Source organism: Anabrus simplex, chromosome 1, assembly GCF_040414725.1.
Source record: "Anabrus simplex isolate iqAnaSimp1 chromosome 1, ASM4041472v1, whole genome shotgun sequence".
In the NCBI taxonomy this organism is placed as follows: domain Eukaryota; kingdom Metazoa; phylum Arthropoda; class Insecta; order Orthoptera; family Tettigoniidae; genus Anabrus; species Anabrus simplex.
In genome coordinates this window covers 699,771,993-699,916,171 of record NC_090265.1, presented here as the reverse complement: position 1 = coordinate 699,916,171, position 144,179 = coordinate 699,771,993, and the positions used below count along the sequence as shown (strand labels likewise).

The following is a 144,179-nucleotide window of genomic DNA, read 5'->3' as shown; positions in this document are numbered from 1 at the left end:
TAATAATAATAATAATAATAATAGTTAAACCGGGCGAGTTGGCCGTGCGGTTAGGAGCGCGCAGCTGGGCAGCCCTGAAGATGGTTTTCCGTGGTTTCCCATTTTCACACCAGGCAAATGCTGGGGCTGTACCTTAATTAAGGCCACGGCCGCTTCCTTCCTATTCCTAGGCCTTTCCCGTCCCATCGTCGGCATAAGACGTATCTGTGTCGGTGCGACGTAAAGCAAAATAGCAAAAAAAGAATAATTGTTAAGGAAATTTCGTGGCTCACAGAGGGTTAACAAGAGTGTCGGTTGAATGGCTGGACAAGGAATTAACTAGAGCATAACTTAACACAACAAATTTTGAAATTTTCTTTCTCTCCTTTTTTTTCTAGTTTAAAATCGAGAAATAGAACATCTGAATGAATAACAACAATGTTAACGAGCTCATCAGCTCTAACAATAACGGGGACTTAGAAGTCCGAAAATCAGGTGCAAAACTTTCGATAATTAACAGTTTGGTTGGTTTACATAGAAAAGAGCGTTATTGCTCTTAACAGGTACAGAATTTACAAGAGCGCTATTTATTGAGATCATTTACACTACATGTGAGTCTGAGCTCCAAAGGTACCACAGTCCAGCCTCGCAGAGGCATCACTTTCTTATGGCGCACTTAAGTTCCACTCGAAAACCTATCGGTTGTCCTCACTTAAAGTATTTGCTCACAGTGGCCCCGATGGGGCTTATCTATTGCTCAACAGTTATAGGGTTCACTGTTCCGAAAAGGAACTAACACCAGAAAAAAATTACACACAGAAATACATTTCTAAGGTCTCATGTTTTTGCTTGACTTAAGGCCGTGAATAGGTTGGAAATATCAGCCATAATCGTCGTCCACGGACAAGCATTACGGAGAACGTTACGCCATTCGCGATCTTATTGCACGCGACCTACATTTCACGGCTTCCGAAATTGCTTCTGAGGTCGGATTAAGTCATGGGAGCTGGCAAGCCATCATCACTGAGGAATTAGGCTACCGTAAATTGTGCTCTTGCTGGGCCTGTCGACTACTGACTGAAGAACAGAATTTGAAATGCCTGCATATTAGTGAAAGGCACTGAGCAACGAATGCAAATGAAGAGATTGCAGTTTTGAATCGCATCGTCCCCTGTGATGAAACTTGGGTACACTTCTAAAAGCCTGCGTCAAAACAAGCCAGTAAAAAGTGGCGAAGGAAGGGTGCGGCAACTCCAGTGAAAGCCAATACCACCCTCCTTACAGCCCAGACCTATCGCCCTGCGATTTTCATATCTTAGGACCACACAGGGAGGCAAACGATTTGAGGATGACGCAACCGTGGAAGACTTTGTGCTCAATTGGCTGGTGACACGACCCTGCTCTTTTTTACGAAGAGGTCATCAAGAAACTACCAAAACGCTGGGTTATGTGCATTTCTAAATCAGTAGATAACGTGAAAAAGTGATGTATACTGTACCCTTATTTCCCTTATGGGTGCAATACTTGGTTATGTTTCAACAGCAATGAATTTAAAAAAAATATGTCTCGCTTAAATTTGATCAACCTTCGTACATCGGGCATGATATGCCATTTAATGAGCCATGGGTATTACAAGGCAGTCAAGCATCGACTAGTAACTCTTCTACACTCTGCAGGCTGTGATTATAGATTTAACTATGTTCTCTTCATCTTCTAGCTATTGCAAAATGTCTTAGACCAGGGATGGCGAACCTATGGCACGCGAACATGATTTGTGTGGCACGTCAGACAACATACTAACATATTTGGATGTTTTTTAACAATGTAATAAGTCCGACCCCGCGGTGTAGGGGGCAACGCGTCCGCCTGTCACCTGGCGGCCCCGGGTTCAATTCCCGGCCTGGGGACTGGGTGTTTGTGTCGTCCTTAATGTTCCTTTCCTCACATTCAACACTCTACACTTCCTCCATTCCAATTACACCCAAGTTCATATCACATGGTGCAAGTAGGGGCACAAGATCTCTATAGGTCGACGCCCCGAACAAATAGCATTAAAACAAATGTAATAAACAGGTCGGAAATCTAGCAACATAGGATATTTTAATATTGCGCTTTAATAGAGAGGTATGTCTCAATTCTATAGCCGTATTTTTTTTTTACACATTTTATTAGGGTAAATTCTGGACGTACATATAGCCCCGAGGTTCACTCAGCCTACATCAAAAATGAGTACAAAGGCGGGCAAAGGCGGCCGGGCGTAAAGCTAACCACCACTCTACCCCACCAAATGCCGAGGTTAACCCTAGAAGTGCCGAGTGTTTTTCCCTAAATGCCAGGCCATTTTCGCATGTATTACACATTTATGTTTTCAACAAATTTAAGCACGTTTAGTACAGAAAAATAAGGAATGCAGCACACCATATTACTCAGAAAGCTATATTTAAGACGCTTACATAAGTATTAGATCATTTACTTGCATACCTCGTACGTATCAGGCGATCAAAAATTTGGAAAAAAAAAAATGTTTTTTCCTATTTTCAAGTTCACCATTATTAATAAATAACCACTCATTTTAAAAATCACTATATACAAAACACGCAAAAAATATTCTAGTTTTTAAAAATATTAAGTTCCCAAAAGTAAAAATAAAATAAAATCGCAAAATGATTAAAATTTCCGAGCTGCACACAGTTCCGTCAGCCGCCGAGCACTACTGGGAGTCATTCTCGGAGAGGTTTCTTTTCCTGACGTGCCTCATAGGCCTCCAGAAATGCTGCAATTTATGATAGCATTCACGGTGCACCCCATATTTATTAAAATGGCAATTTACTTTTTCATTTCGGACACAGTTATATCAAACCAGGTTCGCATACGAGAAAAAGGCCTACATTTCTCAAGAACGTCTTTTAGGTTTCTTCGCCGCATAGTCATTACTTTCTTTTACCAAGAGCTTCCAAATCAAATCCGTAAAGAACAAGTAGAAATACATAATAGGTGGACTGTTTCGGGGCGGACAGATCAAAATGCCAGGATCCCTTACGCGGAACTTTCCGGAAACATCGAACTCCGGTTCGGGTGGATAAACCTTGCACCCCTTTGGTGTTACGGAAACAGTATCATCCAATGAAACGTCGGCAGGTCTGTTCTCTTCATCGGAATCACTTTCAACTTCAGATTCTGGAATATATTCTTCTCCGCTCTCAGAAGAATCATCAGCTAAAGAAAATATATTACTGGAAGAGGAAGCATCCCAATCATCTTCAAGAACTTTGTGAATATCACTTGGATCACGTATCCCATCATCCAGGATGAAAGATTACACTTCAAAAGAAACAATTTGAGAATAAACTCTATCTGTTGAAAGATAACGAAAGATATTCACAGAAACTCACAGGAACAGCGAACGAGCGCGAAGTTACATAGCAACTGAGACGGCAGGGAGATGAGGAAAGAGTAACTGAATTTATACCTACCCTGACCTTGACTAAGTCACTTCCGGCTAGTGAGGAATGTGTGATGAAAGACTTGAAGCTTCCTCTTCAATGTCTTACTTATTAAAATAGCGTAAGTGATCTATAAATGATGTTAAGACTGGTTAAGCGAATGCATGTACTTTGCGTCGCGCGTGCGACGTTGGCATGCTAGTAACACTCTATTGAGTCGCAAGCGCGACGTTTGGCAGTTCTAGGGTTAAGAATAGTGGAAGCCTTTACCTTTCACCCCTCCCAGAACCTTCATGGCCTGTATGAATATGACTTTGCTTTGTTTTATTAGGTTAAAGAAGAGGAGCTCACGCTGGGCATTCCGTCCCACGGGCACCCAGCACTGTTAGTGGGGGCCGGCAGGGGATGACTGTATGCTATCAAATAGAAGCTATTTGATGCTATTCAACCACGGTGACGTTGCGTTGTGGCTACGTCACAGGCCGTGAAGGTTGGGCGAAGTTCTCTCAGTTACTCTCGATCACAGCGGCGATACCAGAATTTGAAATGGCAGCAGAAAATGAAAGAAAGAGGACAGAAATCTACGCCATTTTCAATTTACGTTGTAAGAAATAATTTTTTACGTTCATTGCAGTTTATGTATTTTGATCGGATACAACAAAGAGGCCTACAACCTCAAATATTTTTGTAATGTATGTAACTAATTACAATTTTCATTACTACATTTTAAGAGGTGCTTTAGAGACAGTTCTAATATAGTACGGAGTTAAGGTGAATAAGCTGTGGCTTATCGTTCTTTGCGTTTAAATGATCTAATAAACTCACCAACGATCCAATCATGCTTACCGGGAATAAAATCAATGGAGTTATTTATTTGAAGGCATACTGCAGGCCTACCTCTACCTGGTAGATAGATTTACATTGTTGTTATACTTTAATCTTGGATAGTAAATATCTATCCTCACTCGTGATGAAACTCCCTCCTACCGGGCGAGTTGGCCGTGCGCGTAGAGGCGCGCGGCTGTGAGCTTGCATCCGGGAGATAGTAGGTTCGAATCCCACTATCGGCAGCCCTGAAGATGGTTTTCCGTGGTTTCCCATTTTCACACCAGGCAAATGCTGGGGCTGTACCTTAATTAAGGCCACGGCCGCTTCCTTCCAACTCCTAGTCCTTTCCTATCCCATCGTCGCCATAAGACCTATCTGTGTCGGTGCGACGTAAAGCCCCTAGCAAAAAAAAAAAAAAAGAACTCCCTCCCCATTTAGAGGCTAGCTATTATCACCGGACACCTGTTAAATTTAAAATACTATTTTCAGAAATTCAGTGAACAGGGAAAGTCACACAACACTGTGCGAAATCATTGTTGCATTACGTAATTAAATTATTTTTTTGCTTAATGAGTAACAGGAATTTTACTTTTGTATATGGAAATACTGCCATTCCCAACCAAGGAATTGCACATCGTAGCTTGCACGCTATTGTAGGCCTTTGACCCTGTGTAGATTGTAACACAAAAATTATAACGTGTCAGTTTTCTTTCAATTAATAAATAAAAGAAAATAAAACTGACTGTACCGAGCACAGTGTAAATCAAGCCGGAATATCTTGAAAAGGTGATTTTTGTTGTTGTTGTTGCAATTATAGAATTAAATTTTACATAAAGTACCCCAATCAACACTTTGCTGAGTAGTGGAGGAGAGCTTCGTAATAGAACGTCAATGCTCCCTCGCTTCCCTGCAAAGTGTGTTCGCTCTCTCGATTCACTGTGACGTATGCTTGTTACGTAAGCTGCCCGCATTTACATCACTTCATCCCGGCCACACTGGGCTAGTCTCAACAGGCGCCCAGCCGAGCACCTCTGGGTTAAAGTAAAAATATCCCTTAAAAATTTACCTGTTTTTAAATGTAATTTTCAGTGATGTTTGCAAAATAAAATCATGAAACGTACAATTGAATGTATTTACGTAATAATAATAATATTTGCTTTACGTCCCACTAACTATTTTTACGGTCTTCGGAGACGCCGAGGTGCCGGAATTTAGTCCCGCAGGAGTTCTTTTACGTGCCAGTAAATCTGCCGACACGAGGTTGTCGTATTTGAGCACCTTCAAATACCACCGGACTGAGCCAGGATCGAACCTGCCAAGTTGGGGTTAGAAGGTCAGCGCCTTAAACGTCTGAGCCACTCAGCTCGGCATGTATTTACGTATCATGCAAACTAATACATAAATGAAGTCAGATGATGAGTTTCATAACGACTTTCAAGAAAAATAATCGATGACACATTAGAAAGTAAAAAGTAATAAACAAGATCTTAATTCATAAGCTAGTCGGTAAAGTCTGCCATCCCTCTCGCGAGATGGACAGCAGACAATGGTACGATGGTAAACGGAATGAAAAGTCATGTTGTAAGTTTCACCAAGAGGAAAAGTCCTCTCAGTTCTAATTACTGTGTTGATTTGGAAGGGGGGGGGGGGGTAGTACCTCACGGGAATCGCTGTAAGTACTCAGGTGAAAATATAAGGAAATAACTTCATTGGCATAAGCACATTAACAAGGTTGTTAAGAAAAGTTTCAGGTCTCTTCACATGATTACGAGGGTATTTAGGGGTTGTAGTAGGTATGTAAAGGAGAGGGCGTATATGTTTCTGGTAAGACCCCCACTAGAGTATGGTTTCAGCGTATGGGACCTACACTAGGATTACTAGTTACGAGAACTGCAATATCCAAAGGAAAGCAGAACAATTTGTTTTTAGCGATTTCAGACAAGAGGGTAGTGTTACAAAAATATTGCAAACTTTGGGATGGAAAGACTTGGGCATAAGAAGACGAACTGCTCCACTAAACGGTATGTTCTGAGCTGTCAGTGGAAAGATGGCGTGGAATGACATTAGCAGACGAATAAGCTTGAGTGGAGCCTTTAAACGTAGGAAATATAATATGAAGATAAAGTTTGCATTAAATCATTGGGACAATTATTCATTTATAAGATGAGGAATAAGGGGTTGGAATAATTTACCAAGGGAAATGTTTGATAAATTTCCTAGTTCTTTGAAAATATTAAGAAAAGTAGAGGTAAACAGTAGATAGCGAAATTGCCACCTGGCCGACAGCCCTATATGCTGATCATTGATTCCTTTATTTGCAAGTACAATAAGTAGTTACTATTTTAAAATTAAATACAAAGTTTTTATTTTAAAAACAATAGAAAGTTTGATTCAAAGGGATAACAACACGTTACTTTTATTCGCACATAATATTTTGCTGTTTTTTAAAAGTTCCTAAACTGGATTTTGTTTTATTTCATTCGTTTTTGTTCTTCAGGAAAGCAGTTACATCTACAGGGTGTTTCAAAAATGGGGGGCATAATTTCAGGTATGTATTTGTTATATATAGACAACCAAACTAGTTCATTACAACATGTGTCCGGAAATGCTTCATTTCCGAGTTATGGCCTTCACAACACTGAACTTCACCGGAACGTTTTTCTTTCCGCAGGTCGTTGCCGTGAAAGAAGACATTAAGAGGACACACTGACGGTTCATTCCGAGGAGCAAGTTACGTTCATTGTTGTGTTTGGCGTTCGTCTGTGCGTCATGTACTCAACTCAGCATCTGGCAGAGATGAACTTCATGTATGGTAAGGCGAACGGCAATGCTGCGCTGGCTCATCGTTTGTTCCAGGAGAGGTACCCACATCGACGATGTCCAGATCGGAAGACATTTATACGTCTCCATTGCCGTCTGTGCGAGCATGGAAAATTTCACTCTCCTGGTTTGGGGATGGGATGACCACGATCTACAACTCCAGCTGTAGAGGAGGAGATTCTGGACGTTGTGGATACGACACCTTCTCTCAGCACACGAAGGATAGTGTTGCAAGTGAATGTTCCTCATACGACTGTCTGGAGAATGTGTAACCGTCCAGGCTTCTCCAGCCCTACTAACTTAATATAATATCATTTTACGCGATATCATTTGATATCATGTTTATCCGCCATCGGCAATTATTTGTAATAACATATTTATTCAACGTCAATCATTTGTAATCAAGGCTCTTTGGAATCATATTATATATATGATAACATCGTTTTATTATTTAAATTATTATATTATGTAGGATAAGAATTCATTATGTTGTAAATACGGTCAATATATTGAGACATAGTTGTTTTCATTTCATCTCATGTTTGTGTATACGGAGGGTTATTCTTGAAGCTTGGGATTTTGCGTGCGTCATGGGTTTATCTTATGACCAAGGCTAGTAAACAGCGACCCGCGCGCGAGGCTTGCAAGCTGGTCAGCTATATCATCGCCACGCCTTCTGGACTTGTCGAGGAAGAAGAAAAGGGAAGTTGATGCTTCGATCTATCGAATCAGATACTTCGTTGTATATGAGTTTTGAGATTGAACTGTTACCAAGAGTGGAGGTGAGCCCGGATATATACTGATTCTCAACACGAGAACGGGACCTTGGAACCTTACGACCTTAAAACCTTACAACCTAACTACGGATACTCCATCGCTACTACTTCTACTGTGAACATCTACTTTGTACGACGTGATTTGATTTTTGATACAGTGTGTGGTCGCTCCGCGACATAAGTATTTTTGTACAATGTGTTATCGCTTCGATACAGTACTTAGATTCGGTTATGTTATCGGATCTGCGTGACAAGAAACAAGCTTACGGCTTGTGTTATTTTCAGTAAATATTGTGGACGAAGAACTATGTTTAGTTCAAGTCTACGTAATTTTGGTACAAGTCTGTACCGTATAAATAGTATAGCTCAGTTGGATTGAGATTTCTACTAATATGGAAAAATTGATATCTCTGAATTTTCTCCTCTCACGATCAACGCTGATCAGTTTTTACAAGTATAGGGCCAATGTCTATTTTAAAGACTAGGCAAGCTGGGAGTGCTAGTCCAGATAGCCCGTACCATATCAGAAAAGGAAGGAAGGATGTCCATGGAGCAAATTCTACATCGAGAAGAAGAGAACGAGTAACCACGGAAACCGGATGACTTCAACGAAGGCTGCAATTGGTGAGCTTCAATTAGATAAAGCAAGCAATAAGTAAATTCAGTAAATTAAATTATAAATTCCTCCACGCTTTAAGGAAACTTTTCCGATTCATCTCATTTTTTTTGTATAATAAATTCATTTGTATTTTATATTGCGTTAATTTTCTTTCTTAAGTGATACTTAATGGTTAATTATTTAAAATCCTACCCCTGTGATCTAAGTATAAGTCTCTATGCTAGTAAATATAAATTTTGGTTTACAGTTTTATAAAAAACTGTAACCATGGCGCCCAAACATTACATAGAGAAATGGGGAACCATGGAATGTTAATTGTTTCTATTTGCGTGGCAATTTGCGGGAAAGCCACAAATAGTTTATTTAATATTCATGTGTCCCAAGATAATAACTTTCATCTCCCCAAGTGTTTTGCTGAGGAGAGAACAGTTACAAATGTTGAAAGAGAATCAGTTGTATCTTTATCATCGCAACGTGTACAGGCCCTGTCACCAGCATATTACCCTGCACGAGTTAGGTTCTGTCAGCAGTGTTGTACAAATCCAAACTTTCCTGCCTTAGTATTATTTACAGATGAAGCACAGTTCACACGAGATGGCATTACTAATTTTCACAATCATGTATGGGCACATGAAAACCCACATGCAACTGTCCAATCTCATCACCAGGTGCGGTTCTCCCTCAACATGTGGGCCGGTATCATTGGTGATCAATTAGTTGGACCCCATGTACCGTAAAACGGGGTGAGAATGTGACAGCATTTGTTTTTTAATGATATAATTCCCAAAATTAAAGCAAATACACTGGAAATTTAATCGAAGTAAGCTACAATTTCATCATTTGACTAACCAGGTTCGATTTTGTATTTTCTTCACAAGGGAGTGTTAGTGGGGCATTTTATCTTGGCAGAATGTGACATGGCTGTCCTTTGCTTGAGTTCCCTAAGAAACGCCCTGTGGCACATTCTCACACCACTTTTCATGTAAGTGAGCAAATTGAAAGTGGTTTTAATATTGAAATAGCTTGTAATTTATCTTATTGTACCATTTCATGAATTTTATAAAGCAACTCTCAGCACAGAAATCACTTCTCATTTTTTCCTTCTCTTGAAAGTCAGTTTAAGGTTTAATAACAGAAAATTTTTTAAATTCAGTTTTATTCAATTCTTCGATTACAGGATTACTTACAAGTAAGAAATATTAAGAAAAATTATTTGGCAACAAGCGTGAATTATTTAAGACTTCATGTCAACTAGAAATATGCACGTTTTCCAATTTTTCGTGGTGTCTGTATCTTCCTGACGACCTGCTCCTTGCAGTACCATAATACGTCCGGACGTTCAGGCCACTTCCAGTATTTCCCATTCTTCGTCATAGTAGTTACTTTGACTTTCCCCACATCGTCGAAATTTGTCAATAATTTTCCTGGATATAATTGTCCATCATACCTGACGACTACAAAGTCTCCTGCAGATAAGTTTTTCTCCTCATTAGTTGTTTGTACCAGTACGTCTGATTGTTCGTCTTAATGATCAACAACATTCATATCCTCTTGTCCATCCGTATTTTCATCGTCTGAATTTGCCCAAGAACCCAAACTGTCTTCACTTTCCGCATAAACCACCGTCTCTTCTTGTTCTTCTGACGATGTGTCGTCTTCATTTTAATGCTTTCGATTCTGCGGCCACTTCTTCTTTTCTCCAGAAACATGTTGTGCTTTCCTTTGTCTAGAAGTTCTTGCTTCAGCGTCTGTTGGCTGTAATGCAAGATCTTCAAGAGTAAAGCCTTTTCCAGGTGGCACGTTGATCTTCTTCTTTCTGCTTGATATTGAAACAGTTTCTCCCCTTTTCTTTCTCAGTTCCTCAAGAAAAGTGTCACTGATATTTTGTCTGTGGTCTGGAGACCTTTCGATTGCACTATCACTCAGTTTACTCAGCACGGCAGTTTTGTCAAGGGAGAAAATTCCACAAGCACGAAAACCAGACTTCAGGTCGATACCGCATCTCGCATTCAACTGCACCATATGTTCACGCAGTAAGCGAGGGAATACAGTCTTCGGAATAGTCGAAAGTTTCCTTCCAGCCTGTGAGTATTTTCTTCCAGGCACTTTTCATCGACCTAAAACAGGCCACATCCAACGGTTGTAGCAAATGCGTAGAATGTGGTGGAAGGGAAATAAACATGTTATGCTCAGTGCACAGAGATTTCACGTGGTAGTTGATATGGGAGCTCAGGTTGTCTCCTATTAACACTTTCGTTCCAGACTGTTTCTTCAAAATTGGGAGCAACAGACATTCAAACCAGTCTTCGAATATCCTGGCATCAAACCAACCACTTTTCGAGTGGTTATACCTTGTTCCAGGAGTTCCACCCTCCGTCCAACATTGGTACATTCCTTCAGCCCTATATGTAACATAAGTAGATGCAAAATCTCCGGCAGCATTTCCACACATCATTAAGGAGACGGAAGCCTTAGTAGCATTTTTTATCTGTTCAGGGTACTTACAGCCTCTCTTTACTAGAATGTTTTGGGAGCCTGGATCATCTTGTAGATTCGTCTCATCATAATTCCAGACATTTTCGGGAGGAATTCCCTCAATAATATCATTATCAAGTCTAGCACGTGATCGAGAGATGCACTGAGCCATTCTAAAACTCAGACTGCTTATGTTTCTCTGTAAGAAGAGAAAAGCCCAGTCTTTTCCAGGGGTGTTGTTCTTGAAATGTTTTACTTTACGGCCTATCCTGTCAAGGTATGACCGTATTAACACACGTAATTCATTAACAGTAACGGGAAAACCGTAAGTTGCCAGCGCTATCACATAAAAAAACTATTACTTTCTCCTCTTCGCAAGACAACACTGTTTGACCACCTGATTTACCGGCAAGTTGTCCATGCATTTTCTTCCACAACGTGTTCCTATGGATTCCATATTTCTCCGCCACTTGACGAATAGAAGCATTTTTCCGTTTGATTTCATTCAGTGCTGCTTCTAACTGATCATCTGTCCAATTTCGGTAATTTCGACCACCAATTTTCCTTTTATAAATCCGTCCCATTATAGAGAAACACAACCTGTAATAAATTTAAAAGAAAACCAATGTCACATTTACACCCCACAATCTTCTCATTTTAGATCAAATTATTTGCATTTCATGAACAAATTATGATAACAATGTGTTTAAAACTGAGATATGACCTAGAACATCAAAGGATTCAAAATATATTGCCTTTTGCCTACAATTCACGGTGGAAGCTGCACATAACAGACAATGCAAATGTATACAAAAGAGAGGGAATGGCGAGTAATTTTAAATGCACTGCTCGCGCCAAGGTTAAAGAATAAATGAAGGAAGAACGTCATGGCTGCCAACCTTTGACTATAAACAAAGCATTAGTGCAGGCCACATTCTTATATTTGACACCAGGTGCCATGGGAGATGCAGCCATATGAAATGATGTCACTGTCACATTCTCACACCACCAGTCACATTCTCACCCCGTTTAACGGTACTTGTAAACAGACTTACGGGCCAGGCGCACACAAACTTCCTGGAAAACACCATACCCATGTATATGACGACACTCCACTGCTCTGTCGTCAACACGCTCACTTCATGCATGATGGCGCTCCTGCACACTTCAGTCATACAGCTCGCTGGTACTTGGATCGAATATTTCTTCATCGATGGATAGGTAGAGGTGGCCCGATTGCTTGGCCTCCTCGCTCAACTGATCTGAACCATCTCAATTTCTACTTGTGGGGCCATTTAAAATCATTGGTGTATTCGTCTCCAGTGTCTGATGTGGAAACCCTTCAGAATCGAATTGTGGCATCGTATGAGGACATACGCAATACTCCTGGAGTTTGGGATCGTGTTCGCAGGTCAATGAGACATCGATGTGAGGTCTGTATTCAAGCAGGAGGTGGACATTTTGAACATCTTCTGTAATGACAATGACCTGCAGAAGAAAAACGTTTCGCTGAAGTTCAGTGTTGTGAAGGGCATAACTTGGAAATGAAGCATTTCCGGACACATGTAGTAATGAACTATTTTGATTGTCTACACATAACAAATACATACCTGAAATTATGCCCCCTACTTTTAAAACACCCTGTATATTAACTAAAAGAGATTACATATACCAGATATACAGATACCACAGAGAAATATGAAGGCCTACAATTTTGAAGGCCCATACAATTGATCAACAATAACATTACATTGGCCATTGTTGTGATTTGTTTGTTTCTTCTACTGCCACTCATCTTCGACAGATGGGATTATTGCTACGTCCCGAGTAAACCAGCCTGCCTGAACATTGGCGGGAAGTAAGATAACTTTCTTTAATGGTATGCCATTCCTCTGTTTCATACATGTTCTGATAACTACTGGTATGTAATGCACTGGTTCATCATAGTATTCCAGCTATTCCATTCCTGCTCTACGGGGTTGATTGGAGTGACCCATGTGCACACTCAACGGAAAACAGCAGAGGAGTATTCTTGGAACATGGCACTGTTAGAATGGAAGATACTCCTCGTACAAAGTAAGAAACTGTGTCGTTCTTTCGTTTGATTGAGCATTTCATATGATAGCATTGTTTTTGACACAACATTCCAGTCAGTTCATATTGTATTCTGATATGAATACCGACTTCATTGTAATGACCTATGTCGAGTTCAGTTTAATATGTGTGTGTGTCTGCCTGTCTGTCTTTCACAGCATCATGGGAAAATGGTTGGGTGGATTTTAATGAAACCAGTACTGTACTTCAGTTAAGAAAAGGTCAAGTAGAATCTTAGGTATATGTAAGTTGTCCAGAAATTACATCGCAAGGAGCTGCTTCAGAACGGACCTAAATAATAAAACTCTATTGATCTCTCAACAGTTGGTTTTACATGAAAATACTCATGGTGCATTTTGTTCTATACCAGTGGCGACGCGTGACGTTTTGAAAAGTGCTACCACACTCCTTCTGAGAGTATATTGTCGCTCGCACCGCAGCATTTTTATGAGCAGTACAGATGCCATTTCATAAAAGTGAAAGACTTGATAATTGATATTACTTTTGTATCAGATGACATCCTTTGAAAATGATGAAATGGCATATAATATATTGAACACTAGTGAGCATCAAAATCATAGAAACAAGCAATAATTTGTTTTACGTCAGACCGACACAGATAGATCTTATCATGGGCGCCCATATGACAGTTTTTAGAGGGGGGCCTAGACCTGGCAGTGTGTAGTATTTTTAATATTTTGGAAGATGAATGGTGACTTGTATTCCGCAGTAGAATAACACTCACGTTATCCTCTGCCTGTTGGTGGGATGCGGTACTACCACTTCTGCGTAACACCTGACTACGTTAGATTTTTGCCTTTCCCTGAGAGCTAGAGTGGGACCGCGGCCCCGCCTTGCCCCCGGGTATGTGCGCCCTTGGATCTTTTGGCAACAATGGGATAGAAAAGGCTTAGGAATGGGAAGGAAGCGGCCGTGGCCTTAATTAAGGTACAGCCCCAGCACTTGCCTGGTGTGAAAATGGGAAACCACGGAAAATCATCTTGAGGGCTGCCGACAATGGGGCTCGAACCCACTATCTCCCGGATGCAAGCTCACAGCCGCGCGCCCTTAACCGCATGGGCAACTCGCCCGGTATAGAAACTAGCAGTCTCGATCATGCACTAATTGAAAATAGTTCACATAATGAAAAACGTATGGCAGGCTACTCATGCACTCATAAAAATGTTTAAAGTTAATTTCTAACAGAGCTTCAAGGCTTATCCCAGTATTTCCTATTTGTACTTCAGGTCGATACAATGGCATGTTGTGGCATCAAAAATATCTATCACAGCATCGTAGAAATTAGGCCTCTCCATTAAGTCACTCAGAAATTTCTTCTCAATCGCAATCAAAGAAAGTGCAGAGCCTGTCCTCTACTTCGTCGGTATAGAGCGTTCCATCCTTAAATTGCAGTACAGCAGTAATGGGATAATTCCGTCTCTTTCCTTCTCCCATGTTTTGCGGATAGCGCTGTCCTACTGTAATGCAGCGGGTTTGCCAAATATCCGTAAATCAGAATGTTATCTGTTAAAATAGGTGAATATCACGTTATGTACAGAATTTCAAGGCGCATTTGATGCCGTTAACAAAAAAAAAAAAAAAAAAAGTAAAAAACTCATTTAGTGTGAAAATGGTAATATAATGGAAAGTTTCGCCAAATGCAAAATCTTCATTGCATAGAACTTATCATGTCATAACTCCTATTTTATATTCTTAATTTTCCTAATTTTTTCACTGCTGGTAAGAAAACATTTCAGCTCGATGTAGATAAGTATATTTGTAAATTTAGATTATATCAAAATGCAGTATATGCGTTCATTTTCAGTCATGTTCAGGGAATTTTATGTGCAGGCACGAAAAAGTCAGTCGCTGGCCAGCGTCTTTCCTATTTAATTTACACGGGGGGTCAAAGCGAGGCAAATGGTCTTCAAATATGGAAGTTATTTTTAAAACAATCCCGAAGTTCTTATCTTGCTTAGTTCTTAATTTGTGAGAGGAAGAATATCTCCTTGAATTTTGGTTTCGCGCGTGACTCGGCTGGCTGGCTGTCTGTCTGGCAGAAGTGCCGGTAATGATCTCCCAAACATGCGCTTTTAACATTTCCAGACAGTCGCATGCAGTTCAGTGCTCATTTCGTCAGTAGTATGTATAATAGTGATTAAAAACATATCAGTGACATATGTACAATTCTTGAGGGAAAGTGTATTTCGCTTGTGTGGATCGTGAGTTCGTGCTCCTGCGTGGGGATCTAATTTCGAAGAAAACGTGCAGAAGGATCATGGCGTGGTTAAAGCAAAGCAAACGTCTTCGGATATGGAAGTTATTTTAAAATCATACCTGAAGTCCTTATCTCGTTATCTCTTAATTTATGACAGGGAGAACGTCTCGTTTGTTTACGTTTCACGAGTGACTCGGCTGGCTGAGCTTTTAAATATACTGACAGCCGTGTGAAGTGGTGTTCATTTAATCATTATAATAAGATTGATTACATAAAGATCAGTGATATATATAATATTTAATGGCGTGTGGCCTCCGAAGAGACCGAGTGCAGGTCTTTCGAGTAGACGCCGCATAGGCGACCTGCGCGTCTATAAGAATGTGACCCTACCTGTGATGAATTCTAATGCTGAAGACGGCACACACACCCAGCCCCGAGCCATTGGAATTAACCAATGAAGGTTAAAATCCCCGACCCGGCCGGGAATAGAACCCGAGGCCCTCTGGACCAAAGGCCAGCACACTAATAATTTAAGCCATGGGGCCGGACAAGATCAGTGATAAATGTATAGTTCTTGAGGACAAGTGGATTGTGTTTGTTGTGTTTGTGTAGTCTGTGTAGTTGTCAGTTCGTGCTCGTGGGGGGGGGTCTTAGTTCGAAGAAAAAGTGCAGAAAGATGTACAATGGATCGTCAAATTAAAAAGAAACGTTCCGTAGGTAAACTTAGGGGGAGAAAACGCAATATTATGAGTGTCCTGGATTATTTTTTAAAGACTATGAATATGAGCAGCGCAGTCAGTGAAACAGCTAAAGCTACAGGTTGTTCCGAAAGAACAATCTATGCTATAAGGAAGGAACACACACATGGTCCTTTGCGAACTCCCGCAAAAAAAAAAAAAAAAAAAAAAAAAAAAAAAAAAAAAAAAAAAAGGAGAAGGACGGCAGAAAAATACAAGGAAAATTAAATATGATGAAATTTTGCGAAGTGGAGTGCGTCGGGTGGTTCACTCTCTTTTATCTGCTAACATACCACCGATATTGAACGTGATTTCGAGTCGGGTAAATGGAGAATATTCTTTGCCACGATTTTCCAAAACTACGTTAGTAGTATAATTGGATGGTTCTGCCGCCACCACCAACACAGGCTCCCAGAGGCCTCCTCCAACACCACCACAGCCAGAGGCCTCCTCCACCACCACCACAGCCAGAGGCCTCCCAGAGGTCTCCTCCACCACCCGCGGGAAATTTGAATTTGTAAACAAAGCCACGTGCTTTTTGACAGCTGTTATCGACAACAACGCATCGCTAACCTTACTGCTGCCATCTTGACGGGCCTAAACCTCAGTAGTACCAACTTAACCTAACTAGCGCGAGATTTGAATTGGTAAACAAATCCACGTGTTTTTTGACAGCCACGTGCTTTTTGACAGACAACAACGCATCGCTAACCTCAGTACTGCCATCTTGACAGGCCTAAACTTCAGTAGTACCAACTTAACCTCACTAGCGCGAGATTTGAATTTGTAAACAAATCCACGTGTTTTTTGACAGCCACGTGCTTTTTTGACAGCTGTCATCCGCCACCTTTAAACTACAGAGCACCGTGCTGCCCTCTTTATCGCAGTAACCGCAAATTCGTCACCTGTCATCGGCAGTGCTGCCATCTTGGCGGGCCTAAACCTTAGTGCTACCAACTTAACCTCACTAGCGCGAGATAAACAAATCCACGTGCTTTTCTGACAGCTACCATCCGCCATCTTTAATCCATAGAGCACAGTGCTGCCCTCTTTAGCTACTTACCTTTGAAGTGTGGTGGCGGGTAATTTTTACGTCACAGCTATCATCCGCCATCTTGCATCGCAAACCTCAGTGCTGCACTCTTTAGCTAGATACCTTTGAAATGTAGTGGCGGCAATTTGAAAGATTCTTTATGCTCTTGTTTGGAAACAAAGCCACGTGCTTTTTTGACAGCTGTCATCCGCCATCTTTAATCAACAGATCACCGTGCTGCTATCATGCGGGCAATTTCGTCAGCTGTCATCCGCCATCTTTAAACCACAGAACACCGTGTTGCCCTCTTGCGTCAGCTGACATCCGCCGTCTTTAAACTAAAGAGCACCGTGCCGCACTCTTGCGAGCAATTTCGTCAGCTGTCATCCGTCATCATTAAACTACAGAGCACCGTACCGCACTCTTGCGGGCAATTCCGTCAGCTGTCTTCCGCCATCTTTAATCAAGAGAGCGCAGTGCCGCACTCTATGTGGTGGTGACAAATTCCACATTCGCCATCTTTAATCTACAGAGCGCCGCGCTGCTATCATGCGGGCAATTTGAAAAGCTGCCAAGAGAGCGTCGTGTTGGCATCTTTATTCTTTGACATGTGGTGGCGGCAGAAGCGATTAAGAATATATATAATCGAACACTGTACTCGATACAACATATGATCAGGACATCGATTTGTTCTAAGAGAAAACAAGAGTACAGTTTTGAACGGCTTGCGTATGATAGCGATAGTTATAACCTCCTTTTCCTGCTCTGTTAAGGCATAGCTTTATCGAACATACAACGCAATCTTATGCATAAGGCAGTGCACATATCGCCTACCTGCATGTTTAGACTTGAACACATACTGCTGTTCATAGTTCGATGTTGTAGAACACTGCATTGCAAGACTAGAATCAAACACTTTTGAGAAAAAAAAATTCTGTTCTCGACATACTTACCGAACTAGACGATACTATACTTACGAATCTGCTCAACACCTTCTTTCTTGCTTCTCTTCTTTGAGTAATAAACGAAACTCTATCTTGCACATAAGGAGCGGGAGGAAGGTAATACCTAACCTAAAATAAAAGAATATGCCAATTCTACATTATTTATTTACATCTTGTATGTACAAGTTTTATCTCGAATCATTTTACCCTAGTGATGTTTGCGTACTTCTCTCATTCTCGACACAATTCTTGTATGTACAAGTTTAAACTTGCCGTACTACGCTCTCAGCGTACCTCTCCCTATCTTTATACAACATGTACAGTGAATTGTGATGTAAGACAGCTTAACGTATATATTACAAAGTACACACCTCTAGCATAATGTTTTCACACATCTGCTTTATGTAAAGTAGTACCTATCAATACTACTATGCCCCCAGGCTAGAGTGTTGGTAGAATTTGGAATGACAAACCGTTTGCAATCATCATTATTAAGGGCTACCTTACTAATTAAATGAGTGTACAACTGGTGCTTCCTGCTTCTAATGACAGACATTTGCTTATGCAAAACAGGTGGATTACTTTTAATGCAATTGTTATAGTTTTCAAAACTTAGCTGATTCTGAACGACATTCTTTTTAACCCCCTTCAATCTCTTTATTTGTAGTTCATTTAAGAGTTTTATGCAATATGACTTGGATTTAGTACCTACAAATGAATCGATAATATTCCCAGCACATTCATCTTTCATTTTACCTAGAACCTTTTTGTTCACTAGCGGTAGATGATATTGATTATTTGCAGGATAGTTACTTGTATCAAACCTACCCAAGTCTGGCTTTATATCATTGTAATAGTCATCAGTTTTGATTTGATAAATAAACGAATCGGTATCTGTGTAGAGCAAATGCGCATTACGCGCGTACTTCTTCATTATATAATCGTAATGGAATTCATACATGCGTGTTTTAGCCAATTCGAGTACTGCAAAGCCGACGTAGGTAGGTTTGTCATACTTAACCTTAACACGATTCATCTGTATAATAACTAAATTCTCATGTATGATAGTGCAGCTGTGGAAATTTGGTTTACTTATTAAATAGTTAGCACCATACCTTTTCTTAATATTTTCCCAGTTTGTAATCAATTTTACATCAACGCGTTTGTCAACATTTTCCATAGTCTTACCAAACACACTGTTATTCATGAGCTTGTAGAAATCTTTTTCAAACTCGTTAACCGCATTCGTTCTTAAATTATTGTTCAGATCGATATATGGCTTTAGCCACGGTGACTGACTAAATTCTAGTACGCGATGAATTTTGGATAACTTCAAACCATGCTGCAAACACTGTTTTAAATTTCGGTAATGAATGATATACTTAGATTTATCACACAAATTAGCAATTAGCATTTTCGTCGTTGATGCGATGTACGGGGACTTCATATTTTCAGGGCAGAACGGTAAGTCATTATGAGAAGCGTGTAACTCTTTAGGATACTGTAAGTCAACTTCGAGGAAATAGCCTTTATCAGCTTCATCACCTAGGGCAGAGATGGCGAACCTATGCCACGCGTGTCACTAGGTGACACGCGAACGCAATTTTTGTGGCACATCACATGCACATATTAACGTTGTTATGTATGTGCTGTACTACAGACTATACATATCTCATGCATGGTATAGTTATAGTGTTTCAGGTTTAAGAAATGAATGCCGAAAATCTAAATTCTAGTTCCATTCAGACGTGCATTATGGCAACACTTAACACTGATAGTTCCGGGAGTCAAGTGAGATAAATGTCAGATGCGTCCGCCGAACCATTCACTCAGCCACATCAGTCAATTAGCGAAGTTTAGCTTGTGCGTGGTTGGCAACATCGCGTAATTATTCGTAATGTGTAACTGTTTATTGTTTGGAATTTTGTAAGACAAATAAATAGTTGCCAAGAGATTATCCCAACTTCGAGATTTGGAGAAACTGTCGCACTTTATTTCAGAACCTCATTTTGCACAAATGATTGATATCAAGGTCAATTTTTGAGTGGTTAGTTATTGACAGTTTATAAATGGAGTTGACTGAATTTCAAGAAAGCTGTACATCGGTGAACAAATTCCTACAACTTGGTGAAGAATTGGCGAAAATCGAGTATGCTGTTGATGGTGAATATTCTTTCCAGAAGCCAGAGAACTTGAACAGCGTAACAGCCTCCCACAAATGAAGGGCACACAGGAAAAACGAACATTGTCACAAAAAGCAAATTTTACAGGAGAGACATTTTAAAGTTTGAACACTTCTACATAAAATACTAAGGAGATAATTTCTTGTAAGTAGGTGTCTAAATTATTGTCACATATATGTGCATCTCATCCATCAATATGATGTTTTTAAGTTAACAAGTACTCTAGTAATAAATTTTTTAGTTCATTAGTGCAAGGACTATGTGCGTTTTTCCTCTGGAGTCTCCTGAAAGAATGGGGACATGCATGATATTACACTGATTATTCCTCCAATATAGCATTAACAATACTTCAGTATATTAAACAAATAGTTTTTGAGAGTATGTTACAATGTTTTAGAAAAAATAATATACTGAAATTAACACAAATTGAAATAAAAGCATTATAGTCAATTATGAATTTTATGTTTTATATTACTTCAAATATGCATATAATAGCTCACATTTAAATGTCTCTATCAAAGACTTGCTGAAAATGGTTCAATTTGTAAAAGTCTGGCTTTCGATTTCAAAAATTAAAATAATTGATAAACAGTACAAACAATAATTTGAACATTTTTATAACTAAATTTGGCCGTACACATACAAAACGTAATATACATTTTAGTATTTCTCTGTCCTGTTATGTAATGATCAATATAATTTAAGCCTCTTACCAAAGTACTTTATCAAACATCACTATCTTCGTCGTTCGGTTGTTCTTAGTCGACTCTTTTACGACAGGTAGACGACTAAAGAACTCCTGTGCGTCATCTCGGCAAAACTTCTTCAGTATTTGAAGGTCCTTGTACTTCTTTTCAGGCAAAGGATTTGGTCCTGAATATGCTTGCGCAACTTTATGTTGGCCGTGTAACACGTTTTTACGCCCTGTTGCAATGACAGTGGTGAAATTGAAGAGACCATTGTATGTTTCACGGTGTTCAACTGTCTGTGGATATCTGGGTGTAATTCGAAGTTCCAAGATGGACCGGGTTGCAGTAGAAAATGTTTTCTTATACATCGGTGTTAGAAAGTTACCCCAGGACGTGAACATATCAGTTTTACAATAGACTACTTCAAAAGGAAAAGGTTTCCCTCGAGCACTTCTAAATACTTCCCGCCAGTCATCTGAGTTTCTGCTGGAGATTTTTTTTGGAATGGCCCATGTTTTTGTCACACTCCATGTAAGAATGTCCTCTTATTGGGAATGTGACAACTACTTGGTCAAAGCATTTCAATGTTATTGCTACACAGTGGAGAAATCTAATCATGGTGAAGTTTTTGTTTTGTCCACTGCATGAATCACAGAAATTGTGGAAATTACAGACAGAATGATCTAGGTAGATTGTTATTAAATGATGTAGCATTGAAACTACGTCGCCCGCTCCCTTCTTTCTCACTGTCTGATCGTAAGTGTAAATCGCCGACATACCACTTGCTAAAACATGTATATTGAACACATGAAATGAAAGTAGTCTTATGATAATAAGCCTCACTGGTCAATATGTTTGGTAACGGGAGATTTCTTCCAAAATCTACAGTTATCGCCTCGTATGTTGCATCTTTGCTAGCATCCCTTCTTGCGTTTCTCTTCCTTTTGTAGAACCAGACAGCTCTAACTTTGTGCAGTTTCATTTCGTTATGCAGTTTCTTCAAATCTTCTTCCATCTTCTTTATTTCCTCCAGATTAGATGAGGTTTCTTTAGCCTTGTCTAATTTTCTACCTGATGCTTTCTGATCATCGCATGTCCTGCATGTGTCAGTCCGGGGTTACCCAAAAGAGATGTTAAATTTGGTGTTACTCTGAATGTCTCATAAGAAATTTGAACATGCGGATAGCATTCCAGGAACATGAAAAGTAGCTTTTTCACATTCATTTCTTCAGGTAGGTAAACTTTTCCTGTATCTTGTAAACTATAATGACCTTTGGGCCCCTTAAGAGAACTGAGAAATGTTTCCTCAGGAAGTTTGCTTTTGCCTCTTGTCTCATGTTTTTCCCTTTTGTCAATTGGGGAGTGTCGTGTTGTAGCCAGGGACAATTGAATTGTGTGTAAACTGCGGGCAGTTACACAAAAAAAAAAGAATAAGATTGCTTTAAAACGAACATTAATTTCAGCGAGTGTCCCTTCACACATGACACGAACTTTATACACATAAGAAAAATCATGCAGACGGGCCTCTTGTGCTGGCTACCGGGGTCACCTTTGGTTAACAGGAATTAAGGTAATTAATCCCGCTAAGTACGAGTTCTTGGCATTTGTATCACCTAACTTATTAAAATAATGTATTAGCTTATTCCGTTCACTTGCAGTGACCCGCTTAAAAGATTGTGATCATTTGCAGTGACAGTCTTGACTAGATTCATGCGTAGTATCTCGTAACCTCTTCATAACACTTTTCACACTACCGAATTTACGTTCTTCTTTGTAGGATTCCCCTTGCTCGCTACTGGAGTCTCCTCATCACTTGAATTGTGGACATGAGTGTCCATCACAGCATCCATCGTACTACATACAATATTAGTGTAACAAACCTACACAATACAGAGGCAGAACAAATCATCCGATACAGCCATCAGTCACCTTGCCTTAAACCGCAATGGCAGAAACGCGCATGCGCATTCGAGCTGTTGGTGGACTCTATTCGTTTTAATGTAGTTCCACGCATACATTGTTCGTTCTTCCTCTGTGTACCATTTCTTTTTTACTGAATATCTCGGACATCGTTCATTGTTTCTCTTTGATATTTCTCGAGTTGATAGCTTCACTACTAAGCTAACGAATGGGACTAATAACTCATTTTTTGAATTTTTGGACAATGTTCGTTTTTCCTGTGTACCCTTCAAATGTTTTCGGCCATGAAGAAACTTGCTACAGCATTAGTTACTTTGTTTGAGTCATCATACGCCTGCGAAAAGCTATTTTATGCAATGAACATTGTGAAGTCAACTGTTAGAAACCGTCTTAGTTCAGACCTAAGTGCTTCTTGTGTGTTATCGAAGACAACAAGTTAAGAACCTAACATAAATGACATGGCTACTAAGATTCAGCAACAAGTTTCACACTAAAGTTGAGAACGACATTTCACCTAAAGTTCTTCGGCAATATTAGTATTTTTGATTTCTACAGCCAATAATACTCATTGACGAAGTGTGTTACAATAGGTGCTTATTATATTTAAACAAAAATAAAGTTAGGTATCCTAAACATTACATATTAACGGAACATGCAATGAAATGTATGTTATTATTTTACGGCGTATATGTAATGTAATAATAACATATTATGAAACATAATTTGGAATTAGGGATGGAAGTCGGGGGTGGGTTAGGGGGTGGGGTGTTTGTAGCCATTCCAAAGGAAAATAGCAAGTGGCACAGTATACAGTTCAGAAAAATAAATCAGACTTAAAATGGCACACCAGTTGGAAAAGGTTCGCCATCCCTGGCCTAGGGCGTGCAGCTGTAAAGCATCAATTTCGCACTGCGTTAGCCAGCGGAAACCACTCACCGGTAGATGCTGACTCATTGCCCACCCATACTGATTGTTAGCATCGAGATAAACAATATACTGAGATTCCTGACTAGAATCGAAACTCGGCATGTACTTATTATTTGCCTTAGAATACCGCCCACTACACTTAGACCGCCTCGAATAGACGATTTTATAAAGTGCACCATATCTATATCAGTTAGCAGTTTCAAATTCACTTGCGTGTATTTTAACCCCAACTTAACCTAGGCGCAGTAAAATACTGACATGGGTCAAGGCTGTAGGTTTTCTTGCAAACACAGCGAAAATTTTTGAAAACTTCAGCTAACAAACGTACATCCGTCTTTAAATATAAGTCGGAGTATTCACCTAGCGTTTGAATGTGGAACTGCTCCCAGATATGTTGTGCATGTAAATAGTCATCATCACTAATATCCGCTGAGTTCAGCGAGCTGTAAAAGGGTTGTTTCGATGGTAAAGCACGTTCTTCGAGGCGTTCTAAGCAGTCAAGATATTCATAACAAAAACACCCTTACGCCGAAGTAAATTAAACTGCGCTTCTTCAGGAAAAACGCGTCGAATTACCGTAAATTGTTCTGGCTGTAAATGACTAGAAAGTTTATCGAGGCTACTCGCCATAAAGCGAAACGAGTCAAGGAATCTCAGTTTTATAGAATGCTCCGCATCTACTTTTACAGACTTTGCAAACGCAATGTACCGCTCTTTATTCTGAGGGATTATATCTACTTTTTCATCTGAAGCTCCAAATTGTGAAATGATGAAATGTGAGTCGTAACCAGATAAGTTATGAAAAATTACAGGGATAAATTTAGGAACTCTGTACTTAAGATTACAGCTATAATGAGCGGCACATATGTAGAAACTAGTTAAATGATCATGATCAAAAACTTTAGGGTCATTTTCGGAAAATTCCCCATCACAAATGCTACACTTTGTAGCACGTTCATGATCATTTAACTGAATTTCGGTGAGTGGCTTCATAGGAATATTACTATTTAGAATACGACCAAGACGTACTGCATCACTTTCAAGTCTTTCTAAAAATACTTTAGCAGCATCAGGTCCTCGATACAGCTCTAACTTGTTAAGCGTACTATCATAACTACACTTGATGTAATACGCGAAGCTATACGGGACATGCATGTGTGTAGTATTAGTGAAAGAGTTGTCAGGATTAGGTGAGCATGTGCTGCATGGCTCGAGGATGGCTTTAAAGTCTGCATAAATCACGAAAGGTACCCACATCTGCTTGTGAAAATTTGTAAATTTTAAAACATCATTGCCTGTAGTAGGTATCTCTGTACGTACATGATTGCAGTCATTCTTGGAATGCTTCGTTAACTGATCTTCAGTTCTAAAATACTGCAAGCATCCATCACATAGCCACGTTTTGTTACACCTGTTTGACAACTGACTACCAACAAGTCTACGAAGATTTTTAATCCAGCAAAAGTGGCTATTCTCACTGTTTTCGATATAGAGTAAGTTAACATGAGTACTCTTCTTATTACATGTATAATACAGAGGACCTACTACAGACTTTTTCTCTACACTATACACATTAATGCTAATGTTATTTAGTTCCTCAAAGCGCTTAATATCTTTTAACTGCACAGGAAATTCTATACTATCGAAATTTAGTTGCGTTGAATAGTGTGGATACGATGATGTTCTATTCGCTACATTCGATTTCGCAGGATTTAAAGCCGACATCACCGCCCATGCAAAACATGCTTCGTCATTGTTTTGGATGTTTACAACAGCTTTTCTTTGCTGAATCCATGTCGGCAGCTCGATGTGCGAAGATCCTCGCATAGGATTGTACTTATTGATGTTAACTTCTAGATACATTATTTCAACTAAAGCCCACCCTGATTCCTTTTCCTGAAATTCCTCGCTCTTAGTTGAAATAATGTTCGAGACATCCCTAAGTACATCACCAAAATTAGTTGACTGACTTATGACGAAATTTTTCGTATTAAGTGATTTAATGTCCGTTATTTCGGATTCATCCGTGCTTTTAATGTACAAGGCGAAAAGTTCAAAATTAACTTTAAATAACTTTTGATTGGACAAAGTTTTAGCGAGAAGCTGTTGTACATCCGGTTGAACACGATTTAAAAAGTTTGAAGTGCTCTGATACTTTTGACTGGCGCGAATTCTACAACTAAAAGTCCTGCTTTTAAATGCAGTATTAATTTCCTCGATGTTTGCATTACAGCCACTTCTACTAGCATTATTTTTATGCTCATTACTGCGTATGTGCCCCTGAAAATGTGAAGATAGTACATCAGTGTTACAGTGTTCGCAGTAAATAGTTTGAAGTTCATTTTTCCTAGGTTTTTTACTACTAGTACTTTCTACAGCTACATCAGTAGCTGCACGCTTTTTCCCTACTACATGAGGGCAATTAGATATTTGATGTACCTCTGCTTTGCTCTACATTAGCGAAGTACAGCCCGCAAACATCACATAAAGCGGATGTTATGCTAGGGTGTTTTGATTTAACATGACGCGTAAGGGCATCTACCCTCGTAAACGTCGCCTCACACTGCTCGCAGGAGAACGTAGTAGATGCCTTACTATGTTTTATTTTTAAATGACGTGTAAAGGCATCTCGTCTTGTAAAAGTTACATCGCACTGCGAACAGGGAAACATGTTGACTTCAAGTCCTGAAAAGAGAACAACCATTTATGAATAGAGATTAGCCTAAAGTTGCAACGTGCGGAAGAAAACCAAGTTTTAACTTATAGAAGTCAGACATTGTCGTAAATTTAAAAAGCAGGCAGAGAGACATAAATGTTTCATACCTAACAAAGCAGAAGCACGTTTGTTCTTAAAACTACAGTAACTTATTGTCCTTTCCTCGAGTCGCAATGAAAAAACAAAAATTTAATTAATAACGATCAACCAGCATGAAAGATTGAAGAGAACAACTATTTATGAATGGAGATTAGCCTAAAGTTGCAACGTGCGGAAGAAAACCAAGTTTCATCCTATAGAGGTCAGACATTGTTGTAAGTTTTTAAAAGCAAACAGAAAGAGATAAATGTTCTATACCTAACAAAGTCGAAGCACTCTTGTTGTTAAAAATATAGTAACTCAATATCCTTTCCTCGAGTCGCAAAGAAAAAAACGAAAATTTAATTACTAACGATTAACCAGCATGTAGGATTAAAGAGAACAACTATTCATCAATAGAGATTAGACTAAATTTGCGATGCTCGGAAGAAACCAAGCTTCAACCTATTGAGGTCGGACATTGCTGAAAGTTTGAAATTATAAGATTAACCTCTTCTACAGCATGCTGATTGAAGAGAATAACTATTTATCATTAGACTAAAGTTACGATGTTCGGAAGAAACCAAGTTTCAACCTATTGAGGTCGGACATTGCTGAAAGTTTGAAATTATAAGATTAACCTCTTCTACAGCATGCTGCTTGAAGAGAATAACTATTTATCATTAGACTAAAGTTACGATGTTCGCAGGAAACCAAGTTTCAACCTATTGAGGTCGGACATTGCTGAAAGTTTGAAATTATAAGATTAACCTCTTCTACAGCATGCTGATTGAAGAGAATAACTATTTATCATTAGACTAAAGTTACGATGTTCGGAGGAAACCAAGTTTCAACCTATTGAGGTCGGACATTGCTGAAAGTTTGAAATTATAAGATTAACCTCTTCTATAGCATGCTGATTGAAGAGAATAACTATTTATCATTAGACTAAAGTTACGATGTTCGGAGGAAACCAAGTTTCAACCTATTGAGGTCGGACATTGCTGAAAGTTTGAAATTATAAGATTAACCTCTTCTACAGCATGCTGATTGAAGAGAATAACTATTTATCATTAGACTAAAGTTACGATGTTCGGAAGAAACCAAGTTTCAACCTATTGAGGTCGGACATTGCTGAAAGTTTGAGATTATAAGATTAACCTGTTCTACAGCATACTGCTTGAAGAGAATAACTATTTATCATTAGACTAAAGTTACGATGTTCGGAGGAAACCAGGTTTCAACCTATTGAGGTCGGACATTGCTGAAAGTTTGAAATTATAAGATTAACCTGTTCTATAGCATGCTGATTGAAGAGAATAACTATTTATCATTAGACTAAAGTTACGATGTTCGGAAGAAACCAAGTTTCAACCTATTGAGGTCGGACATTGCTGAAAGTTTGAAATTATAAGATTAACCTCTTCTATAGCATGCTGATTGAAGAGAATAACTATTTATCATTAGACTAAAGTTACGATGTTCGGAAGAAACCAAGTTTCAACCTATTGAGGTCGGACATTGCTGAAAGTTTGAAATTATAAGATTAACCTCTTCTATAGCATGCTGATTGAAGAGAATAACTATTTATCATTAGACTAAAGTTACGATGTTCGGAAGAAACCAAGTTTCAACCTATTGAGGTCGGACATTGCTGAAAGTTTGAAATTATAAGATTAACCTGTTCTACAGCATACTGCTTGAAGAGAATAACTATTTATCATTAGACTAAAGTTACGATGTTCGGCAGAAACCAAGTTTCAACCTATTGAGGTCGGACATTGCTGAAAGTTTGAAATTATAAGATTAACCTGTTCTACAGCATACTGCTTGAAGAGAATAACTATTTATCATTAGACTAAAGTTACGATGTTCGGAGGAAACCAGGTTTCAACCTATTGAGGTCGGACATTGCTGAAAGTTTGAAATTATAAGATTAACCTCTTCTACAGCATGCTGCTTGAAGAGAATAACTATTTATCATTAGACTAAAGTTACGATGTTCGGAAGAAACTAAGTTTCAACCTATTGAGGTTGGACATTGCTGAAAGTTTGAAATTATAAGATTAACCTCTTCTATAGCATGAGGATTGAAGAGAACAACTATTTATCATTAGACTAAAGTTACGATGTTCGGAAGAAACCAAGTTTCAACCTATTGAGGTCGGACATTGCTGAAAGTTTGAAATTATAAGATTAACCTCTTTTACAGCATGCTGCTTGAAGAGAATAACTATTTATCAATAGAGATTAGACTAAAGTTGCAATAGAAAAAGTTCAAAACATACCTTAAAAATGCACGTGCTGCAGACTGTTACTCGGATGAATAAAGTGCGTGCGTTCTAGCCTGAAACTCGAATGATAATATTCTAGTTGTACCTAAAAAATAACAAACATATATGAATGTAGTGTAGGGTACGTCAGCTAGTCTAGCTATCTTCACAACTCAAAGTTCGAAACATACCTTAGTAATGCACGTGCTGCATACTGTTACTCGGATGAATAAAATGCGCGCGTTCAAGCCTGAAACTCGAATGATAATATTCTGGTCGTACCTAAAAAGAACAAACATATATGAATGTAGTGTAGGGTACATCAGCTAGCCTCGCTATCTTTACAACTCAAAGTTCGAAACATACCTTAAAATGCACGTGCTGTAGACTGTTACTCGGATGAATAAAATGCGTGCGTTCAAGCCTGAAACTCGAATGATAATAGTCTGGTCGTACCTAAAAAGAACAAACATATATGAATGTAGTGTAGGGTACATCAGCTAGCCTAGCTATCTTTACAACTCAAAGTTCGAAACATACCTTAAAATGTTCGCGCTGCAGACTGTTACTCGGATGAATAAAATGCGTACTTTCAAGCCTGTAACTCGAATGATAATATTCTAGTTGTACCTAAAAAAAGAAAAGAAAATATATGAATGTAGATGTTAATTATCTAGCGTAGAAGTTGCTTTGCAAACAGTAACTAACAGTTCAGGCTTACCTTAAGTTGAAGGCTGAAGAATAATATTCACAGCAGACAGTACTTAGACGGTAGATATGCACGTAATAAACACACACAAAGAACTGTGAGCGCTTCACGCAGACTGCAGCGAGTAAATATGCTCCTTGTTACCAAGCGGATATCAAGAATTGCAGACGTTTGCAGTACAGTTGGAACGAAATGTTTATGCAACAAGAGCTCTCCTGAGGGTCTTACGCTGAGTTCTGCAGGCTGACGTATTTAAGCCGGGATCGAACCTGCTGTTGATGCCGAGGTGTCAGAATTTAAGAGTTCTGCAGCGGATCGAGCCTTAGAAAGTTAGCGCGCGATCCTCGATCTCTGGACTTAAACGGGAGGATACTAAGCTAAGCAAGAAGCCGACATCCGCGGTATTCCTTACCTGTAGGCACTTAAAGGTATTGAGCTAAGACCGCATCCAGCTAGATCATGTAATTACACGTTATGACGATCGCGCAGGTCCCTCGCCTAGCATTTGCTTTTTTACGGCTTCCGACAGTAGGGGTTCGAACCCGCTATCTCCCGAAGTAGCGAGAATGATTGCGGGTACAAGAGTGTTGAGGGTGATTCATTTGTCGGATGGAGGCGATCCTACTCTTGCATATTACATTCTCAGGTAGTTCCGAATAACCAGAGGGCGTGCAAATAGCCAGCATTAAGTAAGGGCATATAACCTGTTGATGGGGACGTTAAACCTTGTGCAGACTCCTTCGAAAATGATTGTGAGTACAAGATGTTGATGGCGATTCATCTGTCGGATGGAGGTGATAAGCTGTGTGCAGGCTTCTTGGGTGGGAGTAGGCTATGTGCCGGCACCGGGTTTTACCCTCTCCCTACTATTGTATATTACATTCTTAGGTAGTTTCGAATAACCAGAGGGTGTACAAAAAGCCAGCATTAAGTAAGGGCTGTTGATGGGGACGTTAAACTTTGTGCAGACTCCTTCGAAAATGATTGTGAGTATAAGATGTTGGTGGCGATTCATCTGTCGGATGGAGGCGATAAGCTGTGTGTGCAGGCTTCTTCGGTAGGAATAGGCTATGTGCTGGCACCGGGTTTTACCCTCTCCCTACTGTTGTATATTACATTCTTAGGCAGTTTCGAATAACCGGAGGGTGTGCAAAAAGCTAGCATTAAGTAAGGGCATATAACGCTGTTGATGGGGACGTTAAACCTTGTGCAGACTCCTCCGAAACTGATTGCGGGTACAAGATGTTGATGGCGATTCATCTGTCGGATGGAGGCGATAAGCTGTGTGCAGGCTTCATCGGTAGGAGTAGGCTATGTACCGGCACCGGGTTTACCCTCTCCCTACTATTGTATATTACATTCTTAGGCAGTTTCGAATAACCAGAGGGTGTGCAAAAAGCCAGCATTAAGTGAGGGTATATAACGCTGTTGATGGGGGCGTTAAACCTTGTACAGGCTTCTTCGGTAGGAGTAGCCTATGTGCCGGCGCCGTGCAGGCTCTTTCGATAGGAGTGGGCTATGTGCTGGCACTGTGTTTTAACCTCTCCGTACAATCATAATATTTTATGTTAGGAACTTACACTCGAAGGAATTACCTACACGATTAAGAAAATGTTCCGTGAGTTACAAGTAGCTTATCAGCACGCAGTGTCCTCATTCAAGGTTACAACAGCCGGAAGACGAGTGTACAATTTCAGTCAACGCATGCATTCCTCACCTCGCTCTGACTGACTGCGCCGATACAACTTCAAAGACAGTGTTCTAAACAGTGGAACAAAAATGTAATCTGGTGTGAGCACATAGCATATTCCTAAAGCTTAACACTGTAAATGTTTGGAGCTCCTGTTTTTACAGCTAGATGTGGTTCCTAACGTAACAGGGCCGGGATTAAAAATATATTTTACAGCCGAGTGCCCCTTCCTAACATGAGATTTTAAATCGCAAGAATCTGTTTTACGGCCGGTTGCCTTTCCTGACGCTGAAAGACCAGGATTTAGCCAGTTACCCTTCCTGATGTAACAAGACTAGGATTTATTTTTAGACTGCGCTTGGCTAGAAATAGCTACACGAAATTATTATATAGAAAGAGAATTGCCGGCTCCTACAGTTTGGTTTAGTGTGCTTGCCTCTCACCCGGCAGTCTCGGGTTCGATTCTCTTGGGATTAAAAATATGTTTTACAGCCGAGTGCCCCCTCCTGACGCAAGTTTAAATCGCTAGAATCTGTTTTACAGCCGATTGCCCTTCCTGACGCTGAAAGACCAGGATTTAGCCAGTTGCCCTTCCTGATGCAACAAGACTAGGATTTATTTTTAGACTGCACTTGGCTAGAAATAGACACACGAAATTATTATATAGAAAGAGAATTGCCGGCTCCTACGGTTTGGTTTAGTGTGCTTGCCTCTCACCCGGCAGTCTCGGGTTCGATTCTCTTAGAACGAAGGTGCACCCCAAACACATCATTCAATGTTCTGATCATATGTTGTATCGAGTAGAGTGTTCGATTATATTCTTAATCACTCATTTTGTAATATAATCTTCAAGTATTCGATAAAGCTATACCTTAACAGAGCAGGGAAAAGGAGGTTATAACAATCGCTATCTTACGTAAGCCGTTCAGAACTGTAGTCTTGTTTTCTTTTAGAACAAAGGTATTCCTTGACATGTTCTTTTTAAATTGTCCGCTACTACAATCAAGAGCGCAGCACGGTGCTCTCAGATTGCGGATGTGGAATTTGCCGCCACCACATGTCAAAGAATAAAGATGCCAACACGACGCTCTCTTGGCAGCTTTTCAAATTGTCCGCCACCACAGAGTGCAGCGCGGCGCTCTGTAGATTAAAGATGGCGAATGTGGAATTTGCTTCGATCATATATCCAATAGATGGCTGATGACGTCACATTCTTGAAGCAAGGATTTCAATCAGCTGACTGGTGGGTAGTGCGAGAGTTTTGAACATTGTGTTATAGGCGAGAATAGTGATCAGCGTACTTAAAAGTGACTTTTAGCTACTGTTAATGAAGCGATGGTGCACTATTGCGTAGCGTATGGATGCAAGGAGACCTTCAAAAAAGGATCTGGCATTTCCTTTCACGGGTAAGTAAATATTTACGTAAATATGATGATGATGTAAGGGGTTTCATACAGTTGTTGTCAGGTGTCTGTAGAATACGTACAATTACATGTAATTTATTTTATTGGTTACAGTTCCAGTTTCCCGATTACAGCAATTTTGAATACTGTGCTTTTATTGATTTCAGTTTTCCTGCTGATGAGACAAGAAAAAAGCAATGGGTAGTTGCATTAAGAAGTGAGAATTTCTTGCCTGAGAAGCATTCAAGATTATGCTCTAAGCATTTTTCACCGGAATGTTTTGATAATGAAGCATTTGGTGTAGGAGTCAAACTGAAGCCAAATGCAGTACCAACAATTTTTAATTTTCCACCCCACCTTTTACCACCTGAGAAGAGGAGAAAACCTCCTGTGAAGAGGAAACTTCAAGTGGATCCTGTTGCATCAACAAGTTGTGTGTGAGCAGATTTTCTTATTTTTTAAAATTATTTCCATAGTTTTATGCAGGAATGTGTCCTGTCATCCTTATGTGAAATATTTGTGTTTAAGACATTTAACATACTGTTCAACTGCAACATCTATTGCAGCATATCAGGTTACTATATTACACATAGGTAAGACATTTTTGTTGTTGACCCTTATAATTTTCATATTTTTTCAGTGTTCCTCAGGAAGAGGAGAATGAGTCTCTTCCCAAAACAAAGGTGTTCAGAAAATGTTATGTTGGTGATTACACTGAGGAAATGGTAAAGTAACCAAGGAAAGCCCAGACCTTCAAGCAGGTTGCCAGGGAAGTTATTCATAAATCCCATAAGAAGCTAAAATTGGAAAGGCAGAAGTATCGGCGAGCTATTAATCAGTTGCATAATGGGAAAGCCTTAGTAAACCATCCGAAGAAGAAAATGATAACTGAAGATGCCGCTTGCATGCTTGAGGTAAGAAAACAACAGCTTAAGTAATTTTTTTCGGTTTCCCTATATCTGCTAGCCTTTGGTGGTGCTATTTGAGGATCCAACCAGTCTCTGGGTTGATGACCTAACATACATACATACATAAAATTTGGAGCCTTTAGAAGTCTGTAATTTGTTTTTATTGTATCACAATCTCTGTTAAACAAATATTTCAAAAATAATGTAATACCATAAATTAACTTGTGAAAAAGCATAATGCACCTTTCAACTTCCATTGTTCCAGAAATGTCTTTCTCCTGCTGCTGCCCAACTTCTGATGTAACAAGGGATGGTGATACAAGAGCAGAGTATCCTGAACTACGCTGCTTTGCAATTACCGTACATTCAATTTCTATTCAAGTCGTGCATACAGCTACTTGAGGGATTTATTTCCTCAAGGTTTGCCCCATCCAAGTACACTGCGGAGGTGGTATCAGTTGGTGGATGGTAAGCCAGGATTCAGTTCAGAGGCCACAACTGCTCTCATTTCGAAAGGGAAGGAGATGGCTCTCAATGGAAAGCCCCTAGTGTGTGCACTGACGATGGATGAAATGTGCATCCGGAAGCACATTGAATTTGATGGAAAACAATTTCTTGTTTATATGAATTGTGGTACTGAAATCGAGGATCAGGATTTACCAGAAGCCAAGGAGGCTTTAGTGTTTATGGTGGTCTCACTATATGGACACTGGAAAATTCCAGTGGGTTATTTTTTGATTAACGGTTTAAGTGGCTCGGAGAGAGCAAACCTAGTGATTGAGTGCCTTAAATTTTTAAATACCTAAATGTAATTGTAGTGTCACTTACTTTTGATGGCGCTGCTTCTAATTTATCCATGGCCCGTTGTCTGGGAGCTTCTTTTGATGAAAATAATGTGGTGAACTGCTTTGAAAATCCCTCAAATGATTCTAAAGTATTTATTCTTCTAGATGCTTGCCATGCTATGAAATTAGTGAGGAATACTTTAGGAGCTAAGAGAACTTTTGCCAGGGGTAATAATGTCATAGATTGGAGGTACATAGAAGAGTTAGAGAAACTTAAAGAGTATCGAGGGTACTTCATCTAGGAACAAAACTTACCAAGAGGCACATTCACTGGGAGAAGGAACCCATGAAAAGTAAAGCTCGCCACAAAAACATTCAGTGAAAGTGTTGCAAGTGCAATGACATATTGTCACAGAGACTTAAATCTTCCTCAGTTTCAAGGGTGTGAGAGGACTGTAAAATTTGTTAGGCTCATGAACAACATATTTGATATCTTGAACAGCCGTAATCTTTGTTCAAAGGGATGGCAGTAACCATTGAAAGCAGAGAATATCCACAGTATGAGGGCTTTATAATATAATTATTGCATTTGCTATATAAACGTGTTCGAGTGTGTAGGCCTATATGAGGATTTCTATGCTTCCTGTGACTGGAATATTTATATAGACTCAAGTTGCTTATGTAAGAGGATGCTGGTGTGGTATGCTAGTTTCACTGATTTATATTAGTGTTCTACTCGTACTTTTAGGCATATTCCCTCTAATCATTCTATGAGTCAGGTTGATTTTTATAGAAATTCATTTTTAAATTACTTTTATATTGGCATGTCTTGTTTCTGTACTTTGGGAACAACATTACTGAATGCTGCAGGATGTTTTCTTTTCTTCAGATGTGACCTCCTATTTTTAGGCCTAGGACTTCAAATGTGGCATGTACATTAGTTTATGTTGGGCTTTAAACTAAGCTTAATTTAGTAGGTGGCAGTGGAGTGAAATTTTACCTGTGTAGCATTTTATGTATCCCTTTATTATTATTATTTTGTTGAAGCAGCATACTATAAGAGATCCCTGCTTCACGGGCATAAATAGGTACTACAACCAGTGCCAATTGATATGCAGTTGACCCTACTGTATTGTGAATTTTTATAACTTATGATAAGAGAATATTTCTTGTCATGGTGCCTGTTTATCCTTTACCCTGGAGAGTTCATTTTTTTTGTCATCTGTTGGTGGTGTATGGTTCACTGAAGTATGATACTTGTGTTCTTTTCTTTCCATAATGGTCCTGTAGGCTATGTGTCACTCTTTGCATCTTGTGTTGTTGGGCATTGGTTTGAAGTAGGCCTATTTGAGTCAAAAGTACGCCAAGCACGGTAAATACAGTATTTTAAAGTTGTTTGTGGAAGTTATGAAGTGTTTATTGTAGATGTCAGTCGCATTAATATTTAAAATTAGGCTACAATTCCTTACGGACAACTTTCAGAGGTTACCTTTCAGCTTTTAATCCCAATATGATGCGGTAATTGGAAAAAATACTCGTCTCTTACATTATAATAAATAATTAACATTAAACAATTAGTGTTACTCATGGGGAAATAATACTTGCAAAAAATACGATCATAATGAGGGTGTATCATATCGTACGTCTCTTTTGGTTTTAAACATTTTCGTCGTAATTACGCATTTATGACCACGGTTTTTATTGTAAATCACGCTTAACCACATCAGCTAAGCAGGGCACATCTCATATTCCGATTTCGCCGCCTTTTCGAATGTCACTGTTTGACAATTTCCTTATATCCTCTCGGACTCTGCTTCGAACTACCCCCCCCCCCAGTCAGCTGATCGAGATGTTGGCTTCAAGCCGCAACATGGACGAGGTGGCGCTAAGCGCATTCTATAGTATTAATGCTCTAAGGGAATTTGTCACCACCACATAGAGTGCGGCACTGCGCTCTCTTGATTAAAGATGGCGGATGACAGCTGACGGAATTGCCCGCAAGAGTGCGGTACGGTGCTCTGTAGTTTAATGATGACGGATGACAGCTGACGAAATTGCTCGCAAGAGTGCGGCACGGTGCTCTGTAGTTTAAAGATGGCGGATGTCAGCTGATGGAAGAGGGCAACACGGTGTTTAAAGATGGCGGATGACAGCTGACGAAATTGCCCGCATGATAGCAGCACGGTGCTCTGTTGATTAAAGATGGCGGATGACAGCTGTCAAAAAAGCACGTGGCTTTGCTTCCAAACAAGAGCATAAAGAATTTTTCAAATTGCCGCCACTACATTTCAAAGGTATCTAGCTAAAGAGTGCAGCACTGAGGTTTGCGATGCAAGATGGCGGATGACAGCTGTGACGTAAAAATTACCCGCCACCACACTTCAAAGGTAAGTAGCTAAAGAGGGCAGCACTGTGCTCTATGGATTAAAGATGGCGGATGGCAGCTGTCAGAAAAGCACGTGGATTTGTTTATCTCGCGCTAGTGAGGTTAAGTTGGTAGCACTAAGGTTTAGGCCCGCCAAGATGGCAGCACTGCCCATGACAGGTGACGAATTTGCAGCTACTGCGATAAAGAGGGCAGCACGGTGCTCTGTAGTTTAAAGATGGCGGATGACAGCTGTCAAAAAACACATGGATTTGTTTACAAATTCAAATCTCGCGCTAGTGAGGTTAAGTTGGTACTACTGAGGTTTAGGCCTGTCAAGATGGCAGTACTGAGGTTAGCGATGCGTTGTCTGTCAAAAAAACACGTGGATTTGTTTGCCGATTCAAATCTCGCGCTAGTTAGGTTAAGTTGGTACTACTGAGGTTTGGGCCCGTCAAGATGGCAGCAGTGAGGTTAGCGATGCGTTGTTGTCGATGAAAGCTGTCAAAAAGCACGTGGCTTTGTTTACAAATTCAAATTTCCCGCGGGTGGTGGAGGAGACCTCTGGCTGTGGTGGTGGTGGAGGAGGCCTCTGGGAGCCTGTGGTGGTGGTGGCTGCAGAACCATCCAATTATACTACTTACGTTGTATCGCTTCTTACATGATATAGGCTTCCGTTATTTAAGACGGTATAATAAAGCAGCTTTCATTGAAACCGATGAAATTATTAATTGGAGGCACAGATATCTCAGCGAGATAAAACGTTTGAGGGCACAAAATAAAGCTATAATTTACACAGATGAATCGTGGGTAAATATTGGGCAGACAGTGACAAAATAATGGAAGGATAAGACAGTGAAAAGTACACGGCAGGCCGCCATTGAAGGGATGAATTCGGAACTTAGGCCACCGAAAAGCCGAGGACCGTGATTTGCCTTAGCCTTGCCTTTGAACATGGTTTTGTTCCAAATGCTGAACTAACATTTTTATGCCGTAAAAACATAAGACAATTGGGCAAATTACGTGAACGAAGTAAACAAAAATGAAAGAGATTTGTGGAAAGCAGACGAATTACAGGACGATGTCGACGATGAAAAGTTTTTAATACGACTTTCTTCATCGTCCGGAACCCTGTTCATCCACAGCGGGAACATCAGGCCTTGCAGAAAGGATAGAAGGTGTACGTCCAATGTCTGAGAGCAACGCCAATGATTAAGGTATGTTGTATTTATTTTACCATCCTACTAACATTGATTTATGAATGAATGAACTTAAAATTACAAAATTACAAACGAAAAATGTGAAACTGTGACTCCTGTTTGAGTCACACTCGAGCGTGATCTTCACGAGTCGATTTCGCAACAGCGCGCTCCATCTACGCTGTACTGCAATTTAAGGTTGGAACGCTCTATAGATGCAGTGAGTCTCGGCCGTTGAGTGGCCGCGGTTAGTCCGTGGTCCGACAGCTCTGCACTCTGACCAGCCAAACGAGTAGAGGAGGGGTGGCCACGGCTCTACGCCTCTGCATTCGGGAGACGGGACCTCACGGCTGGCCTCAGCCGTCGGCTGTCCTGAGAATGGTTTTCCGTGGTTTTCCATTCTCCTGCACTAAGGCGAATGCCGGGACAATTCCTAGTATAGGCCATGGCCGCCAACCCCCTCACCTTCTCCGAGCATCTCCTTCACCGTAACAAATCTCCCAGCCTGAGACACGGCGTCACTGTTTAGGAGGCCCGACTCCCCCTTCAGGGTAGGAATGAAAACATTTTAGTATTAGTAGTAGTAGTCTTGTTCTTGTGAATTTCTTTGGAAGGTGTGTATCCTTTTTAAGGTGGTGATTATTGTTTTAAGAGGAAGTACAACTAGGCAACCATCCTCTATATAACACTAATCAGAGGACAAAATGGAAGGGATCCGACACTTCGAAATATGAAGATATCGGCCAAAGGAAGACAAGGGCCACGAAAGGCGTGAAGGTGAAAGACTCCCTAGCCGTCGCAAACCTAATAGCGTCGGGGTCGGAAAAGAACAAGAGTTGACCAAGGGAGGTCGGATAGCATAGATGAAAGTGAGGAGCCTGGCACAAGTAAGTGGAAGCAATGCCAGGACTCAGCTAGGGGCCCCGTGGTTGCCAATCCACGCTCCAAAGTTCAGAGCCCCTGGGGCCCTTTTAGTTGCCTCTTACGACAGGCAGGGGATACCGTGGGTGTTATTCTACCGCCCCCACCCACAGGGGGGTCCTTTTTAAGGCCGAGAAGCTTTTTTCAGAGGAAGTGCTAGTTGCCAGGATGATTAGAATGAGGTCAATCAATTCCGTTGCTTCTGGATATGTTTTAAAGACCACTGGTGTGCAAATATTGGTAGAGATAATATGCATTATTTTTCACAAGGTCCGGCTTCGTGTAGAGGACAGATAGTTCACTTTTAAGTTTCATGCAGTCAAAATTTCGTCCATAGGTCTTCACTAACGACTGACAGGCACTGTTTGGGAACTACTTCGCGTAACTGTCAAAATGGTCAATATCAATTAACTAAAGGAACTCCAGCTTGTTAATATCAGAAAATCTATCCGATAGTTGCACGGATATGATGTCCATTATTTTCAAATACAATCAAAGATACAGTGGTTTCTTAGTTACCGGGCGAGTTAGCCGTACGTTTAGGGGTGCGCGGATATGAGCTTGCGTCACAGTTTCTTGCCTGTCAAAACAAAACATTAACTGGAACAATTGAATAAAATCAAAAATAAGAAAATGAAGAATCAAAGAACTTCAGATGCAGTTACATACTATAGAGTAACTACAGTACGGTAGTCAATATTTTCAGAGACAGGTAAAAGCCCACCCTCAATACTTGCGCTTTTCTCACTGTCTTCATATCATCCTGCGTGTCCCAATAAGAACACTTGGAGGGCAATTTATAGTATCCAGAAATGAAAAGTATGCCGATAAAGCAACGAATTACATCAAAAGTTATTTGTGGGTCCATACAATTTAAAAACACTGCATACTTTTTAGTCTCTCGAACTGAATGTTCAATCAGCTGGTTATCTGCAAACAATTCAAAAATGTCAACAACAGTCATGGATTTTAACTTGCTATAATTAGACTCCAGAAATGTTGCCCAATATTGAAATCAGCCCCTTCGGTCTATCTTGGTTTGTAATTTGATTTATTCTTTCCTCTATCAGTTATCCGCTCTTCAGTAGCATCGGGTTTTTAAACAGATCTTGCATCAGTAGACAGAAAAGGTACTTCATCCTCTGGTAACACACCTTCACCATCGTAACTAATCCTGATTCTTTCATTATTTACAAGCTTCATTTCAGCACTGACACGTAACTGTCGAAAGCTGAGATTATCAATAAACCCAACATCATCTTCATAACTAGGAGCCCTCATCTGTAAGTACACTTACATCAGGCAGTTCAACAAAAATACAGCTGCAACAATTTTACTGAGTATGAACGCCTAGTGTTGCCATATGGCAACGCTAATGATTCAATGATCAGAACAGTATTGTTTTTTGTTCCAGTAGGTGTCAGTTGTCCATAAAGAACAAGCATTCTGTTGGTTTACGTGATACTTTTGAATAAGAATTACATACCTGGGAAGATCCAAGCCTAATTCATTTCTTATTACTGATTGCCTGTATTTTATTGTATGTTATATTAATGTGAATATATACTGGGGTATGGTCTGAGATATCAGAAATATAAAATAATCAGACATTGTTTCCATGCACAATATTTCTGTATGTCTGATGAATTAGGAAGGGCTGGTAACATTTTTTCCCAGTCTAGGGAAAGTATCACGTTCCTTAGAAATCATTCTAAGAAACTGGACCAATTATGTATTTAATTATCGAATTTAAATGTTCTGTTTGAATATATTTTTCTACCTTTATAAATATAATTACATTTTTTCTACACATTTCTCCTTTCTTTCTTCAGTTGCTACCAGTCATTCCGTTTGTTTAAGACATGTAATACCTACCAAAGTACTGAACACAAGATCTTCAATAATTAATACTGCTGCACCGATAATTCCCATGATGCCCACATCATAGCACTGAAAAATTTGCCACGAGGAAATCTTGGGATTCTCGATGTTTGTGACGTTGGCGACGATGGGATAGGAAAGGGATAGGAGTGAGAAAGAAGCGGCCATGGCCTTGATTAAGGTACAGCCTGGTGTAGAAATGGGAAAACGTGGAAAACCATCTTCAGGGCTGCTGACAGTGGGATTCAAACTCACTATCTCCCGGATGCAAGCTCACAGTTGCGCGCCCCTAACCGCACGGTCAACTCGTCCGGTACTAGTGAATATTATCGGAGTGTAAGTCTATGGGAAAAGGAACAGGAAGTAAATATCCCAGGAGATGAAAGCCATTAGATTTTTACTTTTCACACAACCAACAGAATATAAAATTCTAAAATAGGGGATATTGTACAAAGAATCAAAATCATTTTGTCAACTGAATCAGTCATTTGAAAAACAATGACTAAAATGAGTTGGAAATGTACTCATATTCTCCAGTGATAAATGCACCTTTCACTGCAGAGTTAACATGTTAGGCTCTATTTGTATCATTTCGTAAGGCACAGTTTTCTATTTTCCTTTGTGCAATAACATAAGTCACTTACTAGTACACGGTACCAGTAGTAAATAATTGACCACTTCACAAATATTTCACAATGGTAAAGAGGAAAAGCAAATACTTTTTCAAAGATGTACTGTTAGATGATTTGATAAGCAGATCCTCTCATATTCTCATGACTATTTCCTCTTTAGGTAGCCTGATTTGAGTGGTAGTACTGATTTCGAGAATAGGAGACAGAAATTATAGGAAGAACTTTCTCTCCAGTGAATTTCATGGTAGGTAGTCGATTAAAGAGTAGAACATATCTTTGAAGATTAAGCGATGTATGCATTTTTCCCACTGCAGTGAAACAAAGGTACTGTTCAAGGCAAGGATTTTATAGAGGCCTCCAAATCACACCTTCCATAATAGTAACAAGTTCAACACAGATGTGGAACTTAACAGTAATAAGGCTCATCAAGTAAATGAAGACATAAAGAGATCTGAACCACATTTGCCAGAAGAGAATGTCCAGACATTTTGCAAGGGAGGTTGTCAATCAAAATGTGACATGTGTGAAAGGCTGAAATGGGAGATAAGGAATCTACTACAGGCCATGAGATATTAAACTGAAAGTGGTATTTACGGGTCGACTGGCGGGTCGATCCCCGACATTGTTTCTCTCGAGGAGGTCAAATATTAGACAGAATCCAAGAAGTGATTTACGAACATATTACGGCAATTATACTCTTCATTGCGCAATACCGGTGGTTATGTTAACTTGTCGAAGGAATTAATGAAATATCTAGATATATATCGAAACACTACTATTGAATTCCAGCAAGAAACAACCAAGTTTTTCTGTTTATGTTCTGTGTACTCACTGAACATCATGGCGTCTACCAGTAACGTAGATAGCAAAAATAAACGCAACCTTTTGAGTGATTTAGACATTATTGATGCAGATGAGAATTCTGACAGTGATATTATGTTTTCTTCAGATATTTCTGGAGTAGTTATAGAAAACTGATGGAAGAACTATTGGGCGAGAGAAAGTCTGTGCGAGGATCAGCGAAGCGAGGTTGTCAATCAAAACGTGACGTGTGAAAGGCTGAAATGGGAAACCACATTTTATTTATTCCAATGAGAAAAACAATACAAAGGACTGTGCATCGTGTTCAAAAAGGAAAATTTAGGGTGGTCAATGGGAAACTTCTGTGCAACTTGTGAAAATAAACCTGGTCCACATCCAGGCGTTTGTTTCGTACAGTATCATACAAGAGTCAATGACAGGACGAAGTAAGGACTAAAGGTGTAGGTGTGGAACTAATTAGAAAAGCAGAATCAGTAACAAAATCAGCTCTGTACATAAAAATTCAACCCTGTATTGTGTGAAACTTTTAAAACTTGTCCCTTTTAAATACAATTTGCTGAGCAAACATTCTCTAATTAAATAAGACTGCTAAAGGTTAAGAATTTACTATGCCAGTACTACTTGAGAAACAATGGAAGCCAACATTTTCAAAAACAGTTCTACAACTAGGACCTCTAACACCAACCAAAAGCTGACGCCAGTGGACTATAGAAAGGAAAGGAGGACATATATCTGGAACGCAAGCACACTGGGCCCAAACAAAAGCCCAAGAGAGTTGAAACCATACGGTCCATTAAAGGCCTAAATGACAAAAAAATAATAATAAAACACTCAATGTTTTACAATCTGAAAAGTAGTAATTCTTGACATGCTGTTTTTCAAATGACCAATTCATTTAGTTTTAAAAATCCTTACAAATGTTCATTTTAAAACAATGATTTAAGAACTTAAATAATAATTTCTTTTTTTTTTTTTTTTTTTTTTTTTCAACTCAAGTGAAAGAGTTAGATAATGGTTTTAGTTCAAAGCACAGTTTACGAAGCAAAGCAGGCAGCTCTTTGTCTCATGCTGCCCTATTCTTCAGTTTGTTTACGGTCAGTCTCATACTTTTTTTTACTTATCCAAAGGCCTTTGTACCTTTGAACATTTTGGGAGAAATTTCAAGCACTTCTCCAGCACAGACATTTTGCATATCCTTCAAATTCAACCTGGATAAGAATGTGGCTAACAGCTGGTCACATTAACACATCAAGGTCGAAGCGCGTACAACGCGCGGGCTGTGTCATTTACTGTGGAGAATGAAGCCCACAAGGCGTATGTTCTCTGGTTTTTATCAATGTTACCATGAAACAAATGTACCATGTGCGTTGATTGGCACTGCAGTATAAGACTTGATTCATCTTTAAAAAAAAAAAAAAAAAACCAAACAAACTCAATATCAGCCATATTTAATTTGCTAAATTTAAATGTTGAACTTATTTCTTACTTGAAAGAATTTATTATCCACCTAATCAACTAAAAAACAAGGGTGGTCGACAGGAAACCGTGTACTTTTGTGCAACTTATGAAAAGAAACCTGGTCTGCATACACGCGTTTGTTTCGTACTGTACCATATGAGAGTTGATTACAGGACTAAGGACTAAAGGTGTAGGTTTGAAACAAATTAGAAAATCAGAATTAATAGCAAATTAATCAACTGATTAGGTGGATAATAAATCCTTTCAAATAAGACACAAGTCACACCCATCAATATGGACCTAAAAACTGAAGTTCAATGCTTATATATTCAACTTAAAAAAAAAAGTGAAAAGCCTACTAATTTCAATCCATTATTTTCATAGCAATGGATCTATCAATTGTATTACAGTTTTTATAGATATCAAATAGAAAGTATGAACTCAAATATAGCAAGATAAAAAAATTTGTAAATTCTAAAGTAGTACAGTGAAACGTCATTAGTTTTCCCGCTTAGCACGTCGTGAATTCAAAGTCCCAATTCTCATCCTATTAAATCTATATAAAAATACCTCGCTTATCACGTCACAAATTTTCGATATTACCGTTTAGTACGATCACATTTTTCCCAGCCCTGAAAACGTTATATGTCATCCCTTGTGGAAGGAACATAATTTCCAACTCGGGTAAGAGCCCTCGCCGCAGTTGCATAACTGGAAATGGCTTTCAATTCTTGAACTTTACAGGATAAATTGCACCTTCAGAGAGCAAGCCATTAGCCTCATAAATGCTCAGTTTTGCTTGCCGGATAGCAATGAAACTGCAGAATAACACAATGAGCCTGTTTATGCTTGTATTTTGCATTCCATTCAGAAGTCAGAAATGCATTTTGTGTTTAGTTGTACAATGCCAGGTAGCAAATATTTGTTGCGTGATAACCTACATCTGAAACATAATCGTGTAAAGTTGAGCAGCATGGTGCATATTTGTCTTGTGATAGCCTAATTATGGATACGGAAAAAGTAGTGAAATTCCTTACTAATGAAGACAAAATTAAAGTTTGTCAGCAAGTCGACTGGCATCTACATCTTTAAGTGCGCAGAGTTGGCGGAATGTTGAAACTCGCACCTTCGAATGTTCGAGTCGATTTTGGTCGGTCAAAGTTTAGTTAGATTCAAAATGGTGGCCAAAGTCATTCTGTAGCAGTCACACATGGCCTTGTATAACCTCCAATTCACTGTCTAAGTGTGTGACCAGAAAAATAATGTGTAATACTAATAACCCACTGGTCCGAAATAAAAGGCTTTCTCTAACATTTGTTTTAGAAAGTGTGATCTGCAATAATACTTCAATATTTTTATGGGCCCCATTCAAATGTTTTCATATTTGTTGTTTGATGTTTTTAATACTTTTCAGCGCAGTGTTGTTATGTTATAAGCCCCAGCGGAATAAGTTCTCGTATTTGTTCTATCATGTTTTTCCACCTCTTTTAATACTCTCTTCTTATAGAGTTTCACTGTACCCGTGGATATACGACGTAAAATCCCCATATGTTGGAAAAACCATATCTAATGTTTCCATATCCCTGTTCGATAGTTTTTATTCGTGTATTCAGTAGCACGTTTTCTCGTTGAACACGTTCATTTTCCTTGTCCCCTGCAGAAACGTCTTAACGAGGTTTCACTGTATTTCATTAAAAATCTGAAATTAGTGAAAAATGGCCAGTCCACAGGGTTATAATATATTAAACTGAGCAAGACCTCAATGTGTTAATGAGTTAGGTTCAAAATCCTTTCTGTGCGTTCATATTAGATTTTCAGAATGACAAATTATAAACATCTGAACATTACTGGAGGACAGTCAGCAACTCTTTGGTCCGGATATCCTCTCATAAGTAGATAAGCCATGCTTACCAGTTAATAAAATTACATATGCTTACAAATCTAAACAGACAAAAACATACAACAAAAAACACTATGCACATTGCTCTATATTATTTTGGGGGTGAATATATCACTAAAATACAAAAGCCTTGTTTAACTTCTTTTTTTTCTGTTTGTAATTTTAATTTTCAGTGCTTATTCAGCTTCAGGCAACATCTCAGAGCTGTTTATGATGCTCTCTTTGAAATATCCTCTCTCTTCATCAACTTCCGTTTGGCTAAATTTACAGTCTTTCACACAGACAAATACAGTCGAAACTGGTTAAGACGTCCCTCTCTAACGTGCTTCCCTGGTTATTACATCATTGGCTTACAGCTGCAGGGAGCGTCAGTCTTGAGCCAGTCTTTGATGTGGGTGTGTGTTTGTTTGGATCATGCAACAGTAGCTCGTGTGACATGTTGGTGCTTAATTTTTCATTCGTAAGTGAATTGTGTAACAACATACATAAATTAGGTCTACTGTACATACGTATACAGCTGACGTGTTGGAGCTTAATTTTATGTTCGTAAGTGAATTGTGTAATAATGTATATAAATTAGGCCTACTGTACTCACACATTGTGGTTTGCAAGACATTCACTTACGGAGAAGAAGAAAGCTATACAGTTTACAAATGATGAAAAATTAGTTTATTGAGAAAGCAGATGCTAATTCACGCATGAAACATGTGCAAACCGTCCAGATGTTGGACATTCCTACGATAACTTAAAACAGAATTGTAAGCAACGTTTCGAGTCTCTAAGAATGTTTTTCCTTAATGTTTTACTATGCTGGTGTTTTTAAAATGTATTATTTCTTTATTTATTTCATTAATTATAATTGTAAACACTTTTTCCTTTGTTTTTATCATAATTATTTGTATGTTCAAACCTAATCTTAAATTTAGCAGTGTAATTACTTTTTAATTTTTTATCACGTTCCCTCTTTATGACATTTTTCTTTCGGTCCCCACAAAAACGTCCTAACCAGTTTTGGCTGTACCTGGCCAGCGAGGACTCGAGTGGCGGCCAGCCTTAACAAGTAGCATAACTCAAAGTACTGGCTTTGTAATGGCGCAAGTGTTTACAATATTGTGAAGTGTGCATGAGAAACGAAGTGCCGTAAAGAGATACGAACAAGAAAAGGAACATGTAACAGGAAAAACATAATGGCAGGTCAGTGTAGGAAGAGGGAGCAACAGAAAGACAACACAAAAAGACAAGGACCTATGTTTGTCCTTGTGTAATTTATTGAATATACCAGTAATAGATTTAGTGGACATGGAGATAAGTGATTTTAGCATATGATGTTATAATGTATTGAGTAATAAATATGTTACAGAACTGTCAGTGACTGCAAAAGGATCTCAATAATGTTGTGAGATAGACAGCAGACAACAGTATGACTGTCTTTTTTGCTAGTTGCTTAACGTCGCACCAACACAGATAGGTCTTATGGTGACGATGGGACAGAGAAGGGCTAGGAGTGGGAAGGAAGCGGCCGTGGCCTTAATTAAGGTACAGCCTGGTGTGAAAATGGGAAACCACGGAAAACCATTTTCAGGGCTGCCGACAGTGGGGTTCGAACCTACTATCTCCTGAATACTGGATACTGGCCGCACTTAAGCGACTGCAGCTATCGAGCTCGGTAGTATGACTGTCAACGGGGTAAAAAGTCAGGTTGTGAATTTTCGCCAAGAGGAGAAGTCCTCTCAATTTAATTACTTTGTTGATGGCTTGCAGTAAGGATGTAACAGAGAGGGCATATAAGCCTCTGGTAGGACTCCAATTAGAGTATGGTTTCAGTTTAAGGGACCCTCACCAGGATTTCTCGATTTGAGAATTAGAAAAAATCTAAAGAAAACTAGTATGATTTCTCTGAGTGATTTCTGACTAAAGGATAGTGTTTTGAAAATGTTGCAAACTTCGGGCTTAGAAGATGTGGAAGCAAGGAGGTCGGGAGTTTTTTCTTTTCATACTGGTAAATCTACCAACACGAGGTTGGATATTTGAGTACCTTCAAATACCATTAAACTAAGCCAGGATCAAACCGACTGCCAACTTGGTCTGAGCCACTCGGCTCTGCTAAAGCAGTGTTTCTTGCTGCTGCAGGGAAATGCAAAAAACAAATGTCTGCCCTACCTGCCGTAAAACTTGTACAACTATGCCAACCATGCCAGATAGCAGTTCTGGAGCCACATTAATGTTAACCAAACATTGGAACTAAACGTTTCTGCTTGTTTCTGTTCTTCTCCTTTTATGTGACAACTGTCTGAGAAGAAGAGCGGAAAGAATCTCTCTGCCAACCACCTTCAGTAAGCAGAAAGAAGAAGAAGAAGAAGAAGAAGAAGGTTTAATGGCACACTGACCACACCAACTTCAATACTACACACCAAGTACATGATGTACAAATGCTCAACAGAGAGCTAAACAACATAACTGGGGTCAAAGTACAGACCTTGCCCTGTCACTAGTCCTGACCACAGGAGGTACCTCAACATGTATAGCAGAATACTGTGTCACAGAAGCTTAGTGTTTGCTACACTTACAATTGAGGAACAAATTCATTGCATTCTTGTGCACATGTTCTGAGTTTTGGTAATCATCTAAATAATGACCAGTTTTTATAATAAATAAATGTGCTTTGTGTTGTCATTTTATTGGAATTTTTTTTTGCCAAAACAACTGTATACATGAGGTTGCTGGGTGATGGTTTAGACAGTTTGATCCAAATCATTTTCCAAGAGGCTTCGATCTCCCTCACAGGACTTGGCCATCGCTGAACGAAATGTGGCCAGTGAGTGTATGCAGTATTTTCTCCACAAGTGAGGCTCCCCAAGCTCACCCAACTGTGAATGTGGAGTGTCCTGCCACATTGTGCAGCATATCCTCTCTGAATGACTGCTGCACTCATACCAGAGATCACAAACAGATCTTCTGAAGATCCTGTCATCCTTAATGCAGTGGTTGAATGGATTCAGTGTGCAGCTCTGAAGTTGTGATTTCTTTTGACATAGTACTGACACTATCCACCATATACCAGGTTGTCACAATAAATGAAACTTCCCCTACTTAGCAGTCTCTGTGTTAAAAACGAGCGAGCACATGAACAGGAAACGTAATGTGAACATTGCCAGGGCATGCAATTTGAATTTAACACTTTGAATGTGTTGCCATACCTTACAATATGCCTGGTTTCTGTGGTTCTAGCATCCATTTCACTACAAAGTGTGCTCAAAATGATGCTGATCTTTGTCCAGGACAGTCTGAAAGTGCAGGACAGCTTGCTGCATGAAGCATCTTAATGGGTACAACTGGCTGTCCTTTAGATCGGAAGGTGCAAACATCCCCCTGATAAACCCAATCTTTCAGGTACTGGTGAGTCATACAAATCTTGTATTCTATTTTTCAATTACCATACTAATGGTATCAGAAATGAAAAAAGTTCAGGTAAAAGAAAATCAGTGTCCTCATATGCCTCATATGCATGCAACCCCGTTAAAGGATTAGACTTTTCTCATCATGACAGAACCGGAGCAACAAGTGCTACCTTGCTGGCATGTGGAGGACCAGGGGCCTATTCCACAAAAGTATGGTCTTGTACATTACAAGTTACTAGTGTGGGTTCTTGTAATGTATGGAGTTGTACATTTCTGTTCCACAAAAGATTAATAGTCTCTTGTATATTACCAGTGAATTGTTACAAGTTTTACAAGTGACGACATATCAATAAACATACTACGTCATAGCATGAATCAGCTGTTTATCTTCGTATTCCATTCGTTGAATTAGGTTATGCTTGCCTCATTTATCGTAATATCGTATTTTACTGTAACTTATGCAGCAAAGATTGAAAGAACTAATATTCCTGTGAATTTTTTAATGCTACGATGTTATTTTTCAGTTTATTTCTTTGATGATAGGAAATTACTCCGTTATTATCACCCATTCTGTTCTTCCGCGATCCTCGCGTATGTTCTACGAGAGTCTAACATACCTACCTTGGCCTGTCATTAGGAATCAGATGCCGCTAATAACGATATTCGGCCGCCAAACTTAATTGGTACGAAATTGCAAACTCTGCATGAATTGTTAAAATGTCAAGAGAAACAAAGTTATTCATTTTGAAGGAAATAGAAGGTAGGAAAGATATTCGTTTCGGTGGATTCAGCGAGAGTCTGAAAAAACAAGACAAAATAAATGGTTGGATGGAAATATTTGACTTGGGAAAAGCTCATGGAGCTTTTGAGGGGAAAAGTTGGACGTATGTAAGAGATATTCTGCTCATTAATGATTCCAGGAATGTCCTTCTTGGAATGTTTTTTTCAGTATTTTCAGGCCAACAAACAATTTGAGGACATTTTATATCATTTATTGCAGCTACCACAGACCAAAGATTTTGCCATCCCAAGCATATCTGCAGTACCATGGTACTGACCACCATTTCCTAGCCAATGTAATGTTGTTGGTAAATGTTGTTTAGCAGAGAGAGATTTATTTCTGTTCGTAGGATATTTTAAGCTATGGCCAATATCTATCAAAAGTTCTTCCACTATATTGTGCTTAACCTAAAACGTTCATTGTATTCAAATACAGTGTTAAACTGGAAGTTTATTCTTTCCCTGTACAGACGATAGTTTTCATTTTCATCACCATCACTATCACTACTGCTAGACCACATATTTATCAAAATGTATCCAAAATAAGCGTATTTAAATAGCACTAGTACATTTAGATATTATTGTCCTTTCACTGGTAGAGAATTCTTCTCAATTCGCTAGTAAGTTACAAGTACTAGTACTTTTGTGGAACACGCCTATAAAAATTCACTAGTAATTTGTAAGTATGGAGTAGTAAAGTACAACTGTAGAAAATTCTTTTGTGGAACAGAAACTCTGGTATTTGTACAAGTTACTAGAGAATTTACTTGTAATGTACAAGACCATACTTTTGTGGAACAGGCCCCAGGGCTGAAGCACTCCAGCTCTCTCTTCTGCTCCTTCTGGCTCTGCTGTGGCTGCGTGGTTATACTGAAATGAGTGGGGACAACAAACGTTCTGATCTAAAGAGAAACCAGGCATACCCATGGAGATACTTTGTGCAGCCATGCAGCAAGCTGTCGTACACTTTCAGACTGTCCTGGACACAGACCGGCACCAGTTTCAGCACCACCCTATGGTAATGTATATGGAAGTTTTATTGAAACTGTCATTATCCTTAACTGTTTATAATAATCTTACCACTGGTAAATGATTACAAAGTATGAATTATGTGAGGCTACAACACCAAATCTGCAAGGCTAATGATCAGGAAGTCTTCAAGCAAAACCTCTTGCAATAAACTATGTAATATTCATATTTGCACTATGTCATCATTTGAGGTAAGAACTACATCAATGTAAAGGAAGGGAAGATGGAAAACTCATTTGCATAAGGTAAGATTTGAATGACGTTATATCCCAATAAATAAAAGTCCAAAATATAGAAACACTCTTCTGCCGTTCAATATCACTTCAGAAGGTTCAAATGCTTTGAACAAGGAAATACTGAAATATATGGCTTCAAAACATCCCATACAAACAATGCATTACTTCAGCTGCAGATCATACTCTTCCACCATACAAAATTTTGAACACTCAAGCAGCTACTTGTAATCTGTCAAAGAAAATAATACATCATACAACATCCATGCAGACATCACACATATAACTTAGGTCCCTGTATATCAAAATGAAAAGGAAGCACAAAAGGAACAGACTAACCAAACACTACTTTGCAATTTGACAACCTAAGTGAAGCCAATATTATGATATGAGAGGCAGGAGGTCGCCTAATGATTCCAGGTAATAGTCTGGAACACATCCACGGATATCCTTATTATCGGACTTCTTCCACTCGTTCACATCCTCAAGTGAGGAGACACCAGTCAATACCAAGAGAGTCTGGAAACCACAGCGAGTCCCAAGCAGGATGTCTGTATTACCCCTGTAACACAAACATAGCCATGTGATACTGTAGTGTCATTTTATATATGTTGCCCAAAGTTTAAAGATACAATTTCGTATGACTTGTATAATATGATTTTTGTATAATTCACTCATACATTCCTGTTAACAATTATTAAGAGTGATTGTTGCTGTTTGAGTCATCAGTCCATAGACTGGTTTGATGCAGCTCTCACTGCCACCCTATCTTGTGTTAACCTTTTCATTTCTACGTAACTATTGCATCCTACATCTGCTCTAATCTGCTTGTCATATTCATATCTTGGTCTACCCCTACCGTTCTTAGCACCTACACTTCCTTCAAAAACCAACTGAACAAGTCCTGGATGTCTTAAGATGTGTCCTATCATTCTATCTCTTCTTCTCGTCAAATTTAGCCAATTTTAACAAATATTTGTTTAATGTCAACCTAGTCAATACTTACAATTACCACTATTGTGGTTAAATGATTATAAATAATTGAAAAATCGTGAACATGTTTCGCCCTTCTTAACGGGCATCATCAGCACTATGAACAACTACATTTAAGACTGTCTTACAATAATCAATCATATAAGATTGGAATAAAATGTGACATTAAAAGTTGTTTTTGATACCAATATTAAAAAGTTATAAGTAAATCTTATAAACACAAGTTAAAACAATTGTAGGTCAATCTCATAATCTAGTCTAAAAAATATATATGTTAATGTTGGTAGGAAGATTGTCAAACGGCATTCGTCTGAAATTGAAATGGATCCATTTTCTTTAACATTTGGTGAAGGTCCATATTAAGCTGTATTCATCAGCAAGTAGAAATTCGAAGAATAAAATATATACAAAACAAGGGCTCTAATTAATCATGTAGTAGAAGATTAGGTCAGGGATGATCATGGTAATTCTTCTTGAGTTGAATTGGTTATGTAACCAGTCGAATAAGAATACGTTGAATTAAAAATACACGTCGTAAGTATTGACTAGGTTGACATTAAACAAATATTTTTTAAAATTATATGTAATATAATTTAAAATTATATGTAATACGATTTTTCAATTATTTATAATCATTTAACCACAATAGTGGTAATTGTAAGTATTGACTAGGTTGACATTAAACAAATATTTTTAAAAAATTATATGTAATCACTGTCGTCAATACGGACCAAATATGAGATTAATGACTTGTAAATTTAGCCAAATCGATCTCCTATCACCAATTCGATTCTCTCTTCATTCGTGATTTGATCTATCCATCTCACCTTCAGTATTCTTCTGTAACACCACATTTCAAAAGCTTCTATTCTATTTCTTTCTGAGCTAGTTATCGTCCATGTTTCACATCCATACAATGTCATGTTCCACACAAAAGTCTTCAAAAACATCTTTCTAATTCCTATATCAATGTTTGAAGTGAGCAAATTTCTTTTCTTAAGAAAGCTCTTCCTTGCTTGTGCTAGTCTGCATCTTATGTCCTCCTTACTTCTGCCATTGTTAGTTATTTTACTACCCAAGTAACAATATTCATCCACTTCCTTTAAGACTTCATTTCCTAATCTAATATTTCCTGCATCACCTGCCTTCGTTCAACTGCACTCCATTACTTTTGTTTTGGACTTATTTATTTTCATCTTGTACTTCTTACCCAGGACTTCGTCCATACCATTCAGCAGCTTCTCGAGGTCCTCTGCAGTCTCAGATAAAATAACAATATCATCGGCAAATCTCAAGGTTTTGATTTCCTCTCCTTGGATTGTGATTCCCTTTCCAAATTCCTCTTTGATTTCCTTTACTGCCTGTTCTATGTAAACACTGAAAAGGAGGGGGGGAGGGCAAAAAAACTGCAGCCTTGACTCCCTCCTTTCTGGATTGCGGCTTCTTTTTCGAAGCCCTCGATTCTTATCACTGCAAACTGATTTTTATACAGATTGTAGATAATTCTCCGTTCTCGGCATCTGATACAAATCACCTTCAGAATCTTAAATAGCTTGGTCCAGTCAACATTATCGAATGCCTTTTCTCGATCTACGAATGCCATGTATGTGGGCTAGTCCTTCTTGATTCGATCCTCTAAGAACTTTTATTATAATTTGGATCCACCTTATTCAATACATAAAAACTGTTGTTTAGATGAAATTACAACAAATATTTCAATCAGAACTAGTTTCGACGCCCTTTTTGCGTCATTAGCTGATATGGGTTCTTGGAAAAATTGGCAATCACATAAGTTTATCTACGTCAAATTGAACACAATTTAAAACCATATTAACAACCTAAAACTGTGTTGCAGTTATACTGTCTCAAAGTCCATATTTTCCACAAGTCCAAGACTTGCGAAAACATATGTAAACCGGTTTGCTCACTAATAAAATAACGTGGATTTAAAAGAACAACAACTTAAAAATAAAATAGTCTTGAAGAAACATTAGCTTAATTTAACACACTTCTTAAAACGTGACGTAGAATCGTATTAAAATACTTCAATAAAATCTTCAGAGTTGCTTTAATGGAGCAATCCTAGTGAGGTGGAATTGAGGAATCAGTCCTTTAAGAAGGTTAACAAGTACAACGTTCCCAGTTCAATGCGGACCTGAAATAATAGGAATGTAATAAACTATCACTTAACTGAAGAAGCAATATATAAAATTACGTCTTATAACGTAAACGTTTTTACGCGACTCACCTCAAAAGATCGCTGTCCATGCGAAGCACAATGAAGCCTAGCAAGCAGTGTTGTGTTAGCAATCGAGTGTCCAAGGTTGGTCGGGACCGAAGGAGGGAAATTGGGGAAAATGGGAGGAGCAACTGAGGAGCGGCAACTTGTTTCTGCAGAAATACATGCATAACACCACCATGGCACAGCGGGACGCACTCAAACTGTCGACAGAGGACGGTGCATCAGTAACTTCCCTCCCAACCACCACAGCACAGCGCCACGATCCTTGAGTCCAGTTAGTGGGGTAGGCCGTGGATAGTACGGAGATGACTTCCATGTTCCTTCAGATAATTTCTTTGCTCACTGTCGGAGGCAAAACTTCACATGCCCTGATGAAGGCCAATGCAATTTGGCTGAAAGCTTGGCTTTATTATTAATAAATACTAGCTGATGTACCCGTGCTTCGCTACGGAATTCTACGTTGTATACAGAATTCTAGGTTAGATAGTGTACAACTTGTGAACAAGATTGTCTTAAATTGTATAGCTCTTAACGTTACCCTAGAAACGCGACGGGAGGTCACCAAACATCTTTTCTCGTATGAAGACTGAGGGAATTTTCACTGTAATGGTACACCCAATTTCATACCAAGAGTCACAATCAGGTTGGGATGTTTTCATTATAATGCCGTTTTACATCCTCAGAAAGACTGTCTTAGTGGTTTTCCCAATTGAAATGAACATACAATGACGTCAATAGCAATTACGAAATACTCGTTCAAATGAAACACCACACATTTTCTCACTTTTAACGAACAGGACTACGCTGCCTATCTAACAGTCTAAAGTTCCAGACCTGGAATGACCAAACCGCAGACAGCCGTGATCCGTGAACACTCTTCGGCGTTCTTCGGCGGGGGGAGGGGCAAATTGTGGAGACTCAAAGGGCAAAAACTATGCCCTATTACTATTCTGTTTGCTAGGAGTACCCGATGAGTCGAAAAATATCAATTCACTACACTGGCGGCGGAAAAATCTATCTGACTTGAAGGCAATTTTTTCCGCCAAGCCAGAAGAGAAACCTCCTTTTCACTGCTAATTTGGAATAAATTGAATGTAGAATTTAATAAAAGTGAAGAGAATGAAGCTTTTCTTAAGAAACGGCTCTTTTCAAAGTTGAATTTTGAGTTATTTAGTGAATATTATGGTGCTATAATTTGGAAAAGGCCTAAATTGTTTTTCTAGACCAGCCATACTACTACTACTACTACTACTACTACTACTACTACTACCACCACCACCACCACCACTAAGTGAGGCTCTGCCTTAAGTATACACGCTGCTCATTCAAAACAGCGCGTCAGAGTAGGGATCGAATAGCTGGAATACTATTATGATCCAGTGTGTCACTTACCAGCTGTATCAGAAAATGTATGAACCAGAGGAATGGCATGCTAAAGAAGAAAGTTATCTAACTCCCTGGCTATTTCCCGCCAATATTCAGTCAGGCTGTTATACTCGGTACGCAGCAGTAATCCCATCTATCGGAGTTGAGCGGCAGCATAAGAGACAAAGAACATCACAATAAACAATGGTCAATGTAATGTTATTGTTGATCAATGTTATGCGCTTTAGATATTAAAGGCTTTCACATTTAGTTTCCTTCCGACTCTGAAATACCACTCCTACCATAGTCGATACGGTAAAACTGAATAAAAGATAAATGATCGGAAATTGTATTCTCTATAACTTTTTTATATAGTACTTTTCGATAGGACCAATAACACTGGTATTTAAAAATTACATTTTAGACACCTTCCCCTAAACTACAATTTCATCCAGGATGAATAAAAGTGTTGATAGCTTAGACTGTAGTTTCTTATTCCCTGACTATAGATACCGATTTTCATTAAATTCTGTTAACCCATTTTCTCGTGGCTCGGCGTTGATATGGACTTAGCAACAAAAATACAAATTCATGAATACCGGTATCTGTGTTATCATAGCCGGTACGGTAAAAATGTATGACATAAATGATCGGAGATTTAATTCTGTATAACGTTGGTTATGTAATATTTATCGATACGACAACTAATAATATAAATATTTGAGAATTACATTTAGGCCTTCCCCTAAACTACCATTTCACTCAGCATAAATAAAATTACTTATAGCTTAAATTGTAGTGGCTCATTCTCTGACTTTTCATACCAATTTTCAATGAAATAGGACCACTAATAACATAAATATTTAAAAATTAATTTTTTTTTGGCTAGTTGTTTTACGTCGCACCGACACAGATAGGTCTTACGGCGACAATGGGACAGGAAAGGGCTAGAAGTGGGAAGGAAGCGGCCGTGGCCTTAATTAAGGTACAGCCCCAGCATTTGCCTGGTGTGAAAATGGGAAACCATGCAAAACCATTTTCAGGGCTGCCGACAGTGGGGTTCGAACCTACTATCTCCCGCATACTGGATACTGGCCGCACTTAAGCGACTGCAGCTATCGAGCTCGGTAAATTAAATTTTAGGCCTTCCCCTAAACTACCATTTCACTCAAGCGTGAATAAAATTATTCATAGGCTAAATTGTAGTGACGTATTCCTCGACTTTGCATACCAATTTTTATGAAGATAGGACTACTAAAAACATAAATATTTGAAAATTAAATTTTAGGCCTTCCCCTAAACTACCATTTCTATCAACGTGAATAAAATTATTTATGGCCTAGATTGTAGCGACTTATTTCCCGACTTTGCATATCGATTTTCATTACATTCTCTTTAGCCGTTTTCTAGTGATGCGTGTACATACATACATACATACATACATACATACATACATACATACATACATACAGACAGACAGACAGAAATTACGGATAAGTAAAAAGTGCATTTCCTGGTTACTGTGGACATGACCGATACAGAAATACCATTATTTCCAAATTCTGAGCAATGTACAGACAAAACTCTTATTTTATATATATAGATATATATATTGGCTTTAATCCAGTTAATTTATTTCTTTATGTTAATACAATGAGCCACGAAAACTTATGTTCATTAACAGTTTTAGGTTGTTAATATGGTTTTAAATTGTGCTCAATTTGACGTAGATAAACTTACGCGATTGCCAATTTTTCCAAGAACCTATATCAGCTGATGATGACACAAAAAGGGCGTCGAAACTAGTTCTGATTGAATTATATGTTGTAATTTCATCTAAACAACAGCTTTTATGTATTGAATAAGGTGGATCCAAATTATAATAAAAGTTGTAATCTTGGTTCAATACAAACAATGAAATTTATTAATTTAACCCCTAAGATCAGACGTAAAGTCAGGATTGCTTAACGTGTTCCTACATTTCTTCTGAAGCCAAATTGATCTTCTCCCAACTCAGCTTCAACTTGTTTTTCCATTCTTCTGTAAATAATACATGTTAAAATTTTCCAAGCATGAGATACTAAACTAATGGTGCGGTAGTTTTCACACCTGTCAGCACCGGCTTTCTTGGGAATGGGTATAACAACATTCTGCTGAAAATCAGATGGGACTTATCCTGTCTCGTACATCTTACACACTAAATGGAATACTCTTGCCATGCTGGTTTCTCCTAAGGCAGTCAGTAATTCAGAGGGAATGTCATCAATTCCAGGTGCCTTGTTCCTATTTAGGTCACTCACAGCTCTGTCAAACTCTGACCTCAAAATTGGGTCTCCCATTTCATCAGCATCAACAGCCTCTTCTTGTTCCAGAACCAAATTATCTACATCTTTACCTTGATACAACTGTTGGATATGCTCCTGCCATCTTTCTGCTTTGTCTTCTTTCCCTAGAAGTGGCTTTCCATCTGAGCTCAATATTCACACACATAGATTTCCTTTCTCCAAAGGTTTCTTTGACTTTTCCAGTATGCAGCATCTACCTTTCCTAGGACCATACAATCTTCGACATCCTTGCACTTCTCCTTCAGCCATTCTTCCTTAGCTACCTTGCCCTTTCTCTCCACTTGATTCTTTAATCACCTGTATTCTTTTCTGCCCTCTTCATTTCTAGCATTCTTGTATTTTCGTCGTTCATCAATCAGGTCTAGTATCTCCTGAGTTATCTACTGATTCTTAGTTGATCTTTTCTTCCTTCCTAACATTTCTTCAGCAGCCCTACTGACTTCATTTTTCTTGACTCTCCACTCCTCCTCTATAGTGTTTCCTTCAGCCTTTTCATTTAGTCCTTTTGCAACATGTTCCTTGAAACAATCCATCACACTCTTTTCTTTCAACTTGTCTAGATCCCATCTTTTTGCATTCTTTCCTTTCTTCAATTTCTTCAACTTCAGATGGCATTTCATGACCAACAAGTTGTGGTCAGAGTCCACGTCTGCTCCTGGGAAAGTTTTGCAATCCAACACCTGGTTTCTGAATCTCTGCCGAATCATAATGAAGTTTATTTGATACCTTCCCGTGTCTCCAGGTCTCAACCATGTATACAGCTGTCGTTTGTGTTTGAACCAAGTATTGGCAAGGACTAAAATATGATCGGTGCAGAATTCAACCAGCCGACTTCCTCTTTCATTCCTTTGTCCCAATCCAAATTCTCCTACTGTATTACCTTCTCTTCCTTGGCCTACCACTGCATTCCAGTCTCCCATCACAATTAGATTCTCGTCACCTTTTACATATTGTATTAAATCTTCTCTCTCTTCATATATTCTTTCGATTTCCTCATCATCCGCTGAACTAGTAGGCATATAGACCTACACTATTGTGGCGGGCATTGTTTGGTGTCTATCTTGATGATAATAATTCTTTCATTATGCTGGTCGTAGTAGCTTACCCGCTGCTCTATTTTCTTTTTCATTATTAAACCAACTCCAGCATTACTCCTGGTTGATTCTGTGTTGATAATTCGGTAGTTGCCTGACGAAAAATCCTGTTCTTCCTGCCAACGTACTTCACTTATACCAACTACATCTAACTTTAGTCTATCCATCTCTCTTTTCAGATTGTCTAACCTACCACAACGATTCAAAGTTCTAACATTCCACGCTTCGATTCGAAGAATGTCAGTATCCATCTTCCTGATGGTCGCCCCCTCTCGTGTAGTTCCTACCCGGAGATCCGAATGGGGGATTAGTTTACCTCCGGAATATTTTACCCGGGAGGAAGCCATCATCAGTACATCATTCATACAGAGAGAGCTGCATGTCCTCGGGAGTTAGTTATGGCTGTAGTTTCCCGTTGCTTTCAGCCGTGTAGCAGTATCAACACAGCTAAGCCATGTATTAAGAGTGATACTAACATTTAAAGAGTACCAAAGAACTTCCTAGAATTTATATGTTATTTAAGACTGACAATTCAATTCTTTTATGACCTGTTGGGGTTTTCATATTGATTTATTTAAATTTTTTAGCCAACATAGGACTACTTTAGTCAGGTTTATGGAGGTTTTTCTTCTTTTTGTCAGCCCAATACTGTTTCATCCTTCCTGAAGGTAATTCTTTTTTTTCTGCTTCTGGAATCAATCTTTCTATTCTCTGCTTGTTGATTTTTGTCTGTAGTCCAGTGTGCTTATCTTTCGATATCTTCAGTATATTTGTTTTGTATTTTATGATGATGATGATGCCTGTTGTTTAAAGGTGCCTAACATCTAGGTCATAGGCTTCTAATGGTACAAAATATAATTACAAATTCAAAGTCCATAATCTTCCCCGACCAGAATTCAAAACGTGAGGACGAAGAATGAACGGATGGATATGAATTTAAAACAATCAGTGGATCCGAACTGCAGTGCCTCACATTCACAGAAACTGGCGTAAAACAATAGTAGTACTGACCAAGGGACTGCTTCTAAAGCACAATACTGAATCGATGATGCTTGCAATCTAAAGGGGTCCAAAATCCAAGTCATCGGCCCCTCATAATGGTACTTATCGCTAGGAAAGTAGAACCATGGTATTTGTCATGGTGCGGTACTAATCAAAAATATCGTAGACTCTCGGTATTCCACACATTATGGTACTACTCACAGGTAATGAAATTCATACATGTAATGCAGACCTATGGCGTTTCACACATTGCGGCACCATTTACAGGCAACACAAACCTATGGTGTTCATCACATAAGTATACTAACCATAGGGACTCATACTATCCCGTGCTGTTCCTCATATAGTGGTTACTAATCATAGGCAAGCCAGAAAAATGGTGTCGCTCACCCATGATCTCACTCATATAGTGGTACTACCGAATTTATGCGAATAATCCCCGCACCCTAATTTTAGGACAGCATATTTTGAAAAAAAATTGAATGTCAACACTGACGCAAATAAAACCCGTAACCCCAATTTCGTGTGTCAATTTTTTAAAAATATATGTGGAGTTTATTCGCGTAAATACCCGTATTTACGCAAATAATCCCCGCCACCGAATCATCTCTGCACCCTAATTTTAGGAAGGCTCATTTTGAAAAAATTAAAGGCCAACACAAATAAAACCCGCACCCCAATTTCACATGTCAATTTTTTTTAAAAAATGCGGGGATTATTCACGTAAACACGGTAATTTCAGGTACTGTAAAAGCCGACAGTGCACTCTAAGTGGGGGACTGACAGCACGTTGCTCCTGCGTGCTATTAAGTGGTGGTGGTGTTGGTGATTATTGTTTTAAGAGGAAGTACAACTAGGCAACCATCTTCTATACAATACTAATCACAGGGGTCCAACACTTCAAAAAATGAAGATATCGGCCAAAGGAAGACAAGGGCCACGAAGGGCGTGAAAATGAAAGACTCCCTAGCCCTCGCAAACCTAATAGCGTCGGGGTCGAAAAAGGACAAGAGTTGACCAAGGGAGGTCGGATAGGATAGATGAAAGTGAGGAGCCTGGTACAAGTAAGTGGAAGCAATGCTAGTACTCAGCTGAGTGCCCTGTGGTCGCCAACCCACGCTTCCAAGTTCAAAGCCCCTGGAGCCCCTTCTAGTCGCCTCTTACGACAGGCAAGGGATACTGTGGGTGTTATTCTACCGCCCCTACCCACAGGGGGAGCGTGCTATTAATCACAAACATATTTGGTACCTAACATAATGGTACTATGCGTAAGTAAGAGCGACCCATGGTGTTTGCCACATGGTGGTACTAATCACAAGTAGTTTCATAGTTCTAATAAAATCATCCCTTGGTCGCTCCTTTTAGTCGCATCTTATGACAGGCAGGGGATACCATGGGTATATTCTTCATCGGCGTCCCCCACCCACAGGGGATTGTGTGTTTGGTCCGCGAGAGGTATTTTATTTCCCTCAAGTCCACCGGCAAGCGAGTTAGGACCTCCTATATGCCACCTGGGATGTGCCACGTGGGAGTATCACCTCTCCTCCTGCTACGCCAGCGTAGTAGGTTTGTGGTTTTTTTATTTTAAATCTTCTTGTAATATGTAACTCTCTCATGTCTTGTGTAAGTTCTGTGATCCATCTAATATTACTCTTACATAATTTTTCTATTAATTTTTTACTGATTCTATTTTCTGGTGACAGTATCAGATGCCCTAATAATGATATTAGTTTTTTTCTTTTCATTGTGCTAGTCACAGGTTCTATCTCTTTATAAAGTGTTTTATTGGAAGCTAGTCTCCAGACTCCATTTACTTGATAATTTTTATTTAAACAGGTTCTCACCATTCTCCTTTCTAACTTGATACTCTATATACTGCAACTGTATTTGTTGTTCTGAATAATGTTTCACATGCATATGTAATTTGTGGCTGGGTAATTGTTTTGTAGTGTTTCAATTTGGTTTCCATTGACAGACAATTTTTATTATATGTATTCTTGGCAACATGCTGTGCTGTAACCAGTTTATCTATTCTATTTTGTCATGCTGGTTTCTTGTTCAGGTTATATGTGATTATTTCGGCTAAATATTTAAATTTTTCTACAATTTTTATTTCTTGGTCTCCCAGCTTAATTTTGTTTGCAAGCAGAAATTAAGTTAGCATAATTTTTTTTTCAAATGAAATATTCAGACCAATATTTTGAGCTATTTCCTGTAAAGATTTTATTTGTTGCTTTGTTTCCTGAATATCATTGGCATGAAGTCCGGCTCCATGGCTAAATGGTTAGCGTGCTGGCCTTTGGTCACAGGGATCCCGGGTTCGATTTCCAACAGGGTTGGGAATTTTAACCATCATTGGTTAATTTTGCTGGCACGGGGGTTGGGTGTATGTGTCGTCTTCATCATAATTTCATCCTCTTAATGACGCGCAGGTCGCTTACGGGAGTCAAATCAAAAGACCTGCACCTGGCGAGCCGAACTTGTCCTCTGACACTCTCGGCACTAAAAACCATATGCCATTTCATTTCATTTTCATTGGCCAGCAGAGCTAGATCATCAGCAAATCCTAGACAGTTCAAACGTATGTTATCCTTCTGGGTTCCAATTTTTATATTTTGGAGTTTTTCTTCTACCATTCCCTCATAATGTACTCTTAGTGGATAGTTAAAAAGAAGAGGTGACAATCTATAACCTTGTCTTAAACCAGTTGTTACCAAGAATGGTTCAGAAAGTTCTCCTCTGAACTTAATTTTAGAAATTGTATTAGTTAAGAGTAAGTTCAATCAGTTTGGTTCGCTTTGGGTGAAGTCCAAAATGTCTTAAAATTGTTAATAATGATGGTCTGTGGATGGAGTCTTAAGCTTTCTTGAAATCTATAAATGTTATTGAAAGGGGCTTGTTTCATTTTCTGTAATATGCCATGACTAGCTTCAAAGTTATTATTTGTTCAGAGCAGCTTCTCCAAGGTCTGAAGTCTCCCTGGTATTCACCTAACTGTTCATCAAGTTGTTCTTTAATCTGATTATATAGAATCTTAGAGAAAATCTTATACGTGCAGTCAAGGATGGAAACACCTCTATAGTTGTCTGTATAACTTCTTTAACCTTTCTTATGAATTGGATTAATTATAGCTGTTGCCCACTGTTCTGAGAATTTTTTTGGTATCCAAATCTTTTGTAATATCATATGGAGGGATGTCCAAGTCGCAACTGTCAGTGTATTTCCACATCTCTGCAAAAACTTGGTCTTCTCCACATGCTTTGTAGTTCTTCATTTCCTTAAGTATTGTTTCAACTTCTTTTGCTGTAGGTGGGTTTATATTTTCTGGTTTAGTTTCTATCAGGGTATGTGTATCAATTAATAAGAGCTTTTCAGGTTCATCACTGTTCAAGAGCTTGTTAAAGGCTTCTGCCATGATTTCTGCATTCTTCTTATTGTTATGCGCTATTTTTCCATCTTTATTTTTCAACAATAATGTGTGGGGATTGTATGTTTGCAATTGTTTACCAAATGCTTTTTAATAATCTCTAGAATTGGTTTTGTAATAATTTTCCTCCATAGAGTTTATTAAATATCTTTGATATTTTCTCTTAATTCTTCTAATAGTTCGGGTGAATTCTTTGATATTCTTGAGGTTAGTGGCGTTTTCTTCTGTTTTGTGGGTCTGAAATTTCAACCAAGCTTGATGTCTTTTTTCATGCATTCTATCACAATCAGAGGACCACCAGGTATGTCTTTCCTTGGATTTAATGGAGCTAGATCTTCTGCATTCTGTTTAAGAATTGGTATTAGGTCATCTAAATTGTCTGTTAGTCCTGTAGTTCGTATTCTTTCCCAATACTAGGCATTCTGGATTAACTGATGAGGGTCGTATGTCCTTTTCTCTCCAACTCTGTTTTATCTTTTTCTTCTTAATGGAGTAAATTTAATCTTGATTTTAACTAAGCAATGATCTGAACCAGTGTCTGTTCCTCTTAGTACTTTGACATTGTGGATTTCCTTGTGAAAGAATTTGTCCATACATACAAGGTCTAGCTGCCATTCCCCTTTTGTCCAATCAGGATGTTTCCAAGTTTTAAGTTTGTGTGGTTTTCTTCTAAAATATGTAGATTTGGAGATTAGTCCATGGGTTCTGAAAATTTCTATGAGACTTTGGCCATTTCTGTTAGTATATTTATGAGGAGTCCACTTTCCTACTATATCTCGATACTTCTTTTCCTTACCCAGTTGAGCATTAAAGTCCCCTATAAGGATCTTGATGTTATTCATATTTATTTTATTCATTGTCTGATCAAGGAGATCCCAGAAATTATTGACTTCTTCAGAGTTTTTTTTAGGAAATTTTTTTCATTAGTCATTTTTGAGCATGAGCAGTTTTGATAGTGTCAAGTTTGTTTGTGGTTTGTAAAATTAGAATTGCAATTCTTGGTGAGATGGCTTTAAAATAAATTACAGAATCTATTATTTTCAAATTTACTATAAAATTACGAAACTTAAAATAAGAATAATAGTTAAACACCACCTTTCCAATACTAATCTTTCCTTATATTTAGGATATAAATATTCTAACAGGCGTTGTAAGATGGGACATGTTTCGCTTAACTGTTGGTTTTCTTTTTTTTTTTTTTTTTGCTAGGGGCTTTACGTCGCACCGACACAGATAGGTCTTATGGCGACGATGGGATAGGAAAGGCCTAGGAGTTGGAAGGAAGCAGCCGTGGCCTTAATTAAGGTACAGCCCCAGCATTTGCCTGGTGTGAAAATGGGAAACCACGGAAAACCATCTTCAGGGCTGCCGATAGTGAGATTCGAACCTACTATCTCCCGGATGCAAGCTCACAGCTGCGCGCCTCTACGCGCACGGCCAACTCGCCCGGTGCTTAACTGTTGTAAGCATCATCAGCCAAAATAAAACTTAGCCTAAAGTTAGGTCAGGGCCCCGAACCTAGTGTCCTTAAAATATATGGCACCGTAAGAATCAACATTTACATTTAGAAAATCAAAAAGGCTTAAAACTAGTGTGAAAAAAACATAGAACGTTGAAACAGAGGTTAAAAACAGAAAGTACAATACGGAGCTGGTAGTGAAATAATTAAAACCAGTAGGATATCATTGCTACCAGTCAGTCAATCAGAATGTTCAAACATAAAACAAGAGTGAAAATATATGACTATTCATCATGGCTAAGTGAAAAAAAAAAAAAAAGAACGTAACCGTGTTGCCAGAGGTTAAAAACATAATCAAACTCATTGCTACCAGTCAGTTAATAAGAATGTTCATACAGAACAAAAAATGATGATTATATTCTTTTGAATGAAGAAATAATTAAATCTCGCTCTTGTATAGATACGTGAGTCGGGCAAGAGAAATCACATGTTGTTGCAGACATGGAGTAGTAACACTTCAAACAGGATTGATCACGCCTGAAGTCATTTATTAGGTAGAGGCCAGTATCCACTTCATCCAAAACAATGGTTAATGCCGAATAACAGGTGTCTTCATTTTACTGGGAGTTCAAGACCAAAACGGAAAGAATAAGATGCAAAGTGCGTGAACTGAAGTCTGTTATTTGGCTTTAACCATTGTTTTGGCTGAAGTGGAGATGTTTTCAAGAACCACTTACTAGGCCACTCAGCCGTTGCCCATGGTTCATGAACTAGGATGTGACTACAGTAACCCACACCATGAACCTTATCATTTATTATACTTTATTATTTTCATATCCGTATTGATAAAATTCATGACTGTAAAATGGGGTAATTCCACCTAACCAATGCTGCTTATTAAAAGTACAATGTATTTATGCTTAAAAATACACTATTTGCAGTACCAGTTTTGATCTGAATCTATCATCCTCAGCTGCATTAAGAACATGAGATAAAACAACATGTACAAATCACTGAAAATTCCTTAGTTTAAGAATGTGATTAAAAAGCACGATGAACAACATTAATAACAAGTTCAATAAAATTTGAATTGTGTCCAGGGTTTCTTATAGTGCCCGTTACACCTGTTGTAAGTTCTGCCTTTTTTGTAGTTAAGATGCATTTAAAAGTCATTTGCTATGAGGTAAGAGTTGAGTTTAGTTTCTTATACTGTACAGTACCATTATAGCGAGAATTTGCAATGGCAAAAAATTTACTCGCTATAACGGGCTGTCGTTATATCCAATTTTTTTTGTAAAAGTCAGGAAAATCCCCATACACATTAAAATCGGTATGAAACAGCTATCAGCTTGTTCAAAACTTGCATTTTCGTGGATGATATCCACACTACGGCTTACTTATTTGTTGTTTTTCAAAATCTGATACGACGTGAAAGTGTATGTTTAATTTCATTCTGAAAAAATTATAATACCACTCCAGAGGCCTCGGTGGCAAATGTTCTAGTTTCCTTCTTCAAACAGCGTCACCTAACCTAGCAGTATATATATCATGAAAACATATTTCAAACGCACGTAGAGAAATGATAACCTCTTCACTACAAATTTACATGAGAACAGCCTTTCCAAAATTTACCTACACGCGAGAAAATATAAACTATTCTCTAAATCAGTAATATACCCTGCCATATTTTGAAGTGTATCACATTCTTACTTAATTTCAGCACATAACATTAAAATGAAGTGATAGTTTACTTTAGTCTTTATTTCTAAGAGTTAACAACTGCTATCAGCCACGTTATTTATGCTTTATAATGAAAACGTGTTATTTTTTTCATTTTGAATTTTCCTTTAGGGAACAACAGTCTACAGGTATTACTAATCGAATCCAATATCACCTTCAAATTTCGACGAGGGAGTTCGCAAGTGTACAGTACATAGTGATGGTACCAAAGATGATCGATCACATTTTTTGCAAATGTTTCCATTTTCTTTTTCAAACAGCGTCACCTAACCTAACTTAACCGCGATGTACCATGAAAACATATATCAAGCGTCAGTAGAAAAGTGATAACCTTCTCACTATAAATTTACATGATAACAGCCTTTCTGAAATGTAACTAAATGCAAGAAAATATAAAACTAATCTATGAAATCAATGATGCACTCTGCTATATCTTGAGGTGTATCCCATTCTTAATTGCAATATTTAGCATTAAAATCAAGCAATCGTTTACTTCAGCCCTTATTTTTAACAAGTTAACAACTACTATCGGACACTTTATTTCCACATTTCCTCTTTTATTTCCATTTTTGTTTACAGAACAGCAGTCGACGGGTATTACTAATCGACTCTGACATCGCCTTCGAATGCTGACGAGAGCGCTCCCTAGTGGACATAGCAAGGAAACGATAATGAAGATGATAGACCGCATACAATATAATCGCTGCATGCATAAATAACAGTGTATGTATGTTGGGTATTCAGCCCAAAGGCTGGCTGGATCCTCCACAGTTCCACCAACAGCTGTTATAGTTAGCCTAGCTGTCACTGAAGAGGCATACTAGGGAAACGAGGAGTGAGGTAGTTTCCCATTGCTTTCCTCACCGAGCCAGAAGATGCTATTACATATTAGTCTGCCAAGCCCACTGAAATCCATACACCAACCAACCCTATGAGTGATATTTTCACACCATTCATAACAGGGACTGGCTGCATAAGGAATGGTATTACTAGCATCGCTCATACCTCGGTCAATTTCATATTCCAAGTGACTAATCTCATGTTTTAATCCGTATTGAAATCTGTTGATATACAATAATAAAGTTTTATTATGAATCCACCTGTTCAATACATTATAATGTTGTCACATTTAAAATAACTTCATTAGTTAAAAAGTTATATATGGGACATGTTTCGCTCTCTTATAGAGCATCATCAGCCAAATCTGAATCTCGAATAATTGTTATTTACTTAAATAATGACTTAAGAACTATTAGAACATTTCTGACAAACTTAAAACTTATTCTATTAGAATATCATAAAATATAAAATCTTTGTATACATGGCTTAATTACATACATTTACATTCACCAATCCAGCCATTTTTCAAATAACTAATCCTATCAAAAAACGAGATGTGAATGTAGCATTCAAAACACAAAATACAAACAGAAACATTTTTTTCAACCACAATAGTATAAATTCCAAAAATAATCCTTATCTAAGTTCTGGCATCTATAGATTAACATGTGTAGAATGTAAATGTTCATATGTTGGCCAAACTGGCCGTAACTTCCTCACAAGATACTTAGAACACGTTAATGCTACAAAGCACAACAAACATTCTGCGATGAGTGCTCACATGAGAGAGTCAGGCCACCAATTTACAACCATAGAGAAAGACCTAAAAATTATAAAGAAGATAGAAAAAGGTAAACTAATGACAGAATTAGAAAATATTTATATCCACTTAGACCAGTATTTCAATAAAGAAAAAAATTTAAGTGACGAAATTGAAATAAGAAATCCGTTACACGAACAATTACCGAAACTATTAAAGACGCTTAATCTAGAAAAAAGTAATTTTGCCAAAGTTTTCATTCCCAAAACAACTAATAATCATCCAACATTAAAGAACTCAACCCCTCCCTGCGCTCCTACTAGACATTCCCCTTCCAAAACCACACCCACAAACATTTCTCCTCCTACCCCTACTCCCTCGCCTCAACCCCCAAAACCTCACTCTTACAACACAAGGAGTAGACACAGAACAGTCACCACATAACCTCGGACAACACCAAACCGACAAACAGCAATTGAAGGGGTAAGTGACGTTTCTAGAAGCACACTCTTAACTAGCAACACAAATTCCGGTTACTTACAAGATTCCTTTTCTTGTTACAGACATTCAACAAGATAAACCAAGCAGCAGCTTTCAATACAAACGTTTATTTACGTCCCTTTCAATCATCCTTATCAAATCCATTAGTTCAACGAACGGTCATTGACATCTATAAGAACATATCTTTTCAACAGCATTCGCCGAGGTCATATGACAACAAGCATTTAAATTTCTTGAAGACCAACATTTATCCTGTTACAAGTTCAATCATCAAATTGACGATAATTTGAATCTTTATAGACTCTTATCCACAAGGGATAAATAACTTTTTTACCAGATCTCATTGCCAAGAAAATCCTCAAACTTAACTCCTAAGATTGATTTTCACGTCTCTCTAAGATTTTGGACATGATATATATATTTTTATTTTATTTTATATTTTAGCACTCTCTCTTCCATAATTTTAATGTATCTTCCTATTAAGCATATGTAATTAAGCCATGTATACAAAGATTTTATATTTTATGATATTCTAATAGAATAAGTTTTAAGTTTGTCAAAAATGTTCTAATAGTTCTTAAGTCATTATTTAAGTAAATAACAATTATTCGAGATTCAAATTTGGCTGATGATGCTCTATAAGAGAGCAAAACATGTCCCATATATAACTTTTTAACTAATGAAGTTATTTTAAATGTGACAACATTATAATGTATTGAACAGGTGGATTCATAATAAAACTTTATTATTGTATATCAATTTCATATTGTCAAAGCCAAGGATGAGACTGAGACCGGGCAATGAAAGTAACAAATTTATTCTAGCCTATACTAGAAGACATAGTGCACGGTAAACACTACATCTCACCAGCAAAGGCAATGGAAAAAAATCGTGCATGCTTAATCGCTCATAATATTAGATGCGTCAGTGATAGGGCTCTCACTGTAACCAAAGGATAATACATAATTTAATATAGAAACATTGAAGGGACAGACAAAAACTGTCATTATAATGGGTTCTCAATATATACCATACTCGCTATAACAGACTTCTAATGTATACACAAATACAGCTATGGCCAGGTGGGCTGTGGGTGTGCAAGAAGCCAGTCGGCTGGCTGGCCTTGGCTCAACCGCACGCGAGCAATCAGGTTTTATATGGAAAATCCTGTATATATAAAATGTTGCTCCCGCTTACTAAATTCAAATTTTGAAGTCCCTCATTGAATATTTTGATCAATCCCTGCGCATTTGTCAGTCCAATTGGACCTACAGCCAATAACATGTACGCATCTTAGTGACACAGCAGGTATCCAGTATTTTATTTCATAAACAGTGGAGCAATGAAAGACTCTCGTTTCATCACCCACGATCGGTTTTATTCACTAACAATTTGGAAACTTGAGTCCAGAGAATGGCTGCTGTCTGTTTGCCTTTACATTGGTTTGTACTGTATGGTATTTGAGTGAATGGCATTCAGTTGCTGACAAATGCTGTTTAAAACATCATCCCAGTAAATTCTATTGTGCTAGTATAGTCTTCACTTCTAATGTCAAATAGACATTGGTATTGCTCATAAAGCTCTACAAGTTTCAAAACTTGATTTCTCTTCCACTCCGAGAGTATGAATCTTCCTGTAACCGCAAACAACTGCAAACATTTTTTTAAAGCTGATCTCTGAACCATATTCAAGTGCCATCACTCTGGCTAAGATTAAACAAATGCTTTAGTGGTTTAGTAACGTGTGGTCCTGATAGTGTCATTAAAGAATACCTACTTTCATTCATTCTGTGATGAAAGCTTGCCTTATAATGCTGTTCGCCTATATTTTAATTAGGCATTATCTGCATATTTGCAATGGAAAGAAAGTGCGGCAAATAACAAACAGTGTACAACTGAAAAGACTTTAACATGGGAGTTAAATATTCCTCAGTTATGCTAAACTGATTAAAACTGCTTTTGAAGATGGTAAAAGTGCTAAAAGAAACTGTAATCACCAGGGTCAGTTTTCAGAATTAAAAGTCCTCCGAAAATGGTTTGAACAAGAGTGAGCTTCAAACATGCTGTCAGATAGTACTATGGTTCAAGCTCAGGCAACACATTTAGCACAGAAGATGGGACTTGATGATTTTAAAGCATCTAATGGCTGATGAGCCAAATTCTGAACCAATTTCTATGGTGTCAAATATAATGGAGGCAACTGATATAGGGATGCAATATGTGTGTGTAGTTTCAAAGTTGATGATGACATAATGACTTTACTAAACAAGATGGACAGTACAATTTTAAAATTAAAACCAACAAAGCAATCAACCATATATATGTATTTCACAACAATATAAATATTTGTGTTTGACTGTGAGGTAAATACTATTTGATTCAAAGTTCATATATTGCAAATTTCGTGTTTTTGTTATGTTTTCCCATCTATGATATCCAAATTCTTGGGTCCCTTCACAAACATACTAACAAGATTCCAATGTGTACAGAAAGGTAGGAACAAGAGCCTTTGCGTGTGGTGGGCCCACTGTAATAATAGCCAGTATGAGGCATAGAGGTCAATGATCCACTGCCTGACCCAGGAGTAACCTGGAAAAGGGTGATGTAAGAAGAAGAAGAAGAAGAAGAAGAAGAAAAAGAGAGGAGGAGGAGGAGGAAGAAGAAGAAGACGAAGAAGCCTGAATAGGAACAAAACAGAATAGAATCAATACAATTACAAGTCAGTATGGAAGAGAGAGAAGTAAAAAGAAAACACAAAAGGTCAAGGGCAATTTCCACATCTTCATACGCTGCTGTATTCGTCTTTACTTAACATTTCTACAGGGTGACCAAAAAGTTCATCAACATTTGATGAGGCAATACTTCACGGAATAATGAAGGTAGAGAGGTAATATGACACATATGATTGGCAAGACATGGGGTTTTATTGACACCAAATTTAAGTACACAAAATGACAACACATGGCGCTTCATACAATACACAAGCAATAATTAGCACAATGATCGAGGTTTATCTAAGACGATGTTCTTTATAACACATGCACAACATGTTACCTATCCTTCATCAACAATACCTGTAGACGAGGGACAACGTTGTGAACAGCAATATACAGCACACCTGTAGGTATGATGAGAAATTGCTGTAGGATGTTGTCTTTTAGCATCCTTAATGAGGTCAGACAATCACGGTAGACTTGTGACTTCTTGCGTACTTTATTTTGGTGTCAACAAAACCCCATATCATGCCAATCATGTGTGTAAATTATTAACTCCCTACCGCCAATATTCCATGAAGTATTGCCTCGTCAAATGTTAATGGATTTTTGGGTCACCCTGTACATCCATTTCTTCTCAGCCCTCGAAGATGTCATTTCTGCTTTCCAGCTTTATCAACACTCACCAAGGAGCTGTCCTAATAAATTTCCAGTCTTGATGTGGGAAATGTAGGGTACGAACAAAGCCAGGTAAACACAGGACAGGGGAAGAGACAATGAATGAAGGAGAAAGCCACTCTATTTGAAGATAGCAATGTATGAAGATGCAGAGACTCTCCTCGCCCTTTTGAGTTTTCTTCCCATTTCTACCTCCTCTCACACTCACCTGTCATTGTACAGTATTTATCCCTTTCTGTGTACCTTTCGATATTCCTAATGGTGTAAATGTCTTTAAGAGAATGCCTAGAACTTACCTATCCCCAATCATGAGTGTTCGTTTTGGGTCAACATTGTGCCTCTTTACAATGACATCACGGATGTAAGAACTTGGTTTTCCAATTTTAAATGCCGGTCTTCCAGCACAAGCCTCTACCGCAGCAACAATACTTCCAGTTCCTGAAAAAATTAATGTTCATTTAATAAGAATGAAAATAATCCATATAATTGAAGTCTCAACTTGAGGAATAAATAGATTTTAATTTGTAAATATTAGGCCTATATTTTTACTTGAAAGAATAATATTTAAATAAGAGCAAGAAATTTAAATGGAAGAGCAATGAAGCAAGAATGAAAATGTTCAATGATCTGACACAGAAAGATCTATATACATAAATACGAGAAGATTTGTAAGAAAATCAGCGAGAAAAATAACTGCAACGGAGAACAATTGCTACAACTATGGTATGGTGTGAAGTCCACAGACTTCAGACATCTACCTAGGAAACAGAAGACCTGGATCTCTCCCAACACTATCCAAAATGTGCCATTCCACTATTCCAGAAATACAAATGAATGGAGTCACAATGAACGCGATTACTGACAATGAAATTAAACATAATGAATGACACTGTAAAATGTCATGGAAATTCAGAGTAATGCAATGTCAAAATATATAGGATCGTAATGGCAGTGAAAGACAAAGCAAGCTTAGGAAGCAGACGTACTGCAACTGAGAAGCAAACTGAATCTTGTAAAATATAAAGAAAAAAGATAATTTAAGAAAAAGAAGTTATTATCCTCGATAGAATAACAAAATAATGCAAAATAGAGAAGAATATTAATATAAAACGTGTTTTTAATATATAAATATATATATTTAAGATACGTGACAAAATTTGGTTTTCAGCCATACTATAGACGGAAAGAAAAAAGCTTTGTCCAGAGAAACAAGCAGTTCGTATAACGCAATATCCATGATGATGATGCTTGTTGTTTAAGGGGGCATAACATCTAGGTCATCGGCCCCTAATGGTACGAAATGAGACGAAATGGTATGACGATTTAAAAATCCATAATCCTCCACTGACCAGATTTAAAAATGTGAGGACGAAGAAAGAATGGATGAATATGAAGTTAAAACAATCAGTGGATCTGACCCGCAATCCCCAAAATTCCCAGAAACTAGCATTAAATAATAGTATTACTGACTAAGGGACTGCTTCTACAGCACAATACTGAATCTATGATTCTTGTAGTCGAAACGGGTCCAAAATCTAGGTCATCGGCCCCTCATAGTGGTACTTATTACTAGGAAAATAAAACCATGGTATTTGTCAATATTGCGGTACTAATCAAAAGTAGCGTAGACTCGTGGTATTCCACACATTATGGTACTACTCACAGGTAATGAAATTCTCACATGTAACACAAACATATGGTGTTTCGCACACTGCGGTGCTATTTACAGGCAACGCAAACCTATGGCGTTCCTCACATAAGTGGACTAACCAGAGGGACCCGCACTATCCCGTGGTGTTCCTTACATCGTGGGTACTAAGCATAGGCAAGGCAGAACCATGGTGTCGCACATCCCGTGGTGTTGCTCATATAGGGGTACGAATCACAGATACTGTAAAATGCATCCTGAGCCACACACAATCGCTACTAATCACAAACCTATTTTGAACCTAACACAGTGGTACTACGTGCAAGTAAAAGTGACCCATGGTGTTCTCCGCGTGGTGGTACTAATCACAAGTAGTTTCATGGTTCTAATAAAATCATCCCTTGCGTCGCCCCTTTTATTCGCCTCTTACGACAGGCAGGGGATACTGTGGGTGTGTTCTTCGTTTGCGTCCCCCACCCACAGGGGGTAACGCAATATCATCATTCTGCCATTCATAAAGCAATTTTAAATAACACATAATTTGAGATAATTGCAGACATCTTGGAGGTCTGATAGAAATTAGAATTATGAAATGCAATCTTAAACGAAATCTAATTGTTATAGTATGTTAGAAGGCTTTGATATCATTCATATGTTACAGCTGATTTCATCATGTATTTTATCTTTGTGATTGAGCAATTCAAGATCCATCTGGCTCTCTAAGAAGACATGAGACGGGCTACCTGGACAAACCTGAGCTGGACCAACACTGCAGATGATACCTAGATGACCAGCCACACAAGATGAACATCACTCACGATTGTGGAGGATGAAAGAGCAATGATTTCACTCTGGAAGCGAAGGAAAAAAGATAAGTTTCTTAAATAAAATATATATAGATTGGTAGATATTAACATGAATTGATGAGTTGTAGTCAAAGCTTGATATGTTTTACTGTTATTGTCTTCAAAATAACATAAATTGAGTTAGATTCTCGCGAGTGATTTATTTATTATATCGATATAAAAGGAATAGAAGGGAATAGGTAAGTCAAGTGTGTAAACTCATGTTGTGATTTTGTTGTGTTGGTAATTGGTTGACATGCAAATGTGTCCTCCTCCGAGTCAGCTGAAGGTGGCAGTTTATTAGTGTGTGTGTATAATGTGTATAAAATTTGTAAATAAAACAGTGTACACAACTGACAGCATCTCCTGTGTGTGTCTTTGTGATTACGACAAATGGCGACCATGTACAAGACTGAAGAATAATTTTTGGTAGTGAATACTAGTGTAAGTGGAAATCAGGAGAAAATGAGAGTGATATTGGAAAATACGTTTGTAAAACAACTTCGAGACAAACTCGCAAAACGAAATCTTCCGACAAACAGCGGTAAGAGAACAGTAAAGACATGGCTAGAAGAGACCTCACCAAAAACTGTGAAGATCCTGAAAGGTTTTTCCGTCAAGGCGGACGAACATCCGGACTCATCATTGGAAGAGGAGGTAAATATGACCACAATGTGTTCCAACTTAATGAGCATGATCCAGACACTCAATAGTAAGATCTCCGATGGTAATTCCACCTAACAGAACAGATTTCACAAGTTTATTCTGCCATAATGGGACAGATTTCTGACAACATTTCGAAAGTAAATGACAAAATTTCAGATGTTAATTCCACCTTAACAGAACAGATTTCACATGTTAATTCTGCCTTAACAGAATAGATTTCCAAACAAATTTCAAAGGTAGATGAAGATTTCTCAAGCTAATACAGTTTTAACCAGACAAATATCTCAAGTGTACACGCAGGTTTACAAAGTAAAGCAGGGCCTAGAATAAAAAAAGTCACAGATCAATTCCCAAATTAGTGATGTCAGTAATCAATCAACACAGCAGATAACGGACATCAGTTCAAAACTGGGACAGGTTGAGCAGATCGATAGTAGGGTAAGCCAGCTGGAAGGGGTCATCTAGAACTTCAAGAAGGAAGTGGAAATCCAGGTTTCCGGCATCAAACAACAGGTTGAGGGGAGAATTTCTACTGTTGAGGGAAATTTTGGAAGCCATATTTCAGTCGTTGAGGAAAATGTTTGGAGCCCTATTTCTGCCATTGAAGGAAGGTTAGAAAACTGGATTTCAACCATCACAGGAGATGTTCAGAATATGAGAGAGACCATCCTTCATGTAGTAGAAGATAAATTAAATTGAAGAGGACCTATCGCCACACCTTCAACCCCATCAAAACTAACTGGTAATACAGGACACCTAGACCAAAGGTGATTATACAGAGCCTTCCAGAATTTCACGGGCGACTGGAAGAGAACCCGACTAGCTTCACTGAGGGATTGGTCAGTTTACTAGGAAGGTCTAATCTACCAGAAGATATCATCGTTTAACTCGTCACACCGCAGTTGAGGGGTCAAGCCGCTAATTCGTGGAATAATTTGAAGGGCTTAAACTTAAATTGGACTGATTTTACGAGGGAATTCTTTGCTAGGTTTAGTTCTGAAGTGGTGAAGAGCTCTGTGAAAAGGAAGCTACTGAATGATGCACAACCCAACGGCATGAAAGCTAGCACGTTCATCCTCCAGAAGTACCAGCTCTTCAAGCAGCTGCATCCTGAAGGAAGCGAGAATGAGATCTTACCAGATATCGTACAGCTACTCCACGATAAGATTAGACCCCTAGTGAAAGTATCGCAACCGAGATCCTTTGATGATCTGCGTAGAGTCATTGCCCAGTTGGAAGAAGAACATAAGAGTAAAGCCACGGAAGAGACCAGCTCAGTTAGGAAATGCTACCAGTGTGGAAATACGGGACACCTGAAGAACAAATGCCCAACTATGGCATCAGAAAACTAGGCCCAGCCCATTCTAGATCGAGGGGGGATGGGACCGGGAACAGGAATGCGCCTCAAGACCCGACAGACAAGCAGCCCTGGTAAGTAGGAAAGGGATTGGTCAGATTGTGAGCAGCACAGGCCAACCTCACCCATTTCATCTTAAGGATACAGAACAAGAATTTTTCAGCCATACTTGACAGCCAAGCAAGCCACTCATTTGTAAATGGGTCTGTTGCCAGATTACTACCGCCTATGAAGTCTCACCATCTCGGAAGGGTAGTGGGAGCAGCAGACGGGGCAACATAATCCCATCCAAGGACAGACTAACCTTACCGGTAAATGCACGGACCTGCCTAGTGTAATTAATGTTGCAGTGATTCAGAACCTAATACCTGACATTATATTAGGTCATGACTTCTTGGTAGAATACAAGATAATTCTAGACAATGCAGCTCATGAAGTCTTTTTGGGTAAAGACAGGCGCCTGAGTGTTGCCTGGCATGATGGAAATCTCCAGACTCGCAATGATGTGTAAGTCGACTTAGACCTGGGAGATATCCAGTTAACGCATCTTCAACCAAGTGCGGAAGAGAAGATGAGACATGCCTTAAAGGACTTTCCAGAAGTCATCACCAATAAAATAGTACGTACTACCACTGTAACGCATACCATTGACTGCAGCACTTTCTCACTCATCAAGCAACGCCCATATCCAATCAACCCGGATAAGCCCAACTTCGTTATTCAGAAGATTAAAGGGATTGAAGGACAAGGTCTCATTGAACCTTCTACATCCTCTTGGGCTTCGCCTATTGTCCCACCAAAGGAGGAGGAGGAGGAGGAGAAGAAGAAGAAGAAGAATGGGGAGCATCGACTGTGTGTGGACTTCAGCAGGCTGAACGAGAAGACCGTTAGTGACATCTACCCCATGCCTGACCTGAAAGACTCACTGAAACATGTAAGCAGATCTAGGACTATCAGCACACTGGACTCAACTCTGGATAGTGGCAAGTGCAGGTCGAGGAAAGCTCTAGGCCACTGACCGCCTTCATGATACCAAGAGGATTGTACCAGTTTATAGTAATTGGACTGAAGAATGCTCCTGCAACCTGCATGCAACTGATGGATAAGGTATTGTCAGGATACGTTGGAGATTTCTGCCAAATGTATCTTGACGACATCCTAATCCACAGTTAAAATTGAAATAATAAATAAAGAGGTTCAACCTATTCAATAGAAAAGAATAAGAAATGCAGTGATTACATTCTTATTTAATGTCTACCCCCGTCACTTTTATATCGCCTCTTCTACTGATCCAGAGTGAACTTGATCTTTTATTTTCTTTTTCCTATGCATTGTTTTTCATGTTTTAATCGGCTGATGATGACCTGGACTAGAGTCAAAACCGGTACCACTTCTACTTATTATTAAATAAGAATGTAATCACTGCATTTCTTATTCTTTTGTACTGAATAGGTTGAACCTCTTTATTTATTATTTCAATTTTAACTGTGATACTTTTCAATACGGAACAATGAAATTTTTATCTTTAAATCCTAATCCACAGCAAGAATTTTCAAGAACACCTTGAGCACCTGAAGAAAGTGCTGGAATGACTGAAGATTCATGGACTGACTTGCCAACTGGAGAAGTGCCACTTCACCCAGTCTCACATAGAATTTCTTGGCCATGTCCTAACATTTGAAGGTTCAGAAAGGCAACTAGAGAAGAATCGAACTATCGAGGAAGCTGAACGCCCGCGGACCGAGCGACAAGTATGTCAGTTCCTTGGCTTGTGTGGATGGTATAGCAGCTTGGTGCCACACTTTGAAGAGAAGGCAAAACCACTCACCGATCTATTGCATAACAACCACCCGTTCTGATGGACCAGCAAGGAAGAGGGGGCATTCCAAGGCCTTAAGGCTGCGATATGCAACGCTTCTGGTCTAGCCCATCCCGACCCTCAATGGAAGATGTGCCTGCAGACGATGCCAATGACTCTGGCTTAGGAGCGGTGTTATTCCAGGAGAGGAGTGACGGCGGAAGGGACATCGAGTATGCCAGTAGAAAGCTACTTCCCACCAAACAACACTACCGCACTGCCGAGGAGGAAGCATTAGCCAAATTAGACAAATTCAGAGGCTACTTGGAGGGAAGGAAGTTCCAGCTGTACACCGATAACATAGCTCTCAAATGGCTGAACTTGGTCTCTGGCTCAAAATCTAAACTGATGCGATGGGCTCTGTTAATCGCAAAATTTGATTCGGATGTGTGTCAAGTCCCAGGATCGACGAACATAGGAGCAGACAATTTATCTAGGCACCTGGAGATGGAACCTCAAGCTAGGAGCACCATTGTCGAGAGGGAGTTCCACAAAAAACCCCGAGCAAACCCAATAAACCTATTCTTATGATCATCAAGAAGGAACTTGATCTAGGAGTAATCAAGCAATGGCAAGAACAAGACAAGCCCTATAGGACTATGACGCAATGGATTAGAAGACAGAACACCGATAGTTGACTCGTCCTGAGGGAATTCAAGATGTGCTACAAGAACTTTTGGGTCGATGGAGGACTCTTAATGTACAGATCTCACCTCTCTGACACGCCTGCAGTAGTGGTGAACCCTAGACAGCACACGACGGACATCCTTGAGAAGCTTCACAACAGTACTAAAGCTGGACATCCATGAGGTGAAGAGACGAGACATATCAGTCTATTCAATGAAGATTCTTCAGGTTCAACATGCGGAGAGACATCCTTGACTCTATGAAAGGATGCTACATCTACGCGTGCACCATAGCAAGCAACAGGAAGGTAGATTCCAGTCAGCGAGGAAGATGGCCACAACGCCCTTGGGAGGTCATAGCCGTGGACTTGATGGGTCCTTACCCTAGGACACCAAGGGGTAAGACGGGACTCCTAATATTCACCGACCTCTTCACAAGATGGACTGAAGCCTTTCCGATACCAGAAGCCACGACGGGATGCATCACCAGTCTTCTACAGGATGAGATATTCAACCGCTACAGTTATCCACGGTGCATTCTGTCAGACAATGGGAGTCAGTTCACATCAAGGAAGTGGCAGCAAATGATGACTGAAAGGGTGTGGAGCACTGGACCACCCCTATTTACAACCCAAGGGCCAATCCACTGGAAAGGCAGAACCAGGAGCTAAAAAGGATGCTATGGGTTCACATAATAGACAAGGAATATCGACTGTGGGACCATCAAATACCGCAGTCACTCTTTGCCCTGCGACGACGCATCAACTGTGTCACTGGCTATTCCTTGGTCGACAGCTCTATGGCACCGGGTATTGGGAAATTCGTCCCCCATCCACTTCTAGTCAAGATGATGCAGCTGTTTCCCTAGCACGGTGGCCAAGTAAGCAGCAGCAGGACATCAATGAAAAGCAAGCTTTGGCCGAGAAGAGATCCCTTACACAGGCCAATGCGCAAGATGTCGAAGAGACCCATATTTTCCTACCAAGCCAACAAGTGCTGCGACGTAACCACCCAGTCAGTAATAACATTCGTGGGTTTCACGCAGGTATCGCACCTAAGTGGGTTGGTCCCATGGAGGTCGATAAGCAGCTGGTCCATGGGGTCTAATTACTAAAGACCAACCCTCCTGTCAAGGTCCACGCATCAGAATTGCAACGAGTCACCCAACCACTGCGTATACAGAGTAAGCCTGGTACTGCCACGGGTCCACCTGGAGGAGAGGCTACTGATGACACAGCACAATCTGGTCATGAGGAGAAAGCATCGACTACCACTGAGGAGGAGGCTGGTGGCAAGGTGTACCAACCCCCAACACAGCACGATCTGGTCAAGAGAAGGAGAGCACATCCAGCGACGTCGAGGAGAAGAGAAGATATAATCTACGACCAAGGCAAAGTCAACAAGTGTGATAGACTGTTGAAATTGTTTCAAGTTATAGGGGGGATATTAATGCAAGTGTAATGGACTAGTACAACTTGGAAACAATTCTCTAAATCCATGGGTAACTAGTGAAAATATCGAGCTCAATTAGTAGGTATTATGTCCGGCACCATGGCTAAATGGTTAGCGTGCTGGCCTTTGGTCACAGGGGTCCCGGGTTCGATTCTTGGCAGGGTCGGGAATTTTAACCATCATTGGTTAATTTTGCTGGCACAGGGGCTGGGTGTATGTGTCGTCTTCATCATCATTTCATCCTCATCACGACGCGCAGGTCGCCTACGGGTGTCAAATCGAAAGACCTGCACCTGGCGAGCCGAACTTGTCCTTGGACACTCCCGGCACTGAAAGCCATACGCCATTTCATTTCAGTAGGTATTATTATTATTATTATTATTATGACTTGTGAGGAGTGGATATTAAGTTGTTTCCATCTCTTATTATTCATTCATCCAACTTTGCTAATTGGCCAACTAAGGACCACGATAAGCCTTGCTTTACATTCTGGCATTTGTTCATTTTTCGCTTGATCCACATTGTCTTCATTAGCTCACTGTGTTTAGCACGACGTTCTTCGGTTCATTTAGCACCAGTTGCCTGTTTTTTTGTCCCGGAAAGTCCCAAAAGTCTTGATGGCTGCTCTGAAAAGATTTCGGTCGTGTGCATCTTCTGCTTGTAGGCCCAGTTCTTTTAAGATCTTTCTTGACATTAACGTACCATGGCATTGCCATTTTTGGTTTTGAGTCAAATATACTGAAGATACGTTTCGTCCATCAAGAGTCAATCATCCGTCGTATATGACCGTAGAAGTGAACTCTGCCTTTACACATTGTGTTCGTGATCTTCTCTGTCTTAGAGTATACTTCTTGCCTGGATTTTCTAATGTAGATGCCATTTTTGTAGCTTGGATCAAGTAAGATGTGTAGGATCTTTCTTTCTTCTCTAAATCTGCAAGCAAACATTTCTCGGACAGGATAAAGCATTCAGATGCATACAGGATACTGGTTTGATGACAGTGTTGTAGTGACGAATTTTTGTGTTCAGGGAAAAGCACTTCTTGTTATATATGTTGCGGGTGGTTTGGAAAGTGACTTCCATTTTCTTGATTCTTGCTGCTATGGCCTCTTTGTCAAGTCCATTTTGCTGAATCCATTCCCCAAGGTATTTAAATTTACTAACGCAGTTCATCGTTCCATATTTGGTGTTTAGTTGTGCCGTATCATCTTTGATATTTGACCTACTTCTGTCTTTTGAAAGGAAATTTGTAAACCTGTTTGTTCTGCTACTTCCTTCAACACATTGATCTGTTCTGTTGCACTTTCAAAATTTTCTGTCATAAGGGCTATATCACCAGCAAACGCTAAGCAATCTATTTACACTCTGTTTTTCTTTGTCCCAATCCTAACGGGTTTGTAAAGGTTTCTTTCTTTTAACGTCTTTCGCCACTCATGTATTACCTTCTCAAGTACGCAGTTGTACAAAAGAGGTGACAGCCCATCTCCCTGTCGAATGCCTGTCTTGATATCAAAGGATTCAGAGAGACAACCTTGGAATTTTACTTTGGATTTGGTATTAGTTAGTGTTTCCTTATTATCGCCAGCAGCTTTCCCTCGACTCCCATTTCTGCAAGAACGTTAAGCAACACATCACAGTCGATAGAGTCGTATGCTTTCCTGAAGTCTACAAATGTAGATACATAGGTTCGACCTCTCAGCATTTGGTATCTTATTATGGTTTTTAGGTTAAGTATTTGTTCTGCACTTGATCGGCCTTTCCGAAAACCTGCTTGGTATTCCCCGAGTTTGTGTTCAACTTGCTGTTCTAGTCTTTTAAGGATGGATAGTGACAGGATCTTATAGGCTACTGACAGAAGATAAATTCCATGGTAATTGTTCACATCTCTTATATTCCCTTTCTTGTGTAAAGGATGGAAGTGGTGGTGGTGATTATTGTTTTAAGAGGAAGTACAACTAGGCAACCATCCTCTATATAACACTAATTAGAGGGGAAAATGGAAGGGGCCCGACACTTCGAAAAATGAAGGTATCGGCCAAAGAAAGACAAGGGCCACGAAGGGCGTGAAAATGAAAGACTCCCTAGCCCTCGCAAACCTAATAGCGTCGGGGTCGGAAAAGAACAAGAGTTGACCAAGGGAGGTCGAATAGGATAGATGAAAGTGAGGAGCCTGGTACAAGTAAGTGGAAGCAATGCCAGGACTCAGCTAAGGGCCCCGTGGTTGCCAACCTACGCTCCAAAGTTCACAGCCCCTGAGGCCCCTTTTAGTCGCCTCTTACGACAGGCAGGGGATACCGTGGGTGTTATTCTACAGCCCCCACCCACAGGGGGAGTAAAGGATGGATCAAGGCTTGCTTCCAGTCCTCTGGTAGTTGTTCTTTTCCCCATATATCTACAATGGTTTGGTGTAGAATGTCAATTGTTTCTTCCAGGGCATATTTCCACAGTTCTGTATTCATTATTATTATTTACATAGTTATGTACAGACTTTATTTGGTATAAATTGTGATTGTATCATTTATGATTTGTGTGTTGTATGACCTGTCTTGTGTAACAAAACATGTGAGGTTATGTCACGATACATAAGATGTATGTATATTAATAAGACTTTATTTAATGTAAGAATACATAATTAATAGTATATAATTTATTATTACCTGTAAATATGATGTATAAATCCAATGTAATGTTGTGCAACACAGGATAATAGTCCAGAACAATGCATCTTTGTCACTAGAACTGTATATAATGTTCTATTCGTTTGTACATAGGTTATTGGAGACTCGAGAAGAAACATATCAGATGTAAGGCCTTTCAGGCGTTTGCTCTATTAACCAGCGTTTCGTCTTAGGTCCGACACTAGACTCATCAGAGTGGGATGTGTCAGACCCTACACACCGACGCTGGGGTGTATGCAGGTGAACTTATCAGAAGCCCTTATAAGAGGCACAGTCTGATAACTGCATATGGGAGATAAATTTCCACAATGGAACCACTGCCCGCCTAGCAATTCCGAATGGAAAATTCTAAATTCCCTAATTCGTAATTCCCTCCATGGGAATTTAGAATTTTCCATTCGGACTCGAGAAGATATGAGAAAACATGTTGTATCGTACTTTTCTAGAAGCCTGGCCAGGCAAGGTACATAAAGAGACAGTCTTGGTTGGAGTTGAGCTGTTAGCGAGACTTGTTAGTGAAAGTCGTTAGTCAAGTGTGTGAACTCGTGTTGTGATTTTGTTGTGTTGGTAATTGGTTGACACGCTAATGTGGCAGTCTTCTTCTTCTTCTTCTTCTTCTTGTCAGTTCAGGATGGCAGTTTATTAGTGCGTGTATATAATTTGAAAATAAAGCAGTGTACACAATTGACAGCATCTCCTGTGTGCGCCTTTGTGATTACAACATAATCAAGAAAAAATTCAGTGGTTGAACAATGCTGATCTGAATAACTGGGACCAGCTGAAGGAGGCCCTAGCCATGACGACCAGTGAACTCACTACCATCACAGAAAAATGATGTATGTGTGAAAGACTGAAGACTATGCAACAGCCCAAAGAAAAGCAGCATGGCTGAGATGAAACTCCCAGAAAACTAAAGAAAACTGGGAGAAATTCTTCAAACAGTGGTAGCTTACAGCTAAAAACAATCCAAGAAATCCTATGAGCCTTCACACACAGACAACTGACCCAGACTGAACAGAGCTTTACCAAAAATAACTCCAGAGACTTTGAAAAAAATTTCCCACAGAATCTCAGTAAATACACTCCAACGAACATTCAAATTAGAGACTCTCAGAGCAAGGTGGTCTACAACAAGGACAACTGCTACTTACCAGCTGAGTACTTTCAGAACCTGTTCAACTGTTAAAGACTCCAACTACCAGCAATCAACACCAAACCTGGACTCACTACCTCGTTCAGTGGAAGAACCACCTCAATGAGATCGTTCACAACATCTGGGAAACAAAGAATTTGCCATTTATTTGGGTGTCAGCTTTTATTCACCTCCTTTACAAAAAAGATCTTAAAAGAAGCAAAAAGCTACTAAGGAATCTCTCTTCTCCCAGCCCCATGGCTGGAAGCATGGGCTGGCGACCAAGAGGCCCTCAGATGAGTCCTGGCATTGCTTCCACTTGTGCCAGGCTCCTCACTTTCATCTGTCCTATCTGACCTCCCTTGGTCAACTCATGTTCTTTTCTGACTCCGACGGTATCAGAGCATTCGAGGCTAGGGAATCTTTCATGTTCAGACCCTTTGTAGCCCTTCTTTTTCTTTAGTTGATACCTTCATTTCTCTAAGTGTTGGGCCTCTTCATTTTTTCTCCTCTGATTAGTGTTAACATAGGATGGTTGCACGGCTCTACTTCCTCTTAAAACAATCTCCACCACCACCACCACCACCACCACCACCACCACCACCACCACCTGCCTCCTCCAAATAATATACAGATCGTGTTTTAGGCCTTGCTAACAAGAGCAAAACTCTACTGGACTGTTAACTGGTGGAATACCACAGAGGTTCACGGAAGAGCCGATCCCGTGCTGAGCAAATCTTACTCCTCAAAACAGGACTATCCAACTCCAAGACTAGAAGCCATAAACTAATAGTCATTGTTACGGAGTATTGTGGATGTGCAGAGGTGAAAGAAGGTGCTGGGATGAACAGGTCTCAATCTACGAAATTAAAGTTAATTTAAAATTTAACAAGGTTATATTTTCTTTGCAAAATCAAGAAATAACAAGAATGGCAGGTACAGAGTAGCAAAGCAACTATTCAAGAACGTACAATTACAGAGTTAGAAGATTTGGGCTCCGAGAGCCAGACACACAATTCTTGAGCAGAAAGCCCAACTTTACTTATACATAGGGTTTAACAAAGGGGCAGAAAACCCCAATCATGCCCAGGAGCCCTTGCTCCCTATTACTCAGAAAAGCCTGCTCGAGGCACACAGAAACCAAATTTCAAAAGAGCAATCCGCTCTCAAAGTTCCGGCCTATAAAAGACCACACCAAACTCGACTTTCAAGCTGTCCTCCAAGGACATAGACACAGGGGTAAAAATACCCAACCTACTGAGGCCTATTCACCAAAGAAACAGGACAATTACATGGCCCCAAAATACCAATTTGAGAGGAGGCGAAACTGCACTCTTAATACATTTTGTTTAAAACCTACTTGGCACTAGGCCGTTAATGCAAGGGCTAATCCCATACTAAAGAGGTGACTTATATAAGAGAACGATTTACATTACACTAGAAGGGAAGAAACGGTTGAGAAAATAAGTTCACCTCAAAGCAATATGAGTGGGAGCTCGAGAGGGTTAAGCACTCTCTATCCCAATTTGTAGTTTAAAAAGATAGAATAGATACATTTTAGAGGAACATTACATGGTAAAAGGCTTCGGACCTGCCCCGAGAGTTAAACTGCTGAGCTAGCAAGAAAAGAAGTTATTAAAAGGCCATTACCTGGTGGTTGAACTGCTGCCCGAAGAAAGAGGCGCTTCCCGCCCCCTGCTACGTACTTTACACACTGATAGAAGTTACTGAAGTGGCGCGTAGACCCGAAAATCAGCAGTTTATATACCCTCGTAGAAAGTTCGAGGCGTTTCAGGAATGAGAACACCCGCCCACAATCATTTTATTGCGTAACAATGAAAACCCCTACACTAGATGAAGAAGAAACACATTATTGGTGGAAAATTAATTACAGAAATTCCTGATTGGTCAAATTTAAAACTGGCGGAAAGAAAGGGTTAATATAGCCAACTTAAGCAATGACTGAAAGAAATTTAACAAAGAACAAACTTATGAACCCAAAATTTCTCCAAAAACACAGTTCTTTCACTTCGCACTAGGGTGCACAATTGTAGTTCTTCAGTAGTGTCCTCTAGAAGAGAATGTTCACACTTCTTACTACAGGCAAAACAAAAATACATCGAAAACGACCCAGTTCAGAAACTTCAAAATTTACGAGTAGGGACATCTTCTGAGAAACTTGAAAATTAACACTGTAGATAAAGTTCAGGCTTCCACCAGTAGAGGAGTTTCAACTGGCGCAAAGTTTGAATTAGCGGCGTGGAGGTGTACCACCCGGTACAGTCATCTTTGATGTTTGTTGGAAGGCCTACGACTCTGTGGGCAGACAAACCATTAGTAAAATTCTCCAGCGACTAGGACTAGACAAAAGAACAGAAAGACTCATTCTACAAACCATGACTGACACACACATTCCAAGATTAAATTCAGAAGTGAGATCTCGAAAACCTTCACAGGGTTCAGGCAAATTGATGGACTTTCCCTGCTCCTCTTCAACTGTGTCCTTGTAAAAATTGTGACAGAATGGTGTAAAGAACAGGTCAGCTTGGATGTCCAGAGCAAGGTCTACTTAATTCACAAGAGAGAAAGGCTGACAGTGGATAGTCTGGTGTTTGCAGACGACATGACACTGAAGGGTGAATCTCTGGAGACAGTGGCAATCCAGGTCAGAAGACAGGTAGCCAAAGTGGGACTCCAAGTATCAATGAAGAAAACGTACTTCACTATAACCAGGCAAATTAAGGGAGTAGAGAAATTTAAGTATGGTATCTCTTCGACCTGACAGAACCCAACTTGTTGGAGAAAGCAGCCCAGTCCGTGAGAGTTAGCAAGCTGGAACTGGCTTGCTGAATGACTCAAAACATGGCACAACAAGCAATGCCTATCACAAAATCCGAAGCTGAAACACTACGCAACAATCATCTGCCCAGAAACCCTGTATGCCAGCGAGTGTCTATCACCAAATAGAAAAAAGAGAAGAATTCTAAGAAAGATCTTACGCCTTGTACTGGAAGATGGGGAGAAAGACGTCACAGTTCACATCTCTACTCCCAGATAAAGAAGCCCTCTCACTGTGCCAAACAGGAGGGTAGCTTTTCTATGGTCATGTGGTAAGATTGTCTCCGAACACTGTGACCAACTGGGTGTTCACTTTCTGGCAAAACAAGAAAGCTTGTACCACATGGCTGATGGAGACTGACAAGGACGTAAAAGTACGGGAGCTGACAGACAGATTGTGAGAAAGTACATCCATGGTTTTCAGGAAAAACCACTGAAGAAGTAAGGTACCCTCCAGTCAGAGGAAGGAAAGGAGCTACACTGGGAGAAAAAGCAACTATACTGGGAAAAGATCAAAGCCCAATGGTTGAACAAGCACGGTCCCACAGTAGGCCTATTTGAAAGAAGAAAAGAGAATGTTTACTGATATTCTGGTTACTCTACTTAGTAAATATGAAGTGTTGAAAAGCAAGGTGATAATAATATTGTATGGCCTACTGTTGCATTTAATTTGATGTCACTGGCTGCTTGCTCGTCAATTTCGACATTCTGTTTTACTCTAGGCTTACTATGGCAGAGTAAACTGAATCTCTCTTGGGTATCTATGGTTGAGTTTTAATGAATTCTGTTGGGTAAACACCAAATGTGTCAACAAAGATCTTCTATATGCCAACATCATGCGACATGGAGTGTCGAATGGACATTTTTTTCCACCCTTCAAAAATCCGACTACCTCTGCTGGGTTTCAACCCAGTGTCTTGGGATCCGGAGGCCAAAACTCTACCACTCATGCACAGAGGAAGCTAAAAGCAAGGTAATGTGTGGGTTCAGCTGATGATGATAGTAAGTATATATCAAAGCCAAGAAGCTATGAAAGAGGAGTAATACACAATAAAAATAAACAGTTCAATGAAGTTAAAAGGAACAGCAGAAAGTAAAAACAGACTGAAAACATAAGAGGATGAAGACAATTTGTACATCTAGCATCAAAAAGTTCAAACTCAAGAACACTCCAGTTCTCATTATTCATTGGGCAGCACATTTCAAATTATGTATATTTTAAATAAAAATAAAAACATAGTCTTCCATTATATAAAAAACTGACACACATAAAGCAATTTAAGCAATTTAACAGAGCACTCTGTTCTATTCTATCCTGATACCTGATGTTGCATTTTATTTTATTGGTTTCTATTTACTGTATTTCTTCTACCACATTCATCCCTGATTCGTCTGATGTCCTCTTTCTTATTCCTCAAGCACACATGGTGGATGAACATCTTAAGTGGAGCTTAATGTTGCCGTCAGCTCCCGCTTCGAGTGCTGTGCCAGCATACGAGCCACCTGGTGACGAGAGAGCGTACCACTACACGTCCAATAGTAAAACAATCTTAAATTCAAACCCTCATTATTGTAGAAGACTTCCTCGGGAACAGTCAAGATTTTTTTCTGAGGACACAGAGAAAAATTCTCTACGAAACGTAAAGAGTTTCACCTTGTTTTCTTGATACGGCATAACCCCAAAAGCCCACATCATGTCTACAATGGAAAACATTGTCTTTTAGAACTACACTGTTCACATTCTGTACTTGTCTGTGTGTTCCTCTTTTGCTCTGACTACCGCTGGACATTTATATGGCATCCTGCTGGTCAGATTTTTCAACATCCCTGTGGTTAGAGTTACCTATTATCACATGTGATGACAGATTGGTTTGCCTTACGGTTGAGTTCATTCCATAACAAATCAGGCGATGAATTGGACGACTGAGTGGGGAGGGGGGCAGGTCATTACTTGTAAAAATCCTGTCGATTCTTTGTTCCGCACATACTTCCTGCACAGCTTTGATGTACATTTCAGGTCATTGTTAAGCTGCAGAACAAACTCTCTTTCAATCAGTTAGATGGTGCTGCATTGCTTGATAGAATGCGATGGTACTACTCCTTCTTCAAGATAGCTTCCACCTCACAAAATCTCCCACCTTATTTTTTTACCAAAACAATCACAAATCATACTGCAAACAGCCCCATAACATTCTTTCTCTGGACAACAGCAGACATACTAAACTTATCAAATTTTGGCTCATCAGTTTGGTAGCACACATTTTCACTTGTGTTCTTTTGGCCCGCTGAAATTTCTGTGATCTATGTTTGTATGTTAAAAGGGTCCTTTTGGCAGATCCACATCCACACAACCAAACATCGAGTAAACAATATTTCACAGTTAACAATGACACTGGTTGTTCTATAATTCTACTGATTTCAGTGCAAGTCCACAGCTATAATAAGGCTGCTGTTAGAGTTGCTCATAAAATCTTCAGCAGCAGATGTTCTTCTAGGACATCCGCTACGTACCGGATCTTTGCGAGTGCCTATGTCTTGTCTTCACTTCAAAGCAGAGCGAATGCCAAATTGAGAAATCCCTCATTTTGCAGCAATCTGCCGTTTGAACAACCAACTGTCTTGTAGGCATGTCATAACATGCTTTTTCTTTACATATGCCAGCTCTTTCTCCCATTTCTGCAGTGAGTCTCTATTGAAAAAAAAAAGTCTAAAGTGTGTTGAGAGAAATATTGAAGGGTCTTGTGAAACCATACTGTATTCCCTCGACTCAGCAAGATGTTACGACCTTGTTGACAGCATTTCCTGTGTATATTTCCCAAGCAGACCTACTATATAAACATCGTATTTAGTTACAGATTATTCTTTTTCAAGTTTACACCATGTTGTCTAATCGCGGAGTTGTGTCAAAAAGTTCTTACGCTGTCAACAAATTCAGATTCTGTGAATGATGGCACAGTGAAACGAAAAACCGGTAAAGGCAATGAAGGAATAGAAATCGCGGGCCGTTGTGCTGTCATAAATTACACAAAACATATGGGTGGCGTGAACATCAGTGATCAGAAAAGAGAATACTACAGGGTGGGTGATCGCCTAAAAAATGGTGGAAATTTATTTTTCATTTTGTGATCAATGTGTGCATTGTGAACAGTTTCATTCTTTCTGATATGAGTAACTGACCAGCTCTCACAGCTCATGGAAACAGACAGCTGAACTTCTGGCGCAACTTGGTGTAACAGCTGATCGGGAACTTCACGTCTCGCAAACGTACGGGCAGGAAAAGAAGTTCACCCATCGGCTGTCCATCCCCTAAATTATTTAATTCTCTTGTGAAGATACCTGGTCGTGCCAAAGTGTGTGCTTTGTGTTTACAAATAAAAAATAAGGCAGCTTCTGGGAGAGGCAAACAAACAACATTCAAATGTAAGCAGTACGATCTACCACTGTGTAGGATGGGGTGCTTTTTGGAATACCATCAGTAGCGAAATGTGGATATTCAAAATTAGGGTGAGTACACATTTATATGCAATAATTATTTAGGAACAAAATGCAAAAGAAATTACATTTATATTTGTATTTGTTCGACTTGTAGTAATTTTCTTTTAAAGGGTGGTATTTATGTTGCTGTGCCTATTGGGATTTAAAGGATTCTGTCAGAAAACATGGTAATTACGGCCGGCCACCCGCCTTTAAATGGGGAATGGCAAAGGGTTAATGTAACACAGAAGGGGACACAGTTTTTGCTCAGCAGATATAGTAGGGGTATGAGAAAAGTTCACACTGCACGTGTCAGTGTATATAGGATAAGTTTGCAAAGCCAAGGGAGTCTTTCATTTTTCCTCCTTCCTTGACCTCCTTCTTTCTTTCCCCATTACCTGCATTCTTCAAATTATCAGACCTCTTGTTCTTCCTCCTATCATTAATCTTAAGACAGGTTGACTATCTTGTACTATACTTCTCCTTTAACCATTAACTTGTGAGGAGCGGTCACACTGACCGCAGGAAACTTCTCAAATTCTGCTTCATTCCTTTCTGTTGTTGACTCCTGTATTTTCTTTCATCTACCTTCCTAGCTGGTGAATTTGAGTCACTGCACAGTTCAGTGTTGTTCTAGCTGCTGACAGGTGCAGTTGACTGCGTAATAACATTTTTGAGCGGTATCACAGACCGCACCTCACTGTTTACGTTCCATATTGACCAAATATGCAGGTGCAGGACCTATTAATTAACTCGAATAATAGATTGTGTTTTTTTTTTTTTTTGTTATTTGCTTTAAGTCGCACCAACACGGATAGGTTTTATGGCGACGATGAGGGAGGAAGGGGCTAGGAGTGGGAAGGAATCGGCAGTGGCCTTAATTAAGGTACAGCCCCAGCATTTGCCTGGTGTGAAAATGGGAAACCACAGAAAACCATCTTCAGGGCTGCCAACGGTGGGGTTCGAACCCACGATCTCCCGAATACGATTATGGATTTAAAGGCACTGTACAAGTGATATCGAAACTGACTATGATGAAGATTTCTTTATTACAAACACTGACAATATTTCAGGAAGTGAATTTTCTGTGAGAAGATCAGTGATGATGCACAAGAGAAAAATGACGTTGCGAGTGGCGAGAACAGCACTTCTAGCAGAACACATAACAAAAGAAAAAGATATAAATGGACATACAAGCCATTTGCAAAAAGAAGCAGGATACAAAACCATAACAATTTTGCCTGAAAATTTACATGCTGTAATTTTTGACAAAATGATGTAATTTACCTTGTTTAACTGCTCATTCTATCAGTCACATGTATCTGTTCCTAAATATTAGTTGTATAATGATATTTTGTACAGGTTCCTTTTTTTTTTTCCTTCCCTCATTGGAGCACTTTAATCAGTCATATACATTAAAGTCTAATAGTATTAAATAGAGTCAGCTTTTCAGCTTCTTTTTCCGCTTCTTCATCCTGTCGGACCTGGCTGCCCTTAGGTTGTCAGTAATGGTGCACTTCCTCTGTTCAAATGTTATGAGTTTAAATCGCAAGTGTTTATTCCCCAGAATTCTCTTCTCTTCTCAGCCTTCAATTTGGAGCATTGAGAAATTTAATTCTAAATAATTTATGATCTCTGTGAATCAAGTGTTCTTTGTTTTGTTTTTCCAGAAGTAACTAAATAACTGCTTCACTAGTCGGGTTTCTGTTAGTCTGAATATATGACAAAAAAAGTAAATTCTCCCTTTTCGCACTGTATCTATTATTGATTTGCTTCCACACTATACCACTTCATTAGGTAATCAGCGGTAGAGTGTCGGCCTCCGGATCCCAAGATAGTGGGTTCAAACCCGGCAGAGGTAGTCTGATTTTTGAAGGGCGGAAAAAAGTCCATTCGACACTCCATGTCGTATGGTGTCGGCATGTAAAAGATCTCTGGTGACACGTTTGGTGTTTACCCGACAAAATTCATTAAATCTCAGCCATAGACGCCCAAGAGAGTTTCGGTTTACTTCATCTGCCATCTAGCGGGGGCCTAGAGTAAAACGGAACGTCGAAATTGACAAGCAGACAGCCAGATGACGTCAAATTGAAATGTCTGCACACGGTAGCTGAGGCCATATGATTATTATTATTATTATTTTATTAGGTAATAATCTCCACTGGCCATCAACTTGGTGTTTCTTATTGATGATTGTCCTGATGATTATTCTATCTACTTTCTGCAATTTATCGGTTGTTGATTTAGTGTTCAACTTGAAGAGTGTTTCACTAGCATAAGTTGCTTCGGGTGTAATGTCTAAATTTAGCATTCATGGAGAGATTTTTTAAAACAAGTTGGCCAGGTGATTAGCTGTGCTGTTTTCAGTTCAGATGTTCTGCTGTCAATTGATGTTTTCTCTTTTGTGTTCCAGGTTATCTCTTCTCTTCTTCCTGATACGTTTCTGCTTATGCAGAGCCTCTTTTAATCTTATCTTTTTTCCCACATTCTATGGTTGATCACTGTCTGCCACTGTAGTCCTCTCCGATTTACATCATCCTCCACCTGATCCCTCCATCTTGTTCGTGGTCTTCCAGATTCTGTCCATTCCAGAGCTCTGCTTGGTAATCTTTCTTGTCCCATTCTTTTGACGTGGCTAAACCATTTCAGCCTATTTCTCTCCATAGTTTCTTTTAAAGGGTTGATCTGTAGCGTGTTTCGTATAGTTTCATTTCTTATCTTGTCCCTCCTTGTTTTACCCAAGATCCCTCGCAGAAAGCACATCTCTGTCGCTTGTAATCTACTCGGATCTTTTTATGTCCAAGTCCAACATTCTGCTCCATAGGTCAATATTGGCGAATAATACAATTTATCTATATCATGATTTTTGCTTTGGTAGGTACTTTTCAATTTCTAATTATGTCTGATACACAGTAATAAAATTTTGAGCAATTTCCTATCCTCTCCAAAATTTCTTCCTTGATGTTTCCTTTCAAAGTTAGCTTACTTCCTAGGTATTTAAAAGCATCTACTTCTTTAAGAATTTTTCCATTACACCTAACATCCTCCATTTTCTTCCTACTGATTCCCCAAATATTTGAACTTATTTACAATTTTAATTTGTTTGCCATTGTCGAAGTGAATGGCTGCTGTTTCAATTCTGAAGGTCTGCAACATTTCAGTCTTTTCCAATGAGATTTGCGGTCTGATTTTTGCAGCAATTTTCTAGTTTTTCAATTTGAAATTTAGCATCTTCCACACTACTTCTTAGTAATGCAAGATCATCTGCGAATGCTAGGCAATTAAGTTTAATATTTCTGATCCACTTAAGACTGATGATTTGATCGGGGCAGCATCCTGGTCGAAATCCTCCGTGATATTCCCCCAGTTCCTGGTCAAGTTGTTCCTGAATTCTTGTATATATAATTTTAGATAAAATCTTATAAGTAACATCAAGCAGAGAGATATACCCCGATAATTACTGGGATCCGATCTATCACCCTTTTTGTGCAGTGGCTGAATTATTGCTGTAGTTCATTCCTCAGGCATTTCTTCAGTATTCCAGATGTCTATGATAATTATGTTTATGTAAATTCTGAAACGTATGTTTATTTGCATTCTTCCATAGTTCTGCTACCAATTGATTCTCTCCTGCTGCTTTATAGTTCTTGAGGGAATTTATTGCTTTGATCACTTCATCGGAAGTTGGCGGTATAACCTCTTCCAGTGGAGTTTTATTTTTTGGGGAAGGATCAAAATCGAATTGTTCTTTTGGATCTTCACAGTTAATTCATTAAAATAGTTGGCCATAATTTTAGCATTATCCATATTATTGTGAGCCATTTCCCCATTTTTATTTTTTTATCACAAGTGTAGGTGGAGTGTACTTTGATTGATATAGTTGGAATGTTTTGTAATAGTCTCTTGTTTTATGTTGACTAAATGCTTCTTCTATGGTATTCAGTGTTTCTTTTTGATAATTTCTTTTAATTCTAATTTCTTTGGCTTATTGTCTTCTGGCATTCATGAGTTCTTCGTGGGATTTTTTTGTTTTCCGTTGTTAGATAACCACGCTTTATGTCTTTCTTGAATTGCACTCTCACATTCCTCATTCCACCAGGCATGTTTCTTTTTCCGTTTAATGGGAGCAATTTTCTCAGCTACAGTTTTCAGTTTGTTAATTATCGTGCCCAATTTGTCACTGAAGGGTGTTTTAGATCTCTCCATATATATTTTATTATTTATTAAATAATTGGGATCATAATTTCTTTGCCTAGTGGACTGAGAATTTTTTGTCTCCATTTAGGTGTTAACTTTACTTTTGATATATAATGATCTGAATCAATGTCGACCCACCCGGAGGTCATTCACATTATAAACTTCTTCACAGTAATCTCTATCCATGGCTACATGGTCAATTTGAAACTCCTGCAATTTTACATTAGGACATTTCCAGGTCATTAATTTAAGTGGCTGTCTTAAATCTTGGGGTTTCCAGAATAAGTCCATGGTCCTCACAAAGTTCAATTAATATTTGCCCATTTTTGTTTGTGAATTTATGAGCTGGCCATCTTCCCACTACTGTACAATATTTTCTTTCTTGCCCTATTTTTGCATTGAAATCTCCAAGCTAGAGTTTAATGTTTTCATCAGGGATGTTTAAAATTAATTAAAACTGATGATCAGTGAAAATATTCTGCTATTCTCTATTATGAATGAAAATAAAGATAATAGATGTACGCTTCGATTTTATGAAATATTTGCATTTTTAACCTCTGTTAGATGAAGGGAGGTACCAATACAAGCAATTTAACGATGATTGTTTGGTTACGTGTGACTATGGGTATGGGTAACTAACGAGGGAACACATACATGTGTTTCACTCGGATTCGGTTGAAATTTGGTAGGAATATTCGTGGGAGGCAGTAGAATGCTAAGGTGAAAACTGCACGTCCCCAGCGCAAGTTTAAACGCCAAAATAGAACAAATAAATAGTCGTAAAATTAGAAGTGCCGCGGGGTATTGGGATTTGGCGGAGAGGTAGGGAGGAGCGAAGCAGTGGGCGTGAGCCAACCGGGCTGTGTCGAGCTGCGCCAGCAGCCAGGCAGCGTATAGTTAGCGCGATCCCCTTAATTTCCCGATTAGATATGCAAAACGTAAATATGAAAACAGCACATGAAACAAGTGTACAAAGGACGATGTTTGAACAACGATGCCAATAAGGTTTGAAGAATTCACGCCCAAGTTCTTGTTATTCGTTGTAATTAGTGTAATAGTGATTGTTTACAAAAAAGTGTACAAGGCACGGATACTGTGTGCACCATGCACATCTTACAGCGCGGTCGCTTTCACAAGTATTACATTGATTATAGGAAGGCTCTTCTTTGAAACAATAATCGACTGGAGTAACAAATTGTGAAGGTTTCTTGTTAACATAGCCACATTTGTACCAACATGCCACATGCTACGAAAACGCGGAGAGGAGAACTGGTTGTGCGTCAAAGATTGCACTTTTAAAATGTTGTTCCTTAAATGTACCTTGATGTCTAATGAGTTTAACAAAATTAAATCGTACAAAATACGTATAAATTGCTTTCAAATGCGGAAGCCCAAAACATCTAACGGCTGGATAAGTCCAGTGGCTCCTTTCGGAATTGTTTGAACATTAATGATTTTCTTACTCCCAATTTAGCATTTAAAATATTTTCTTCTTTCTGTCCGGTCCAGGAATTGAGAACTAAAACACTGTACTCTGGTACTAGCTCACAATAAACATCCCGTAACCATTTCTGTACAAGTTCTTTGGTCAGTTTTCCAGACTTTGAAGGCAAAGTGTACACATTTGGTGCGGTAAATAGTTTTTTTTTTTTCTATATTAGGACCAAATTCGCCATTTTTTTCTTGCAAAACCACTAGCAACTTCGGAAGGAGTTGTCCATCTGCCGAAATTATTGGCTGTATTGTGTAGCTATGAGTTAGTGAATTCATAGATTGTGCTTCTGCTAATACGACTTTCTCCTCGTTCATTATGGGTCCTGCCAGAATGGAACTCTTCATGAAAACCAGACTGATCAGTATTAAACATGCACTCCGGGCCGTGACTTTCCATTAATTGCGACACTTCTTCAACAAACAGTTTCGCGTTACAATTAGTATCTTCTTGTTCAAATTGGTACTTTTTAGATACGAATTTGCAAATTTTTCTTGATCCAATTTTGAATTTCTTTTCAAAACTCATTACCCAGGAATGAGACGCTCGAAACGTGTCGTAGTTAACTAGACGAGCGTACTTTAAGGCCCATTTTTTAATATTTATATTGTGAACAATTTTGTTTCGTTGTCTACTTTCTTTGAACTTTTGATAAGTCTTCTTCGTAACAAATTAATTTTTTTCTCCCATTGTGCCACCATTTTCTAGTTGTTGCTCCCACCTGTAAAGCTCTTGCCGGAACTTTAATTTACAAAACCTGTGTTTCACTGATGTGAAGCTCCTCTGTTTCCCATCTTTGTTTCGCCAATATTCGACGACTTTCTTCTTATGAGTTATTGGGATTAGGCATCGTTCAGCTGTTGTTGTGGATGCAGGGTTAGGAGCAACATTTTTGGAGACGAGGTCAAATAACGGTGTTTCAATATTGTCTTCCTCGAAATCAAAGTCATCATCTGACATATCCAACGTGCCACCCAGTTCCACTGTCATATCGGTATCCAAAACCCTGTCGGCAATTAGACCTGTAAAACGGAGATAAGAACGCAATTCCTGTGAACGCTTGTTTTTCTTGTAAAAGTAAATATATATATAAATACATTGATCTACTTATGATATAATTCCAATTCCAAATTCCTTTCATCTTCAGAAAATGGGGTGTCTTTTTTGTCACACTCTGCAAAACATTTCTGAAGGCACACTACTACATCCCATGGATTGAATGACTTCTGTAGTGGGCGTTGTTTGTATCTAGGTGTAAAAAATCAATTATTACCATACATGGTTAAAGTAAATATACAGTCACCATTCATAAAAATGACTATAAGAACGTCAGATTTTACCTGTCATTGTAAGAACGTTGTCTAATCGGGAAGATACGAGGTATGTGCGAAGTGCGGTGTAGTAAAGAAGAGTGGCCGAGAGGGTGGGGGTGGGTGGTCATTCATTTGACTCGAGCAAGCAGCCCGACTATACGCTGCTCACGTCCGCTGCTTCGTTCCTCCCTCCCTCTCCGCCACACCCAGATACTCTCGGTGGTGGTGGTGATTATTGTTTTAAGAGGAAGGTGGTGGTGATTATTGTTTTAAGAGGAAGTACAACTAGGCAACCATCCTCTATATAGCACTAATCAGAGAGAAAAAATAGAAGGGGTCCGACACTTCGAAAAATGAAGATATCGGCCAAAGGAAGACAAGGGCCACGAAGGGCGTGAAAATGAAAGACTCCCTAGCCCTCGCAAACCTAATAGCGTCGGGGTCGGAAAAGAACAAGAGTTGACCAAGGGAGGTCGGATAGGATAGATGAAAGTGAGGAGCCTGGCACAAGTAAGTGGAAGCGATGCCAGGACTCAGCTAAGGGCCCCGTGGTCGCCAACCCACGCTCCAAAGTTCAGAGCCCCTGAGGCCCCTTTTAGTCGCCTCTTACGACAGGCAGGGGATACCGTGGGTGTTATTCTACCGCCCCCACCCACAGGGGGTCCAGATACTCTCGCGGCACTTCTAATTTTACGACTAATTATTTGTTCTATTTTGGCGTTTAAACTTGCGCTGGGGACATGCAGTTTTCTACTGCCTCCCACGAATATTCCTACCAAATTTCAACCGAATCCGAGTGAAACACATGTATGTGTTCCCTCTTAAGATACCTCAACTCAAAATGTAAGTCTCAGAAATACGACCTCACAAGTTGAGGGTTAAAACAATGATCACCACCATACATTTAATAACTAATATTTAGATTGATTATGTTTTGCAGAACTTTGCTCCACATCTTCTGAACAAAATCTCATCTGTTCATAAAAATAACTATATTTTTATGGTAATCTATTTAATTACCTGGCACAACGAGGTCTGAACGCATGGGAAACCTCTCATCGGTGTTGGTGGCAATAAATATACAGTCGGGATCATTGAGGTATGTTGCAGCCCTCAACATCTTAATATAATTGAAATGTTCATCAAAACCAACCACCACAGCACCAACTTCGGGATCACGGTGGAACTCTTGATTCACGAAAGCAGCCAGGGAACTCCTCAAGGGATCTGGCTAAACAGAGATGTAGTATAAGTTTACATGGCTCATTAACACACCTAGTTTACACAGCAACACCTCTCCAGGATCTAGTGTCAAACTATTCTATATCACTACCACTTTAAAATCATTTTCATTATTGTGTGGGATGTTTAAGATAAGCCTTGTCAACCTTGAAGTAGCTGGAGTTCCATCACCTGGTTCAATACTGGAAAAAAAACAAATGGATTTGAACTACAAGTGGTTATTATATTTGGTGTTTGGTGTTAAAAACATACAGGGAGAGGCAGCAGTATGCAGGGGACGTGGAGGGGACAACTGCTCGCAATTCACTGCTAGACTCACTAGTAAGCTGTAGCAGCATGGGGGTGTGCGTTCAGTTTCATAAGGATTGTCCAAAATTATTAGTTAAGAGTTAAAATGAACGAAGTTGAAAAGTAATGTAGATCTTACCCTTCATCAAAGCAGCCATATAAGATTATGTCCATTGTTCTCGATAACAACATTACATCGGCATAAAAAAAATTCCTAAATATTTGTAACTCCACCTCTGAAATTTCACGTATCACCTGTCTGATTTAATTCCCCAGGGCTTCAAGATTATTATTGTTATTTTTTACTTTCTGCTTTACAGTTCCCCACAAATAAAAGTCACAGACACTGAAAGCAATGAGGGGGCAGAAATCCATGATATTCATCAAACCCCTGTATTAATTCACGCACTGACTGATGAGTTGTATGGGCTGTATGTTTTTGTTCAAAACAGACCCTGTTTCTTGCCAATTCCTGAATAACTTCTAACAAACTGTCTCAAAGATATTGCAGTGTCACAGAAACTACGATTCTGTCATATGATTTCTTTTTTTAGGAGAAATGTTACAACTACAAATACCTGTTGTTGAATACTGTAAATCACCATACTGATAGCTAACACAAATAACCTTCAACAAGAAGTGTAAGAATGCAACACTAATAACGCCCTAATGTGTGCTCAACAAGAACTCCATTCGCAAACAAACATTCATGTCATACGCTTACCGCTAATCATGCTCACTGAGTTTCCTGACTGCGCACTCTATCCCTGCCACCCAGGAACAAAGCAAGCATTTCCCCAGTCCACCTTTGGGGCAGCACCGGCTTAAGTCCCGGTAACTTTTCACTGCACACTGTACAACATAAGGAAAAGAAATAAAATTAACTTACAAATTCGGTACATCAGAGGTAAACAATCGTAAACGCAAAAACGACAATTTTGAGGCATCTATCGTATGTGTCTTGTTTTGGCCAAGTCTTCTTATGGATACACTATTGTAAGCTTTACAGCAATGACGATAAGCTATGTGAGAATATTGTATGATGTGTGGGGAGAACCCAGCGATAAACAATGGTAATGATGATGACGATGATGTTTTTTGTTTAAAGAGGTCTAACAGCTAGGTCATCTGCCCCTAATGGTACGAGGTGAAAGAAACGAAAATTAAAACTTCAAAATGTATCCACTGACTAGAATCTAAAAAGAATGATGATGAAAAAATAATTGTGAAACAAAACACTCATAATGCCTTCATTACTGGGATGATACTCATTATCCAAAGGGGTCCAAAATCCAGGTCACCAGCCCCTCAATGGTACTAATCACTGGTAAAGTAGAACCATGATGTTCCTCCTCTAGTGGTACTAATCACAGGTAATGCAGACTCATGGTGTTTATCACATGGTGGTACTAATCAAAGGTAATGTAGACCCATGGTATGTTACACACAATGGCACCACTCACAGGTAACATAGACCTATGGTGTTTCGCACATAAGGGTACTACTCACAAGCAAAGCAGACCCGTGGTGTTCCTCACATAGTGGGATTAATCACGGGTGCCGGTATTCCTGGGGTGTTCCTCACTTAGTGGAACTAATCACAGGCCACGTATACTCATGGTGTGCTCAGCTCACACAGTGCTACTAATCATAGGCAATGTATCACACATTATGACAACGCTCACAGGCAACAAAAACCTATGGTGTTCCTCACGTTATGGTATTGCTACTCTCAGGCAACATAGTGGTACTAATCATGGGTGCCAACGAAACCCATGGTGTTTCTCACTTAGTGGCACTAATTACAGGCAGCGCAGACCCATGGCATTTCTCGTACGTGGTACTACTCATAGGTAACGCAGATCCATTCTGAACACAGTGCAACTGACCGGTGGAATACACATGATGACCATTATCACAACCAACGCCCAGACCCGTAGTATTTCTCACGTAATGGTACTGCTCCTATGTAACATAAACCCATGGTACTAACCACATGTATTCTCAACGTTCTAATTTCATCATCCCTTGGTCGTCCCTTCTAGTCGCCTCTTACAACAGGCAGGGGATACCGTGGGTGTATTCTTCATCTGCATCCCCCACGTACAGGAGGGGGGTAAGTGATCATACAACAGTTCAACCTTATAGCCATCCACCACACTATTTACTGTACTGGTTCTTATGATAGTTTACCAAGGTCAGAACTGTTGATTCAACATGCCTCAAAGGTAGCAAAATATGAGCCCCAGCAGCTTCCTTCTTCTCTCCTGTAAAGTCAGTGAAATATCACTTACGATAAGTTTACCTCTGACATCTAGAATTAAATGTCTAAATTATTTATAAATTGTAAAGAATATTTTTCTAGTAGGAACTCAGGGGACATTTCTTGACAAGATTTTCTGGGAAATCTGCAGGTTATGTGGAATTAAAATACATGCCACATAAAATCACATCTACAAACAGCCCAAGGAGTAATACATTTCCTTGAATCAGCCTTGCAGAAGGTTAACTACAGTTGTCACATTAGTAATTTTGACAAGCACCTAGTCACAAAACTTTTATGATTTTAACAGCACTGACATGGAACAGATCTTACTACAACTAGCGGAAATGGGGAACTGCTAGGGGCCCCATTAACTGAGACAGTTCTACCAGTTCTTTGCCACACACATAGAGATCGAACTGTCATGTTATCTTCAGTCTGCTCTGTAATCTGGTTGAGTATACACAGTACTGCCATAAGTTCTGTCAGTAAAATCTAAACGTGCTATAGTATGGTAATTGTGAATGAAGAAGTGTGGCAACGCTGTATGTCGTCATCCACAAGGTCAACTTCACGGCTCTGCCAGTAACCGGCTTGCAGTGTGCCAACAGCAGGCAGTAGTGAAAGATGGATTGGGGAGTGTATGATAATTGTATTGCTGTATTGGCGTTTTTTCGTTGTGGAAAGTGAGCTAAGAAATTTTTTCTCTGCTGAAACCCCTAGGTATCAATGAACGATTTGCGATTTGGACAATAGCACGGTTTAAACAAATGGGTGCAACTGCTGATCACGTCCGATCGTACCGTCCTAGGTATGTACACAGAAAAGAAGTTGTGAATGCTATTCGTGCAAGGATTCAACGCAATCTTTTGCATTACATAAACAAACAATTTTGTCTCGTGAAATGAATATATCTCCACGAACTATGTCACATATTTTGAAGGATAATTTAAGCGTTGGTGCATATAAAAGATACACACGGCATTTACTAACTGAAAAATTCAAGGAGATACACCATGTTCGATACCAGGCTTTGTTAATGACATATGGTGAGAGCCAGTATCGCGACATCCCGTTCATCACAGATGACAAAATATTCACTGTGGAAGAGTTGTTTAAAAAGCAAAACGCTGGTGTGTACACACGGCGATGGTCTGTGCATATAGCCCTACAAGGAAGCAAAAGAGAAAGTTCTATGTGTGCAGCAAGACATCACCCTGCTTCTGTCACAGTATGGTAGGCAGTTTCTTGGCGGGGATAATCGGAGGTGCATTTTTGCAAAGGTGGAGTAAAGACTTCTGTCCCATGGTTCGTCACTGTTGCTGACTGGCCTGATGGAAGTCTGGACCTCAATCCATTAGATTATTCTCTGTGGTAGAAGCTCAAAGCGACAGCATGTCTAAAAGGACACCGCAACATTGATATGTTAACCTTTTCACTGCTGAGTTTTCATGACCAGGTGAACCCTCTGGGCCAGGTTTTATGTTAAGGAAGAAGCACTTTTACAGATAATTTTTTACTGATACTTTTAATGGAATACATATCGTCCCCTTAACCCCTTAGCCCAATACGGGGTCGGGGATGAAGTGAGATTATATTTTACAGCATGTTTTTATGGCTGGATGCCCTTCCTGATGTCAACCACAGGTGAGAAGATAATTAATAGGAAATGAACGATGGTGAATGAAACTGGGTAAGGAAGTGGACAGAATCGGCTGTGGCTTATGAATAGGAACTGTCCCAGCATTTGCTTGGAAGTGCAAAAAGGGAAACCCCAAAAAGAAAAAGAAATTCTCAGGACAGCTGATGATGGGGTTCGAACCCATTCGCCTGCCGAATGCAGAGCTTGGCTCCATAGCAGTAGCATGTTAACATGCACGGCTACTCCGCTTGATGATATTATTATTATTGAAATATAAAATTGTTGATCCAAGAACTGGAATTATCAAAATCATTAACATTTGGGGAAATAACAATTTATCTGAGGAGAGGGTGACAATTCCACATGAGATCCATCATTACTACTCTGTCACGCACTTTTTTGTAGTTCAATATCACCCCCAACATATTCTCCATCTTCATTATCAAAATATAGCTCTCCAGAATCACCATTTATGAGGAAACATTCAATTTCTTTGTCAACAAGAGATGAATGTATATTTCAAGACACCATGATAGCTACACGTTATTGGGAAAGATGTTCCACTCCCACGAAGCTGAAATAACACCAGATCGCTTTCAAAACATGTGAAATGAAGTGGTATATCTGCCGTACAGAACTTCTTTGAGCACTTCCGCGGAATCTCAAAGCATGACACGATATCCCGTTCATTTGTGAGATCGGCGAAGTACACACTGCACCAAAACGTATATATACGGGTTTGGCAGACGAGGCACGGTGTTCAATAAGTATATATATGGGTTTGGCAGTGAATAGGTTAAAAAAATCAATCATATCAGCTGTCGAAAGACTTCCACTGGACACAACTGACGAGTGGCCTCAACGTCTTCGCCACTGTGTTGTCGCAGATGGTGATCATTTTGAATAAGAGTTCATTCATTCTGTAGCATTTTTGTGCTTTCTCAGAATATATGCATGTTATTAATGGGTTTGCATAGTTTTATTTAGTAGTTACTAGCTGTTACCCATGGCTTCGCTCGCGAGGATTTCGTAATTTGATAAAAATTACTTCTTCCTCGGTAATGCACTAAGACATTATCTGTAAATCCCTAAAGTAAAAAAACTCACCGAGAAATTGCATTTCATTTACCCCAAAACCTTTTTGTAAACCACGTTTGTGGCATTGTCTTTTGGGCCTAAGTGGTGGTGGTGATTATTGTTTTAAGAGGAAGTACAACTAGGCAACCATCCTCTATATAACACTAATCAGAGAGAGAAAATGGAAGGGATCCGACACTTCGAAAAATGAAGCTATCGGCCAAAGGAAGGCAAGGGCCACGAAGGGCGTGAAAACGAAAGACTCCCTAGCCCTCGCAAACCTAATAGCGTCGGGGTCGGAAAAGAACAAGAGTTGACCAAGGGAGGTCGGACAGGATAGATTAAAGTGAGGAGCCTGGCACAAGTAAGTGGAACCAATGCCAGGACACAGCTGAAGGCCCCGTGGTCGCCAACCCACGCTCCAAAGTTCAGAGCCCCTGGGGCCCCTTTTAGTCGCCTCTTATGACAGGCAGGGGATACCGTGGGTGTTATTCTACCGCCCCCACCCACAGGGGGATTTTGGGCCTAAGATGACCAGGCTACTGGCAGAGCTAAATCTGGAACATGGGACATGGAACTCTATGCGTGAGAAAGTCCTCATTTATGTCGCAAAAAAGTTTTCTTTATTTCTAAAGGAGATTCCAAATACCAAATTTCACGTATGTAACATCTTAGTTTTTGAGATATAAGTATCCTCATAAAGAGAATTCAACTCCTCCTTCACTTATTTTCTATCTCCAGCTTGATTTTCCAAAAACAAAAAGCACGTGTTTCTTTATTTTTAAAGGAGACTCAAATACCAATTTTCACGCCTGTAACATGTTACGTTTATGAGATATAATGTAGATATACTCATTATAAAAACTGCCCCACTCCTTGGCTGAGTGGTCAGCGTTCAGGTCTTCGGTTCACTGGGTTCTGGCTTCGATACTGGGCTAGGTCGGGGTTTTTAATCGTGTGTGATTAATCTTCTGGCTTGGGGACAGGTTGTTTGTGTTTGTCCCAACATTCTCCTCTTTATATTCACTCAACACACCACATTAACAACCACAACAATAGTAATTACATCCTTATACGTACAGTTGACGCCAGGAAGGGCACCCAGCTGTAAAACAGGGTCAAAATCCACATGTGCAACACAGTTTGCACCCGCAACCCCTACAGGTGTGGGTAAAGCAGTAGAAGAACAAGATAAAATTAACCCGCTTTTTTACTCTCTTCACCCTCTTAAATGGATTTTAAAAAAAAGTATGTTCATTTTTAAAGGAGATTCCAAGTACTAATTTTAACGTCTGTAACATCTTCATTTTCTGAGATGTACGTATCCTCATATAAATAATTTAACTCCTTCCTCACTTCTTTTCACCCCCACCTTAAGTGGATTTTCTGAAAACAAACATTTGTGTTCTTTTATTCTTAAAGGGGATTCCGAATACCAATTTTCATGTCTGTAACATGTTAGATTTTTGTGATATATTGTAGATAATTTTGCTGCTGTAGAATCCTGCAGCTGACGTTGCCATGGTTACGGCAGTTCATTATTTTATCTGATTCCTAGAGCAGGGGTAGAGTGGTGCCAATATCTCCGTAACGGTTGGTTTTAGGGCCTTAAAACATGGTTTTTGGGCCCATAGGGCTTACCGAGTTTTGTTGTTTGCGTCAAGGGGATTAAATTGAGCTTTGCCTTGTCCTTGTATGACAAATTCCATATTTTGCCTACATTAGCCTATTTTTTTATATATTCCCCTCCCCGTGCCCCCCACCCCGAATTGTTTTGAAAATAAAATACAGCCCATGTTACTCACTGGCAATGTAGCTTTCTACAGGTGAAGTAATTTTTAAAATCGGTTCAGTAGTTTTTGAGTCTATCCGTTACAAACAAATATACCAATTTTTCCTCTTTATGATATTATTATAGATATGCATTGAAAGTACTGACAGAACTTATGGCAATACTGTGTAGATGTATACATACAGGTACTTTTAGCAGATAAAATGTCAACAGTAGATGAATTGCTTGCATATGCAGGGATTGCATACAACTTAAAGAAGAGAGAATGGAAACAATGTACAGCATACTCACTGGAAGAAGTCATGTGTGGTGGAGCTCCGAGATATTGACATCTTTTCTCGCGTTCTGTGTGGTGTTGGTGGGTGTCGGGGAGTGTTTGAGCATTTAATAGGTGTAGTGGTTGTGTGAACGTGTTTTCTTGGAAGTCTGGAGCTTATTTTTATTGATTTGAGGGCATAATTTTGTTTCATTTTATGGCCCTACGTACCTCCATGTTGGATTTTACTACAATTTCTCCATAGATAACATACTAAGAGTGTACTTTGGTTGCTAACCTTGCCCTAACAACCACCCACTTGCTAAATTTTCTTGGTCTCCATAGATACTTCACTCTTCCATTAAGGCGTTTCTAAGGCAACAGATCTTAGCCTACTGCTGGGAGCCATCTTGGTGGTCTGTGAAAATATAATAAACTAAAGAGAAAAACGGTCAACGGCTTCTGAGGCGGACGAAGATGGTTTACATCATCCAACGGCAAGGAAGGCGGAAGAACCGCTGTGGGGAAGATTGGTCTCTGTTGTAATCCTGGGAAGGCAACCAGTCTAAGGGAGAAAACCCTAAATAAACCTACCGGTCTCTAAAGCAGAAGAGGAAGATTCCCAATGGTTTAGAGGGCGGAAGAACCAAACTCTGGGGCTTACAACCTCAGTTTTAATTCACAGGAGCAGGCAATGCCTACTCTCCCAACTAACTTCAACGTAAGGCATGTTGGAAACACCTTCAGGAAAGACTACTCCAGGGGGCAGCCGGAAACCGAAATCCCCCACCGCCGTGAGCGGTGCAACCAGGCCTTTGGATTCTGGAGAGCCTGGAACGTCATGCAGGGAAGAGTCGGAGCTTCCCAGAACCTCCTCAAGGAAGATACGAACCAAGCAAAAACATCTGCTCGGAACACTGAACATCAACACGCTCCTAAAAGTTGGAAAATTAAAACAACTTACTGATGTTTTGAGAGAAAGAGATATTTACATACTTGCAGTTCAAGAGACAAGATACCTTGATAAAAATCACATGGAATCTAATGGCTGTAGAATTTACAAAGGAAAACCGGCAATAAAAAACAATGCAAATGTAACGATCCTAGGTACGGCCTTTATGGTTAAAAGTAACATTCTGGAGTCCATCATCAATTTCACCTCACCAACAGAGAGGATCTCGTTTCTGTCCTTTAGGTCTGGCAATAAAGCATACACGATCATCAATGCACATGCGCCGATAAATGACGATAACAAGAAAAAACTGGAGAAGGTAGATGACTTTTGGGAAATTCTTGAAGACACAACGTCCAAAATTCCACAACACCATGTGAAAATTTTGGTTGGTGATTTCAATGCTCAGATAGGTAAAGAAAGAAGGTACAGGAAAATTGTGGGGGGACTACCCAGCACATAACAGAACAAACAGAAATGGCAAAAGATTAATCAGTTTCTGCAGACATTTTAACTTGAAACTCATGTCTACGTACTTCAAGGCACTCCCTAACAAGAAAAAAAACATGGGCATCTCCTAACACGTTGCTGGGGGAGTTTCAGATCGACCATGTTGCTATTACGACCAGAAACCGAAGGGAAATCTTGAACGTCAAGGTAAGAAAAAGCTTAAACATAGATTAGGACCACCACCTCTCGGAGATTAAAGTATGATTCCAACCAAACAAACCCAAACAAAGAATCAAGAGGAAGCTTAGAATTGATGCAGATACTCTGAAACAAAGCAAAGAGACATATTGTGAAAAATTGTCGAAGCTGAATATGAACAGCTGGGAAGATATCAAAAACTCAATGTTTAAAGCAGCTGAAGGTTTGGGGAATCCAGCGAGGAAACGAAAACACCGGTGGTGGAATGAAAAGTGGAGGTGGCATTCCAACAAAACCGAGAGATGGGAAACTTTCAGGGAAGAGAGGAAGAAAACAGCTAAGATCATACGATCAGAGAAAAGAAATTATGACAGAAGTAGGATGGATAAGATAGAAGACGATTTTCGAAAGAACAACACTCGAGCATTTTACGAAACCTTCAGAGAGGAACTACGGGGATACCAGCCATCAAGTTTGTGTTTCAAGCGGGAGGATGGTAGTGTAGTAACGAACAACAAAGAAAATTGTCAATTTCTCGCAGATTACTTCAAAATGTTACTGAATTGTGCAGAACCTGTGAAAAGATTGGATACGAAAAATCTATCTCAGGATAACCAAGATTCCAAGCCACCGAGTCTAGAAGAGATCAAAGAAATAATAAATGAGCTTAAAAACAACAAAGCACCAGGTGAAGATGGAATTATTGCAGAAATGTGGAAGTTCGGAGGAGAAACTGCAACAAAAGCAATCCACGCCGTCATAGGAGAAATCTGGAGAGATGAAAAGATCCCCAGTGATTGGAAGTGTGCTCTTATACACCCACTTCACAAGAAAGGTCTCCGGACGAACATCAATAACTATAGAGGAATCTCTTTACTCCCAATAACATATAAGATACTCTCTAAAGTACTATTGAGAAGAGTTGAAGAACAAGGAGACCATCTCATTGGTGAGTACCAAGCTGGTTTTCGAAAAGGAAGATCATGCACAGAACAAATATTTAACCTGAAGAGCATTCTCAGAATAAGAGCTTTGAGAACACCGTGGTAATATTTGTTGATTTTAAGAAAGCGTATGATTCAATTGACAGGCAGACCCTATTTAACGTCCTAGAGGAATTCAGAATTGACAGGAAAACAAGAATGTTAATAAAACAAACCCTGACAGAAACTTTCTCAAAAGTCAAATTCTTCGGTGAAATTTCTGAACCATTTGAAATAAAAACAGGAGTCAGACAAGGGGACTGCCTATCACCAATTCTCTTTAACATTGTCCTAGAAAAAATCATTAGAACATGGGAAAAAGCCTTGGAAGTGAAAGGAATAAAGGGAATACATTTAGGGAGGAAAGGACAGAACTTAGAAATTAAGTGTTTGGCTTTCGCGGAGGATCTTGCACTCTTGGCTCACAACCGAGAAAATGCCCAAATTATGCTGAATACTCTACATGAGATCGCTGAGAAAACGGGTCTCAAAGTTTCATATGAGAAGACGGAATACATGGAATATGGACATCAAGGGGAGAGACACTTAGAAGTGAAGCATGGGACTGTAAAAAGAACTGAGAAATTTAAATATCTAGGGGAATGGATAGAACCTAATGGATTGGATAAAGAGGCGATTAGGGCAAGAATTAGAAAACTAGAATTGGCTTATAGGTTAACCCAGAACAGATACAACAAAAGAGCAATATCTTACAAGGCGAAACTTAGACACTACAGCTCAGTGGTAAAGCCAGAGGGTCTCTACGCTTCAGAGCCTGACAATGAATAAAAAGGGTGAGCTTCAAGATCTCGGAAAAAAAGAGAGGAGAATCTTAAGGAAAATTTTAGGACCACAGAAAAATGCTGATGGGGAGTGGAGGAATAGGAAAAATGATGACCTCTATAAATACACAAAAAAAAAATCACTGTCACCATGCGAAAGCGAAGGCTAAAATTCTATGGGCATCTAGAAAGAATAGATGAGAAATGGCTAACTAAGAAAATATTCAAGTACATCACTGGACTAAAAGCTTCGATGAAGTGGGTGGAAGAGGTAAAAAGAGATGCAATAGAAAGTGGACTTACAGTGGATATGGTTCACAACAGAAAAGAATTTAGAAGTCGAGTGGACAGCATCAAAACATTCCAGGAGAAACCACCAAAATGTAGACCCAAACTGGTCATATCTGAGAAAGAAAGGAAGATCAGAAGTGAAAGAATGAAGAGGTTCTGGGAGAATGAGAAGAAGAAGAAGAAGAAAAAGCCTTAAGTTCAATGCGGTCCATAGGCGGCCAAATTCGGAAACAAGAAAGAAGAGTGTGAAGGAAAATGTGGTTAAACAAAACAATTACACTCATATAAATTTGTGTACCCACAATTTGGCACAATTGTTTATGTATGGAAGAACCTACTCTTGATTTTTTTACTTTCCACAACCTTCAATAAATTCAGATAAAAAGTTTTTTGACCATGTGGCCATGGCTGCATTGCGGGAGGAAGACAATATTTTACTATCCACGCAGAGCCGGTCGGCTGTGATTCCTCCATACACGTCCATTCCACCTGTCAAGTACTATGTCTTGCTGTTAGAACTAACGGAATTCTCACAGTCCAATAATTAAAACAATTGGCTGGAAGGCCACATCATACACGTCTGTTTTCCCTGTCAGTCAACAACTGTTCAGGCCGATTAGAAGGCAAAACTGTACATGTATGGGACCCTTTACACTAGCTATTTTGTGAAACAGGGCTCAGTAGACAGTCTACTCTAAACATTGTATCTCACCAGAGATGAAGCTGAGCTGCACACAGAGTAAGGTTACCAGATTTTTTGATAATTTCCAGGAACAGATATAAACACAAGTAAAAACTACTGTATTATAATTGTATGTATGTTACTTTGCTATTTGGTTATATTATCTGATACACATTTTAAAAGACGAAAATACTCATTCTACTTACCAGGTGTATGCATAAGTCTTTTCGTGTTTCACTAAGAGATGGCGCCAGCAAACAGTACGCAGCGTATGAATTTGACATATACTTCAGTTTGTTCGTCTGACATTAACCTAACAGCAAACACAAGTTGCTTGCACTGCTTTTATTATTTAATCAAAAGAAAAAGGCTGTGGAAAGTCATCGTTTGCTGGTAGAAACATATGGTGAACACGCTCCATAGATTAGAACATGTGAGACATGGTTTTGACAATTTAAACGGGGTGATTTCTATGTGAAAAACAGTGCGCGTTCTGGTAGACCACAAAAGTGTAAAAACGAGCAATTGCAGGCATTACTGGATGATGACACAACTCAAACTCAACAGTAATTGGCACAAGCATTAAATGTGTCGCAAGAAATGATCAGCAGACGTTCACGAGCAATGGGGAAGATCAGTAAACTCAGTAAATGGGTCCCACACAATTTGAATGAACGGTAAATGGAAAATCGCAAAGTTACTTTGTGAAATAATGTTTCAACGGCAAGATAGAAAATAATTTCTGTACCGAATTGCGATGGGTGTAAAAAAATGGATTTATTTTGAAAATCCAAAGCGGAGAAAAACGTGGCTGTCACTTAGCGAAGCCAATCCTTCAACACCGAGGCCAAATCGCTTCGGCAAGAAGACCATGCTTTGTGTCTGGTGGGACCAGAGCGGCATTGTGTATTATGAACTCTTGAAGCCCGGCGAAACCGTTAATGCACAATGCTATCACCAACAAATGATTAATTTAAATCATGCGTTGATCGAAAGATGACCGGAATGGGCCAGAAGATATGGCAAAGTAATTTTGTTACACGACAATGCGCCGCCTCACACAGCAAAACCAGTGAAAGACACCATGAAATCGCTTGGACGGGACATCCTTCTGCAGCCGCCATACTCTTCCGACCTGGCGCCATCTACCACCTCTTCGCATCATAGGGGCACACGCTCGCAAAACAGCACTTCAGCAATTTCAAGGAAGTTGGAAAATGGCTCGACGAATGGTTTGTCGCAAAAGACAAGCAGTTTTTCTTGCATGGTATTCATAATTTACCTGAAAGACGGGCAAAGTGTGTAGAAGGCGATGTCCAATATAATGAATAAACAAAAAATGAATTTCCCTAGAAAATTACGTGTTTTCTTTACCACACAATCCGGCAAAAACGTATGCATACACCTGATACATACAACTTGTTTGCTTACTCCATGTTACCACTTTCATGACTGAAAGCACTTTCATGCTTTTCTGTTTGTACATGTTCAACAATAGAAGTTTTTCTTCTGTCCCTGACACAAAAGATTGTTTGGCATAAAGAATACACTGCAGTAGATTCATTACACCTTGCCATAGAGAAGGAATCTCCTTCAACATCAAAGCACTTACTGGATATTTACATTTTCTATATATTTTCAAACAGTATAAAATATTCTAACAACTTTAACCACCACGCAGGTGTGCCACATGCTTACAGACACCGCGAATTGCTGCAAAACAGATGGAAGTTACATGCTACGGACTTGATATTCACTAGTATTCAAAAAGTAAATTGCACTCGAGTGTAAGAAGCAAACCAAAGAGATCACAACTAGAGAACATACTGAAGGGAAACCGTAAATCCTAGTAGAGTATTTTTTATAAAAATGACGAGTTAAAAAGTTTCAGAATGTTATTGTGAATTCTTACTAATCTTACCAATGAAAATCCCAGATTTCTGGGGACAAGTGAGTAAATCCAGGGACATTCCAGGACGAAAAGCAAATTCAGAGACTGTCCCCAGAAAACTGGGATGTCTGGTAACACTAACATTAGTGATGGGCAACGCTCTCAATCTAGACTCTCGAGACTGACATCACAGATCTCGAGAAAATTCTCCTGTGCTGCTTTCTGTGTGATGTCCCAGTAACTATGAGTGTAAGCTTGATAGCACATCATCAGCAGTTCTCATATGGAAATGTGAGAGCCAATAAATTTTGTCAGAAGCTTGGAAATGTACTGCTTCTTCAACTATGAACCTCTTAATACCATTAACAAAAGTGAAAACAGAATGCCAGAATCTTAAACTGATCACGACTTATTTGAGGTGGACATTTTAGCTGAATAACTCTGTATAATTTGTGAATAACTAAATAGGATGTACACCTACCTGGATACTAGAGGCGTGCATTTTTCGAACTTGAGACGCGGAAAGATGTGCATTGCTGCATATGCAACTACCATTACACATGAATGGAATGTGTAATCTAAAATGCCCAAGTTTGCTCCAATTCTACGCGACAGCTTTAAGACAATGTCCGAAATACAACGTAAGTCGTGGAAATAAGTTATTTTGAAGATATGCAACGCTCTCAAGACCGATTCTTCTGTGCTTCGAGCTGTGAGACGTCCCAGTAACTATGAGTACAAGGTTGTTAGTACATCATTAGCAGGTCTCATATGGAAACGTGTGTGCCAATACATTTTGTCAAAAGCTTAGAAAATAACTGCATGTTGAACTATGAGTTCCTTAACATCATTAACAAAAGTGAAAGCTGAATGTCAGTATGTTAAATGGTTCAAGAGTTATTTCAGGTGGACATCCTAGCTGAATAACTCTTATAATTTGTGAATAACTGTGGACAGGATGTACACCTAACTGGATATCTTGCATTTGTCATCGACAGGGTAGCTTCTTGTGATGCAGACTGGGCCAGAGGTGTTCTGTGACAATCATGGATATGTGTTTTTAAGTGGTGTAAGTATTTCTGCCGACGTATTCTAATTCTTTTGAACAAACAACACACCAGGCTGTGCTATGTGGCATATCTTCAAAATAACTTATTTCCACGACTTACGTTGTATTTCGGACATTGTCTTAAAGCTGTCGCGTACAATTAGACACGATTACACATAGAACTGTCATATACCAAAGTATCTAATTATAACGCAAATACTCTATAACATTAAAGGGAATTATTTCCTTTGTCACCCAAATATTGGTAAATACAAGCAGTGGTCATATGATATTGAATGTAGGGTCTGATAACGATGTACACCTACCTATATAAAAAAAAAAAAATGGAGCAAACTCAGGCATTTTGGATTACACATACCACTCATGCACAATGGTGGTTGCATATGCAACAAGGTTCATCTTAACCCGTCTCAAGTTCGAATAATGATGATGCTTTTTGCTTAAATGGGCCTAACATCTAGGTCATCAGCTCCTAATGGTATGAAATGAGACAAAATGTAATGACAATTTAAAAGTCCAAAATCATCCACTGACCAGAATTCAAAACATGATGACAAAGAATGAATAGATGGATATGAATTTAAAACAATCACTGGATTCGACCCGTAATGCCCCACATTCCCAGAAACTAGCGTTAACAATAGTATTAATGACCAAGGGACTGCTTCTAAAGCATAATCCTGAATCAATGATGCTTATAGTCTAAAGAGGTCCAAAATCCAGGTAATCGGCCCCTCATAATGGTAGTTATCGCTAGGAAAGTAGAACCATGGTATTTGTCATGTTGCGGTAGTGATAAAAAATAACGTCGACTCACAGTATTCCACACATTATGGTAATACTCACAGGTAATGCAATGCGAACATGTAACACAGACCTATGATGTTTCTGACATTGCAGTGCCATTTACAGGCAATGCAAATCTATGGTGTTCCTCACATAGGTGTACTAACTAGAGGGACTCGTACTATCCCGCAGTGTTCCTCACATGGTGGATACTAATTATAGGGAAGGCAGACCCATGGTGTCGCTCACACATGGTGTCGCTCATAGAGTGGTACTAATCACAGGAACTGTAAAACTCACCCTGATTCACACACTGTCACTACTAATCACAAACCTATTATGTACTACCTAACATAGTGGTACTACGCGCAAGTAAAAGCGACCCAGGGTGTTCTCCGTGTGGTGGTACTAATTACAAGTAGTCTCATGGTTCTAATTCGATCATCCCTTTGTCGCCCTTTTTAGTTGCCTCTTACGACAGGCAGGGGGTACCGTGGGTGTATTCTTCGCCTGCATCTCCCACCCATAGGAGGATGTGTGTTTGGTCCGCGAGAGCTATATTATTTCGCTCAAGTCCGCCGGCAAGCCAATTAGGACCTCCCTATCTGCCACCTGGGACGCGCCACGTGGGGGTATCACCTCTCCCCCTGCTACGTCAGCATAGTAGGTTCATGGAGAGTTCGAATAAGGCACACCTCTAATATCCAGGTAGGTGTACTTACAGTAGCCATCAGTTTCTATACTTAGCCTACACATTCGTGTGCTTACCGCTACATACAATGCCAGAATGCGTATCCTTTATAATTATATGTTGTATTGCGTCAAAACAGACCTTGGTACAAATTAAAGAAATGAACTCCCTGGTCGCTTGTTGACACGTTGTTAAGGAATGGAGAAGGCCCTTGGTTGGCTATTCACATACTCAGTACAAACAACATTCAGCTCCGTCCACCTGTAGGCCTACGACACCCTATTCACCACAGAATGCTCTCGAGATCTCTCTAAATTTTTTGCAAGAAGTAGTGTCTGCACTAGTCTCGAGAAATCTCGAGAACTCGCCTCAGACTGCCCATCACTAATTAACATACAGAATTAGACTAATTAAAGTACACAGGCAACACTCAGAAACAAGCAGTTACAAGATAAAAATTCTTACCCCAATATCACTATGTCGGATACCCACTGAATCCAACTCTCGTGTTAAACCTGTTGAACCAACAATATAGGCCTTTTTCTTGAAACCAAGATCACTCATATAACAGGCAGTAAGGTAGGCTGTGGATATTATTTCATCCTAGAAAATTCAAATTTAAAAACGTAATACAATGTTACAAGTGACTGAAACAATAAAAAAATGGGAAATAACTTCCATAATCAGCAACATACACAACACGGGGTATTAGATATTCAAAACAAATAATATAGGAAAAATAAACAATTTAACCTTAATTTTGTTCCAATCAATATTTTCCTGTCAATCATCAATGATTTGTATTTAGGGCTGTCGCCCAGGTGGAAGATACCCTATCAATTGTTTACCTAGTCCTTTCTTAAATGATTACAAAGAACTTTGAATTTTGTTGAATATTTCCCTTGATAATTTATTCCAATCCCTTACTCTTCATCCTATAAATGAATATTTGCCCGAGTTTGTCTTCCTGAATTCAAATTTTACCTTCATTTTATAATCTCACCTACTTTTAAATGCTCCACTCAAGCTTATTCATCTATTAATGTCATTCCATGCCATCTCTCCACTGACAGCTCAAAACATACCACATAATTGAGCATCTTGTCTCTTTACTCCCAAGTCTTCCCAACCCGAAGTTTGCAACATTTTTGTAATACTACTCCTTTTCTGGAAATAACCCAGAACAAATCTTGCTGCTTTCCTTTGGATCTTTTCCAGTTCTCATATCAAGTAGTCCTGTTGTGGGTCCCAAACACTACAACCATACTCTGACGTCTTATGAGACACTTATAGGCCCTCTCCCTTACATCCTTACTACAACCCCTAAATACTCTCATAACCATGTAAAGAGATCTGTAAGCTTTTTTGACAACCTTGTTTACATGATTACCCCAATGAAGATCATTCGTTATATTAACCCCTAGGTACTTAAAGTGTTCCCCATGAAGTACGATTACCCCATCAACACAATAATAAAAACTAAGAGCACTTTTCCTCTCGGTGAAACTTAAAACCTGACTTTTCATCCCATTTACCATAATATCATTATCTGCTATCCACCTCACAACGTAGTCTAGGTCCCCCTGCAGTCACTCACAATCATGCAACCCATTTACTACTCTATACAGTATAACATCATACGGTAATAGCCTTCTCTGTGATTCCAGTTTTTTACTCATATCATATATTATAAAACATAAAGGTCCAACAATACTACCCTGCAGGGTCCCCTCTTAATCATTACAGGATCAGATAACATTTCACCTACTCTAATTCTCCAAGTTCTATTTTCTAGATTTAAAAAAAAAAACCTAAGTTATGTCGTACCGATACAGATAGGTCTTATGGCGACGATGGGATAAGGGCGAGGACTAGGAAGGAAGGAGCTGTGGCCTTAATTAAGGTACAGCCCCAGCATTTGCCTGGTGTGAAAATGGCAAACCACAGAAAACCATCTTCATGGCTGTAAGATATGGTACGATATGGTACTTCGGAACTTGCCTCGAAAAAAAGTCAGGGCGTAGCATGCTGCAAGCGATGCGCAGTTCCTTGGGCACTGGGAGAACTGTGAAAAATGGGCAACCAATAGCCAGCATCATGAAGGTGGGCATAATCGACCTTATGAACCTGACAGGAAAGGCAAAAAGGGTGATGCATTTTATGGTCAAAGAGGGTACAGAAATGATGGGGTTGAGCAATGTTAAAAGGGGAGTGCAAAGAAGAGAATGAGGAAATGATATACACTATTTTGGAGTGGTGGCAGAGGAGAAAAACAGACTGGGCCTGATAATTTCTAAACAGCTGGAAGAGTACATCAGTGACAGGATAATGAAAATTAGAATGACGAACGAAGAAAAGGACTTCATACAAGTGTATGAACCAGAGACACAGAATAAGGAGGAGGATATTGGGGAATTCCTGGAGAAACTAGAAAAGGAGATAACTGATGTGGAAGTGATTACAATGGGAAACTTACATGCACAGGTAGAAAACGAAACTTCTTACAAAATTGTACAAAAACTATTTTAATGCTCATAGTTTTTGTACAATTTTGTAAGAAGTTCAACCGTCAATACGGATTCAACAATGAGATTCAAAGCCTATAATAGAAAACGAAAGACAAGAAAGGAAGAAGTAATCAGACAATATGGATACAGAAAAAGGAATGAGGAAGGAGAGAAAGTAGTTGAGTTTTGTGAGAGGAATGAAAATATTGTGGGCAAGACATGGTTTCAAAAGAAAAAACAGCAGGAAAATTACAAGTTATTGCTGGGGCGACTGAAGAATAAAATCAGTAATTGATTACTTTCTAGTGGAAAAGAAAAATCGCAGACAGTTGATGGATGTAACAGCTTTACCAGGAGAAACTTTTGATGGAGATGATAGAATTGTGATAGCAGAAATGAGCATGGACAAAATAGGAAAATACATACACACACCATACATCTTCATTATAGACTGTTATGCCACAATCCTCTATTTGTAACTAATTCTGTGGCCTTGTTTAGTTCTATAGCTCTTATTTATAAATCATTGGAAACTGAGTCTAACCATCATCGTCTTGGTCTCCTGCTACCACTCTTCCCCTCCATAACAAAGCCCATTATTTTCCTAGGTAACCTATCCTTCTCCATTCGCCTCACACGACCCCACCACCGAAGCCAGTTTATGCGTACAGCTTCATCCATCAACTTTGTTCCTAACTTAGCCTTTATCTCCTCATTCCGAGTATCCTCCTGTCATTGTTCCCACTTGTTTGTACCAGCAATCATTCTCGCTACTTTCATGTCTAGCTCATGAATAAGATATCCTGAGTCCACCCACCTTTCACTCCCATAAAGCAATGTTGGTCTGAAAAACAAACCGATGTAAAGATAGTTTAGTCCGGGAGCCAACTTCCTTCTTATGGAATATTGCTGATCGAGACTGTGAGCTCACTGCATTGGCTTTACTGCACCTTGAATCAATCTCGCTTACTATACTACCATCCTGGGAAAACACACATCCTAAATACTTGAAGTTATCCACCTGTTCCAGCTTTGTATTCCCAATCTGGCATTCAATTCACTTGGATTTCTTACCTACTGACATCAATTTAGTTAGAGGTAGAATTAACAGTCTGTAAAATGAAAATGTGGAAGGCACCAGGGATGGATGAAATTAGTATGGAAATAATAAAGGCTGCTGGACCTGTTGGAACAATGGGTGTACAGATTGTTAAAGTGCATAATACGGAAACAGAAATGTGTGCCAGAAGACTGGGGAAAGGGAATAATAATAATAATAATAATAATAATAATAATAATAATAATAATAATAATAATACCAGTCTTTAAGAAGAGGGGAAAAAAGTGTGTGGTAACTATCTTACCAGAAGTGGTAAAAATACTGAAAAGAACATTAGAGAGGAGAAGAAAAGCAGAAGAGTTAAATGAGGAACTGTATGGCTTTAGAAGTGGAATTCCTACAGTGGACCCAATCTTCAGTATGAGGTAATTAATGGAGAAGAATTGGGTACATGGAAAGGATCCAGTCATGACATTCATAGATCTAACAAGGACATAATATGATAGTGTTCCCAAGGAGGTGTTTTTTTTTTTTGCTAGTAGCTTTACATCGCAATGACACAGATAGGTCTTATGGCGACGATGGGATAGGAAAGGGCTAGGAGTGGGAAGGAAGCGGCCGTGGCCTTAATTAAGGTACAGCCCCAGCATTTGCCTAGTGTGAAAATGGGAAACCACGGAAAACCATCTTCAGGGCTGCTGACAGTGGGGTTCGAACCCACTATCTCCCAGATGCAAGCTCACAGCCGCGCGCCCCTAACCGCACAGCCAACTCCCCCGGTGGGAGAAGGTTTGGGAAACCATGGTCAAAAGGAGACTGGGTACATAAACTGTAGAAATGGTGCAAGCAACGAACAACAACTGTGTCAACAGTGCACAGACTCCAGTTAGAAAGAAGGAATGGTTTAGAAATTAAATTGTACTAAGACAGGTGAGTGTACTGTCATTTCTAATGGTTATGTACAAAATCGTAAAGGAGACAAAGGAAGCAAATGGGAATAGGGAGATGTTGTTGCTATTTGCAGACATTATTGTGGTCTTGAGAAAAAGCAGCAAAGATGTACAAGAACAACTTGATGCATGAACAAGAAAAGTGTAAATCAGCACAGAGAAAAGCAAGACTATGGTCAAAGCCTTGTAATTGTTGACAGTTTCAAATACCTAGGGAGTAAATTCCTCCCCTGTGAACCATGTGACCTTGCCATGGTGGGGAGGCTTGCGTATCCCAATGTAGTAGGTAGCCAAGCTGTAGGTGCAACCATATCGGATGGGTATCTGTCAAGAGACCAGACTAATAAATGGTTCATGGAAGGAGGGATAGCAGCCTTTCGGAAGTTGCAAGGGCGGCAGTCTAGATGATTGACTGATATGGTCTTGTAATAATACTTAACATGGCTTAGCTGTGTTGATACTGCTACACGGCTGAAAGCAACGTGAAACTACAGCCGTGACTAACTCCCGTGGACATGTAGCTCTCTCTGTATGAATGATGTACTGATGATGGCTTCCTCCCGGGTAAAATATTCTGGAGGTAAAAGATGGATACTGACATTCTGAGAGTCGGAGCGTGGAATGTTAGAAGTTTGAATCATTGTGGTAGGCTAGAGAATCTGAAAAGGAAGATGGATAGACTAAAGTTAGATGTACCGGTAGTTGGTATAAGTGAAGTACGTTGGCAGGAAGAGCATTTCTGGTCAGGCGACTACAGAATTATCAAGACAAAATCAAACAGGGGAAATGCAGGAGTTGGTTTAATAATAAGAAAATAAGGTAGTGGGTAAGCTACCATGACCAGCACAGAAAAAGGATTATTCTGGTCAAGATAGGCACCAAGCCAATGCCCACCACAATAGTGCAGGTCTATATGCCTACTAGTTCAGCAGATGATGATGAAATCCAAAGAATATATGAAGAGATAAAAGATTTAATACAGTATGTGAAAGGTGATGAGAATCTAATTGTGAGGGGAGACTGGAATGCAGTGGTAGGCCAAGGAAGAGAAGGTAATACCGTAGGAGAATTCGGATTGGGACAAAGGAATGAAAGAGGAAGCCGGCTGGTTCAATTCTGTACTAATCACAATTTATTCCTGGCTAATATTTGGTTCAAACGCCACAAACGATGGCTGTATACATGGACGAGACCTGGAGACACTGGAAGGTATCAAACAGAATTCATTACGATTAGGCAGAGATTCAGAAACCAGGTGTTGGATTGTAAGACTTTCCCAGGAGCGGGCGTGGACTCTGACCACAACCTGTTGGTCATGAAATACCATGTGAAGGTGAAGAAACTGAAGAAAGGAAGGAATGCAAGGAGATGGGATCTAGACAAGTTGAAAGAAAACAGTGTGAGGGATTGTTTCAAGGAACATGTAACTCAGGGACTAAATGAAAAGGCTGAAGGAAACACAGTAGAGGAAGAATGGACAGTCATGAAGAATGAGATAAGTAAGGCTACTGAGAAAAGTTAGGAAGAAAGGAAAGTTCACCTAAGAAACAATGGATAACTCAAGAGATACTAGACCCGATTGACGAATGATGAAAGTACAAGAATGGACAAAATTAGGAGGGCAGTAAAGAATACAGATGAATAATGAAGCAGGTAGAAAGTGCAGGACAGGTAATGAAGAATGGCAGAAAGAGAAGTGCAAGGATGTTGAAGGTTGTATGGCCCTAGGAAAGGTAGATGCTGCAAAAAGGAAAATCAAGGAAACCTTTGGAGGAGGGAAAAGTAGGTGTATGAATATTAAAAGCTCAGATGGAAAACCACTTCTAGGGAAAGAAGACAAGTCAGAAAGATGGCAGGAACATACCCAACAGTTGTATCAAGGTAAAGAAGTAGATGATAGTGTTCTGGAAGAAGAAGAAGTTGTTGATGCTGATGACATGGGAGACCCAATTTTGAGGTCAGAATTCGACATAGCTTTGAGAGATCTAAGTAGGAAAAAGGCACCGCGAATTGATGACCTACCCCCAGAATTACTGACTACCTTAGGAGAAACCAGGAGAGGTTGTTTAGTGTGCAAGATAATAGAGGAGAAGTGCCATATGATTTTCGGCAAAATGTTGTTATACCTATTCCCAAGAAAGCCGGTGCTGGCAAGTGTGAAAATTACCGCACTGTTAGTTTAGTATCTCACGCTTGCAAAATTTTAACTGTTATTATTTACAGAAGAATGGAAAGACAAGTTGAATCTGAGTTGGGAGAAGCTCAATTTGGCTTCAGAAGAAATGTCGGAACACGTGCAGCAATCCTGACTTTACGTCTGATCTTAGAGGACTGAATTAAGAAAGACAAGCCCACGTACATGGTGTTTGTAGATCTAGCATTCCATAATGTTGATTGGACCAAGCTGTTTGAAATTCTGAAGGTGATCGGGATCAGATACCGAGAAAGGACAATCTATACAAAAATCAGTCTGCAGTGATAAGAATCGAGGGCTTTGAAAAAGAGGCAGCAATCCAGAAAGGATTCAATGTTTACGTAGAACTGGCAATATAGGAAATCAAAGAGGAATTTGGAATGGGTATTAAAGTTCAAGAGGAAATCAAAACCCTGAGATTTGCTGATGATGATGTTATTTTATCTGACTCTGCAAAAGATCTGGAGAAATTGCTAAATGGTATGGACAGAGTCTAGGGGAAGGGATACAAGATGAAAATAAGTCCAAAACAAAAGTATGCGTTTGCTGGCAAGATGTAGTGTTTACACTGCACTATGTCTTCTGGTATGGGCTAGAACAAATTTGTTACTTTCACTGACCTGTCTCAGTCTCATCCTTGGCTTTGACAATATGAAAGAGACCGAGGTATGTGTGATGCTAGTAATACCATTCCTTATGCAGCCAGTCCCTGTTATGTATGGTGTGAAAATGTCACTCATAGGGTCGGTTGGTGCATGCATTTCAGTGGGCTTGGCAGACTGATATGTAATAGCAACTTCTGGCTCAGTGAGGAAAGCAACGGGAAACTACCTCACTCATTTCCCTAGTATGCCTCTTCAATGACACCTAGGCTATCTATGGCAGCTGTTGGCGGAACTGTGGAGGATCAAACCAGCCTTCGGGCCGAATACCCAACATACATACAAAACAAAAGTAATGGAGTGCAGTCAAACAAAGTCAGGTGATGCAGGAAATATTAGATTAGGAAATGAAGTCTTAAATGTCTTTTTTGCCAGGGGCTTTACGTCGCACCGACACAGATAGGTCTTATGGCGACGATGGGATAGGAAAGGCCTAGGAGTTGGAAGGAAGCGACCGTGGCCTTAATTGAGGTACAGCCCCAGCATTTGCCTGGTGTGAAAATGGGAAACCACGGAAAACCATCTTCAGGGCTGCCGATAGTGGGATTCGAACCTACTATCTTCCAGATGCAAACTCACAGCCGCGCGCCTCTACGCGCACGGCCAACTCGCCCAGTAAGTCTTAAAGGAAGTAGATGACTATTGATACTCGGGTAGCAAAATACGTAATGATGGCAGAAGTAAGGAGGACATCAAATGCAGACTAGCACAAGCAAGGAAGGCCTTTCTTAAGAAAAGAAATTTGTTCACCTGGAATACTGATATAGGAATTAGAAAGAAGTTTTTGAAGACTTTCAACAGGAGCGTGGCATTGTATGGAAGTGAAACATGGATGATAACTAGCTCAGAAAGAAAGAGAATAGAAGCTTTGGAAATGTGGTGTTACAGAAGAATGTTGAAGGAGGATGGAGGAGGAACGAGTATCAAAACAGATGAAGTTTGAGGGAAAGAGAGCAAGAGGGAGACCTAGAACAAGGTGGATCGATTCAATAAAGAGGAATGCAAGAAAAGGAAACCTGAGCTGGGACAAAATGATGGATGCGGAATGGTGGAAGGAGAGAGGAGGGTGGAGAAGTGGCATAAATGCCCTGACCTGGCAGGAGCAAGAGAAGGGTAAAGGAGGACGTTGATGATGATTCGTCAATATTAGGACAAGATAAATTGTAGGCAGGAAAGATTTCATTAGCAACACACAGAAAGTTACAGTTCCTAACTGTTCCAAGGACAAGAGGTATGTGCTGTATCTTACTGACAATGACTGCTGGAATTATATCTAAATATTTGATGGTTACAATACATCACTGTTGTCCTAGATAAGTCTTCTTTTTAACATCATAAGAAGTGTACAGGTGGTTTATTATTAAAATTAGAATTAGAAACTGCCCTCTTTTTTAGAGATGATGAAAAAGTACAAATTTGGAAACATTTTAGTCTTGTAGTTTGGTGTCAGCTGAGTGACCATTTTCAATATTTTACAGGGATGAAACTTACTCAGGCTGTGACTTGAGGAATGAGCGAGTTGTTTACTTGGTAGCATTGTGAAGTTGTGAGCTTCCATTTGGGAGATGCTGAATTTGAACCACAATGTCAGCAGTACTGCAGATGTCCTCCTGTAGTTTCCTATCATCAGACCAAGCTGTACCTTAATTAAACCTATGGCCTCTTCCTTTCCCTTCCCTTCCCTTCCCTTCCCTGCGTTACTAAAAATTTGTACATGTTTAGTGCGTCTCTCCTCATGACATCACTCCCTGCTACTACTAGTAACATTAGATCACCCGTCAGAACACGACTAATGGTGAAAAGATTTTCCAACAAGCAAGTTACAGACAGATAGGTGGAACGTGTAAGTTTGTTATTCATTTTCACTCACATAGGTTTCATCACAATACGTATATATGTTTTCCATTGCAGATACCGTAACATAAAATAGCCGTTTGATGGCACTGCAGCTGTTATCAACAGCACACAGATATAGATAACAATAACGTCAAGTTTATGATGGAAGTCAACTCACAAATGGAATAACTTTAATCTACATATCAAGTTTTTACATATATAAAAGACAAGAGATTACCTACATCTCAAGAACAGTGGTTTTAATTAGGTGCCCATAATATGTTACCAGGACACCACTACAAGATTTTAATAAGCCACAAAGAAATAGTGTTTTATTGTAACTTACGTTTTCGACTTATTTCCCACTGAAGATGACTCTAAAACGGGTCAAAACATGTCTGAATAATGTACAGGCTGTATACCATCCCTATAGATGTACTGAATAGGATGATTGTTTACATTTGAACTGATGTAAGTGATTAACTTATATTACTAGGGGGATGGATGCAGAAGAAACCATCACATGCCTTCATAGTAGAAGAGGAAAATAAATAATCTGATGACTTACTGGTACTGTGTTTCTTTTTGCAATTGGTTTTATGTTGCACCACCTCAAGATAGAGCTTATAACGACGATGGGATAGGAAAGGACTGGGATTGGGAAGGAATCATCCATGACCTTAACTGAGATAGAACACCAGCATTTGCTTGGTGAGAAAATAGGAAACCACAGAAAACCATCTTGAGGGTTTCTCCTGAATGACAGCTCACAGCTATGTGGCCCAACAGCAAAGCCAACTCGCTCAGTACTTACCGTACTCCCTTTTGATAAGTTTTGTAATCTAATACAATTTTTGAAAATGACAGAAAGCAAGATGAATCAGCTGATCAGGTATGGTGTAAATATTCTAGTGATTTGCAAAGTGCTTCATGCCACTGAGAATTGCATAGAATTTTTCAATTCATTTTCTCCATTCCCTGTCACAATGGAAATGCTGAAAATGTTTTCTTTGAAAAATTTGCAGTAGACTAACACCAGGAAAAACGTCACTACTGAAAATGTGAAAGGACTGATGATAATGATGCTTGCTGTTTTAAGGGGCCTAACATCGCAGGTCATCGGCCCCTAATGAGACGAGATGGACGACATGATATATGATAGGTAAAATTTAAAATGTATTCACTGACTTGAGTTAAAAGAAGTGATGAAAAACTGAGTACGAGATTAAAACAGTCAATGGATCTAATTTGCAATGCCCTATTTTCTAATTAAAAAAAATAAAATTAGGCAAAAAGGGAATAAGGCATTGCCTGGTATTACAGATATATATACATAATTTACGTTGACGTTAAAATATGCAACACAAACTAAAATGAAGTTAATGGGATAAAGTGCAATTGACACAAATACGGACAAAGGACATAATTATACATGATAAAACAGACCACTATCCCTCATAAAGTGGATGACGAGGTCTACTGACTGCTCGTCATCTCGCAAGACTCGAGAGGTTAAGACTACGGCGAAGACCGACCAGGTCCATACACTCCGTAAGGATGTGTACCACGGTAAGATGATCGCCGCAGGTACACACCGGAGGGGGTTCTCCTTTCAAAAGATGCGAGTGAGTCAGGATATCGTGGCTGATCCGAAAACGACATAATACCACAGCTTCCCTCCGCGAAGCCCGAAGGGAAGTCCTGTGAAAGGACTAGCATGTGTGCAATATAATATTTTAATGCACCACCTGTGTTAATTTTCATAAGCATCTGTTAAAGAACAGCAAAATAAAAAATTATGAAAAAAAAAAAAAAATGCTTCCTCTGGAAGATATTTGTGGCTCAGTAAGAAGATTGAATATGATGGTGATGAGGTGTACTGAGGGGAGGGGAGACTGATAGTGAAATTTACCCTTACAGGTACTTGGTCTTTTCCAGTAGGCCAACTTTTTTTTTTTTCTTTCAAAAAGCATAATGTTGATATAGACATGATTTTGTTTTATTTTGGATAGTGGGCCTAAATAAAATATTATTCTGTCAAAATAAAACATCATTCTTCAAGAAATTAATAGTAATGCCCTTTTCCATGGTAGTCATATGGTAAACCAATATATACCTACTGTAATTGTCTAGATGTCATTTTCCATAGTCTAACAATCTGTGTACAATGCCGAATAACTATGTGTCTGGGCCCCTTCAAACAACAAGCATAAATTATTTATCTCACTTGCTCAACATATGTCTTTAAAAAATTCAAAAAGATAAACAATTAGAAAACATTAACTATGACTTACAGCTGAAGCTTTGAAGCCCAGATTCGAACATTTGGTAACAAATTCATCTCTAGTTTTAGTGCTGTTATTGGTAACATAGAAAACTTTCTTGCCTAAATCACGCAGTTGCTGTAATGTAGCTGAAGCACCTTTTAATGGTCTATCATCTAGCCAAGTAACACCTGCAAAGAAATACATGCAAATAACGATAAATCTAATCCATCAGCGGTATATTAATTTTATAAGTGTAAATTTATAGCTTGTACTGCAAATCACTTTCTCAGCCAGAAGTAATATGCAGTGTTACATGAGGAGGTATCTTCAAGGTTATGGCAAGTTACAAAACACATGACAAGTACAGCACACTTATTACCTACATCACACGCTTATACAGTTAATAACACTAAAAATATATGGAATACCAGACTAGCATAAACAATTAATAGTTCTCACTGAAAGTGTAGTTTAATTATTACCATCACAGTCGGTCAGAACAGTATCAAAAGAATTAAGGAATGCTTTAATATCTTCCCGGGTTAAAGTTGACATATTCACCGCAGACATTTCTTTCAAAGAATTCAGAGTGGAGAAATTACTAAAATACTTTAAAATAAGTTTTCGAAAATTATTCGAAGACCTGTAGATAAGATTTTTCACAGCTGAAAATCCAGACATTCAATTATCATTCTCGAAAAGTCGATTCTAATCGTTTTACTTCAATCGACGACGGATTTCTCAAGACCGATTCCAACTCGTTCTCGATACTACTGTGCAGATCGATTTCTTCCACAAGATCAGATCAGGTCAAGACCAACTGCAACTACAATATATAACAGGGATCAGGGAATGTGTGCTTCTCACGGTCCCCCTCCCTCCACCCTTCCGCAAACCCCATGGTGAAAGGTGGTGGTGGTGGTGATTATTGTTTTAAGAGGAAGTACAACTGGGCAACCATCCTCTATATAACACTAATCAGAGGGAAAAATGGAAGGGATCAGACACTTCGAAAAATGAACATATCGGCCAAAGTAAGACAAGGGCCACGAAGGGCGTGAAAATGAAAGACTCCCTAGCCCTCGCAAACCTAATAGCGTCGGGGTCGGAAAAGAACAAAAGTTGACCAAGGGTGGTCGGATAGGATAGATGAAAGTGAGGAGCCTGGCACCAGTAAGTGGAAGCAATGCCAGGACTCAGCTGAGGGCCCCGTGGTCGCCAACCCACGCTCCAAAGTTCAGAGCCCCTGAGGCCCCTTTTAGTCGCCTCTTACGACAGGCAGGGGATACCGTGGGTGTTATTCTACCGCCCCCACCCACAGGGGGACCCCATGGTGAAACAGCGCAAGCGACCGCTGTTCAGCCCCAAGGCCTGCAGATTGTGAGGTGTCGTGTGGTCGGTACGACGATTCTTCTCGGCCGTTATTCTTGGCTTTCTAGATCGGAGCCGCCATATCATCGTCAGATAGCCCATCAATTGCAAGCACGTAGGCTGAGTGGACCTCGAACCAGCCCTCAGATGATTGGTGGTGGTGATTTTTGTTTTAAGAGGAAGTACGACTAGCCCTCAGATCCAGGTAAAACTCTCTGGACTGACCGGGAATCGAACCCGGGCCTCCGAGTAAGAGGCAGGCACGTTACCCCTACACCGTGTGGCCGGCTCTCACTGTTCTCACATGGCAATAATAGCATTGTGTGTAGAGGATTACGTTGTTTCAACCTTATTATTGAAGAATATACTGGGTAAATTCGCAAACTTTACCGGAATATTAGTATGGCGAAATGGCGTAGTGTTAGAAGTGTATCCCGTATAATAAAATGTTTTGCATCATTGTGTATAGCCTATTAATTTAATAGATTACTACTACTACTACTACTACTACTACTACTACTACTACTACTACTACTACTACTAATAATAATAATAATAATAATAATGATAATAATAATAATAATAATAATAATAATAATAATAATAATAATAATAATAATAATAATAATAATAATAATAATAATAATTGTACCGGGCGGTACACCTCTACGACGCAAGTTCAAATCTCGCGCCTATTGAAACTGCTCTACAGGAGAAGCTCTGAACTTTAACAACCGAACTAACTCTATTGGTTATCAGAAGATGTCACTGTGTGTTTTTGATTTACTTTTGTTTTTCATTGATCAAGAAGTGTGGACATTCTCTAACAGATGTCTCTACCAAAAACTACGATAACGCACTCTGGTGTAAAGGAATGAACCTTTTTGGAGAAATGTTGTATTCATAAGTTTTGTCTTTACTAAATTTTGTTCTGTCTTTTGTGGGTTAGCAATATTAAGTTTTCTTTCCGCCTGTTTTGAATTTAGCCAATCAGTAATTTCTGTAATTAATTTTCCTCCAATCATAGCTTTCTTCTTCGAATTTCCATGTGTAACTCCTAGTCAACCAATAAAAAATGAGTGGGTGTGTCTACTCATTCCTGAAAGGTCTCGAATTTTCCACGAAGGTATAAAAACTGCTGATTTTCTTGTCTCCGGGCCACTCGTATAACATCTAACTCAGTGTGTGAATATGTAGCAGGGGGCGGGAAGCGCCCCTTTCTTCAAGCAACAGCTCTTCAACAAGGTAATGGCCCTTCAACATCTTTATTTCTCGCTAGCTCAGCAGTTTAACTCCCGGGGAAGGTTCGAAACCTTTAATATGTAAACTATTAAACATGTAAACCCTTTTCCTGGTAAACTTCATTTTTCTTGAACTTTAATTCGGGGATAGAGAGTGCTTTACCCTCTCGAGCTCCCCTTCATTTTTGGAATTTGAGGTGACTACGTTTTCGTAACCGTTTTTCTCTTCCTTCTTAAAGTGTTAAATTTATTTTGCAGACTAGTCACCTCCATAGATTGGGATTAGCCCCTGTATTATCGGCTTAGCGCCACATAGGTTTTAACAAACTGGGTAGGAGTGCAAGTCCTCGCCTCCATTCAAATTTGTATTTTGGGCCATTTATTTAACCCGTTTTGTTTTCCTTCCTGAGAAGGCCCAGTAGATTGGGTACGAGGTACCCCTGTGCCATTATAAGTGTGCCTTGAGGGCAGTTAGTGCAAAGTCAGTTTATGGCCTCTTAAATAGGCTTGAAAGATCGAGAGCGGGTCAGCTCATTTTGGTATTTTGAAAGGTGCCTCGGGGAGGTGTGACATTTTGATTGCTGGGAGCTAATGCTCCATGTAATTAAGGGTTTTCTGCCCTTTGCTATTTTGTGATTGTGAGCTGAGAGCTCAGAGTTGTAAACGGTGGGGCTTGAAGCCCAGATCATTAAGTTATCTCTAAATATTGGTTTTCTTGGTCTTGTACCTGATTTAACTTGTTGTTATTTGTTGTATGTTCAAAGTCTATATCAATCTGTAAAGTTTGGCTGTTTTGAAAATATAACCTTTATTGAAATTTTAATTCGCTTTTCGGACTTGTAGTTAGACCCATTCCAGCCCGCACCTTCTTTCACCTCTGCCTTCCACGGATAACTCCGTAACAAGTGGTAGCAGAGCGTGGTTGAATGGGTCTCAAATTAGCCCCTTTTTGACGGCTAAACCTTGCTTTGTTTCGAACTCTAACAATTTTCTCAGTCGCTGGAATTTTTCGATTTTTCTAAATTTGTAAAGTGTCTGTCATCATTAATGAACGTAGGTTTTCGTGGCTCATAGTATTAATATAAAGAAACAAATGAACTTGATTAAAGCCACTGTATATATATATTATAATAAAGCCAAGCTTTCTGCCAAATTGCATTGGCCTTCATCAGGGCATGTGAAGTTTTTGCCTGGGTCGCACTAAGACCAATCGTGAGTGCCATTGGTTCTGGGACCCATGAGTTAGCCCGCTATATTTCATCACTGCTACAGCCAGAAACAGGGAAGACAGAACATCACATTAAAGATTCGAAACATTTCTTGCAGAAGTTAAGTGAACTACGGGTGGACGAAGGTGACATCCTGGTAAGCTCCGATGTTGCGTCACTTTTCATTAATATACCTGTAGAAGAAACACTTGCTTACATCGGAGAATACCTGTCTGAGGACTTGACCAATCTGGCAGCAGTTTGTTTAAAATCTACTTACTTCTACTACAAAGGGGATTATTACGAACAGACAGAAGGAGCAGCAATGGGTTCACCTTTGTCACCAGTGGCTGCTAATACTTTTATGGAACACTTTGAGTCTACTGCATTAACAACAGCGCCATTGAAACCTAAGTGCTTCTATCGTTACGTGGATGACACATTTTCGGTCTGGCCACATGGAAGGGAAACATTAAATGAATTTTTGGAGCACCTAAATTCCATTAACAGTAAGATCAAGTTTACAATGGAAGTAGAAAATGAAGGTAAATTACCTTTTCTTGGCGTGTTAGCATACAAGAAGAACGCTGGTGCATTAGGTCATGCAATGTACAAGAAACCTACACATTCCGAAAGATACCTTCATAAGTCTTCACATCACCACCCGTGCCAAAAAGCAGCTCTCCTTCGAACTTTATTTACTAGGGTGAATAACGTTGCAGACGCTGATAACCGCTCAAGTGCATTAAGAGAACTCACAACATCCATGAAGAAAAACGGCTATACGTCAGGAGACATAGCACGAGCTGTGAAAATCAAGGAGCCTAACAGGGATAATACCAACCAGGACTACAGCAAAAAGAAAAAAGTATTCCTTCTTTACGTGGCAGGTATAACTGGCAGAATAGGGCGCATTCTTAAGAAGTACAATATAATTCCAGTTTTCACCGCAGACCGTAAGCTCAAATCCCTGTTTCGACCAGTCAAAGGAAAACCACATCTTGAAACACCGGGCGTATGTGAAATTCCATGTGGTTGTGGTTGTTCATATGTTGGCATGATAAAAAGGCTTGTTAGCACCAGGGTGAAAGAGCACATCAGGTCGGTTAAGAATGTCGCTCTTTCATATTCCACGGAGAACGCTATAAACCAGTCTGCCATAGCAGAACATTTCTACAGTACAGACCATGACATCCTCTTTGACCAGGCGAAGGTCATCGCGCCTGTAAAAGACTTCTACGCTCGTCTTGTAAGGGAAGCCATAGAGATAGAGCTGCGCCCAAATAACATCACCAGGGAAGACGGCTTCAAGTTATCAAATACATGGAGACCTGTACTGCAGAAATACATGCACAACACCACTATGGCACAGCGGGACGCACTCAAACTGTCGACAGAGGGCGGTGAATCAGTAACTTCCCTCCCGACCTCCATAGCACAGCGCCACGAACCTCGAGTCCAGTTAGTGGGGTAGGCAGTGGATAGTATGGGCACGACTTCCACGTTCCTTCGGAGAATTTCTTTGCTCACTGTCGCAGGCAAAAACTTCACATGCCCTGATGAAGGCCAATGCAATTTGGCAGAAAGCTTGGCTTTATTATTAAATATAATTATATATATATAGTGGCCTTAATCCAGTTCATCTGTCTGTCATCACGTCCGGCCCTCGCGATGTCCTCCATCCCGGCTATTTGCGCAAGGAGGAAAAGATCTATGAATTAACAATACCAACTCAAACTGTTGACAGAGGGCGGTGAATCAGTAACTTCCCTCCCGACCTCCATAGCACAGCGCCACGAACTTTGAGTCCAGTTAGTGGGGTAGGCCGTGGATAGTATGGGCACGACTTCCAAGTTCCTTCGGAGAATTTCTTTGCTCACTGTCGCAGGCAATCTGGTGGCACGGTTGCGGACGATTCCTCTAAGCTTAAAGATTCCCTTGATTTGCCGATTACCACCCCAACTTTGGGAGAGAAAGAGATTGACGACTCTCTCTCCACGATCACTGACAATACTACTGAGCTAGCTTCCGTAGTTAGTTTTTTTTTGAAGGAGGGGATCCATCACCTAATCAACTCAAACGTGTACAAGCTAGAATGTACCATTTTTCCAATAGAGTTAACGATCTATTGTCTCTAAAGTTGAATGACATTCAAGGGAAGGAGGCTAGTGCTCTTCTCGAAAACCTTTCCAAATTGTCCAGTAAGGTTAGCCTATTGTTAACTGGGGCAGTCCCTCCCAAAACCGACCAACCCGCTACGGTAAACGTAGTTAGCGAGGAAGAGTCTTCTAAAGGAGAAGAAAATAGGAAATCTGTAGGAGCTCAACAAACCCCTGCCCCATTAGACAACGAATCTGAACGTCGTACCTCGTTGAAAAATGCACATTCTGAATCCGCTTCTCCGCACCTTAGGCCTCTACCTACTATGTCACCTGGCTTCAGCAGTTTGCCCCATCCTTTAGCAATGTTGCTCAGAGGTACTTCTAAGTTCTCCGTCAATTCCACCAGTGATGTCATTGCCTTTCTAAGATTTTTCGTTGAGTTTCAGGATCATGTTCTTGTTTTTTCTCTTTCTCCGTGCCAAATCCTTCAAATTATTTACCCTTATTCCATTGGTGTCCTCTCAGACAAGATAGTTAAGGCAATTGCTGAACAATCATCCATAGAAGACTTCCACGCCCATCTGTTAGCTAATTTTATTCCGGCTCGAGCCAGGTCATCACTAATTCAGAAGTACTATTACCGTGTACAGCGTCTGGATGAAAACCTTGCCGACTACATCCAAGATATTAAATTCTATACTAGGGTGTTTGCTCTTCACTTCCCTGAAGATCAGATTGTACAGGCCATTGTGGAAGGCATTTCCCCATCGTACAGGTCACATTTATGCTTTGCGTCGCGTCCTCAAACTTTTGCCGAATTAGAGGCTATGGCTGTCTCAGCCGAGGGAGTTCGATACGCTTACACATTACGGGTCGCTAAGGAGCCCCCTCCGTTCGCTAGTAACTTTCGAACTCCACCTCGCCGAACCGTAACACCCCGCAAATGTTATGCTTGTGGGTCACCTGACCATCTTCAGAACAAGTGCCCCTTAGTTAAATCTAACGGGACAAAGAATGGAGCAGGGTCATCCCAAGGCTGTTTTAAATGCGGCGCTTTCTCCCATATTGCCAAGAACTGCCCTAATGCTAACAGCACCCCCTCCGGCTCAACTTCTGGTGCAACTCCCACCAAGAATCAAAAGTGACTAGTGGCTTCGGCTGAGTCGGCAGATTCATCTTTTCAAGGCTCAGCCCCGGTTAAACCCGACGAAAATTCAGGGAAAAGTCAGAATTGTTCTACATTAACATTTGAATGTCCCAAAGAATGTCTTAGGATTGCGGCGGATACCCCCGCACCTGTTCCATTTCTCAAAATTGAATTGAATAATGAACCTGTAACAGCTCTATTATATTCTGGCAGTGTGTATTCCATTATTTCGGCCGAGTGGTACTCTAAATTAAAATCTGTCTGTAAATTTCCTGATTTTTGTTCGACTTCGGTTCAATGTGTTTCGGCTAACTCATCTCCATTAGAAATTTTAGGTTTTCTATATGCCAAAATTAGACTTGCTAAATTTACTTGGAAAATTAAACTGTTGGTGGCTAAGCACTTGTCTTGCCCCATTATTTTGGGAGCGGACTTCATGTCGTACACCGGTCTAGTGCTCGACCTTCAGAGCAAGTCGTGCTCTTTCAAATTTGCTAGTAATTTCAAAATCCCCTTAAATGTAGTTCTGTATCATGTTCATCTGTTTCGCCTATCCAGGATGAGATGTTGTTAGACCTTAGACATCTACCTGAGGAGCAGGCTGATAGTATTCGCAAGTTGTGTCAGTCGTTTCCAGATGTTTTCTCTGATACTCTTGGTGTTACTGACCTTATCGAATACAAGATCGAGGTTACGGATTCGATTCCTGTCCGCTTTCCACCTTATAGGCTATCTCCACCTAAAATGAAGGCTCTGAAAGAGATCATAGGTCAGATGTTGAAGGATGGTATTATTCGACCCTCTAAGTTGGCGTATTCTTCGCCTATTTTTCTAGTCCCGAAACCCCAAGGTGGCTCCAGGCCTGTGATTGATTACAGGGCTCTCAATCGGAAGGTGGTGTTACAATCTGTGCCCCTTCCCGACCTTCACTCTTATTTTTCATGGTTTCGAAAGGCTAAATTCTTTACCATCTTAGACCTCAATCAGGCTTGTAACCAAATACCTCTGGCTGAGGAATCTAAACATCTTACAGCGTTTGCCACTGATTGGAACTTGTATGAATACAATCGCGTGCCTTTCTGGCTCCCCACGGGAGCAGCCGTGCTTACGAGACTGGGTCTTCTCCGACATCAAATTTGAGTATCTATACCATCATCTTGATGATGTCGTCGTCTTTCCTGAGACCTTTGAAGAACACCTTCATCATCTGAAAGAGGTCCTTAATCGCCTTCGTAAGGTAGGGTTAACAGTTAAGCTGTCTAAAGTTGCTTTCGCTAAACCTTCCATGTCATTTCTAGGGCACATTGTGTCGCCCGATGGTGTCGCTGTAGATCATTCTAGAACACAGGCCATCCGTGATTTCCAACCTCCTAAGGACATCAAAGGAATTGCCAGATTCATTGGTATGGTGAATTTCTTCAGGAAATTTATTCCTAACTTCGCTCATAGAGCGGCACCCTTGAACTTACTTCGTAGGAAAGGTGTCAAATTTGATTGGGGGCCTTCTCAACAAGCCGCTTTTGAAGACCAGAAATTAGCTCTTTCTAATGCCCCTGTTCTTGCTATGCCGGATTTCTCGAAGAAATTCATCGTCCAGACCGAAGCGTCGTCGTCGGCGGTAGCCGCAGTCCTTCTTCAAGAGACTGAACTCGGGAGGCGACCCATCGCCTATGCCTCTAGGACATTATCGGCCCAAGAATCCAAATATTCCATCTATGAGCTCGAAGGTTTGGCAGTATTATTTTCACTAGAAAAGTTCCGCCTCTATCTGGAACATGTCAAATTCGACTTGGAGACAGATAACCAAGACTTAAGCTGGGTCTTAGCTAGACCGCGTCGTACGGGTCGTATAGCCCGCTGGGCCATCAGAATTTCTGCCTTCCAGTTTGACGTTAGGCATATTAGAGGTACTGAAAATGTTGTGGCAGACGGACTTAGCCGCATGTTTTCTAATGATGTAGAGACTTCTGAACAGGAAGACAGTTCTTCACTTCCCGAGTCCATATCGCCTGGTGTAAATGCCATTCTAACGGATGCTCCCATGTTATTTAGGGATATTGAAAAATATCAACGTGAAGATCCAGTGCTGGCTCCTATTATGGAAACCCTTTCTTCTGGGGAACATGTCGTCCCTTATGTATTGAGGAATGGTGTTTTATGTTGCCCGTCGGGGCATGATAAGAAGATGAAAGTTGTGTTTCCAGCTGTTCTCGTGCCCATGATCTTCAAGTACTATCATGAGACCCCATAAGGGGGGCATTTAGGCATCTTTAACTCGAGAAAAGATCAGAGAAATGTTCATTTGGAAAGGTATGGACGGCGAAATTCGTGAATTAGTAAAAGCTTGTAAATCTTGTTGGCTTAGTAAACCCACCATGTCCACTAAGCTAGGCCTATTGTCTTCTCACCAAGCGTCGCGCCCCATGGAACGTCTTTACATCGACTACGTAGGACCCTTCCCCCAGTCAAAGGGGAATGCCAACAAGTTCATCCTTGTGTGTGTAGATGGCTTCACTAGATTCTCATGGTTATTTCCGACTAAGCTGGCTACCACTCAGTCCACCATTTCTTGTTTAAATTCCATCTTCGCTTCTTTTGGTCCGTGTCAATATATTGTTTCTGATAATGCTAAAGCTTTCACCTCCAATCTCTTCCGTAAATTCTGTTTTGATCTGTCCATCTCCCACGTGACTACTTCTGCTTACTATCCTCAACCATCTCTAGCTGAAAGGGTCAATCGTAATCTGAGGTCGGCTCTTATTGCCTATCATCATGATGATCATTCTAGGTGGGACACGTCCCTGCATTGGTTAGCTTTCGCTTTGAATTCGGCGGTTAATGAATCCCATAAGTTTACTCCAGCTTCTTTGATGTTTAAGTTTGTTCCCAACACGCCGCTCTCTAACCTCTGGTCTCTTAGTGATATTCTACCTGAGACAATAAATCCAGATAATATTAGAGATCTTTGGAAGAAGGCTAAGGTGGTGGTGGTGGTGGTGATTATTGTTTTAAGAGGAAGTACAACTAGGCAACCATCCTCTATATAACACTAATCAGAGGGAGAAATAGAAGGGATCCGACACTTCGAAAAATGAAGATATCGGTCAAAGAGAGACAAGGGCCACGAAGGGCGTGAAAATGAAAGACTCCCTAGCCCTCGCAAACCTAATAGCGTCGGGGTCGGAAAAGAACAAGAGTTGACCAAGGGAGGTCGGATAGGATAGATGAAAGTGAGGAGCCTGGCACCAGTAAGTGGAAACAATGCCAGGACTCAGCTGAGGGCCCCGTGGTCGCCAACCCACGCTCCAAAGTTCAGAGCCCCTGGGGCAAGAAGGCTAAGGCCAACCTTAAAATTTCTCATGAAAAGGTTAGGGAAAGATATGATCGTGGACGGAGGCCCAAAATTTAAAGGAAGGAGACCAAGTTATGGTCAAAAACTTTGTTCCCGCGAGCAACCTTGCCCCCAGATTTCATGGGCCGTGCAACGTCTTGGATTTTTTAACGCCGGTGACATTGTTAGTGAGCAATGTAGCCACCGAGAGAATCTTTAGGGTTCTCCAGTCTCAGGTGAAACCTGTGTAAATTACTTGCTCATTGGATCTTTAACATCTTGTAAGAACACCAAAGGTTATATTTTTTGTTGGGTTTCATTCACCTTGTACAACCTTCCTTGTAGTTACTCTGCTGTCCTGTCAATACGGCCATTACCACGCTCCCGTCTCCTGCTAAACCATACCAGTGGCAAAATAAAATAAAGTTTCCACGCCGCTGGCCCCTCCGCTTCACCACAAAGACAGTACCCTAAAACATTAATGTCCAACACCAATTCTGCCTCCGAGATCTTACTGTTTCAGTGCCCCCGCAGCCGTGCGGCGCCGTGCCACCACTGAGGTGGGGTACGGGCCCACTCCACTCCAGTGAGGTCAACCAGTGTACGGCGAGCCGGAGCCCTCCTTCCGGCCATGACTGATGTGCGGCGCACCACCCACAAGCTACTCGAGGACTGTAAACAAACTTCACATCTGCGACGTGCAGCACGACTACCCCTCTCATAGTGCGGGAGAGCGGTATCTCAGGGTACTTGAGGGGTCCGAGTGGCCTCCTCTGGATACAGGCAGCGGCGGCAGCTCTTGCCGTCAAAATTAATCGGCAGCTAATGTACTTCAACAGTTACATGGACACTCTATATCTGCATTAATACATTTTTGCTTCAAATCAACCTTTGGTGGACTTAGAAATACACTGACTGACAGAGCAAATGCAACACCAAGAAGGAGTGGTCAGAACTTTATGCCAATTGCAGGGTAGACTGACGTCACTGAGGTATGCTCATGATGTGAAATGCGCCGCTGTGCTGCGCACGTAGCGGACGATAAATGGGACACGGCGTTGGCGAATGGCCCACTTCGTACCGTGATTTCTCAGCCGACAGTCATTGTAGAACGTGTTGTCGTGTGCCACAGGACACGTGTATAGCTAAGAATGCCAGGCCGCCGTCAACAGAGGCATTTCCAGCAGACAGACGACTTTACGAGGGGTATGGTGATCGGGCTGAGAAGGGTAGGTTGGTCGCTTCGTCAAATCGCAGCCGATACCCATAGGGATGTGTCCATGGTGCAGCGCCTGTGGCGAAGATGGTTGGCGCAGGGACATGTGGCACGTGCGAGGGGTCCAGGCGCAGCCCGAGTGACGTCAGTACGCGAGGATCGGCGCATCCGCCGCCAAGAGGCGGTAGCCCCGCACGCCACGTCAACCGTCATTCTTCAGCATGTGCAAGACACCCTGGCTGTTCCAATATCGACCAGAACAATTTCCCGTCGATTGGTTGAAGGAGGCCTGCACTCCCGGCGACCGCTCAGAAGACTACCATTGACTCCACAGCATAGACGTGCACGCCTGGCATGGTGCCGAGCTAGAGCGACTTGGATGAGGGAATGGCGGAACGACGTGTTCTCCGATGAGCCACGCTTCTGTTCTGTCAGTGATAGTCACCGCAGACGAGTGTGGCGTCGGCGTGGAGAAAGGTCAAATCCGGCAGTAACTGTGGAGCGCCCTACCGCTAGACAACGCGGCATCATGGTTTGGGGCGCTATTGCGTATGATTCCACGTCACCTCTAGTGCGTATTCAAGGCACGTTAAATGCCCACCGCTACGTGCAGCATGTGCTGCGGCCGGTGGCTCTCCCGTACCTTCAGGGGCTGCCCAATGCTCTGTTTCAGCAGGATAATGCCCGCCCACACACTGCTCGCATCTCCCAACAGGCTCTACGAGGTGTACAGATGCTTCCGTGGCCAGCGTACTCTCCGGATCTCTCACCAATCGAACACGTGTGGGATCTCATTGGACGCCGTTTGCAAACTCTGCCCCAGACTCGTACGGATGACCAGCTGTGGCAAATGGTTGACAGAGAATGGAGAACCATCCCTCAGGACACCATCCGCACTCTTATTGACTCTGTACCTCGACGTGTTTCTGCGTGCATCGCCGCTCGCGGTGGTCCTACATCCTACTGAGTCGATGCCGTGCGCATTGTGTAACCTGCATATCGGTTTGAAATAAACATCAATTATTCATCCGTGCCGTCTCTGTTTTTTCCCCAACTTTCATCCCTTTCAAACCACTCCTCCTTGGTGTTGCATTGTCACTGTCAGTCAGTGTATATTACCACCATGAATTAATGTTTTTAGTTTAGCAATTATACTACAACAAAGAAACTCTAAAGCTGGACTTAAACTAGTCCCACCCATCTATATCAAACAATTAAGAAACCTCCGACTTCTGAAAAATTGTAGTTTTTCTTCTAAATTCTTCTTCAGCTAATCAGCAACAAACTTAGACTTTTGTTTTGGAAAATAATTTTTTTTCTCTTTCAACATTCTTCTCTGTTACCCGTTGGAAGGACTTTTGGGGGGGGGGGGGTGAGGTCTGTACCGGACGGTACACCTGTACGACGCAAGTTCAAATCTCGCGCCTATTGAAACTCCTCTACAGGAGAAGCTCTGAACTTTAACAACTGAACTAACTCTACTGGTTATCAGAAGATGTCACTGTGTGTTTTTGATTTACTTTTGTTTTTCATTGATCAAGAAGTGTGGACATTCTCTAACAGATGTCTCTACCAAAAACTATGATAACACACTCTGGTGTAAAGGAATGAACCTTCTTGGAGAAATGTTGTATTCATAAGTTTTGTCTTTACTAAATTTTGTTCTGTCTTTTGTGGGTTGGCAATATTAAGTTTTCTTTCCGCCTGTTTTGAATTTAGCCAATCAGTAATTTCTGTAATTAATTTTCCTCCAATCATAGCTTTCTTCTTCGAATTTCCATGTGTAACTCTTAGTCAACCAATAAAAATTGAATGGGTGTGTCTACTCATTCCTGAAAGGTCTCGAATTTTCCACGAGGGTATAAAACTGCTGATTTTCTTGTCTCCGGGCCACTCGTATAACATCTAACTCAGTGTGTGAATATGTAGCAGGGGGCGGGAAGCGCCTCTTTCTTCAAGCAGTAGCTCTTCAACAAGGTAATGGCCCTTTAACATTTTTATTTCTCGCTAGCTCAGCAGTTTAACTCCAGGGGAAGGCTCGAAACCTTTAATATGTAAACTATAAAACTTGTAAACCCTTTTCCTTGTAATCTTCATTTTTCTTGAACTTTAATTCGGGGATAGAGAGTGCTTTACCCTCTCGAGCTTCCCTTCATTTTTGGAATTTGAGGTGAGTACGTTTTCGTAACCGTTTTTCTCTTCCTTCTTAAAGTGTTAAATTTATTTTGCAGACTAGTCACCTCCATAGATTGGGATTAGCCCCTGTATTATCGGCTTAGCGCCACATAGGTTTTAACAAACTGGGTAGGAGTGCAAGTCCTCGCCTCCATTCAAATTTGTATTTTGGGCCATTTATTTAACCCGTTTTGTTTTCCTTCCTGAGAAGGCCCAGTAGATTGGGTACGAGGTACCCCTGTGCCATTATAAGTGTGCCTTGAGGGCAGTTAGTGCAAAGTCAGTTTATGGCCTCTTAAATAGGCTTGAAAGATCGAGAGCGGGTCAGCTCTTTTTGGTATTTTGAAAGGTGCCTCGGGAAGGTGTGACATTTTGATTGCTGGGAGCTAATGCTCCATGTAATTAAGGGTTTTCTGCCCTTTGCTATTTTGTGATTGTGAGCTGAGAGCTCAGAGTTGTAAACGGTGGGGCTTGAAGCCCAGATCATTAAGTTGTCTCTAAATATTGGTTTTCTTGGTCTTGTACCTGATTTAACTTGTTGTTATTTGTTGTATGTTCAAGTCTATATCAATCTGTAAAGTTTGGCTGTTTTGAAAATATAACCTTTATTGAAATTTTAATTACTTTTCGGACTTGTAGTTAGACCCATTCCAGCCCGCACCTTCTTTCACCTCTGCCTTCCACTGATAACTCCGTAATAATAATAATAATAACAATAATAATAATAATAATAATAATAATAATAATAATAATAATAATAATAATAATAATAATGTGCATAAGAGCGAATCATTCTTCTTCCTATTTACCACAACTGTGGTGGTGGTGGTGATTATTGTTTTAAGAGGAAGTACAACTGGGCAACCATCCTCTATATAACACTAATCAGAGAGAAAAAATGGAAGGGATCCGACACTTCGAAAAATGAAAATATCGGTCAAAGAAAGACAAGGGCCACGAAGGGCGTGAAAATGAAAGACTCCCTAGCCCTCGCAAACCTAATAGCGTCGGAGTCGGAAGAGAACAAGAGTTGACCAAGAGAGGTCGGATAGGATAGATGATAGTGAGGAGCCTGGCACAAGTAAGTGGAAGCAATGCCAACACTCAGCTGAGGGCCCCGTGGTCGCCAACCCACGCTTCACAGTTCAGAGCCCCTGAGGCCCCTTTTAGTCGCCTCTTACGACAGGCAGGGGATACCGTGGGTGTTATTCTACCGCCCCCACCCACAGGGGACCACACCTGTGGGTTCGTAGGTGCGAACTGTGATTTTCCTGACGCCAACCGTATGTGGAGGGATGTAATCACTATTGCGTGTCTCTGTGGTGGTTGGTGTTCAATTAGACATTTGTTCATCAGTTGCTATATAACCTTGGCAACAGCGTAATTTCTCTGACCCGCCTAATTTTGTGGCTGCGAATACTGTGAGGAGTTTCTTTCACTGGACCTGCGATGACAGCAACGAGCTATAGTCCATATCAAGGCCTCCAAAACGTCCAAAATCTCACGCGTGCAAAACGAGGCGCAGAGGTTCTGTGCGCCGTGCATCGGTCCTACTCGGCTTGGATGGCGAGACCTGCCAACGCCACCTAGATTACAGGCGGCGTTGGCCCAGCAGAGCGAGTGAGGAAGGGGGAAACAGGAGGAGCGAACGAGACAGGCGTAGGGAAAGAGAGAGACAGCGCTATTGCTCAAACTCGAGGAGTGGAGGTTGTGCACTCTGGCCAACCTAGCGAAGTCGTCTTATGCACCATGCACCGGCGCATGCACTCTGAGAGGCCCTGGTCTATATGGCCACTGGGTTATGGCAGCTGGACAGAGTAAAAGAAACGATGATTGGGAAGTTTTTCTCTTTGGTGACTTGGAACATAGTTTTAAATCATGAATATTTTTAACGAATAAGAGAAAAATAGAAAATACTTATCGTAGGGCAAATTATAGTGCATAATATTTGTGCCAGCCTCGTAAGCCTTAATTAGACATGTTTATTATTAATAATTATAGCCTATTACTATGATTATCTTTTTCGTATGTCTTCCTTTTTTCATCGTACAAGACGAACAAGACAGATGTGGATGTCGCAAGGCTGTCATTCCGCTATCTGCAGGCTATCTGAGTCTTTGAGGCTATCATGTCTTGGCAGGTGAAGTCAGCGACGGTGTCCGGACATTTCGTACCACGGACTTTCCGTACCACTTGATATTTTAGGACATTTCGTACCACCTAGGTCGTTATCTATCTGCGAATGGTTTTCCAGTTGATCAAATGTTTACGCCAGGACAATCCGTACCACTTGATGTCAAATTGGAAGTTCATTTCCACGCCAGCGGGCGTTATGAGCCTGACAGACACACTTAAGAAATCACAAACAAAATAATTACATCATTTGTTGAAGAAAACTTCTACTATATATTATTTTACTAATTGCCCTTTGAACTATGCTTATCACTTATATTTACGTAATTATTATCATAGGAAAGTCGTTTTTTTTGTATAAATCCTGAAACAAAACAATACAATAGAAACACATATCGTGTTCGGGCGCAATGTGCGCCTGACGAGCACAAGGATGGATAAAATTACTATTATTGTGAACATTTATAAACTACCGCATCATTTCATTATCAAGTAAATAAAATAAAAGATTCTGATGAACTGGCCGATATGTGCTTGAAGGTCACGCGGAAACAGGAAACTACTGAAAGGTGGAAGTAGCTAGGTCCCTGCGAATGACGAATACGATATAAGAATAATTCTTAGCACACGTGTTAATTATTAACTGCCAATCAGATCAGTTGCGACCGACGGAAAGTTAACATCAATAATGGTCACACCGTGCGGAGACTTCTGCGCCAGCAGTGGACAAAGGATATACAAATGAATGCATGCAGTGGGATATCGTTTTTACTTCGGAATACTTCCCACTGTTTCAAGTGGTACGGAATGTCCTCTCCTAAATATTTTAAAGTCATTAACTGACACTTCGCAGGTAATCATCCGGTCAAGTGGTACGAAATGTCCGGTGGTACGAAATGTCCGTGGTACGAAATGTCCTAGAACCGTCAGCGACATTGTCACCGGCTAAGAGCTTAATTTATGATGTCAAGGCAGGAAATGTATCCATGGCTGTTTAAGGAGATACACTGCATTCTTCTTCATTGCTTCCAACTTGGCCTTTTTGTTCAAATGTCTGATGCGAATAAAAGTTCTTGTCCTTACATATAAGACAATGATTTTCCTATCGAATTTGGGAAATTTCTAATGTATAGTACAGACGTGCACATTTAATGGTGTCCTGACATAAACAATCAACACTGCCCCACTCCAGTACTGAAAAAGAGGGGAGAGAGTGAAGGGGTAGTGTTGAAGGCCAATCCAGTACAAAACAAGAGGGAAGGGTGTGAAGGGGTAGTGCCGAAGGCACAACGACCCACCTTCTCGCTTAACGCATTGCTGCATGCAGACCAATCCTCTTTGATGCAGACAGCCCGCTGCAAGACTTTGTTGTGATTGAAATGGGCACAGTGGCGGATGTATTGAAGTACAGCATTAGGTAACCTACTCTGATAATTACAGTATCAAGAGGTAAAGGAGATTTTTAACCGAAAAGTATTTTATACTAGTTAGGAATATTTTGTAGCTGCGTTATATCGGGTCGTAATTTGAAAATATCATTTACTGGTTCGTAACTTTGTTCTAGACTTCACTGAAGTTATATCAAAATAATTTACCACCTCGAATATAGAATTACGAAAAATTCTATAAACAGAAAATTAATATGCTAAAATAAGATATTGATGTATAACTGTGTAAGCATTTCTTTATTAAAAATAACTGAAGATACATTTTACTTCTTGAGCAATAAGAAAATACATCTGGAAATAATGTAATATTACCGAGCTCGATAGCTGCAGTCGCTTAATTGCGGCCAGTATCCAGTAATCGGGAGATCGTGGGTTCGAGCCCCACTGTCGGCAGTC

General features: G+C 39.9%; 1 protein-coding gene across 1 annotated transcript; it reads right to left on the bottom strand.

Annotated features, from left to right (window-relative positions):
- Positions 1–50,413: 50,413 nt before the first annotated feature.
- On the bottom strand, positions 50,414–127,102 carry LOC136872182 (glycerol-3-phosphate phosphatase). The gene is made up of 6 exons (XM_067146021.2): positions 126,894–127,102; positions 126,439–126,599; positions 115,401–115,538; positions 98,621–98,831; positions 72,321–72,462; positions 50,414–51,427 (listed from the first exon to the last, which is right to left on the bottom strand). Exons 1-6 carry the CDS (start codon positions 127,090–127,092, stop codon positions 51,247–51,249), a joined length of 1,032 nt encoding a protein of 343 aa, XP_067002122.2. The 5' UTR covers positions 127,093–127,102; the 3' UTR covers positions 50,414–51,246.
- Between the last annotated feature and the right edge of the window lie 17,077 nt (positions 127,103–144,179).

Bases quoted from the DNA above. Each gene is read 5' to 3' on its own strand.
- LOC136872182 (XM_067146021.2), bottom strand. From the start codon at position 127,092: ATGTCTGGATTTTCAGCTGTGAAAAATCTTATCTACAGGTCTTCGAAT. The intron at 126,600-126,893 runs GTAATAATTAAA...ATTTCTTTGCAG, and splicing joins TGTTCTGACCGACTGTGATG to GTGTTACTTGGCTAGATGAT. The intron at 72,463-98,620 runs GTAATTAAATAG...TAATTTTTTCAG, and splicing joins TTCAGACCTCGTTGTGCCAG to GAACTGGAAGTATTGTTGCT.